General features: G+C 36.9%; 2 protein-coding genes across 6 annotated transcripts; one reads left to right on the top strand and one right to left on the bottom strand.

The window, feature by feature from the left end:
• Window positions 1-23,081: 23,081 nt before the first annotated feature.
• On the bottom strand, window positions 23,082-103,425 carry LOC145674387 (uncharacterized). Of its 5 annotated transcripts, none has more exons than XM_081744365.1 (11): window positions 102,977-103,425; window positions 101,111-101,230; window positions 84,944-85,029; window positions 82,416-82,499; window positions 79,189-79,272; window positions 54,926-55,090; window positions 52,611-52,685; window positions 48,778-48,879; window positions 43,975-43,999; window positions 36,561-36,694; window positions 23,082-27,213 (listed from the first exon to the last, which is right to left on the bottom strand). In XM_081744365.1, the coding sequence occupies exons 2-10, from the start codon at window positions 101,115-101,117 to the stop codon at window positions 36,666-36,668; spliced, it is 657 nt and encodes a 218-aa protein (XP_081600491.1). In that variant the 5' UTR covers window positions 101,118-101,230; window positions 102,977-103,425; the 3' UTR covers window positions 23,082-27,213; window positions 36,561-36,665. The 5 variants fall into 5 exon arrangements, with proteins under 5 accessions (XP_081600491.1, XP_081600492.1, XP_081600488.1 ...); XM_081744366.1 differs by having other exon boundaries at window positions 23,082-27,210; XM_081744362.1 differs by lacking the exon at window positions 43,975-43,999 and having other exon boundaries at window positions 102,977-103,424.
• Window positions 103,426-125,734: 22,309 nt separating this feature from the next.
• Window positions 125,735-143,321, top strand: LOC145674206 (leucine-rich repeat-containing protein 51-like). The gene is made up of 3 exons (XM_081744039.1): window positions 125,735-125,828; window positions 136,437-136,648; window positions 142,853-143,321. Exons 1-3 carry the CDS (start codon window positions 125,735-125,737, stop codon window positions 143,117-143,119), a joined length of 573 nt encoding a protein of 190 aa, XP_081600165.1. The 3' UTR covers window positions 143,120-143,321.
• Window positions 143,322-144,179: the final 858 nt, after the last annotated feature.

Genomic DNA, 144,179 nt, shown 5'->3' with positions numbered 1-144,179 from the left:
CAAACTTTTTAAAGACAAAAAATTTAAAAATCTAAAAATGTTTAAATCAGACGCCATTGTTTCGAATTTAAAAAATGAAATGAAATCTTTGAGTTTTACGTCCCACGGTTATGCCGGTTAGGCTAAAGGAGACGGTGATGATGAGTAATGAATGAAATGGTGGAATGAAGAAAGTGGGAGGAAACGGGAGAACCCCGAGAAAACCCACGCACACGGTGTTTGTCCACCACAAAGTTCACTTGGCGGGGGCTAGGATCGAACCCGAGACTCCAAGCACCAGAGGTGAACGCTCTAACATTGAGCCACCACGGCCCCCATTTCGAATTTAATGATGCAGAGCAAATTAAAAGTTTGTAAATACTCATTACTAGGGCAACCATAAAGCATAAACAGCATAATAGCAATTTAGACATATGGTTGGTACCTTGAATATGGTTGTGGTTGTCTAAGGGTCAAGAAGAAACTAATTTTAAAAGAATAATTTTAGAAAATAAAGCATAAAGCATAATTTAAAATATGTAGCACAATTCTTGAAAAATTGTGTTTAACTGCAAGTCTAACATACAGGGAGTCCATAAAGTCCTGCAGGAAAGTAAAACTCTATAACTTGGAAACCGTCACTTTAAGTGTATAAATTTTTTGGGTTGGAAGAAGCGAAGTTTAAAGTTTTGTCCTGGCCACAATGCTCGATGACATTTGCGCTGGTAATCACACGACTTAAGGTGGCGCCTATTAAAGAAAAGGCACAATGTGTTTTGTGGTTTGCGGAATTAAAATTTTGCGTTTCAGTGCGGAGAAAGTTACAAACAACGTATGGGAAAACACCCCCAGCAGAAACAAGTATCAAGAGGTGATACGAGTAGTTCAGAGAAACGGGAAGTCAGATTTACCTCGCAGTGGAAGACCAGTAACGAGTGACGATGTGATTCACACGTTGCAGGACAGCGTAGCCAGGAGTCCAATGAAGTCGCTTAAACGTAGGTCAACTGGGAATACCGAAGTCAACGTTACACAAGATCGTACACAAGAATTTGAAGGTCCGGTCCTATAAGTTAAAGTTTGTGCACGAGCTGATAGAGGAAGACTGTGACATGAGAATGTAATTCTGTGAGTCAATGCTTACCAGCTTACCAGAAGATGGTGACTTTCTGTCTCGATTTCTGTTTTCAGATGAAGCCACATTTCATGTGTCGAAAAAAGTGAACAGGTACAACTACCGAAATTGGGGGGTATAATATCCACGTGAATTCGAGGAGCACAAGCGGGGTAGTCCCATAGTCAATGTATGGTGTGCTGTTTCAATGGACCACATTATCTGCCCTTTTTTCTTCGAGGAAGAGACGGTAAATGGTAACAATTATCTGAACATGCTACAGACATTCCTTTTGCCAGAACTTACTAGGTTAGGCATCCTTAATGAGGCCCACATGCAACAGGATGGGGCACCGCCGCACTATGCCCTTCAAGTTCGACAGTTTCTTAACGAAGAATTTAAGGAGAGATGGATTGGCCGAAGAGGACCCACACCTTGGATTGCAGGATCACCAGATTTGTCGCCTTGTGATTACTGGCTGTGGGGACACGTGAAGACCAAGATGTATTCGCAGAAGCCAGCTAATCTGCACGATCTCAAGAACAAAATAACTGATGCGATTTTGAACATTCAGACGAGCACCACCAATACGCAATTCTTGGTTTCCCGAAAAAGACTGCAAGAGTGTTTGGTCGTGAATGGTGCACAATTGGAGGTTTGGCGATGAACCTTAACTAGCTGAAACAAAACTTTGAATCTTTCTGTAAGTACACCAAAAAGTATTTGTTAATACATTACATAGTTTCCAAGTTATAGAATTTTACTTTCCTGAAGGACTTTATGGACTCCCTGTACTGTATTAATATTTTTAAAAACCAATATTTACAATGCAAAATCATTGAGAACATAACAATGTAACAATGAAAAATTTATTTTTATTTCTACAAACAAACTTTTCGGTATAATCCTTTGATGTGGAGAAAAGAAAACTTTCCGCCAACAATGAATGGTACACAAGAACTCCATACTATATTGTTATGTGTACCTTTTGAACTTGAGCACTTTCTGTACTTTTTGCTGGGATCTTTTACTTTACCTTTCTACACATATTATATATATATGCACCCAAGTGATAAAAAAGCGCACACAAGTGATAAAAAACTGACTTGAGTAAAGCATATCTCTTTACAGTGCATTCAGTAGAAAGTTCATTAAATATGAAAGAAATTGGTTGCATAAAATATTAATAAATAGATCAAGATATTAAGAATATTTAATGTATAGTAAATATTATACATTATACACGATTAATGTAAAAACAATCATTGAAATAACAATAAATCATAATAAACCATAATTTGGGGGAAAATAAAGCATAATGTGGGTTGCTCTACTCATTACTGATATTTCCAGCAACTTGATGCAAGGCAAATCAGCAAATAATAATAATAATAATAATAATAATAATAATAATAATAATAATAATAATAATAATAATAATAATAATAATATAATAATAATAAAATAAATAAATAAAATTTTAAAAAAATATTTCAAAAATTCAAAATGTATCTGCTTTGTTATATTCGTGATACAATGACTACTTTCACCAATTATTTATATTACTATAATCCTGTTTGTAATACGCAGAACATGTCAATCTGTGTGTAACTTTTATTCCTAATGGTAAAGAACCGGCCAATAGGTGGCAATACCTGCGCCACCTTCATTTCTGTCTAATACGGATAGATGTCACTAGTGTGCAGGCAGCTTATCAACTACTGTGCCGCTTTAATTGCAACAGTGTTGCCAATTTGGGGGAAACTTGCTAAATGTAGGGGATTAGACTTCCAGGATAGCGACAAAAATAATTATTCTGATTACCGACTTTTTGGTGATTATTAAATGACCGTTTGGCGACTTACTTACGACTTTTCTTCTGTGAATAACTTGTCCTGCTGTAATCAGGCACAATTAGCTTGAATTAGTGTAGATATGTTTGTATCAGCGCAAGCGTTGACGAGCTCTGAAAATACACAGCGTATAACTTCAGAATCCCACTTTGATTGCTGTTATCTCTTGCCCTCTAACGAAGACCAACTCCAACCGTTAATGTCCTTTTAGTTTGCAGAACTTCCCTTGTCCTTTATTTTGCAGAACTTCTGATTAGAGGCACAAATAATAAATTACCGACAGCAAGCTGATTATTTGTAGAAAGGTGAGTAAAACTGAAGTGGCTGTAAGATTTTTTTTTCGTTGCAGATTTTTACTTTTGTGTTTTTTATAAATTTATTTTTGATTTCGTTGAAGTGAAATTGATCATAAAGTAAATATATATAATGAAGTTGCGGGTATTGTACTAAAAACGAAATTATTGTTAGTTACATATAATAAATTCAATTATGTTTTGTAGAGTAGATAGGATCACGACTTGAAAACACACACACACACACACACACACACACACACTCTCTCTCTCTCTTTCACACACACACATACACACACTACATGAGAGAGAATAAATATGGGATTCCACGAATAATGTTTTAGCGACATTTGACCAAAATTGGGGTCATTTCAGCTCCATTTAGCGACTTTTTTGTATCAATTTTTTGGCAACACTAAATTGTAACATAAAATCCTCATTAATGCAAGTTAATTATTTCAAAACAGGATAACCTAAAGCGTACACTGGACTGAAAGCTCTGGCGCAACAATTAGTGCACTATAAAGTCTTGTTCAAAGAAACTTGGTCACCTACTTTGGTTGTGAAGAACAAATTAACGGAACCGTTCAAAGGAAATTCTAATGTTTTGCATTGAAAGAAGAATTGGCAAAAAACAATTACTTTATTATTATCATCATTATTATTTATTATCTTGTATATCTTATATTATTGTTAACAAAATCGAAGAACTATAGAAATGTTTTATACTGTTATGTTATAAAATGAAAAAAGGGCTACTATTTACACGAGTACGAATATTGGTTAACGTTTCAGGAACGTCAATCTCCATCAGAAAGAAGAAAATTTACTGAGAAATACTTTATTGAAATGACATTGGATCAGGGAGTAATCTACACCCCCCAATACCCCCCTAACACCCCTCCAAATTTTATTACACACACCCCTGGATGGAAAAGGAATACTCCCCCAAATCCAATTGTATCAATCAGTATCATATGGGTTATTTATTACATCAAGTTAAAAAGGTTTAGCGTTTAGGATAGAAGGCAATATTCTTATTTATTTATTTTACTTCAAAATACGAAGCGACCTCGTTCTCATGTACGGCTTCGAGAATCACATGACCTCATTGTTTCGGGCGGTGTTTCGGTCGAAACAATTGACAAAACAGACCCGCTCATACCTACCCTCCTGGGCTCCACGATCGTTTCCGAGAAAAGAGATTGATAGACAGATGCACATGACTGAAATTGGCAGTCTTGAGCGGTCATTCACCTACCTCCTTCTCAATAAGGAAAAATGTGACAATATAGTAATAAGCCTATACCAGATTCAGTTGTAAGTGCTACTCTGCAACAGGTTCGCAACCAGAAGGGCCTGGCCCTCCCTTAATTTTTCATGTCACCTTCAGACCTCAATACAAAATGCACAGTTTAGATTTTGTAAGAGAATTTTTAATGACTTGGCCCCTCCTAACATATTCATGGCCTCCCAAAGCTCTGTGGCTGGTTTTGAGCCTGCTCTGCAAGTGGTGTATCAACGGACGGACGTTAGAAGGGTGTAGTCAAAACGTTTTCAGAAATGAAGAGATCGATCGAAGTAAGAATTATATATATTTTAGACTGAGTCTAGTGTTATGCAAGAACGCATTTGGTGCTAGCTTAATTTTTTGTAAAGTATATTTTTATTCACGTAAATTCATTAAGTGGAACAGAGCTCATAGCCAGCCACTTTTTTAACTAAAATTTGCTTTTTTTTTTCAAGTTAGTCACTAAAAGTTACTTTTTAAAAAAATTGTCACTAAAAGTTACTTTTTTGAGAGGTAAATTGACCTTTTCGTGTGATTTATGTTTTGCATTGGCAGTTTTCTAAGAAAAATATAAAAACAAATGGAAAAAGGCAAAAACTTGTTACTTCTGAAAGCTTCAGTACTTGCTGCCACATGTGAAACAGCTTTATTCTCACTTCAGATTTTATTTTTTCTAAAGCACAGTGGACGGTTGATGGATGCTTAAGCTCTCAAGGTGAGGTCGAGATTTTCTCCCATAATAGTTAACGCTCCGTTGAAAGTTGTGTGTGTGTGTCTGTGTGGTTCATCATGTTCGTCTTGTGTTATGCTTCTTGTATGTTGTTCTTAAGAGTAGGTGATGACTTTGAATATTTCACGTTTTTGAGAACTCTTAATGCGAAGTTCGGAGAAGCTTTTTACATCTGCTAAGTCTGCTTACCGTAACTACAAATCTTATCTTGAAAACCTAAGAAAGGAGGAAGCGCAAAAAAAACAACAAACAGAGAGAGGTGATGGAGAAATTAACAAAGGAAAAAGGGGGCATAATGAGGTTTTGGTCACTTTTTTGTGTGCTCTTGGCAATTTTTGGTCACTTTTCAACTATTTACAAGAGACCAGACCACTATGAGCCCAGGGATTATTAAAATTAGGATATGTTAAAGAAGACAAAACAGGAAGATACAAAAAAAATATAAATTAATTGAAAAACTTGATTTCTGGAAAACAACTAAATCAACGAATAATTTTCTTATGAAAGATATTCAGAGCCAATAACGTAGCCAGGAAGGGGCAGAAACGGATATTAAGGGATCAAATAATATTACAACAATTAACGTTAACAACAGGGTTAGAATATTAAAATAATGAAATTGGAACTATGTGCAGTATAAATTACTAAACGAATATGATTTCAGCATGGGACGATGGATTTTTTCCCCAATTAATATTTTGCAAAAATATCACCCACTAAAACTTGCTGGGGGTGAATAAATTAAAATAATAGCAGAATTTTGCAAAATAATTACAATAATTCGTATGTAATCATTTCACGTGTAATTACTGGGTAAAATAGTGGAGGTTAATTCCTAATACAGTGAATCCGCTCTTAACGGGCATCTCTCAATAGTGGACATTTCCAGAAGAGGACAAACTTTCTTATTCTTCCATTCTTATTCCATTCCATTCCAGAACCCTTCCATTTAGGGACACCTCTCATTTATGGACAAATAATCGTGTTCCACCGATGTCCGTTATGAGAGGTTTCACTGTATTACTTAGTTTCATAATAATAATAATAAATGCTCAAATGCGCGAACTTACTTTATTGAACCTAGCTGCTGCTATTATTATTATTATTATTATTATTATTATTATTATTATTATTATTATTATTATTATTATTATTATTATTATTATTAATAGTGATAGTAGTAGTATTGCAATAGTTGCGTAGCAAAATATACTGTTTTCTTGTTTGAGTTTGTTTAAAAATTATATCACTATTCTGACAAGTAACACTTCACATCGTTGCTGCCGGTCTGACGCTAAACTATACATTTTCGGAAAGCACTAGTCCTAAATAGGATAACTACACAGTGCGACGGTCAGACGTTGCCGCGTTCAGGACTTATGGAGCGTCAAACATTAACATGGGGTTTATGAGAGTTACAGGAAACGAAGAAGAACACAAGGTTTGTGACGTTTGAATCGACGTTGTCTGATTGAGCACTTGTTTGCGTAAGTTAAAGGGTACAATCAATGTGCAAATCGTCGAACAGAGCATGAGAGATGCAAAGAGTGCGCTCACAGTGTGCACACTTGACGAACGGTAGTTCGCCGCACGTGAAGCACACGTCACCTTCGTCGAGGGAGTCAAAGCAGTACTCGTGCGGAGAGATCCACATTCCCGGCTCCTCGTCCAGATAGCCAGCCTTGTGGAAAGCGTACCGGATCAGGTTCTTGAATCGGGGTGCGCTGAACTGGTAGAGTGAAAACGACTGTAGTGCCAGGAATCGATCGCGATGCCAGATATCCATGACACTGTCCATGGCCAGTGTGTCGGTCACAAAGCGTACAAAGGACTTGTACTGACGGAAGAAATGCACATCTAAAGGCTGAATCTTTCCAGTGCAACCACCAGGAATCAGTCTCTTGTGCAACGCAACGTCGGCAGGCTTCAGTGCGTTCGATAGATTGTCGTCCTTGTTCAGAGTCCACGAGTCCAATAGCAAAACGATCTTCTTCCGATCATCAGGCATGCTTGGCCAGAACACTTGCTCGTAGAAGTCCTTAAGGTCGTCCCTGTTCATGTTGGACGTTTTGCCAGCAAATGATTTGATGTTCGGTGGATCTGCAGGCTTGTTTCCCGGAAACTTTCCACTTGGTTCCGACACCAGTACATACATCGGCCGCAGAATCTCTCCGGCCATGGTGATCACGGGCATGATCATGTAGCTGTGGGTTGTTGCGCTCATGGATCCCACAACCGCTCGCACGACTGTTGTTCCTTTGGTACGGAGAGTGCGAGTACTCTGCAACAACTTCTTGAAGCTACTCTGATCTGCATTGGCAACCTGCGTTGGTGGGATGCTTTCGCTTGCAATGAGCTCGCGAGTCGCTAATACGAAAGCATCAGCCTGCTGCTGCAAGTCCAACTCTTTCAGTTGCCAGGTCCTGCCGACCCTGTGGGTGATTGCACGGTCCACGATGTTGTTGCGCTTCTTGAATCTGTACACCCACGACGGTGATGCCTTGAACTTGAGACTCTTGTTAGGGTCCAGTTCATTAGCTGTTTGCCTAGCCCAAATTCGCAACGTTCGATCGTGAATGATAGCAGTGTGCTGTTTCTCCGCGAACATGCCCCGAACTGCCTCATTGATCTCTGCCATCAGCGTCTTCTTGTCATCTTTGCCTTGTGTTGCCCCAAAGTGACGTAGCACGCCAATGTTCCGAATATACCTGAACTGATTCTGCAGAGTCGAGTGGGTAGCACGACCGGTCTTTGTGTTCCAAGGCCTACCTGTTTTTGGATTTACCGTCCAGTAGGCATAGGCTTTTGCCTTGTACTCGCGCCACTGCTCTGGTGTCATTTTGGAGTCTTCTGGAGGCTGATCCTGGAACTTCGGCTTCTTCACAGGAGAGGGCAGGTATTCTGACGCTGATGAGCCAGATGCGGAAGACGTATGAGACTGCTGCGATGACGAAGGCATCTCTGCATCCTCCTGCTCTTGGTCTTCCTCGTCTCCAAAATCCATGTCTCCGTCCCCCTGGTCACCATCACTGTCACCGAAGCCGAGCGTACGAATCTCTTCAACGACTTCCATCCCGCTGGTCAAAAGAGACTTGATGTGTGCCACCATCCTTTGCTCTTCCAAATTTGGATTGCGCTCATTTGTCCCGATCTCGGCCACCAGAGCCCAAACGACCACTTTCGGATCCATCTTACAACGCATACCTAAAAAACACAAAAACAACACAAATGTTAGCACAGAGTACAAATGCAAGACGAATTAGCATGAAATAATACGACTGCTACAACACAAATGTTAGCACAGAGTTCAAATGCAAGACGAATTAGCATGAAATAATACGACTGCTATGGTTACTCTCATAAACCCCATGTTAATGTTTGACGCTCCATAAGTCCTGAACGCGGCAACGTCTGACCGTCGCACTGTGTAGTTATCCTATTTAGGACTAGTGCTTTCCGAAAATGTATAGTTTAGCGTCAGACCGGCAGCAACGATGTGAAGTGTTACTTGTGAGAGCACCCCCCCTTTTATTTTGAACACACCCCCAAGTAAAAATTTCTGGCGTACTTACTGCATTGGATAACACATATAGTAGCAAATATGGGTTAGAAAATATGGGAATAAGAATGCCGATTTATAGCGTTAGGAACCGATCGATATTGGTAGCATTAAATTCTAAACGCAAAATACTGAGAAAAGTGACAATGTTTTACAATTTAAAATGAACATATCAGGACCTTGGAAGAGAAAGGGCAAATCCTGAAACCGGGATGTTGGGAAATCAAGCTGAAAGTTTTGCAAGTACATTAAAGTAGCAAGGGTGAATCTTTGTTTACCTTGAAACTGTGAGAAAACTAAGGGCAAAGCAGGGCAAAACGCTGTATCTATGTGTTGTCCAGATCTGTCCGCTGCGAGGGAAAAAATCGATTTTTCGGGTTCGCCCTTTCTGTTCCAAGATCCTCAGGGAGTAATTTACAACACCCCCTAACACCCCTCCAAATTTCTTTACACACACCCCTGGATGGATAAGGAATACTCCCCAAATTCCAATTGTATCAATCATTATAATATAGGTTATTTATTACATCAAGTTAAAAAAGATTTAGCATTTAGGAAAGAAGGTAATATTCTTATTTATTTAGTTCACTTCAAAATACGAAGCGACTTCGTTCTTACGTACGGCTTCGAGAACCACATGACATTGTATCGGGCGGTGTTTCGATCAAAACAATTAACAAAACAGGCCCGCTCATATCTACCCTCCTGGGCTCCGCGGTCGTTCCCGTTCCCGTTATTTATAGTTAGTGTAAATAGTGAGACTGCCGAAAGTGCCCAAACATTTCTGTATTTTCTTCAAGAAACAGTCTTTAAATTAAGACGAAATGATATTTATGTTGAGTGTGGAGTACAACTTGCTCAAGTATGGGGATGGGAAATATCATAACTCAAGATCTTGTTCTTGTTTTTGTTCTGGTAACCTCACACAGAGGTTGTACAAAGGAGGAGATGCGGCGCCGTAGTAGCTAAGTCCGCTGTGGCCCTGGAATTGTTAAAACATTAAAAAAAAAAAATCTCTGCTAAAGGCATTGTATAATGTACATTTGTAATTCCTTGCTTCCAGTGAAAATTCTTGAAGAAAGTAGATGTTACGTACGCTGAAGACGAGTCTTCGAGAGAATGGTGAACTTAGAAAATTATGTTAGTAATGATCTTGAAAAATGTCAAGTGGATTACGGACAGTTCTCTATTGATAAGAGTGATGCATAACGGGAGGTATGTAGATCACGAAGATTGTCTGGCAATATCATGTGTGTTTTCGCTAAGAATTGAATCAGTTTTTTTTATGCATTGATGGTCTTACCTTTTGTATTGGGAAGAATGGGAAGAAGTCAAATTGGGAAGAAAAAATCACAGGCGAAGTCGATATGTCAATATCCAGAAGCACTTTCGCTAGATGCATCATTAAATGCCTTCAAGCGATTCTTTTTTTTCTTTTTTTCTTTCTTTCTTTTTCTTTTCTTTTCTTTCTTTCTTTTTTTTTTTTTTGAAAATAACGGATTTGAAGTTGGTTTTCTCTTTGTATTAATATGAAATCTTTGAACTTAGTTTCCTATTATGTTAATATGAAATTTTATTTTAATGATCCAATGTACAGAAATTAATCTATTACAAAGTGTTATTTTTAGCAGATTGAGCTCCATAAATGAAAGCTTCGAGGAAGGGGGGAACATTGAACCAGATACTCTTCCTAATAGTTGTGTAACAAAATATAATCTTTTCTTTGAGTTTGTTTAAAAATGTATATCACTATTTAGAGAGCATCCCCATTTATTTTGAACAGCCCCCCCAAGTAAAAATTTCTGGAGTACTTACTGAAGATCCTGATACGTTAAGAGAAATAATAGAGCAATTCGTATAAAAATTAAACCATTTTAACTTTCTGACAAGGGTTCTAACAGCAAATCTTGATTTTATTGTTATTGGGTATTCTCAGTGTATTTATGTTATAATCTTTTATTCAAGGAACCAGTCTTTTATGTTAAAATATGACAATAAGTGACCAAGAATTTTGCATGCTGGATGTCCAATTTTAAGCAAGGTTGACTCATTCTTTTAAATGGTAGTCAAAGGAGACTTTAACTAGCATTGTTCTGTTAATTGTATACGTATTATGAAATTGACTGTTATTTTTTTTTTAAATTTTTTGTTTTATATATCAGTGAACCTTGTAATTCTAATATATTAACCTGACAAAAACCTTAACCTGCTCTAATAGTCACTCTATATTATAAATTTTCTGGTCTGTTTAAAATGATTACAAATGGTTTTAACATAGTGTTGTATTTTTGCGTATGAGCTGTTCATATCACTTAAGTTATTATTATTATTATTATTAGTTAATCTCATTTTATACATGAAAATGAAACTGACGTTGTATACCCCTTTTTCACGAAGAAACGAGTCAAACAATTAGAAATGTATTTTTAAACATAGTTTGCACTTGGTTTGAGCTGGGTTTTTGTCATTTCTAGACTTCGGATTTTTGCATATTTGCATCTTTTTTTTCCTGATGTGATATTGATATGCTCTTTAAATAGAAATTCGTTTCAGCTGTTTTGGGGTAAAATAGTAGAGTTTTATAGTGCATATGTTTGCATATTTCGGAGGTTAGTGCATGTTTATGTCGTTATTGCATATTTAAAGAAACGACCAAATTTAACGTGCAATAACTTTCGTCATAAATGGAATTCCAAGTTTCTAAAATAAATAAACTCAAGACCTTGAATTGGTTCTTTGTTATCGGCTTCGAATGGCTTGGATTGAAAAAATTCTGAGCTAGTTAAAATTCGAATTTGGAGATGTCGCACGACAAGTGATCGAAGTGGCCCAAATTTTGAAATGGCCTTCCATCGTTTATTTAAATGGTACAAATTGTTTCTTGGGTGGAAAAAATGGACAAAATTCTGCTCTAGTAAAAACTGAAATTTGAAGGTGTAGCACTACAATTAATGGACCCTCTAAAACAATGGATTGAAGCCGAGAAATGTTAACAATTCAAGGAGAAAATATATTTTGCGAAGTGTATGCTAAACAAGTAATATTTTCAAAGTAAGTATGCTTGTTTTTAAAAGATAACATTTCCATTTTGTTCGATAGCAAAAACTTAAAATTCAGCAGCGCCCTGTTTTTTGGCCTTCTTATATAACAGTTTCAAGTCTGGAAAGGAGTTCCACAAGTACGAAACAACCCAGGTGTGGATTTTTTTTTTTTTTTTTCATACTCGACAGAGTTCATCCCAAAGAAACCCTTTAAAATGTATTTCGGGAGGAAATGAACAACCCTTTTGAAAATAAACTCTACAATTAATTTAAATATTTGCTTTACAAAATCTAAAACTTGTCGCAGCAGTTATTTTTTTCTTAGATAAATTTCCGAGTTTTCCTTTAAAGAGTTTCTGAGATTATTTAAATATAAGCTTGTGTTGCTTTGATATGCTCCTCAGTCTCTCGAAACGTAACTTACCTACTAAGTCTTCTGTTATGTTTTCGATAACTTAACCTTCTTCCCATTCATGCTCCATGTCTCGCTCAAATCAGTTTATTCCATTTAAAGTATCAATATTATACATTACAAATTGCCTTCAACAGGCCCCTTATTAAACGGAAATATTTTACGCTCCCCCTTCCCCTCCAAAAAAAGTGTTAAATTCTCTTGATTAGTCGGAACCTTTGTTGCGAACAACGGATGTTAAAATATACCTTTTAACGGAAATTTTCAAGTTCCGAAATTCAGCGTTTACAAAAGTTTTAAACATTCTGTGAGAGGTTAGGTATATGAACTACGTTGTCTGTAAAGATCTTCGTTTCCTTGTTACCCTAGACATTTAACCTTTAGTCCACCACCATACAAGGTCCTAGATACCGTGCGACCTTTTGAACGAAGTGGAATTTATATAGTAATTTCCAAATACCAATAACTATTTCTCTAGCTGATCTAGAGACATGGAACAAGAAGCATAATATACACTAGGAATGCAATGGATATACCCGATTGCAATGAAATGAGCTGAGCGAGCTTAAACTACGTAATCAGGAAGCGTTTTTCGGTGATTATTCATCGATGGTACATCGGATTTTTGATTTCGACCTATGTTGTCACTCAGCACGACATACTCTATCAGCGTGCTAAGTTTGGTTGAGATCGGCCAAACGGTCTAGGAGTAAGCGTTTTTCGGTGATTATTCCTCGATGGTACATCGGATTTTTGATTTCGACCTATGTTGTCACTCAGCACGACATACTCTATCAGCGTGCTAAGTTTGGTTGAGATCGGCCAAACGGTCTAGGAGGAAGCGTTTTTCGGTGATTATTCCTCGATGGTACATTGGATTTTTGATTTCGACCTATGTTGTCACTCAGCACGACATACTCTATCAGCGTGCTAAGTTTGGTTGAGATCGGCCAAACGGTCTAGGAGGAGTTCGCGGACAACCAAACGGCTAACCCGAGTATAAGAGCTTCGCTTCGCTCAGCTCAACTAGGAATGCAATGGATATACCCGATTGCAATGAAATGAGCTGAGCGAGCTTAAACTACGTAATCAGGAAGCGTTTTTCGGTGATTATTCCTCGATGGTACATCGGATTTTTGATTTCGACCTATGTTGTCACTCAGCACGACGTACTCTATCAGCGTGCTAAGTTTGGTTGAGATCGGCCAAACGGTCTAGGAGTAAGCGTTTTTCGGTGATTATTCCTCGATGGTACATCGGATTTTTGATTTCGACCTATGTTGTCACTTAGCACGACATACTCTATCAGCGTGCTAAGTTTGGTTGAGATCGGCCAAACGGTCTAGGAGAAAGCGTTTTTCGGTGATTATTCCTCGATGGTACATCGGATTTTTGATTTCGACCTATGTTGTCACTCAGCACGACATACTCTATCAGCGTGCTAAGTTTGGTTGAGATCGGCCAAACGGTCTAGGAGGAGTTCGCGGACAACCAAACGGCTAACCCGAGTATAAGAGCTTCGCTTCGCTCAGCTCAATAATGGATCAAAGGGAGCCAAAAGTAGAGGGAGGAACGCTGAAAAGGGCATAGCATCTACTTTTTGTCTTGGCCTTGGAAAACGTATGTAGGCTTTTCTTTTACTTTATTTTATTTTATTTATTTATTTTTTGTTCACTGTAAGTTTTATGTGTACTAATTTGTAGCATAACTAAATACTGTAATTTAATACGGTACGTATAAAATTTTATTTTATCTCACTATGTCCATTATTTATTATTATTATTATTTTAATAGATCTATCTCCGTTAACGTTAAAATCTTTAAGGGAAATTTTTACAAATCCTGTTCAATTTCACTAGTCAGGTTTTACTATTTGCTTATGCCAGAAATGTTTATTTTCTTCTCTGAGTATATTTATTCTTTATTCACAGACACTTGGCGCATTCTATATGAGGGTAGATGCATTTTAATTTCACATACTGAGCTGTTTCAACCCGAAGAAACCAAATATATTCAAGAAGCCATGGATACTTGCGGAGCTGAAAACATTAAAAGTGAACTTGTGTTTTATCAATACTAATTTCAGTTCAATTTCAAAGGTCATAGGAGATAAGAGGAGCGATGACTAGGACTTTGTAGTGCATTTGAGCTGTTTGATTCAATAGCGAAACAGGCTCCGCCGAGACCAATCGGACAAATATTTTTTCGAAAAGTACAATCAATAGACGAGAAAAATCCTGGCATAAAATTCTTGTCTAATGCAAATAAAGTGTTCCTGGGAACAACGACGCACGAATTACAGATTTGTTGGCAAGTAACATTGTTTCTTTGAAATACTGTCCCTTAACGACCTGTGACACGGAAGGAACATTTTCGATGTACAGTAATGTTTTGACTGACAAATGCAGGCTTTTGCCAGAAAATACCGAAAACTACATAGTTGTCTATTGTAGCATGAATGCATCATAGTTGCACACCAAGTATATGTAGTTCAAGTAATACAACTTTTTTCTTTAAAGATAATCAAATTTCTCATTTAACTTTAGTTTTTGATTGGTGCATATTTTTCCTTTTCAGTGCATATTTTCGTGGTTTTTAGCTCATATTTTGCCGTTTTTTAGTGCATATCGATCCGAAGTCTAGTCATTTCAGTTTGATAATCTACTGTCCACAAGTTGAGATGATTGAGCATCAAAATATTCATTGAATAGCAATGGAACCAATTTCTTATTGTTGCGGATGGTCACTAGTCATGTGAAGTACTTTACATGGTTGAAAGATAAATTGACTCCCAGTTAGACTTTCATGTCCTTTAGCTGATCCTAGAGAACCGAGATAAAAGAAGGTAGTTTGTGGATAAAAACACAAAGCTTTTCAAAAGAGACAGGTGGAGAGTATTTCAAAGGAAGGTTCCTCTTCAAACTCTAGCTTCCCAGATTAGAAGTTGTGCGCAAGTTAGTGGTCTCATGTAACATACTACATTATACTACTCAGCAGTGGCGTAAACAAAACTTTGTCAGGCCGACTGTTCAAGCTTCGAAGTTCATATAATTTCTGATGTTTGTATACGTATCTTAATATAGTAAATGTTTATTTTGCTGGCGTGTAACTTGCCACGGTGTGGTTTGGGACAACTCGAGTTTGGTGTTTTGCCACAGTATTTTTATTGCGGATTTATCAGATCTCATTATCCAGAAGATTAACACATACTTGACGTAACAGCTAAAGGTTGCTATAGTGATCGCGAGGAGTCGTGAAGACTGACCTAGATATACCACTTTCACCACCCAATAGAAAGCGAGGGTGTGTTTCGGTCGTCAACCCCAACCTATCATATTTTGCCTGTGTCGTCTCTTGCGCTACACGGAGAATATCTGAGGGTACAGTGTTGTTGTATTGCCGCTTACTTTTGTTGTTTTGTATTTTTGCTATTATTATTGTTACCGTTTAATTCGAATAATTGTTAGTGTTCGTCTTATAGCTCTAAGTCTACCTTCACACTAGGATCTTCTGAGCCGCTCATGTAAACCTGTAGTGTGAAGGTATTAGACACTTCTGAGCCGCTCATGTGAACCTGTAGTGTGCAGGTATTGGATACTTCTGAGCCACTCATGTGAACCTGTAGTGTGAAGGTATTGGATACTTCTGAGCCACTCATGTAAACCTGTAGTGTGCAGGTATTAGATACTTCTGAGCCGCTCATGTGAACCTGTAGTGTGAAGGTATTAGATACTTCTGAGCCACTCATGTGAACCTGTAGTGTGCAGGTATTAGATACTTCTGAGCCGCTCATGTGAACCTGTAGTGTGAAGGTATTAGATACTTCTGAGCCACTCATGTGAACCTGTAGTGTGCAGGTATTAGATACTTCTGAGCCGCTCATGTGAACCTGTAGTGTGAAGGTATTAGATACTTCTGAGCCACTCATGTGAACCTGTAGTGTGAAGGTATTGGATACTTCTGAGCCACTCATGTGAACCTGTAGTGTGAAGGTATTAGATACTTCTGAGCCACTCATGTGAACCTGTAGTGTGCAGGTATTGGATACTTCTGAGCCACTCATGTGAACCTGTAGTGTGAAGGTATTGGATACTTCTGAGCCACTCATGTGAACCTGTAGTGTGAAGGTATTGGATACTTCTGAGCCACTCATGTAAACCTGTAGTGTGCAGGTATTAGATACTTCTGAGCCGCTCATGTGAACCTGTAGTGTGCAGGTATTGGATACTTCTGAGCCACTCATGTGAACCTGTAGTGTGAAGGTATTGGATACTTCTGAGCCACTCATGTGAACCTGTAGTGTGAAGGTATTGGATACTTCTGAGCCACTCATGTGAACCTGTAGTGTGCAGGTATTGGATACTTCTGAGCCACTCATGTGAACCTGTAGTGTGAAGGTATTGGATACTTCTGAGCCGCTCATGTGAACCTGTAGTGTGCAGGTATTGGATACTTCTGAGCCACTCATGTGAACCTGTAGTGTGAAGGTATTGGATACTTCTGAGCCACTCATGTGAACCTGTAGTGTGAAGGTATTGGATACTTCTGAGCCACTCATGTGAACCTGTAGTGTGAAGGTATTAGATACTTCTGAGCCACTCATGTGAACCTGTAGTGTGCAGGTATTGGATACTTCTGAGCCACTCATGTGAACCTGTAGTGTGAAGGTATTGGATACTTCTGAGCCACTCATGTGAACCTGTAGTGTGAAGGTATTGGATACTTCTGAGCCACTCATGTAAACCTGTAGTGTGCAGGTATTAGATACTTCTGAGCCGCTCATGTGAACCTGTAGTGTGCAGGTATTGGATACTTCTGAGCCACTCATGTGAACCTGTAGTGTGAAGGTATTGGATACTTCTGAGCCACTCATGTGAACCTGTAGTGTGAAGGTATTGGATACTTCTGAGCCACTCATGTGAACCTGTAGTGTGCAGGTATTGGATACTTCTGAGCCACTCATGTGAACCTGTAGTGTGAAGGTATTGGATACTTCTGAGCCGCTCATGTGAACCTGTAGTGTGCAGGTATTGGATACTTCTGAGCCACTCATGTGAACCTGTAGTGTGAAGGTATTGGATACTTCTGAGCCACTCATGTGAACCTGTAGTGTGCAGGTATTGGATACTTCTGAGCCACTCATGTGAACCTGTAGTGTGAAGGTATTGGATACTTCTGAGCCGCTCATGTGAACCTGTAGTGTGAAGGTATTGGATACTTCTGAGCCACTCATGTGAACCTGTAGTGTGAAGGTATTGGATACTTCTGAGCCACTCATGTGAACCTGTAGTGTGAAGGTATTGGATACTTCTGAGCCACTCATGTGAACCTGTAGTGTGAAGGTATTGGATACTTCTGAGCCGCTCATGTGAACCTGTAGTGTGAAGGTATTGGATACTTCTGAGCCACTCATGTGAACCTGTAGTGTGCAGGTATTGGATACTTCTGAGCCACTCATGTGAACCTGTAGTGTGAAGGTATTGGATACTTCTGAGCCGCTCATGTGAACCTGTAGTGTGCAGGTATTGGATACTTCTGAGCCACTCATGTGAACCTGTAGTGTGAAGGTATTAGATACTTCTGAGCCGCTCAAAAGATCATGATACCAAAACGGCAGCCATGCTAGAGTCGCTGCAGATTTTATCTTCGCCATAAATTCCAAGAAAAAAGGAAAAGAAGATATAGAACAATGTGGATTCATTCTATCAATCGATCAAGACTGGAAGAATATTCTTTTTACAGTGTTTTCTAAAATGAGAGAAAATGAAAAAAAAAAAGAAAAAAAAATACTTCAGGATGTCTTTATCTTCGTTTGTCGAACTGTATAATAATACAAAATATGCATTCCATCAGAGTAACACGAAAGTAAGAAAATTTTCAACATAAAATATTTCCCAACATTTTTCTCTATTCCAACTGAGTTCACGCTCACGTGTGAAGGGCTCTCATATGACTGCGTATTATTTTCTTCCCCGGCAGCAGTCTGCTTCGAGCCAGCTACTGACAGGGTGATCTTCATAGCAGCTCAGAGCCGCAGCTCATTTGCACCGAAGCGTGTGTGTGAAGGCGTACAGCAGCTGCGGCTCACAGGATCCTAGTGTGAAAGGTGCCAAAGTGTTTTTTTTTTCTCTCTCGTTTGTCATGTCTTAAGTTTGGCAACACTGTAAACTTCTGCTATTTCACTTGTTTTGACGTGTGTGTAAGGAAGGCATCTCCACGAATCGTACCAAATTCTTCCGATGTATTACCCGTGAGGGAAAGCAGTTCTATGATTCGTATAGAGCCCAGGCTTCATGAGTCTTTGTGCTCGCTATAGGTTGATCTTCTGTGAATAAGTCGAAAGTGTTCTCCCCTTGGGACGAGAAAAATTTCGTATAGGCTGGCTGCTGAGAAACAACATTAAACTCACTACAAACGAACATTTCACATTCAAAATTTCACAATAGCTTTATAAACTGACTTAATTGTATTTTCTGTTTTAACACGGTTCTTAATATTACCTCCTGTTATACAATGCTCTATTTTTACTTTCAAGCAACGAAAGGAGAGAAGATAGTATAGATGTGAAAAAATCGAATTCTAGATTTCAACAGATTTACACGTCTCAAGGCCCACAGAAACCGGAAAAGTTACTTTTCGACATCTGTCCATTTGTTCGTCGTAATGTACACTCAACTAGAGGATATACCGATAAACGTGTCAACCTAATTTCAAACTTAATGATTTTATGTGATCCTCTAGCAAGTGTTTCCGAATTTTCTTCTTAACTGTAAATATAAAGGTAATTTACTTGAGAGTTAAAAAAAAAAATGATTTTCTCAGAAACGGCTCTAACGATTTTGTTTATATTTCATAAATATTTTGGGGCAAGATGTGGCAGAGTGCGTTTTCGTGGTGAAGAAGGAAGTTATTTGCTCATTTAGTCAGCGGTTAAAACGCTTTTCACGGACCTATACGCGATGTTTATTTCTTCGGAAAGCTCCCGGAAAGTTATTCGCCTGTTTGAATAAATCATTTGTGCCACTTTTTGCACATTTTCATCTGTTTTGGCACTTTCAGTTGGACCCCACATCGGAAGCCCACGCACACGGTGTTTGTCCACCACAAAGTTCACTTGGCGCGAGCTGGGATCGAACCAGGGATCCCATGCACCAGAGGTGAACGCTCTACCACAGAGCCAGGGCGGCCCTAACCGGAGTTGGTATAGCTTACTGTTCGCACATGACCCATCCGTTTGGTCTTCCTTTTCCTCTCTTGAGTTGCAACGCCAAAGAGGTTAATTTTGAGCCTTCAATTATTTTGAAAGATGCTTTGACACCTACTTTAATAAACTATTGAACATGTTATTTTTCTTCTCCCTCTCACAAATTTTAATATTTTTACTGGAAATATTTTATTTAAAATCAATGAAGATACACACACTGTTATTGGACAATTTCAAGTCAGGTAGTAGTCACGATTGGGAAACATCAGAAAATAAAAGGTACAGGTTATTGGACTAAACCTTCTCGCTCGCACCTCTTAATTTAAATACCATCATGCTGTAGGTTTTTTTTTTTTTTTTTTTTTTTTTTTTTTTTTTTAAATATGAACAAAATTATAATAGGCGATTTCGAATTTGTCCGAAGAAAACTCACGGTCAAGAGCAAACTCGCCAGATAAATTATGGAGACCTGTATTATATTGTGGGATTGTTACGAAATATTTTCTTATGAAATATCAACAAAATCAAGTACACAGTTTATGAAAAAACTGTCTACAAAGAAGTCACCTCTTGTGGAGTTTTAAGTGCAAAATAATGTATACAGTACTCTAGGATCGTTAATAAAACATGAATTTATGAGATAAAAACACAATCAACTGAACACCCTTTGACAAAATAATCTGAAAAACTCGCCCCCAAAAGTAAAGTATCTCTTATCTTATAATAGCGATAGTTCTGAGTCTGTGAGTAACGCTAATTTCTAATAGTTGACAGTCCCGTCTCCGCTCCGTACCTGCCTGCCTGCCTTTATTTGAAAATGGATAGTGATAATTAATGTGAATATGGACGTGTTTCACTGTTTATTACTAAGAGGGATCTCAATTCATTTTCACAGTAAATTTTTTTGAAATGAAATCTTTGAGTTTTACGTCCCACGGTTATGCCGGTTAGGCTAAAGGAGACGGTGATGATGAGTAATGAATGAAATGGTGGAATGAAGAAAGTGGGAGGAAACGGGAGAACCCCGAGAAAACCCACGCACACGGTGTTTGTCCACCACAAAGTTCACTTGGCGGAAGCTGGAATCGAACCCGGGACCCCAAGCACCATAATTTTTTTTGAGTAGATGGCAGATCACATTTCAATGTTGCCACATCAGTTTCTGACCGGGAAGTTGTTAGAGATGGAATACATTTTATACATGATTTAGACTAATAAGAAAAGAAATAAAAAATTTTGTCTTCTATACAACATATTCCATTAATTATATTCTACACTCAAAAGTGATTATTTCAATTCACAAAATGTTATACATTTATTTAACTACAACGATATATACTTCTCTGGTGCACATTAAGGGTAGGTGTACCACAAAATACTTACCATCCTTCCACCTTTTGGACAAAATAGTTTTAATACTTTCAAAAGTAATATTTTGTAAATTACTTATATTCCTCGGTGCAGGTTTACTTTATGGGTACATTAATAATTTTGGCTATAGGTTAAATATAGCGCTTTCTTGCCAGTGTTCGACTAAAACTGCCTTAGAACTAAAATAATTTTTACTTATGGCAGCGATGGATGTGTCTCTCTCTTCCACCACAATTCTGAAACGTCTGAAACAATTTTAATTAAACTTGATACACATATTACTTGCAGCCTGGAAAAGAGTACCGTTCTGGTACGACCCCCTAGCACATCTAGGGGTAGAGGAAGGGAGAAACATATCAATGATCGAAAACTACCGATGTTAGTGTCAAATCCATAATTTTTGGGGCTGATTGGTAACAGTCTCGATGTCATCAAAGCAGTAATAATGGAATTTATTGGTGCTGAAAAATCATTCTGCGTGTTGAAATTTGAAAGACGCAAGTGCAACGTACGTTTCAAACTAAATATAGTAAGAAAGTGCCCTTCAGGAAGTCTAAGAAATAGCTTCAACAGTTTGTCAACTGGTTGTTTATGACCCCCGAAAACTTCTGGACGCCCTGCTGTGCTTGAAGAACGTGTCGAACATGTGAGAGAGATCTTCCAAAGGAACCCGACCTCCGACTAAGTCTGTGCGCAGGTCGTTCCGTGAGCTAAGAATGCCTCACCAGACCGTGTGGAGAGTTGTAAGGAAACACCTACACATGAAGCAATACATGTATCAACTTCATTTGAAGCTGAAACCTTGCGATAAAGAAGAACGACTTCAGTTCTCACGCCATTTTAAAGAGTTAAGTGATAGTAAAAGTGCGTTTGAGCGCATAACTTTTACTGATGAAGGCCCATTCCATGTTAGTGGAAAGGTTAATTGACGCAGCTGTCGAATTTGGGTAACAGACAATCCACACAGATTCATTGAAGTTGAACGAAATTCCCCAAACATCAACTTTTTTTTTTTTTTTTTTTTTGTGCTATATCATAGCGGAAGCTCTACCACACACAGAATGACTTCTCAGCACTAACAAACCCCATTATTATAGCTTTGATATCCAAACGCCTCTGGTGCCCGAATCAGAGGGTACACAAACCTTAAATGATATGAGAACAAAACCGTAAGGACCAATTTATCATATGGAACTTACATCGTGAAATGCAATGCAATAGTTTTCTTGTAGTAATGTTTTTAAAGTGGGACTTACTTTAGAGACACGCTGTTATATGTGATTGAAACAGCAGTATGCGTTATCTAAATAAGCAACTTAGGAATTTACCATATAATTGTTTGTCACATTTTTTTAATTTTCGAAAAAGATTCAAGCTTTCAATAAACTGGAAAAGATTCAACATTCCCATGCAATTCAATGCAATGATATACAAAACACGCTTTCATTGCCATTTACAGGTGATTTCCGAAATTATAAACTACCTACATACTGTTCTGTGGTTCGAACAACCCATTCCACCTAATAACTCTATTTCATCAGAAATGGCGCTTAACATTATGTTCGCCCGAGCCACTCAAATATTTAGACACATTCCTAAGCTTAACTTAACAGTTATAATCGTATGAATTCAGTAGCTTGAATCTTGATGCAACATGAACGAACAACAAAACTACGAGGGTCGTTCAACTCAATCCGGGACTTTTTCTTTCCAGGTTTAAATGGACGCCTAGGCTGGAGGTTTTGTATGCAGTAGAAACTGGCACCTGTGTCCTGTTACTGATATACGCCGTTCGTTTCTTGCGCTTCTTGATAGACCGTTATTCAAGATGGTGGATAACAGTGTGAACGTCTACGTGGAACAGCGTGTTGTGATGAAGTTTTTAGTGAACGAGGGCATAAAATCTGCTGAAATTTACAGAAGACTTCAGGCTCAGTGCCGTAATAAGACCTTTGAATGGTGTAAGCGCTTCAAAGATGGCCGTACCTCTATTACTGACGATCCCGGTCGTGGTGGATCACAGCCCACGGTAGTCATTCCTGAGAACATTCAGCGCGTGGAGCAGCTGATCCTGGATGAACGCTGGGATAAGTGAATAACAGTAGCTGGAGGTTATGTGGAAAAATAAATCCACTTTTCACACTTTGAAATTCGTTATTCTATTTGCTTTTAAAAAAGTCCCGGATTGACTTGAACGACCCTAGTTTAGAAAAATTATAAAAAACATATCCAGGTACGAAGTGTTTATTATCTCTTCAAACAACAACATTCACGTACACAGTGATTATCTCTTTAAACAACAACACTTAGGTACAAATTGTCTATTATCTATTTAAACAACAGCATTCAGGTACAAAAAGTTTATTATCTTTTTAAACAACATTCAGGTACAAATTGTTTATTATCTTTTTAAACAACATCATTCAGGTACAAAGTGTTTCTTGTGTGATCAAACAACAAACGACAAAAGGGTAAAACTATTAAAGACTAGTCGACAATGCGATTTATGAATTTTTCATCCGACTTTTTCTCGTGCAGTTGCTTCCAAACAATTCCAAACATAGCTCATGTATCACAGTAAGTGATTGGGAAAATATAACTTTTGTGCCCTCCCACCTGGAATCGAAACCGGGATCATGTAGAGAAATGACACTCGCGCTAGCACTAGACCAACATGGAGGGTTCATCACTGAGACTTGAGTAGTTTCTGAGTTATAAGTTGTTGCAGTGATGTGAAATTCGCGATTTTAAAAGGTGAACAGATATACAGGTTTTGTGTTTATATTGTATCTCATGCATACAATTTATCTATGTTTCATCAGAAGTGCAGTCAAACAGCAAGAAATTCAAGATTTGCTACCTGTAAAAGATTTATCAATACCAGATCAAATCATAGATTTGTACCTCTGACGGAAACATAAATCACATGTTATGAATATTCACAATCAGATGAATTTATTGATTGCAGTATTTCCAGAATATAGCATGTCATCATTTGCACCGTAGCCTGTATTTATGACGAGAGATGGCGGAATGGGGAATTGAAGACATCAGTCAGGAAAATAACGATCTTTTTGATAACTTTTTCCATCCCCATGGCCCAAGAATCTCTTTTAAACTATCTACGAATGACAAAGTGTGGGTGTCAATCACTAAAATTTTCCGGAAGCTAACACCCATAGAGTTCATAACTCCTACAGGTCGTACTTTAAATATCAGTGCGAAACTTTGTACACAAATTAGTCAACTATTAACCTCACTGATGTCTTAACAGCAACGCTATAGCCAGGAAAGAAATGACAGACGCGTTTCGCTTTTTGTACAAGATATGATTCATAAATTATGCACACTTTGCCCATTTAACATTACTGTCGTGTTATTTTGTCTTTTGCTACATACTTTATATCCACGCCTCATGACGCTTCATGATATTAAGTCCCAGTGAAGAGAAACCTTATAACTCAGAAACTACTCAAGTCTCAGTGATGCAATTTTACCCACCTGTTATTGCATAACTGTCGTCTGCTTTGTGCAAATTTGAGATTTTTAACTTGTGTCCTTCCTGAGATATTTGATGGTGAAAAGACACGATTTTCAAAAATTCGCAATGTTTAAAAACTTCAAAAACCAAGTATAAGGTTCTCTGATCTGAAACTTACTTGAGACATTGTTTACTATGTAGTCTCTATGTTGACAAAGAATTGAATGTGAGTCTTATTTATTTTGTTTCAAAATGTACATTCCAAAATAGCCATTTCTAGGTTTCCAACCTTAATGTTTAGAACGTTGAAAAATGAAACTCTAAAGTACGTTTCAACGTGCACAGAACACAGAATGTTGTCTATTCCATTACCTTTCATATGGTTTTGGTTTGAATTCATTATCTTTAAAACCGAAAAAGTTACAGCGTTACTTTAACAGAATGCACTAAAAAGTTCAAAATATGCTCAGGCCCCCATACAAAATGGCCGCTACGACAAAACCTGTGCGGCTAAAAAATAAATGAATACCCGTTTCCAACTCCCTGAATGTGGTACAAACTTAGGTAAAAAAATTAATAAAAAAAAAAAAAAAAAACTAAATTTTGTCAGCAACCACCATTGGTCAATTTCATTTGGATTGACTCTTATTGTTGTTTACGTCTTGATCATGCTATAACGTAAGACATTTGAACCCTCCATGCTGGTCTAGTGCTAGCGCCAGTGTCTTTTCTCTACATGATCCCAATTTCGATTCCAGGTGGGAGAGCACAAGTGTTATATTTTCCCAATCACTTGCCTTCAGTTATAATTTCACGATCAATTTTCTCCTTTAGTTTACAGAGCATACCTATGGGACGTTAAACTAAACAAAATTAATTTAATTTCATTACACGCGTTGTTTGACATCTTGGGAGTTCAAGAAGATGGAAGACGTGTCAAATCATATGTTATTGAAGTGAAGTGAAATGATAGATTAAAAAATCATCATTGACTCCTTGATGATTTTATTTTACATTTGCACAGTGTTGGAAATGAATTCTGCTCACGCTATCACATTAATTGAAAAAATGGGAATTAACTGAAATTAAGGAACTGTGCATCAGAAAGTATAGGGCACAATGTAAGTTATGAACCCAAAACTGATGTTATCTAGGGAGTCTCTAGAAACATCAATGAGCATAATAAAACAACAATTGGTGATCTGTTACCAAGAATTCAGAAAATAAGCGAAGAAAAGATATTTGGTACACAGTGAAATCACACCAGACTTTAAACTATAAGCACATTTTAATACTGCAGTTTGAACAATTAAATTCAGTTTTCTTAGTAGTTTTTAGTGTGTATCTGAGGTATTTTAAAATATATGATGTAGGTAATTTCACACGTGCCTATTATTTGATACTGCATTTACCCAGATACTCGCAGCGAATGAAATATAGATTCTGAAGAACAGAACACGCAACCTTTAACAGTTTCATTTTATATTTGTACATGTTGCGAACAAAAAACATTACAAAGTTTTATAAGAATGTATATAGTTTGTAAGTTTCAACACAAAAGCATCCCTCCAATGTTCATTGGTTTCGACAATATATATATTTTTATAAACGTTCAAGAATTCTGATCCATTCTTTTACTCTGGTCACACATAATAAGTATCATCTAAAAAGTCTAAACAAAAGTTTCCCAAATATATTGTCTTCAGAATCAGTGTTTAAACAGTTCAAAGGAAGTCAAAAACACGATTTCGCTTTTGAGCCATAGAAGAATTCTGAAGGTGAGTTTTAAATATCGTTATACCGTATCCATTATGATTAAGCACTCATAAAGCGTGAAACAGCTTACTATGCACTGGAATTAATTTAGATTTTAGCTTGTTGCTTAGCAGATTTATATACATAATATATTCAAATTATCACAGATTAGGAGTTCTCCCTTAACAATGCTAGATACTCTGATACCAAAAAAAATAATTTATGGAAATACACTCAACTTCCTTCAGTCAAAGGCATTTACTTCCTCTAATGTCAAACCTAATAGTACTGAATCACAAGCGTTTCCTTAATTAGGGACTATTTACATAGGAAATACACAAATAAATTATTTTATTTTAAAAAACAAATAATAAAATAACTGTAGTTAACCTTATAAATACAAATATGGTAAGGTAATGTTACTCATATAATAATAACAATACGAAGAAAAAAAAATTCAGTATGTAAGGAAACTCTGGCATAGAAGAGCAATGACACAAGATTAGTAAAATGCTTACTGTACATACTCCTATATAAAGCTTCAATATATATAAAAGTTAACAGAAATAAAATGTATATGGTAATTGCTACCAAATAAGAGATGCTATAGCACTTAAGAATTACACGTTATGCTTGTTGAAAAGAAAATTTTCTAACTATAACGCCAGTGTACTATCACCTTTTTAAAAAAATACCAAGCGTTAACGGACGAAAAACCAACGATTAACCAACTCTATATCTAAGGTTTAACTATCTCACACATACGAAAGGCAGCTTTCGTATTTCGCCTGATATAGTGTAATTATCAATATGTTTTGGCTTTTCAACAACACTAATAAACTCTTTTACTGAGGGAAAAATAGCTTAACTATAAATGACTAGATATTTCTCAAATTTTAAAAAAATATTGATACGACAAAATATATAAAAACAGATAAAATTGATTTTGTGTGTAACTATAAATACGTATCAGGAATAAATCCACAGGAAATAAAAACTCTCATCTTCAACAGTCACCTAATATTTGTATCACTCGCACAACTATAAAATAACTTGTTGACTGATACTGAGCGATCATTACAGATATTCTTTTCTCTCTTCGTGGGACGATGTCATACGATAGTACACTGCTGGAAAGAAAAAAAGAATTAAATACATCGTCTACTATACTAATTTACTGCTGCAATGAATAATCAAGTGAAAAAGTTGAAAACAGCTCCTGAAATGACGAAAGGCTACATACTAACAAGACACGTCGAGTCAGCAGTCGACGAAGTGACAGATTTTTTCCTAAAGCCCGCAAAAGGAATAAGTACTTAACTCCATTTTATAGTGAAGATTACTGTTTGACTAGCTGGGGTTCCGCCCCCAGACCCCCGCGCTTGCTTGGCCTATGACCTTGCACCTCATAAACGCACAATTCTGCAGAATTTCAAGTTTCTTTTCCTATTTCAACTATCTAAACGATAAGATTTTTTATCCCATGAAAACGCCCAATTATGGGATTTCTTCATGTCCCCTTTGGGCCCCTTAAAAACTAAAAATATTCACTTCTGGTAATTTTCCTATGGGTTAGACCCGAAAAGCTACAATCATGCCAAAGGATCCCGCTCAGAGCCTATGGAAATTCGGTTTCCGTTAAATTGGCTGCTATTGCAGTATGTTGTGTATTTTGGTCCTCTGATGAAAAGTCTCAAGGAGCACAAAGCCAGAAAATCTCACGTTTTTGAGATATACACTGATTTTTAGCGCCACTTAAAGCATACGCTTCCTGGTAAACTTAAAATAATAGTTAGTACTACTAGGGTATACTAAGGCTTAAGGGGTCACTGATTCCGAATTCGAGGTCGGTTAACCCGATGACGTCAGGTTCCAGATCATTTGAAGGTCAAATCGAGACGAAACGTTGCAAAAATCTGAACAAAAAGTGTACACACACACAATGAAACACAATGATTTTTTTTTTCTAATAACCTTTACAAATCATAAAGAGCAACTTCCCGCATCAGTTCAAACACTAAAATATTCATATATATTTCTAAATATTTCGATCAAATAATGAATATAGTATGTTCCCCCAATCACAGCTGTCTTCGATGTAATCGTTTGCGTTTTCACATGTGCTACTACTCACCGGAAACAAAAGATGAATAATTTGTTCTGTACATATTAAACGACCTCATATATCATAAATAATAATAATAATAATAATAAAATTCAAGCAAACACTTTTAAAACGATTTGCTTCTTGAGAACTGCAGAACTACTGACAATAATTTTACACAAACAGTTCAACTAATTATTTTTATTTCAATTCTGAATGACAGTAATAAGTAAATAATTAAAAAATAAAGAAGTGGTGCCTCAACTTTACAAAGTGTTCAGAATGATTTATTTTTTTTTTATTTGGAATGCAGTTTTCTACTGTTATTGAGTGACTGGATACACGAATTTTCACCTAGACACACAGAACTACAGAATCTGAAAATATGTTTGAACAAACACCAAACTGCATTGGTATGTGAAAACTGGGCATAAGTGGCAGTTTCTGCCTCTTTATAACCCTTTTGTCTCGTAAATCCAAATACTTAAATTTCAAGCTTAAGTGTTGTATATTGAAAAGCAAATGAAACGATAGCGAGCTTGAAATCTTTCAAAGCATAGTACAGGGTAGAAATAAGATTACCAACTGACCGGTATTTTGCCGACAGGGCAGAAAATAATGTTGCTATTCTAAATAACAGAGCCTATTCTGAAGGCCGATGATTGATATGGTACAGACTCCTTTCCAGCACACAATTTAAGTTTCAAGCAACTAATAATACCATTTTTGGCACCTTGTACCTAACTACCCAAAAGAAGGCACAAGCCCATACTCTACATTTTAAAGATTCGATTCTTTTTCTAATTTTATTTAAAAAATATATCCTTTAATCTTTTTGCTAATTTAAATCTACTTACTTGCAATATTCAATTTTTTTTTTTTTTTTTTTTTTTTTTTTTTTTTTTTTTTTTTTTTTTTGTAAATTAGCATTTCTAGAAAGCATTAAATAGATAACTTCCAACTGATCATAAAGCATTCAGAAACAACTAAATACGGAAACTTCCAGAAAAGCTGAGAGATGTAAAAATCAGATTAACAATATTTCCCACCACATTATGTAAATTTAATACTGACACGATAAATGCTTTACGACTGCTTTTCCATCCTTACGAACAGTGTTAAATTCTGATCACGTTGCATGTATTAAAGTTCGTCATAGAAAATAAATGATAAGGTAGTACAAACACTTTATTTACTATTTCTGGCATTTGTAGTCTGTTCATCTATCTGTCCTGGATAACTGATGTAAAAGTTACCTGATCTGAATGAAACTTAGTATGTACCTTCCTCCAACTTTCGGAAACAACCCTCCTGTTTGGAGTTGAAATCCATCAAAATTGAAGTGTAAAATGGAGCAACATCCACTACAAGTTGCAAGTTTGCTCATATACCGGGGTAGCTACAAAAATTACGCAAAAGAGATCCCTAACTTTTCCCGGAATATTTTTTTTCAGAATATGTTCCCTGATATGTAATTAGTCACACAGACTTTACCATCTGGATGGAAGAGGAAGATAACAATGATACTATACATAAGTAATATACAGGGTGTTTCAGAACAACACCGACAACGTTTGGGAGGTGATTTCTGACACCAAAATATGACAAAAAGTATAGACCAACCTGGGAGCACAAATGCTTCCTTTTCAAGTTATAACCTGCCGAAAACACGAGAAAATGTACTTTAAAGATCAATAGCTCCAATATTATGGGACTTACCGTGGTCGGGTCAAGACCACTTAGGAACTAATATGTGCGCTATCCAAATATCCATGTTTCAGAATCTGGAGGTACTTCCGCAACAGTTTTTGTAGAGGTAGTCGGTGAATACTTTAAATTATATGCCCGTAGCCAAACTACCTATATAAAAATTGTTGCGTGAGTATGTTAGGATTATGAAACATGTACTTTTGGACAGCGCACATATTAGTTCTTAAGTGAAGTCTAGACCCAACTACGGTAGGTCCCATACTTTTGGAGCTATGGACCTTTAAATTTCATCTTGTCGGCAGCCTGTGTCAGGAATCAGCTCCCAAATATTGTCGATATAGTTTTGAAACACCCTGTATTTTTCCTAATTAACTAGAATAATATGAAAACAGATTCAACGTACTTTATTGTGAAATTACGAGAAACTTATTTAATAAAAATTCCTGCACAAAGAAATAAATTAAACATCTTCCTTGGAACTTCAATCTGAATTATTATACTTCTCGTTTTCATGGACTAGAGTTAATACGCTTATCAACAAGCATTCGTGTAGTGTGGTTCAAAAAGCGCTTCATACTAAAATTATTGTTGCAAGCTCGAAAGAAAAATACAATCTAAATTGAGAGAATATTAACAACCATGTCTCGTTTAATACACAATAACACACTGAGCAAGGCTATGAGATAATATGTAAAAAACAGTATCACGTAACAGTTTCAACACAATAACTGTGTCTTCATCAGACTTCCACTCCTTCTCAAGAGAGGGAGTGGAAGTCTGATGAAGACACAGTTATTGTGTTGAAACTGTTACGTTATACTGTTTTTTACATATTATCTCATAGCCTTGCTCAGTGTGTTATTGTGTATTAGTACAAAATGGAAACAAGGCCTGATAGAATAGTTATGTCTCGTTTGTGGGGTTCTTTACGTAACTTGCTATAATATGTTTCGTATGCACCTTACATAGATGCAACGTTTAGTTCTTGAACTTCATACGATATGCTGCCTTTTATGAACACTAGTTTTTATGCCTATCATAGGCGGAAAAAGGCCGAATTTTACCAACCTCCTTCCTGTACACCTTCATGCAACCTTGACGAAAATCCAAAATGCCCACATCTGTTATTGGTAGATATTTCATAAAAGCAGAACGTGTAGTAAAACCGATGTCAACTTTTGCACACGAAAAAGATTTTATTCATTTTCCACACCAATTCATATACATGAACTGGGGGGAACTAAAAGCTTCTGGTGTTACAAACTTTTCCATCATTTTTTTTTTCGTCACAGCCTATAATAAATAAAAATAAAAATAAAATAACTTGAAACGATCTGATAGGTCAAGGAGCTGAGAACTTTCTTAGCCTTCCCGACTACTTGGATATAGAACACAGAATATGGATAAATGTCAATGGCTCACTGAACATCGCCATTTTCAAGTCAATTTCACTGGAAACTATTTGAACTCTTGTACCACAAACACTTCGTAAACTGCTGCATCATTTCTAACATCACAATCATTTTAAAATGAGAATAAACAATATATATATATATATATATATATATATATATATATATATATATATATATATATATATATATATATAGGGTGTTTCAAAACAACACCGACAACGTTCAGGAGGTGATTCCTGACACCAAGATAAGACAAAGTGTATAGACGAACCTGGGTGCACAAATGCTTCCTTTCGGAGTTACAGGTTGCCGAAAACAGGAAAGAAATGAACTTTAAAGGTCTATCGTTTCAAAACTATGAGACCTACGTGGTCGGGTCGAGACTTCACTTAAGAACTAATATGTGCCCTGTCCAAAAATCCATGTTTAAGAATCCTAAGGTGCTCACGCAACAATTTTTATAGAGGGAGTTCGGCTACGGGCATATAATTTGAAGTTCTCACCTACTACTTTTATAAAATTATTGCGGAAGTAACACAGGGTTCTGAAACGTGGATATTTGGATAGGGCACATATTAGTTTCTAAGTGAAGTCTTGATCCGACTACTAAAGGTCCCATAGTATCGGAGCTATGGACCTTTAAAGTTCATTTTTTCAAGGTTTCGGCAGCCTATAACTCCGAAAGGAAGCATTTGTGCACCCAGGTTGGTCTATACATTTTGTCTTATCTTGGTGTCAGGAATCACCTCTCGAACGTTGTCGGTATTGTTTTGAAACACCCTATATATATATATATATATATATATATATATATATATATATATATAATAGTGTTTATTCTCATTTTCAAATTATTGTGATGTTACAAATGATGCAGCAGTTTACGAAGTGTTTGTGGTACATGAGTTCAAATAGTTTCCAGTGAAGTTGACTTGAAAATGGCGATGTTCAGTGAGCCATTGACATTTATCCATATTCTGTGTTCTATATTCTAGCTGGTAAAGTTGCACATCAGCATATGCATTAAGTCCCAATACTCAGTGAATAACCGGACTAATTTCATCTTGATCCTTAAATACAATACGTCTACAGATACCAAAGTGTATTTTCTAGTTTGTGCTTATAATGCAATATTTATTAGTTGTTATACATTTATGATGATTTACTAATGATAATGCTTTCCCGCACAAACTAGAACACTTTGGTATCTGTAGACGTATTGTATTTAAGGATCAAGATGAAATTAGTCCGGTTATTCACTGAGTATTGACTTAATGCATATGCGGATGTGCAACTTTACCAGCTATTTTCGTAAATCCATTCGGTATTCAAAAACTATATTATTTGTGTGATAACCCCCTCCCCCTTCACTTAACGCAGGACAAGAGACTGCGGTAAAAAAAAAAAATAAATAAAAAAGTCGGAACGAAAACGAAAAGAAAAACTGAATTCTGCGTGCATCGAAAATGAATTTACCAATCCATTGTTGATTGAAATGCATTTTCTGGATGAGTCCCCAATATTATACTGACTGCACAAGCGAAAAACAAAAGATAGTGGGCACAGCTACAGAACGTATGTTACACATCTCTAGTAGAAAAAACAGATGAATTTCTAAGTTTGAAGTTACCAATTAAAAATGAAGCACTCAACCATGTCTGAAATCACCTCAAGATTTTCATTACTAAATGTTTTTAAAATCTCATTCTTAGCAAATCGAAATTCCCCAACTGCTAAGAGTTCCCTGATTTCTCAAATTCCCTGACAGTTCCAGTATTCCAGGTTTGTCACTACCCTGACATACGTAATTTTTTTAAAAGTATAAAACTACAGAACTGCTCATACTGAGCATTATAGAGGCAAATGACACTCCCTCTCACTAATTTTAACCTCAAACTATCCGAGTAAGCCTGTAACCTCCAACAAAACACACATTCTATTTATTATATGAGAGTATTTTCACGAAATTTTCACGGAACTTTTTATTTACAGTCGGGAGAAGGGGAAAGTTCACATATTCACTATTAATCAATTTCAGCTCCAAGTAGCAGGAACACAGTTAGGAATCCTCACAGAAAAATGATGAACTTATCACATCAAAATCTAATGTTTTTTTTTCTTTCTTTCTTAACGGAAAATATCGTGGAACATGCTTTATAAAGTGAGCGGAGGGGTAAAATTGTTATTTTATTTTGATCGACTTCAACTCCAAGCGTTGAGGACTGTGTAAAAGCGTCAATAAACATATACTCCATATTGTGTCAAAATGGAACAATTTTTATGTAAATTATCGTTCAACATTTTTTTTTAAACTAAGAGAAGAGGGATGGGAAATGTAATTTCATTCTCGTTTGATTTTACAACCAATGAGTGAGAATGTTCATAAATGTAAGAAATTTGAGCTATATTGCATCAAATTATATATATATTTTGACGAAAGAGTGTGGCCAACAAAACATTAGCCTGAAGCCCCAATTTCATGTCCCCATGAATTTGCCCGAACATGATTGCAATCGATAGCTTCCGATGGGTAGAACACGCCTGTGAAGGAAGCAGAGTGGTCAGATGTACCGTTCCTGAGATATCGCGTTCCAAAGGTGTGGGATGCCATGAGATGATGCCAGTATCAAGGCGGAGCTGCGAGATCGAATCTTCATGCCCCGAGAGTATTTGTATAAAGTGTGAAGCTAACACGTTATAGTGGTCACAAACATAACTCCGTTTCGTACTAAACTCGTCGATGAAGCTCGTTGTTTGTATCTTTTCTTTTCTCAACTGACTGTATTCGTGTTTGGTGCTTCTAGTTGCTGCAAAAGAAAACTATTACACTGCACTCATTTTCACTGCTTTATTGCGGTTATTTGAGAACTATCCCTTTGGGGATCCGGGTTTTTTGGGGTATTTTTTAGACTTTCAGTCAAGCAGCTACTGCATCGTCACTATTTATCCTAGGATCATGGTTCATACCTCATTCTCTTTAGAATGGAGCTGTCTTTCAAATGGTATCACTGGCATGCCCATATCATATACCAGGAGAGGGAAAAGTGATGTCAAAGGGAAAATTTCGGAGAATTTTTTTTTCAAACTTTGGGCCCCTCTGGAGCGTCCCTGTTTGAACGTAGAGATCTCAAAAAATCTGATAAATAGTACTTGGTAGACTGAATGTGTGTGCCAAATTTCAAGTTTATATCTTGAATAGTAAGGGCGGGAGAAATTTTATCAAGAATCCCCACAATGCCCCAAATTACCGCAAAACACCATGATCTCAGGTAAAAAATTTCCTGGGACATTCCTAATTACCCTAGGATTATAATCCGCCCGTCATTCTCTTCAGAATAGAACGATCTTTCAGACGGTATGACTCACGTGTCTCCATCATGTATCTAGGGCGAGAAAATCCCAAAGAAAGGGATTTTTTGGTCTAAATATACCTTTTTTCAACTTTTGCCCCCTGGACCCCCCTGTTTTAACGCAGAAATCTGAAAAAAAATCTGGTAAATACTACTCGGTGGACTGAATGTTTGTGCAAAATTTCAATCTTTTACGTGCAAAAATAAGCCCGCCAAAAAGTAATGAACATAGGCTTAAGAGAAAATATATATTTTAAAATTATGACGTCATCACCTCCTATGTCCGGACACAGGAAGGTGTGAATCCATACGTAAGGTCTTCTACAATGCCTCTGGACTTGAAAAACAAAAAAACCCAGACAAAAAAGCTCAAATAGAAGAGTTATAACGCAATGTACCATGAAACATCCGTATGGTACAAATTGTATTTAAATATCATAGGATCCCCAAAGGGCTATGCCGGCCGATTGCATTGGATGCAAAACGCGAAAACGGAAGGACTCGAGTAAGTTTTATTCGGCGTCACTATTTAGTGATTCGATTCAGTATCTGAAAATGAAGTGCGAGCTGGTGACACCTTTGAAACACGATATCTCAAAACGGTGCATTTGACCTCTCTGGTTCCTTCACAGACGTGTTCTACGCTTCGGAAGCTATCGATTGCAATTATGTTCGGGCAAATTCATGGGGAGATGAAATTGGGGCTAAACTTGGCCGCACTCCTTATTGTGAAACATTTCTTCCTTAATTAAGGGGTTCGTAAATTAATTATTTTCTTCTTGGTAGACTTTAACCCCAAGTTATAGGGATTATCGGAATGTCTTCAAGGAACTATACACTATGTTTTGTCAACCATCGAATAAGTGTTACGTATTTTGTCCTGCACAACTGTTTTACATGTATGTATTCAAACTTTCAATATGGGGCGGATTTGACCCCCTTCATCACCTTATTCTTAATGGATTGCAACCTCAAACAACAAAATTATTTCCGAAGGTGAGGGGAGGTATATACTAAAGTCTTGCTAAAATCGGGATAGTTATCGTGGAGTAAACACGTGGACACACACAAACGTCGTTCAAGTGGGATGGTAGACACCTGTTTTAAAAATTATTTGAATTTGATAGAGCACAATGTAGATTTTCTTTAGCGTACTTTGATAATCTCCATTGATTGCGGTTGAAATCGGTTAAGGATTAGCAGTCAAAAGGGGTTAAGTACAAACATAATTTATTTAAATACTAGCAGATTCCCCGTTTTTCACACAGGAAGAATGTGTTTCATTTTGGACATAAAGGGCAATGGGGGCTGAATCTGGGTTTAAAAGGTACCAGGAGTGTCACTGTTCGTCCCAGTGATCCCAAAAATTACGAATTCGACTCTAATATCGCTTATTTTCTTTAATATTTATATGTCTCCAAAACAATTTTAGCGAATATGGGATATATTTTTATGAGGCTACCAAATTAACTCCTCTGCTTGGGTTTAAAATCAGTAAAGACCGCGGCAATGAATTTACCGAATACCCGGGATTTAGAATTTAGAAAACATGTTTCCTGTGAGTTTCGTAAATTTTTTTATAAGATTCTGATAGAATATGGTAATTTTTACTGAGCGAATTTACTCTTTCTCCCCTCTTTTTAAAACAGGTATCAAGAAAAGAAAAAAAAAGTTTAAATATTATCTGATTTCTATGGGGAAGGCGATAAAACTTCCAATAATAATAATGAAAACTCTTGCTTATTTACATAATATTTAGCAGCACGAGTTCTAGAAGGCTAAATCGTACAAAAGTAACATTTTATTTCTAACAGAAATGTCTCAGGAAACTACCCAATCATACGAAATAAGTAATACTGAGAATGTACACTTACTTTTCATACAAGTAATACACTTACTTTTAGTCCGAGTCTGAGTCTTCCTCCACCTCCACTGGCACCTGTACATAATAACGAATTTCATTCTCCCAAGACATACGATCACTATTGTCGATAGTGGGATCACTAATCTCTTGTAAGGCGGGTTGCCACTTCTGAAAATACATACAGGTTTGAGTGTAAGTGTCAATAAAAACAAACCAATGATCATGAAGTCATTTACAAGTAAATTGTCCTTCATTTGATGTTCAATATTTCTATCCAAGAATCACCGCTTGAACAGTATTATTATTATTATTATTATTATTATTATTATTATTATTATTTGATCACGCTGAATGAACTGACTCAGAACTTTGTACATAACTTAGAAACCAGAAGCCTCCATATCATAACACAGTAGAGTCCCGATTATCCGAGCTAATGTGGACCGGATCTTACTCGGATAAGTAAAAATTCGGTTAATACGGAAGGATACGTAGACATCTTTGTACAGTATTTATTATTGTTGTACATTGATTATTTCTCTATTAGATTATATATCATTACTGTCTTTATTAATTTCATTGGGCATACAGTACAGTACATACGTACAAAAGAAATTAGCCATAATGCAAGTAAAGAAAGTGTAGGTTCGATATTGATATGTATTGTACAAAAGTAAAATAGAAATAAGGTACTGTTATGCATACACATATGAATATTTTTAAAAAGTCTAAATATCTACTGCTTGATTACAAGCTGCCTCGTTTTTTGGCCGCTATATTGCGCAGACGTCGCAACATAATGTCAGCTGGTGTTGTTGGGTGGAGGGAATCTTATCTTTACAACAACTTTGTTTCTTTCTTTGTAGCTGAAACAAAGGCTTGCAGACTTCTTACCGTCGTAACCAGACTAGTTTTTACTTTTTTTTTTTTTTGTTTGTTTGGATTAAGCTCGGATAATACGGAACGTCGGATAATCGGGGCTCCACTGTATTTCTAATGGTTATACAGGAGGTGAAGGTGTACCACTACCCAAAGTTTTGATTGAGATGAGTTCAGTTTACCCTCTCTCTTTTTTTCTCTTTCTTTCTTCGAAAACATGACCCAAAAGTTGACGGCCCATAACTCAGGAAACAAAAAACTGCACAACATAATATTTTAGATACTTGTATTGCAGGTCTAGATGTGCAAAATTTGATCCACATTGGAAGAGTTCGGTGTATGTTTTTTTAGCGTTTTAAAATATGATCCAAAACTTGGTGGCCTTCAAAAACAAAAACCCTGGACGTTACATACGGGGATAATCCCAAAAGTGAGTTTATCCTATCTTTTAAAAATTCAAAGTAAAGTTTATTTTCAATAATGTCTTCATCATTTTAAAGCTTATACACTTAGCTATTTTTCTGCATAATAAGACACTTCGATCTAAGCATTTCTGTAGGCGCTGTGGCAGTTTTTGTGTGCTCATGTCACACCTCCTCGCCAGCAAGTATTTGAGTAAGCGTTGAGCCTCATGTTTTACTTTGTCATCTTACTGAAGCGCGTTCCGGCCAAATGTTCTATCAGCTTAGGAAACATGTGTTAAAGCACTGGTTTGCTCAACCTTCGCGACTGTCTCGTACGAAACTGACAGTCTCCTGCTCCTTTGTTCGTTGTGAATTTCAGTACGACCTCTGCAAACTTTTTATACCAACTACGGACGTTTTTGACATCCATACACAACTCGCCATAAGATTCCTTCAATCGGTTTAACACTGTTTGCGTTCAAAAACTGAGTAACTGCGCGAACTTCGCAGTTGGCGCTAGCTCCATTGCAAACGGCAGCCAAGCCAAGACGGAGTGTCCCAGCAGGGTGTACGCAAGTAAACACGAAAGTGTTGCCAACAGCGGAACGAACATATCCCTGTGTCCCCAGTGCTTAAGAGACCTTACTTTTGGGATTACCCTTATATCCCACGCGCTTGTATAGCAGATCTACGTCTATCAAATGCCAAGTTCGGTCCATAATGAATGAGTTCGATTGATGATTTTTTTCTCAAAGATATGACGCGAAATTTGATGGTCCATAATTCGGAAACACTACATTAGGTTCCGTAAAACGCGTTGAGCATTTGAAGATTAAAATGGAGAACATATTTATTGTGATTTGAAAAGAACATTACGAAAATATATACACACACATCAATTTGTTGAATATCCTGCATTTTTTCCCGCAACACCATAATCCTGTCGCTATAGAACTTCTGTGGTTTCTAAAGAAAGAAAGAAAAAAAAGTGACCCTTGATTTTCAGAGAGTTCTTTCGAACTGCAGGGACTGTAACAAATGATAATCTGATGGTGTCAAGTCCGGGCTATCTGTGGATGCGTTAAAACCTCCCAGCCAAGTTCTTACAACTTCTGACAGGTCGTTCAAGACGGTGCTCAGTTCTAACTGTTTTGTTTGAATTGCTAGGTGCAGTCCCGCTAATTACTGACAGTACAGTCCAAGTGTATCGTTCTGTTCGGCAGCAGTAGCTCCTGATGCACGATACCTTATCAATCACACCAAACCTGCAGTATAACCTTCCTCGGCGTCGTTGTGAGTTTGGAACAGACTGTGGAGCTGCTTCTTACTTTGACCACGAACTTCTACGCACATTGTTATCATAGGATATCAATTTTCCATCACTTCTGATGAACCGCTTCACAAATGCTTCGAGTTTGTTACGTTTCATTAAAGATTCGCAGACAGAAATCGCGAAAAAAATAAATAAAAAACAAATGAAATGAAATCTTTAAGTTTTACATCCCACGATTATGCCGGCTAGGGTAAAGGAGACGGTGATGATAAGAAACAAAGGAAATGGTGGAATGAAGAAAGTGGGAGGAAACAAGAGAACCACGGGAAAACCCACGCACATGGTGTTTGTGTACCACAAAGTTTACTTAGCTGGGATCAAACCAAGGACCCCATGCACCAGAGGCGAACGCTCTACCATCGAGGCACCGCAGAAATATAGGCAATACATGTTTTTCAGTCAAATCATGTCACATCCAAGTGTCGATGTTTTTTCTACCGATCTCTTTTAAAATAATTTAATACTGTTCGGTGATGGATGGCCAGGTCATTGATAATATTATGACTGCTTACAAGGCGGTTTTGTTCGACTTTTATAAGAATATCATGAATTTTTGATGTGATTGGTCGCCCACTGCACGAAGCAGTTTGCACATCGTAATTTTAAGAATAAACTTTGATAACTTATCTTGTCCATAAACAGCACATTTTTTTTTTCACGGGTCTGCGCAGCACTTGCGCCTTTATCGAAACAAAATTGTAAACCATAGTGCATTTTGGTGGAATGTTCACTCATCACGGCGGAATACTTTACGTGTAACTAAAAGATTTACAACATTTCTTGCACATCTACTGTCAGCTCTGAAATGACGTTAGGCCTGACCCTTTGCGACTCATAAATCTGAGATTTGCGACACTAACGCCATCTCATGGGTAAAAGGCTCATTGCCCTACATCAATCAACATTAAAACCGGAAATGGTAGATTTCTCACACTTTCGGTTTCAATAGATGGTAGGATGCTACGTATTCTTAGAACGCTAAGTCCATCCCACAAAATCATTTCTTGCTATGTCTTATCATTTTTGCTTCAGGTAGAAACCTGAAGTTGCAGTGGATTTGTATCACTTTCTGTCTTGGTAGAAAAATAAGGATGGATATGAAATGTCTTCTTCGAACGCTTAATGAACTGCAAGAAACCGCTTCTCACTATCTATTACCAGTTTTTTTCTATAGTGATCAACGTAAAAATCGGAAGGGCTTCATTTCTACCACTTCCGGTTTCAATAACACCTCCATTAACTAAGTTCTAAGACCAGAACTGCATTAGTGTTATGTAGTTAAACAATCAGGAAAAAAGAAAATTGCAAGTAACATATATTATATATATATATATATATATATATATATAGTGCGCACGACGTGTATATTCAAAGCCATAAAGCTGCGCACAATTAAAAAAAAAAGAGGAGAGAGATTAACATAGAGTGAAAAAGTGAATGACTGGACCAGAACTGGAACCCGGGACCTCCGGCATACCGTGCCGATGCGTTAACCAGTATGTTACCCACTCCGCTTCCCAGAGCAGCCACACATTCTCCCACTTTCTGAGTCTTTGCTCTCCACTCAGACCACATGGCTGGTACCACAGCCTAGCTGCTGTGCTTGGACAATTCACTGTCCATATATTCAGAACACCTTTCGACGTTCGTAATTTCATATTAATTACCTGCCTACTCTTTCACTACGAGTTACAGTAAGTCTCAGACGTCAGCATTAGTCGAGGAAGAAAACCACTCGGAATCTCCACGTCAGGGTACTACGACTTTAGACTTTGACTAAGAAGAACACAGTTTATCCAACTTGGATACAAACTGAATACTACTGACATGTGCTATCTACAGAGCACCTATCATACGACAATCTGAGGATTCAAGGTATGTCCGTTACGTATTGTTTGTCAATGTCTAGTCATGATACGGTACTTGGATCATTTCCACGATGTTACGCAATTTTATTTAACTGTTTAAAAAAGGAAAGTCAACATCTCTACAAAATTAGTTCTAATGGGAAAATGAATAAACTTGCTAAATTGTGTTTTCTGGAACAATGTAGACCTATTAAAAATCAAAAGTACATCACAGTTGTGTTGGAAGTGAACAGTTTTGAGTTGTCTGTGGAAATTATAGTGAATTAACTATTGGTGAATTTATGAGTTATGTGCAGGGATGTACTTTTCTTTATTTCTAATGAAAATGGAAATCTTACTCATTGGAATATTTGAAGTACCTTATCTAATGGATAAGTATGTATTTAGTTTAAACTAATGGTTTGGTTAAAACAAATGGTAATATATACAACAGTAGTAATATATGCATACTCAAAAGGTGCCACAAAATTACTTTCTTTATGCGGAGTTTTGAATTTACAATTATTACATAAATCTTCATTTTCGTTATCCTTGTTAAACGCAGTGGTGCTATTCTGCCGGCTCCCACCACTTCGGCAGAACCAGTTGTTAAAATATTTTGAGTTCGCAGAACCGTTTGTTATACCCAGTCATAAACTCGAACACTCAGCTGTAAGGAGGAGATTGCTGAATACAAATTTTTCGCAACCGAAAACAACTGACTTATTTAAATAACCATATTTTGCTCTGCACATGCCAGAATATTAATAGTGGTGCAGGGGAACGTTAAATTTTATTTTAAGGTCTTTGCTTTTAGAAATTCGTATAGCTGTTGGGTTTAACATATGATTTCCCAGTACAAGGTATAAGGGTATTTGTTCCTTAATTCCAAATGCTCAGATAGTATGAATGAGAGCCATAAGTGAAGTTGTGAACGTTATTTATATTGTAAACACACACACACACCATTATGAACAATTGTCGATCCATTGCTGGATGAAGGCTGGTACTTTTTGACAACAATCTATCTTGAACAATTTATTTCAAATATATTCGCAGTGCCACATAACTTGATCACACCACCCTGTATTCGGATGCTATGTAGGTCGCTATTTGTCACTTGTGGTATCTAGTAAAAGCTTTGGGTTTGTCTACCTTGTATGGTTTGTTTCCTAAGAGAATTATATATATCTACCTAATCTATTTGGTCTAGGAATTAATTCGTGCGGTTGGTACGCACACATTGAAGCTGTAGTACAAACACAAAATACATAAATACCTTAAGAAAAATATTGTCCATCGCTAGCCACCACTTTCGCCCATCTGTCAGGCAATGTACGGATTCCGTGGCGAAAGAAGTCCTCATCCTTGGAAGCGATCCAGTCAGAGACCCATGTTTCGATATCTTCTGAAGAAGTAAACCGCTGTCCAATCAAATCGTTGTTCATGCAATCGAACAAGTAGTAGTCCGAAGGAGCAACGTCTGGTGAATACGGCGGGTGGGGTAAAACTTCCCATCCGACATTTTCTAAATAGGTTTTGACCGGTTTTGCGACATGTGGGTGAGCGTTATCATGTTGAACAATAAGTTTATCATGTCTGTTCTCCCATTCTGGTCGTGTTCTGGCCAGAGCTTGCTTCAAACGCATTAATTGTCGTCGATAACGTTCTCCATTCATAGTTTCACCCGGTTGCAGCAGCTCATAGTACACCACACCTTTCATATCCCACCATATGCACAGCATAACCTTTGCACAGTGAATATCTCGTTTTGGTTGTGATGGACCTGGTTCACCTGGTTTCACCCAGGCCTTTTTTCGTTTAGGGTTCTCGTAATGGATCCACTTCTCATCACCCGTAATAATTCGATGCAGAAACCCCTTTCTGCTCTGTCGTTGAAGCAGCAATTCGCAAATAGTTTTTCGTCTTTCAACGTCTCTGTCTTTCAATTCATGTGGAACCCAATGTGACATCTTTTGAATCATTCCCATGGCTTTCAAGCGTTTGGAGACTGTTGTTTGATCAACGCCTAATGCTGCTGCAAGTTGTTCCTGCGTTTGACACGAATCCTGCTCGAGCAATGCTGTCAATTCTTCGTCTTGAAATTTTTTTGGCTGTCCAGCTCGCTCTTGGTCTGCCAAGCCGAAATCACCACTTCTAAACCGTGCAAACCACTTCTGACACGTTCTCTCAGCTAGAGCATGGTCATCATACACTTCCACTAAAATACGATGACTTTCAGTCGCACTTTTCTGCATGTTAAAGTAATGCAGCAGGACACCCCGCAAAAACACTTTATCAGGCACAAATTGCGCCATGTTCACTTAACTACAAACTGGTGTTGTTGACGCTTTAATCCACTGCCCTATACTACGAACGATACGCGATGACAGGGGTTTGCAACACATGTGTGGATACACGGAACTGTAGGACGCTCCGTTCGTTGCGCCATCTCTTGTCCACCCGCACGAATTAATTCCTAGACCAAATACTATGCCTTTATGATTTTATTATAAAGGCATGCAACATCATACACGAACGAATGGAAATTACATGCATCATAAATCATTCTTTGAAACACAAAATCTTTTCATTTCACTCTAAACAAAATGTTCATACATGTTGGTGTAAGAACTATTGATGTCTAGATTTCTAAGCAATACTGGTTATTGCTATGATTGAGATACCTCTCGCATACATCCTTAAACAATGTTATTCATAGATAAACTCATAGCATAACATCAAAGTATTAAAAATAATCACATGCTTTAAAAAATTATTACGTTCCCACTGATCATTAACAAATAACGAAGTGCTGAAAGACTTGCGCTATTGTCAAATATACAACGTATATAAGCAAAGGGTTATCAAGAAAAAATAATTTAATTACAGGTACAGTGCGACAAACACAACTGAAACTAAGTTATTTATAACTTGCGCGGTTAATCAAATTAAAATAACTAGCACTGTGAAAGCTTTACTTACTTGATTCCAAAATCCATCTTAGAAACTGAGAAGAGAAACAATTCGAGTTACTATAGTAAGAACATAGTAAGTAGTATATTATGTATGTACAAGGGTTATTATAAATGATTGAAGCGATTTTATAAATTCACTGTAATTGAGATATTGTAACAAAACTCAACAGTAACGTAGGAAAACTTAAAAAGTTTTGTTTGTTGCAGGTGTACTTTAGATTTCTTCCACGAGAGCGCAGCAGTGAGCAGTAATGCAAGATGGGGACAGGTGCCGAGAAAGCATTTCATGTCATGACTCCACGCTCTCCTGACCTAACCCCATGCGTATACCTTTTTTTTTTTTTTTTTTTTTGTACGGGGTTATGTGAAAGATTCAGTGTTCACACCTCCTCTACCAGGAAACCTGCCAGAACTGCGAGCTCACATCAACAATGCTTTTGTACTCATTGATAGGGACATGCTGCGCCGAGTGTGGGAAGAACTTGATTTTCGGCTTAATGTCTGTCGAATCACTAAGGGGCACATATCAAACATTTGTAATTGTTAATAAAAACTGAGTTTTTCTAAGTGTGTGAAAAAATTATTGCAATACATACAGTAATACAGTTATTATAGAGCTGTAAAATCGCTCCAATCATTTATAATAACCTTGTGTATAATATACATACTATATATACAGGGTGTTTCACAACAACATCGACATTTGGGAGGTGATTCCTGACACCAAGATAAGACAAAAAGTATAGACCAACCTGGGTGCACAAATGCTTCCTTTCGGAGTTATAGACTGCCAAAAGCATGAGAAAATGAACTTTAAAGGCCCATAACTCCAAAACTATGGGACTTATCGTAGGCGGATCAATACTTCACTTAGGAACTAATATGTGTGCTATCCAAAAATACATGTTTCACAATCCTAACGTACTCACACAACTATTTTTTTGGAGGAAGTTTGGCTACGGACATAAATTTGAAGTACCCACAAACTACCTCTATAAAAATTGTGTCGGCCTGAAGTACCTTTGGGTTCTGAAACATGGATAATTGTATAGGGCAGATACTAGTTCCTAAGTGGAGTCCTGACCCAACTACGGTAGGTCCCATAGTTTTGGAGCTATGGGTCTATAAAGTTCATTTTTTCATGTTTTCGGCAGCCTATAACTCCGAAAGTAAGCATTTGTGCACCCAGGTTGGTCTATACATTTTGTCTTGTCTTGGTGTCAGGAATCACTTCCGAAACGTTGTCGGTGTTGTTTCGAAACACTCGTATATATATATATATACATACATAGTAATAGATATACTATTCAGTATATACCGTATATGCTCCTGTCATGTCAGCAATTTTTTTTTTTTTCTACAATGGACATTTCCTTTTTGACCAAATATAATTTAAAGACATCATCGTGTAGAACTAATCTTTAATATACCACATACCGAAAATTTCAGAAAAATATTTCTTTGTTACGGAGATACAACGCTTCAAACAATGAAAAAATGAGCTGCTTACGTCACGGCAACAAAAACAGAGGTTTTGGTGTGACGTCACAGATCGGTATCCCTCTGTGAGTCGCATTGGAAGCTTCAGGGAATCTTTTCATATTGCAGTTTCTTACTGTGAACTACAAATAAATTTAGTGAAATAGTGAAAGGGAAAGTGGCAAAATAAGTAATATACTTACAATACAGGGTAGCCTAAAAGTAGATATACAGTACCGTACTGATCAGCTCATTGCATTTTAAATCATTTCTTACTGTTATCCATCAGGTAGACTTAGTTTCTTTTTCTTAATTTGTTTTTACTTATATCTTAAACTCGGAAGAGCTGAAGCAAATAAACCCACAAACAAGAATGTTATACTTCATCAATGCAGGGGTGTATACCTACTTTTGGGCCACCCTGTATATAAAAATAACTTGTTAATAAGACGCGTAATAGTGTCGCCAAAATACGAGTGCTGACTTAACACGTGTCGTTCAAACGAACGCACATTCTTTCGTCACTGATTTTCAATATAATTTGCACTTCGAACCTCCTATATACTACCGGTAATTACCGTACATTGACAATGCATTACACAAGATGTTACAAAAGTGTCAATATTTTGTGAACAGATTCTTTACATCAAAATAAGGGGAAAAAAAGTTCATATGGACTTGTGCTCAGAAGTGGATAGTTTCGGAATTATAGGGGGCCGAAAACGTGAAAGAAGTGAACTTTAAAAGTTCATAGCTCTACTACTATGGGACCTATCGTAGTCGGATCAAGATAACACTGAGGAACTGGTATGTGAACTATCCAAATATCCATGTTTAAGAGTTCTCAGTGCTTGCACACCCATTTTTAGAGAGGTAGGTGGAGAGTAATCAAGTACTCGCAAACAGCCTATCTATAAATGATTGTGCAAGTATCGGAGGTTCTGAAAGATGGATATTTGCATAGTTCACTTACTAGTTTCTCAGTGATGTCGTGACCCAGTACGATCGGTCCCTATAGCAGTGGAACTTTGGACCTTTAAAGTTCATTTTTTCACGTTTTCGGCACCCTATAACTACGAAACTATGCACTTCCGATCGCAGGTCCATATGAACGTTTTTTCTTATTTTGATGTGAAGAATCAAATCCCAAAAAATTGTGACAAGTTTTTGTAACACCTGAATATATAGAGGTGAGAGGCGGGTACACTCGAACTTTCAAATTATTTCTGCTGTCACGAAAAATAAAGAAAGACTATTTATGCCATAACGTTGGCAATACTGCGCTGGTAGTCTGTCATTTAGACACATTGGTTGTACCCGGTGGTCACAGTAAATCTCATAATAGAAAATCTGGGGTCAAAATTAAATATTTGTGAAGAAAATTGTAAGGATTTGCTGGAAACATCGTATACAGATATTGTTTGATACACGTATTTATAAAAGGTAAGTGTATTCCTTTTGTTATTAATTCTTACTGACTTCATTTTGCTGGCGGTACAGGTATTTTTTTTTTTTTTTAACAGTCAACATTTACCATGTGTGTAGCATGTAGGGATAGTTTTGAACAAAACAAGTGGGGTACATTTGAACAGTGTTCTAATGTGCATCTCACAGTATTTTCACTCTCTATATCTTGCAATACCAGATGTTTTGTGTGAAAATGGCTAGATTTTGAACTGCTAACCTATAACCCACATTGTAGATTTTAAACCCCCTTTTTGTGTGTAGGATTATAAGTGAGATAGTAAAATATGAAATATGGAATTTTATTCGCAGAAGACTGACAAGCAACATACATGACTAAATCACAATAAAATCCATCAACTCATCTGATTTGTGAAAATCAACAGCCATATTATCAGTTTAATTGAAATAAGTCATCATCGATGACATCGCAGCTATCCGAGGCGCTGGAACTGGATGCACCATCGTTAGATTGTGGATTAGTTGTGTTTATGTAGCCTGCCATTGCCCGAATTTTCAGTAGTACTTCTTTCGGCAGGTCATAGTTCTTATAAACACTTCTTATTTCTCCGTACATTCACATGAATCATCATGATTGCATTGAGAGTTTTGAAGCTAATTAGATATCCTATTTGTTTCCTTAATAAACAAAAACAATCTTTGTAGCTTGAAGAAACGAACAGCTTACTAAACTTGTATTAGAAAACTTCAATTTTTGTAATGAAATGTGAAAATTTGTAAATCTGGGGGTGGGAAAAGAAGAATGAAAAAAAAAATGTTTGTTGCGTAATAAAATACCCTCTGTCTAGAAAAATCAATTAATACGATGATATATAATGACAAATAGGCTATTTAAAAAAAAAGTTTATTTTGAAAGAAAAAACATTTTTACAATTAATTTAACGGCTAATAAAAAAGGCAAAAATGGCAAAAGAGTTTCAAAAAATAACCTATACTTGAGCCTATACAAGCATTTCGTAAATTTGTATGGCTAAATGCCTCTCCAAATAGGCTAGATTTAACCAAAAATAGGCTAAATTGACATCATTGATAAAAAGTGACAGCTCAATATAGCTAACTCAACAGATCCCCTATTACGCAGGTTCCAAATATGTAAATGTATTATCTATTGAATTTAATCAAATACATTTAATATAAAATTTCGAAAAACATTAATTCTTTTCCAGTTCGTTCTGGCAATGCTCTTGGAGCATTCTCACTTGTTTCTTTGTTGCTTTCTGTTCAAAAATGCCAGCGAAAAGGGCTTTGCTGCGTCTGCGAAAAGGACCTTGTTGTGTCTGCTAGTGAAAAAAAAAAGTGTTTTTTCTTTCACCACCAATTTCTAACTGCGGAATATCAAAAATGCTGTAGGCAAAAGAAGAAAAAGGTAGAAGTTGATTCTTATTAATCTTCTTTTAATCAATATTCCTTACTATTAGAAAGAAGAAACGACATTTTTAGGAACTGTCGATTTTTGTGCAATTAAAGAATAACTTGTGAACTTTTTTTCTTTTTTCGCGAAATATTCTCTCAATTAATTTCAAAGCGGCTGACTAACATATCGAACCCTTGTAAGAAGAAATGAAAGTAGGCTGGAATTATTGCGCTCCAAAAGGTTAATTTTTGGGTCATTTTCGTGGCAATTAAAACGCAATTCTTGTAGCTTTCTTAACTCCACGGGAAGACAAATAATCAATACGTACTCACGCCACACTTAATAGATATACTACATTAAAAGCTCTGGGGTCCCAAAAGAACCCCATGGTAATACACAAGGGTTAAACGCCTTAACAATTTACTCAAAAATCAGAAAACGAAAGCATCATTGAAAGTAACTACGAAAATGTGAATATCGAAGAATACTTACCCTCTGCAGGTTCCCACTTTGTTGGTTAGGGGGTGACAATAAATGTTCAACTTGATCCCGGGCTCTACGCAAAAGAAGGTGTACAGAGGGGATCTTGATGAGCTGTAACATTCAAATGACAAAAAATTCAGAGGGAGTCTCTGGCAAAATTAAAACTAAAGATTCTGATGCAAGAACTACACAAAGTTCACGATACAGTTTTGAGTATTAAAAGATTAAAGTATCATTTATATTTTAACAAATCCAAATACAAAAGTGGTATAACTTTTAACACACAATAATCGAAAACTAATATTCCTCTTTAAGAGTGTGGTTCTAAACTGGCCTATTCTATTAATTTCACTTAGTAAAAGTTTAAACGGAAAAGTCATATGAGGTAGACGATGTAGATAGATAAAAGAGACGAGCATAACTATATGAAAATAAATAGCAAAACTTGTTCAAGACAAGAACTGATGGATCATGTAATTCGCACTCGATTTATTTATGTATCCATATTAGTGGGCATTACCGCTATCTATGGCCTTAAGCCCATCACGTATGACGATGACGTTCCTCGGCGAGCACACTATCCGGGGAAGGGTTGAAAGAAATTAATGGCGAAGGAGGCAATCGGCCTGGTAACTGCATGCCAGTTATCATCCGGCGCATTTACCTGGTGTGAATGAGGAAAATCCAAGAAAACCACACTCAGGATGGCTCGCCTGAAAAAGTTGTTACACCTTTTCGACCGAGTGTACCCACCGGGAATCGAACGCGGGACCACTCGCACCAAAGGCGAAAGCATTACCGATTACGATACGCGAGACCACATAATTCGTATTAGACGAAACTGATAAAACGCACTAAAATACTTTTTATTGACCTTGGTCAAGTTCTTCTTTGAGCAACATCGTAGCAATATAAGCAAAGGAACACTCATGTTAAACGTTAGCTAAAATAAGCTCAGTTGATCCGGGGAACTACACCTTGTCATATTTTTCAACTATCTTGACTACTCAGAGTGATCCTTTCCTATCTTTTAGTATTAGGGATGGGCAAAACAGTTTTTTAAAAATAAAAACTGGAAACCGGTTTCTAGGTAAACCGAAATCCGAAAAACCGACATTTCGTTTTCCTCCAAAATCGGTTCGTTTTTCGCCGAAACAGGTTTCGGTTTTCTCACCAGAGTAGATTTTCGTTGTTCTCCGGATCCGTTTACAACTAAAGCAGTTTTGTTTTTACACATACTGGTTTTTAAACATATCAGTTTCGCTTCCCACCTCCTTTTTATGAGAATTTCCAACGAAACACTATTCTGGTCAGAACTAGAACCAGTTTTGGAAAAACTGAAACCGGTTTCGATGAAAAAGTTAACAGGTTTGGAGAAAGCAGAAACCAGTTTCGGCGAAAAACCAATTTTTGGGGAAAAAAAATCAAAAACTGGTTTCGGTTTTCCTAAAAAACAGAAACCGGAAAACTGTTTTTTGTGCCCACCATTTTGTGTCATTAGTCATATATGAAACACACTAAGAGGCCAACGTGTATGATGACGTCATCATCATTTGAACTAAAGTTCATAAATGTGAAGCTGAAGTTATAGAGGTTTCAAAACTTTCAGTTCTGTAGAGATTGGTAATCGAAATTTCTGAAAGGATTTAATCACAAAGCTGTGTTCTTAAGCAAAACTAGACGGCCCACCATTTACGAACATTTGTTACGCTTGTAAAGATATGTTACTATCACTCTTTCTGACCAATGACAAGATGCGTTGGTCAGGCCCGTATCCACGAGGGGGGGGGGCAAGTGGGGGCCGGGCCCTCCCTTAAAATTTGGCTGGCCCCCATAAAATTTCACGGTAGGCTTGCAAATTAACTATAATATGGTGATAAAGTATAATATAATTGGGTCGGCCCCCTCTAAATTTTTGGGCTGGCTACGGGCCTGGTGCTGGTGAAAAGGTCAGTTCTTTTAACAATATTGTTAAAAGTTATTTATTAGTGTGTTAATTTATTCCAGAACACATTCGAGTTTTGACATGCGACAAACTGTCTTCGACAGGCAAAGAAATATACAGCGGAACAAATGGAAAAATGGAGTCTAAAGTTTACTTTAAAATATAAATAAATAAAAAAAATCTTCATCCACTACGTTCCTTGAGTTTAAAAGGTGATATAGAAAATGTGTTTGTGTACTTTCGAACAGCATTAAAAAAAAAAAAAAAAAAAAAAAAAAAAAAAAAAAAAAAAAAAAAAAAAAAAAAAAAACAGCTCTAGCTGTGGAAATCAAGAAGAAAGTCTCAATGAATACGAATTAATAAGCATCACAAATGGATAAGGCCAGAAGTCAATGGAGACCTTTTGTGGCCATAGAGAAAGAGAGAGAGAGAGAATACATTTAAGCACAACTGCACAACAAACATGAGTGAGTGGTTAGCTTTCACGCTTCTATCGTGAAGTCCGGGATTCAACCCCGCATTCGACTATTTTGACAAAAGTTTTTCTTAATTCTATCTGTGAATGTAGAGATAGTGCGTGTACTGTGAGTCCTGGCCGACTTCCCTTCTAATCGTTTTTAAATCTTTGTTATTACTAATTACCAGCAGTGATGGATTTGCGAAGAGAGTTAGGGTGAGGATGTCTTTCGGATTGAAGCCTCTACCCCGAAATTACGGAATTTCTAAAACAAACTAAATATTAGTTTTGCCTTTCTCATAAACTTCAAGCTGTCCTCAAATAAAAAATTAGGAATTTTTAGAAAAACTAAGCATTAATAAGAAAAGCCCCTCCCAAAATACTTTTCTAAATCCGCCACTGATTATCAGTATAAAATGGTCTTCAAGGTTTTATCTGGAAGATTATAGCTGAATATACAAACGAAACGAAATATTTGTTATGCCTGTTCTCATAAACGTAAGCTCCTCTTAAATAAAAGTTAGGATTTTTTTTAGAAAAACCAAACATTATTCAGAAAAAACCCTCCCAAATATTTTTCTAAGTCCGATACTGATTATTTCTATCAAATGGTATTCAAGCTTGTGTCAGGAAGATGATTGTTAAATCATTGCACAGCTACAGTATAACGGAAATGTGGAAGTAAGCTCTGACAGATATATTGAAAAACGTACGCTCTGATGGATATATTGAAAAACATAAGTTTAATTATGTGCTAGAAGCAAGAGTACTTATCTCTAAGAAGTGAAACACGGATGACTAAAAAGAAATGATCTAGAGAAGAAAAAAATGTTGATAATTCAGAAGTTAAAGTTAAATAGCTTCTAAAATTGCCCTCCAATAATACGTACTTTATGTTTACTTTAATTCATAAAGCATGTGCTCCATCCATCATGATGGTGAATTCCAGAGCGAAATATGGCATTTAGGTCATGGAATCTTATTTAACTTTAGAGTATACTACAAGAAAGATATTTACACAGAAAAATCATGAAAATGAAAAAAGCCAAAATTTCCAAAATTCTCGTTTTTTTCCCAAAAAAGCCGGCTTTTTATGTGCAAAAAACCATCGATTCAAAAAAGCCGGGTTTTTTGCATCTCTTTTCATAGGGAAATAATTATAAATACGAAAATTAGAATGAGTAAAATAATATGTTGCAAAATGGACAAGAAAATTTTATTTTCGTTTTATTGTTCTTATTTACTGCTCTTTTGACACGGAATTTGCCACATACATGTCTTTGCCGATTATACTCATACTAACATTATTAAAAGTACCTGGCGAATTCGTTATCAAATTATATTCCTACAAAAACATATTTATAGACATTCGACAATAATTTCGGACATGAGTGTAGTTTGTATTAAGTAGTGGAAAAAAATTACAATATATATACTTACTGGAGGTGGAGGTGGAGGAGGCCTCATACGTCTTCTCTTACTACTTCGGTCACGGCCACGACGACAATGGCGTCCCTGAAACAGAAGATACAATGTTAAGAATCACTTACATGTAGGATGCAAAGAAAGTGTGAGAGATGTAATTTCTATCATATAGAAAAGGAAAAAATCGAGCCATGTGCAGTGTTAATAGGAGTACTGAACATTAATTCTGACGAGAAAGAACCAGTGAAGCTGATTTCTTATCTATAAAAGTCATATTCACTGAAACTTTCCTCTTGATTTCCACAACGGGAACATTCTTCCAAGCGCCGTTCGAGAGCGCACAAACACATTTCTTATACCAACATTCAAACTTAAGAACCGTGGTGGATAAAGGAATAGGGGTTTCATTAAAGTGAGATTTATGCTTCTTTTTTTTTATTTTATCTTGTGCATCTTCAATAGAACAAAAGCTTGAAAACCGAATGTTGTTAAAATAAATTAACATAGCTATGATTTAACATATATATATATAAACTCTTCGCTGAAAAGAAGCAGACACTTATACCAGCGTTTTCGTAAATTCCACTTTCAAGAGGGGAAGGAGGTACAATTTTTATTCTTTTCTCCGCATTCAAATTGACGTCTCATTGCCACGGAAAAACGGCTTGAACAGATTCAAATTAGATTCGAACTAAAATTTTATCATGTCATTTCGATCAAAATGCGTACGTATCCTAAGCGGGAGGGGTTCAACATTTCTGCTGACGAAAAAGGGAAGGGGCGAATGTTTAAGTAGCTCCCCTCCGAGTTGTATGTGAATATGACTTTTACTTCCTGATTGATTGGTATTGTGCGAGAAAGTTTGTTTTATGACTGACTAGTGGGTACTTTGCTTTTACCTTTGGTTATTCTTGGCACTAGTAAATTGCCTAATTTTAAAGGCGATTTTACAAATGTTAATACAACTTGTCCTCATATTGAATTTCGTTCCTCCAGAGAAGCTTTTTTTTTTCTATCTTGTTGAATTTAGATAGTTTTTTTGATAAATTTCTTCGTTTAGCTTTAATGAAGCTAACTGGAGAAGAGCATGCTTTAGGGAAACTCGAATTTGCAGTGGAATAAGAAACAAAGTATGCAAAACAGACGGTTAATCATTATAGTCTATTTGTAGTTATACTACTTGTTGCTTCTACTTCTATGTTGGTCTTTCTAATAGTTCTAGATATACAATATAATAAATCTTCGACTTAAATATAGCATTTTCCTATATCGTGCAGATATTTCTGATCTATACGTACAGGAAACAAAATTACATTATGCGCTCGGTAATATTATCGTTCAATTTCAATACCTGCCTGCACAGAAATTTACAGAAAATGAGCCAGACATAAAGGAAATTCGTAAGGATTTAGGTTTATGTTTTAAAATTCGTCTTTTCCTGGGCCGTCTAGAATTTTATGATTAGGACTCTACAAGTCGCAATGTAGCGCTCACTGGAACAAAGATACGCGATCAAGTTTTGTGTGAAACTCGCTAAGCCTCCAGCGGAAACTTTTCCAATGGTTCAATGGGTCTTTGGGGATGAGAATGTATCACAAAGGCAAGTATACAAATGGCACAAGGCGTTTGTAGAAAGCCGTGAAAAGGTCGACGACGAAGCCTGTGTTGGACGACCGTTCACATTCTTAAACGACGAAAATGTGACTCGTGTAAAAGAACTTCTGCAAACAGACTGTCGAATGAGCGCTCACTTAATGGCCGACATGTTAATATTCCAAAAACTATCGTACACGAGGTTGTTACCAAGGACATGCATATGAGAAACGTGTGTGTGAATCTTGTTCCAAGAATTTTGAACGTCGACCAAAAATCTCGCGAAATCAAATTTGTCAAGACTTCTTGAAAATGTGTGAAACGCTAGGAGAGCCATCATACAGTCCCGACGTGGCTCCCGCACACTTCGTTTTGTTTCCCCGTTTGAAATCTCCGCCCTCTCCCCTCCCGTAAGGACATCGTTACAGGACAATTGACGACGTGAAAGCAGCTTGTGAAATGGCTTTAAACGCACTTCCTGAACAGGCCTAGCAGGATGTCTTCGCAAACTGCAAATCCCGCTGGCAAAGATGTATCGATGGAGGAGGACAATATTTTGAAAAATTTTAATGTACAGGTATTATTATTATTATGTAAATAAATGTTTGTTTTATAGTACTTGTATTTTTCTTAATACCCGATAACATTATTTTCCGTACAGATCAGAAATTACAACTTTAATGTTATTCTTTATGTACTTTGTATTAAGTAGTGGAAAAAAATTACAATATACTTACTGAAGGCGGTGGTGGGGGAGGCCCCATTTTTCCTCTGTTGCTACTTGCACCTCTACTACTGCTTCCACCTCTACTACTACTTCCGCCTCTACTAGTACTTCCGCCTCTACTAGTACTTCCGCCTCTACTAGTACTTCCGCCTCTACTAAGACGACAGTCGCGTGCCTGAAACAGAAAATACAATGTTAAGAACCACTTACATGTAGGATTCAAAGAAAATGCGGGGGCGCGGTGGCTCAGTGGTAGAGCGTTCACCTCCGGGGTCCCTGGTTCGATCCCAGCTCGCGCCATGTGGACTTTGTGGTGGACAAACACCGTGCTCGTAGGTTTTCTCGGGGTTTTCCCGTTTCCTCCTACTTTCTTCATTCCACCATTTCATTCATTTCTCATAATTACCGTCTCCTTTAGCCTAACCGGCATAAACCTGGGACGTAAAACTTAAAGATTTCATTTCATTTTCAAAGAAAATGTGAGAGATGTAATATCCATCAAACAGACATGTGGATTAAATCTGCAAACGAAAATTTTAACGAAAAATTTCTAATATGTTTTATTACATGCATTATCTGCAAACTCCAAATATATGAATCTATACTAAATATTAACGTATAGATAGAGCAAAAAGTGGAAATTACCTATGGAAAAGGACGAATTGGTAACACGATCGTAATGAAAATTCGTATTTACCGTAGAATAGGTTCACTCACGTAAGAAAACAAATAGCTCTGTCAGTTAAAGCAACGAGTCTGTATGCCGCAGGTTGCTGGTTCGATCCCCCATAGAAGTGGGATGGTTATTTTTATTACTATGGTTATTTTATTTATTTTTTATGTGGGAAAGAATCAAATTGTAACATGTGTGTAAAACTCATGACGATACAAAAAAAAAAGAAAAAAAAAGAAAAAAAGAAAGAAAAAAATGTGGTCGCACTTGCATTAGTGTCCCTAATTTTTGTTTGCAAACAGGTTCGTAATTATTTTCTCTGTGCTCACTGCTCACTACATGCTCACTGGTGCATAACGAATGTTTTCCAGTAAATGTTAATTCTAATTTGGAGAATTTTATAAAGATTCACAATGTTTATCACTAGATAGTCTTCTATCTACTTTTTTTTTACACTTTGATAACAGATTTCTCTATTAAATGTTTAATTTTCCTTATTAAATGTTTAATTTTCCTTATTAAATGTTTAATTTTCCTTATATATGTTTAATTACGGAAAAGTTTTACAATGTATTTGTTTTAAATTGAAATTGTTTTGAATTTACCACATGAGGTAAGTAGCCCGAAGGAGGAGAACTCAAGTAACTGATATTCTACGTAAAAGCAACCAATTGTAGGATGCTTCTTACCTTCAGCGCATAATCTTTACGTTAGAGAGTCGGACAGAAAAATCCTGTTTTTCCTCCCCTATGACCACTCATCTTAAAGCTCTACATGTAATGATTCGTGTCACATAATTTCGGCTCTCCAAAGACATTCATATTTAATAATAATAATAATAATAATAATAATAATAATAATAATAATAATAAAAAATAATAATAATAATAATAAAAGTAAAAATGAATTATTATTATTATTATATTATTCCTGAATATGCCACCCTTACATAATGTAGTAACCTTAGACTTCTTAGTTAAAAGTGCTTTCTTTAGTAATAATTTGAGCAACCACGTAACAAAATTTAAAATGTAGGAGGGGAACGACGTTTTACTTTGCCCCTCTGTTTTCAGCACCCTCCCAAAAGAAAGTATTCAATTTCTGACAAGCAGGGCAGACAAAATGAATAAGAAATATATTTATAGCATCCTTTCCTCCGTGAATGGAATATCACGTAGCATTTTTTATTCTACCGAAGATGACCCTAGGCCGTTATGGTTAGGTAACAAAAGAAATACGTAATATATTTATAGCATCCCTTGACTGTAATATTACCGCTTCTTTATTTGTTCGAGGGCGCCCTACACAACCAATGGTGACAGAAAGAATAGGAAAAGTGTCTAAAGATTACAAAACACATTATATTTTGTCAGAAGCATGGCAGTGTATACACAGCATTGCTTTCGTTAACAAGTGTTTCACCCTTGAGTCGCTTATAAAATTAGGCAGAATAAACTTTTGCCGATCTTTGCTCTAGAGGGATTTGTCCAGGATGGTTTGGTGTCGGGCTAATAACAATGAGTATGTTTATTTACATCACCGTTAAAGAAAAAGCAAACTTTCTGAAAGGAACTTACTTAGGAAACATCAGATCCTCCTTATACTTAGCGAGAGCCCATTGTGAAAAATTGCATCTGGTGTTATGGGTGAAAGTTCTATGGGGCTATTAGAAAAATATATATTCCCGTTTCCACGCTGATGGTAGAATTTCTGAAACAGTTATTGAATTACGTTCGAAGCATAGGCGTAAATAGCGCCCCCGCAACCATGTGGCGTGGGGACTGCACAAGCTGCAAAGCCAAAAAATATATAGAAAGTACGCAGGGGCGGACCAGGCCAAATTTTCACCTGGACAAAGTGACTTTTTGACGCCCTCCTCCGTTGTACTAGTCTATATTTTACATTTTATCATAGTGTTTTTAATAGTTTAAACCCATTTTTTCAAAAAGACATTCGTCACCTAGGAAGACTTCACAAAGAATATGGCCTGCTATAAACAATACGAACCCCCCCCCCCCGCTTGGTCTAGTGGCTAGCATGCCTGCCTTCTCTGGTCCCGGGTCCAATTCTCGGTGGGTTACTGTTAAGCGAGAAACGTGGTTCGGATTCCACTATAATCAGTATTCACATCTCCTTTGGCCATTAAGGCATAAACGTGAAACGCTAAACTCAAGCAAACAAACAGACAATACTTACTCCCCCTCCACTCTTTATTCTACATGCCATCTCTCCATTTGTCGATACAGTCCCCTTAGTACTATGGAACTCTCTTCTTCCATGGTGAAATGGAAAACGATTATGTAATTGCCGCTACTTTACAAGAATATAAATTAGAAAAGTCAGTAGAAAACACACAAAATTTACTTTTTGAGTCTCGTTTTGGCGCCCCGGGCAGTTGTCCTGGTTGCCAGACCCTTGGTCCACCCTTGAAAGTACGGACGCATAACTAAGGGCTGCGGAGGAGAGGTTAACCTTCATGTTATGCCACTGGTTTGACGTGTTTGAAATGTTCAATAACTAATCGGTTAGTGAAATAATTTCGACGGTTACTGATATTTAAAGTTTAGCGAAGACAAAGTTACCTAACCAAATACATTTGATATCGCAATGTCACCATTTGATTTTTCCTCACATAAAAAAAGAGAAAAACAATAGTAATAAAAACCCTTACTCATATTGTGCTCGAACTAACAACCTAATTCGTACAGACTAGTTGCTCTGACCAACTGAGTTTCAATTTCTTACGCGAAAGAAGTCTGTTATATTACGAGGCAAGCTTTTCATTATGATCGAGCTGTTAATTTATTCTTTCGATAGGTAATTTCCACTGTTTGCTTTATCTATATAAATAAATGTATAGATTCATATATTAAGAGTCTTTGGGTAATGTGTGTAATAATTGCGCGACAAATATACATGCTTAAATGTATTGTATGCTATGATTTGCCCTGATTGTCTGTTCCTATAGTGGTTGGAAAACATACGTCAAAACTGTTCGAAGTAATACGAACACGGCTTAAGAACAGGGACTGAACTGAGTTATCACTCGATTGACCTTGAAGGCAAATCACCAAGGGGTAGCTATAAACGAAAGTTCAGCATGCATTTCTGTGGAGTTCTGTTCAGTATCACGGTTCTCTCCCAAGCACGTTGTTCTTAGGAGGAATAATTTACAAACCTAACCTTTCGACAGAGTGCAATAGCAGAGAACCAAAGAGAAGTAATTCTTGCCATTGTTAAGGTGGAGTACCACCATGTGCAATAAAAATGTCGCGTCTCCTTGAAGTGTTATTTTATCAAAAATAAGTCGTTTTCCTTTATATATTCGAAGTTTCTGAGGGTTTCAAAATGAGGAAACGTTAGTGACAAACAAGGACGCATTTAGGGGTGGGTTCAGGGGGTCCGGACCCCCTCTGAAATCCCAACTTTTCTGTAAATTTAACCTAATTTTGGGAGTTATTTTTAAAAATCTTATTATAATTTATCCTAATATTGAAGTCGGACACCCAAATAGCTTTGGACCGCTCCCGAAATAAATTCCTGCTGACAAATATATTTCCAATATATTCGTTAAATAATAAAATAAAATAACTAAATTAAGAGCAAAAAGCTTCAACACAGGCTAACTTTTGTCCACTGCCAATATTGTTAGAAGGGATATTAATAGCAAAAACTCCTAGTCAATGTTGAACCTTGGAACTTCATCCCGAACAGCAAGCATATTTTCGAAATACACTCAAGCCCTAGCCAGAAGGCATTGTAAGCGAGTTACGTTTGGCAACATCGCACGGAAACAAATGAATGCTGAAATACATTCTAACCCATTCCTACTACTATTACTACTTTTGCTATGGATCTGTATAGTACAAGGGCAGACTTATTTTAGTGAAAGAAGTTTAATGAAAATTTTTAAAAAATAATCGTTAAATCACTTTTTGAATATTATTTTTAATCTTTTTTAACGAAGGAATGTTATATTTAAAAAAAATAAAAGTAACTCTCCTTAGGCAGGGTTTGAATCCACGCCAAAACTAATTTCCCTTACTAGCATGTTGCGCTAGCTCACTTTTTTTTTTTTAAGTTAACTGACACCGAACGTGCCTCAGAAACTTGAACTACTTATTACTTTACTTGCTTTACTCATTATACCTTGCTTTTCCAATGATCTAGAACGACAGGGACACGAACACAGAAACATCGAGGACAGTTAAAATCACAAAGGCTCTCCCACCGGGAATCAAACCCGGGACCCCGTACACCAAAGGCGCACGTGCTAGCCACTAGACCAGCGGGGAGGGCACTCACTCACCTACGAGAGCCGACAGCATTTGGCGTTTACTTTGTGCTATATGTAGGTCACGACTCGTGATGTCACCAACAGGATCACAATATAGACGTCATTATTTTTCCTACATCACAGTCCCCCGATATTTGATCATTGGAAATTGTCGGACTGAAATTGTCATTTGGAACAACACTTTAATATGAAGCCAAAAATTCCTTTAAAATAGACAAAAACTTTGAGTTTTAAGAGTTTTATTATTTTTGCCTTTTCCCATAAGGGGGTCACAGCCTTTAAACCGAAGAGCCCCCCGAGATTTGAATCATTGATCACTTGGACTGAAATTCTCATTTGGAACCAAAACTTTAATATGAACTCAAAAATTAAACTTTTACATCAATTTGAACTGACTGGGTTCCGGTTCACCCCACTATTATGTTTAGTTTAGTTAAGTGGTAATTTGTGACAGCTTCACATCAAAAGAATCTTTCACTTCACCACCTCCCCCCAGGAATCCGTGCTGGATCCGCCCCTAGAATCAATAGACATTTTTCCTATACTTTTTGTCACCCTTGTAGGAGCTCCCACGAACAAATCAAGAAGCGGTAATATTACAATCAAGGGGCGCTATATATTAGGTATTTCTTTAGTTACCTACCAACTAACCGCACAGGGCTATCTTCGGTAGAATCAAAAATGCTACGTGAAGTTCCAATTATTAAGGGAGAGAGGACGCTATAAATATATCTCTTATTCATTTTGTATGCTCTGCTTATCAGAAATTACTTTTTGTTGGGAGGGTACTGAAATGAGAGGGGCAAAATAAATTGTCATGCCGCCTCCCACATGGTTGCTCAAATTATTACTAAAGAAAGCATTTTAAACTAAGATGTCTAAGGTTACTACATTAGGTAAGGATGGCATATTAAGGAATATTATTATTATTATTATTATTATTATTAAATATGAATGTCTTTGGAGAGCCGAAATTATGTGACACGAATCATTACATGTAGAGCTTTAAGATGAGTGGTCATAGGGGAGGAAAAACAGGATTTTTCTGTCCGACTCTCTAACGTAAAGATTATGTGCTGAAGGTAAGAAGCATCCTACAATTGGTTGCTTTTACGTAGAATATCAGTTACTTGAGTTCTCCTCCTTCGGGCTACTTACCTCATGTGGTAAATTCAAAACAATTTCAATTTAAAACAAATACATTGTAAAACTTTTCCGTAATTAAACATATATAAGGAAAATTAAACATTTAATAAGGAAAATTAAACATTTAATAGGGAAATCTGTCATCAAAGTGTCCAAAAAAAAAAAAAAAAAAATAGATAGAAGACTATCTAGTGATAAACATTGTGAATCTTTATAAAATTCTCCAAATTAGAATTAACATTTACTGGAAAACATTCGTTATGCACCAGTGAGCATGTAGTGAGCAGTGAGCACAGAGAAAATAATTACGAAACTGTTTGCAAACAAAAATTAGGGACACTAATGCAAGTGCGACAACATTTTTTCTTTCTTTTTTTTTTTTTTTTGGTATCGTCATGAGTTTTACACACATGTTACAATTTGATTCTTTCCCACATAAAAAATAAATAAAATAACCATAGTAATAAAAATAACCATTCCACTTCTATGGGGGATCGAACCAGCAACCTGCGGCATACAGACTCGTTGCTTTAACTGACAGAGCTATTTGTTTTGTTACGTGAGTGAACCTATTCTACGGTAAATACGAATTTTCATTACGATCGTGTTACCAATTCGTCCTTTTCCATAGGTAATTTCCACTTTTTGCTCTATCTATACGTTAATATTTAGTACTAGCAGCGTTCACCCCGCTTCGCTGGGGTCACCCCGGAACGCAATAAACTTTGTTACTTAGATAATTTTTACTTTTTCGCTTTCAAGTGATATGATAAAAACCATAGAAGATTGCAGTAAATGTTAACATTATATCGCCTGTCATTTATGTTAACCCGCCGAGTGACACGGTCATGTGGGTTGCATATAAATACGGTTAGATTTAGCTATGATGAGCTAACAAAGGATTTCTACGTTATGGACACTTGAATGGTCAATTATCTCAAGACACTGGTAATTGAAAATTAAAGTGATATGATAAAAACCATCTAGGGTCCAAATCTTAATAACCCCCCAAAAATGAAAGAAATTGGTTCAGCCGTATTAGCGTGATGAGCTAACAAAGGATTTGTACGTTCTCTTTTATATATATAGATAGATTTATATATTTGGAGTTTGCAGATAATGCATGTAATAAGACATATTAGAAATATTTCGTTAAAATTTTCGTTTGCAGATTTAATCCACATTTCACTCAATCACATAGGTGTCGCTGCTTCGTGTTGGACTGCAGAATTCCCTCGCGTTCTTGAAAATTTCCCACTTTAACAGAGTTGGTAATTCTCGTAATTTCGGTCGATTTAATGTTTTTTCCTTCTAATTTATTTATTTTAAGCTAATATCTAACACAAATATTAAAAACGAGTTTGTTATTAACCTGTCCTGCTGGGGAAACCTTCCGAAATTTCGAACATATAAAGAAAACTGAGATATTTTCAAAAAACTTCAAAATAAAGAGACGCGTCATTTATTTTGCTCACAGTAGTACATGAGAAATTATGCGAGTAAAACTTTAAATGCCTTACCGAAAAAAAAGTGGAATATGGAATTCCTCTTCTCAAAAGTACATGATTCTGTCCTACAATCGCCGAAACGTTTAGTACTTTGAATCCTAAATGCCATTTTCGACTACAAAGTTAAAGAGTACTCTATTGTGGGTGCTGCGAGAACTTTATCAGTATTTATCAAAGTATATAGTAACACTATTAGTGCTTAGATAGATCCAATTCGATAATTAGATCCGTCAATATTATTATGTATTAAAGAATGAATACACATTTTATTTCCAAAGGTTCCACTGCATCCGTAGATATTAATATAAATAAAACAAAGAGTCTGTCTGTCTGTGGCCTGGGGACCAGACGAGTGGACCGAGAGTTATCAAAGTTTGGTCACGAGTACCTTGGTCCAGGCAGGGAGTCTCAGAGAGGGGGGATATTTACTGCGACTTGTAAAAGTATTAGAAAATGACAGGTATTAGTGGCGAATTCATACTTTTCGCGGTCGCTGAGATCAATGGTGAAACTCCGATCGCATTAACTTCCAAATTCACCCTATTCGGCTACGGGCCGGGAGACACCGCGGGGGAGAAGGGGATACCGAGACATGTAAAAATAATCCAAAATGACCGATATTAGTGTCAAATCCATAGTTTTCGCGGTCGCTGAGATCAATGGTGACACTTTCACAAGCGTTGACTTCCAAATACAGTCCCCATCGGCTAGGGGTCAGAGGCGTTTTTTTAAAAATTCGAACCAGCGGGTCTCAGGTAACGTTTACCTGGATATGTAAAATAATAGAAAATGACCGATATTTCTTGCTTTTGTTGTTCTGTTTATTTTCAGAGATATTTTATCTGACCCATGCGAAGAATGGATATTTCAGCTTGTATAAAATAAAATATACTGCAATCTAAACTTAGGGATAAATGCACGGAGGTTCTCAGAGAGCGAGTTACTGTCGTTAATTCAATAGTGAAATATTTCTTAACAGTAAATTTACTTTTGTTTCCCCGTGTAGTTTTTTTTTTTTTAATCAGACGAGCCAGTTGGGCTGTACAACCTTCATGGGACCAATGTTAAATGAAAATGCAACGTTGCCATTTACCTGGACCCACAACGTAAGTAAATGAAGTTACTGTCTTTTAAGCTAATGTGTCGATGGCTAGCCCCCATTTCAAACATGACCCCATTCAGTTTATGTTGTGGGTTCAGGTAAATGGAAACGTTGCATTTTCATTTAACATAGGCGCATGAAGAGTGTACAGCCCAAACGGCTCGTCTGATTTAAAAAAATTCCTTCATTTTAGATTGAAAATATTATATTTGGAGGCTGTTTCCGCTCTTATATTTTGTTGTAACTCTCACAATAACAGTTACCCTATGTCAGGGACTTTTGAAACACCTTGTATATTGTAAGGATCCCCACATCATAACAGAAGCACATGTCAATACAACACGTGTTATTGATTGTAAACAGTGTAGCAGACGAGAAGCAGACACGAAAGACGCCGAGGGAAGCCGAAAGAAGACGAACCTCACGAAAGGACCCGAAGAGGACAAATAAAAAGCCCAACCACCGAGGGACCTGGCATCAGTCGACCAACTGATCAACTAACCAACACCTGCCCTGAGGTCGCATTGGACTAGGGATCCTCACTACAACCAAGCCTCGCGAAGTTGCCTTGGGCTGAGGGGGCTTTCCTTCAAGACTCACCAGAACCAGCAGGTGCCTTGGAGACTGCCTTGAGAGAAGGGACACCGTGCAAAACACCTATTTCCTTTCATCTGGTCAATAACAAGATAGACACTATTTTACTCTTTGTAATCAAAGACATTTGTAATTATCAATTTTTATAATAAATTCGCGAAGGGGAAAAGACTAGCCCGGACCGTCATTTAGTCTCTACCTATAAAATCATTACACTATACTTATTATTTTAATGGAAACACTTTAAAAAAAATGCAACTTACGAGATTAATATAACACTAGCTGAACCTGCGCTCTCTACACAGCGCATCATTCACATATGAGCATGAATCTCCTTGTCATTCCTCAAAACATCTGTACATGTCCCTTTACAGACAAGTGAAAGAGCCCTGACAAAAATCGGCGAGGGGTACGATAAAGGGGAGATTTTTTTCCGGTTTTTGTCAATATTTCGCACCGTTTGCAAGACTGAGCCTACTTCTGGTTGAAGTTTGTAATTCATGTATGATCAGTGTTTTTTTATTCTTGTATGTAGTATGTAATAACAAAATACATTACACACACACAATTAATTATAATGTCAATGATATATGGTGTTCATTGGGCAAAAGTCTCCAAACAATAAAGATTCATTTTAAACTGGAGAAATGGTTATCCTTCGTTTTTCATTATAATTTGGCCATGAAACAAACGCCTCAGATATATACAACCACTGTATACAACTGTATGGTGTTGGAATGTATAACTCATAGGATATGATGCTTTACTTTTTTAAAATTTCAACACTCACTGTACCCCTTAAGAATGCAATAAAGAAATAACAGCCATTTTTTTAAAAAAAAAACTTCAATTAGAGCTGGACAATCTAAATAAAATTTGGAATCGACCAGGAAAAAAGGCACGTTTCTAGCACTTGTGGTTTTCGAAATATCTGTGTCGAAAACACTGGAGACAAACATATAAACTTTTCTCTGGGGACAAACATATAAATCTAGCATTTTAATATATAAATTGGACCAGCTTTCGTCCTCAGAACGCTCTGATGCAACGTGGAACGGAGTCATAAAACTGTGTAAGGCAGCAAGTGCAATATGAAATCATACCGCGTGCAAAGAAGTCACTCACTGCCGTAAGAGAGAATGGAGGCGAAAATCTACCTCGGATTCGTGTCTCCAAGACGGACCATAAATGTTCAGGTACGCTCAGGTTCTTGAATTGGGTGGGGCAGGGGAGTGGTCCACTTCATTCCGGTATTCCTTAAAACATGCTGCTACAGCTCAACTTTGTGAATGGGCGCATTACCGTTATTGCTCGGTAAGAACATCTGGATCACAAAATGCACATGTCCTCATAAAATGGCGACATAATCACGGAAGTGACGCGACAAGTAAGCATCAGGACAAGAACCACTGAAAACCATGATATTGTGGCCTACATCTTCAGAGTCGTTGCCATACTTCACAGTGTGGCAGAGACACTGCGGATGATACGCCTCTTTGTCTATCCACCACACTGACCAAGGCATTGGATTTAAAAGAAGGGGAACGACCACTCACCCGACCACATAAGACAGTAGTCCTGAAAGTGGAGTCCTCGACGCTTAAAAATTGAAATGTGTTGTAATAAAACAGAACTCACAGCTGTTATGCAAGAAGTATTTTTTCAGTTACTAAAAAGAAAGCAATTAGAACTTATACTTACGTTTGTAAATTTAAATGTTTTCCTGCTTTACTAAATTTCTGCCCTGAAGCTGGTCAACCGTTATATAGGACTACTTCAAGTGAGAGAAATCTCTTTTTTGTTATAGCACTTTTTCAAAAGCAGTTGTACATTAACTGCACGACGCCTCGGAATTTTATGGATTTCATCTTCAAGTGGCGGAAAACTCCCACCACTACCACAAATTCCAGATTTTTTAATAAAAAAGAAGTACATGTTAGTCATTCCTATGCTTATAAACATCAAACTTTCCCCCGAATACTCGGATTTCTAAATTTAAAAACCCCTATGAGAACCCTTCCCACAATATGTTTCTAGATCTGCCACTGCGAGTAAACCTTGACTCAAATTAGTTTGCGTGTGCGCTGTGAGGTATGAAGAAATGTCTTAAAAGGCATTGCAACATTTGATGCCTTTCCTTATAAGTTACTTATGTGAGCAGACCTTTTCTGCTCTTTGTAGTATTAAAACCTTAAAGAGAAATCGTCTTAATGTGGAATCGGATCTAAGATTAATGGTGACAAAACTTATTCCAGATTTCAATGCAATTATAAAAAAAACAAAGAATTTCATTCCTCACATTTAGTGACTCCACTTTTGAGAACATTGTTTTTTTTAAGTGGATTCCCTTCAGAAATACATTGATTTTCAGTCTATAAAGTTAATGTATTTTCAATTGAAATTTTGTTCTTTAGGAAACAATCATGTCTTTAGAATATATTACTTATTGCATTATATTTCTTGATCTTTTTCTTGTCAGTGGTAATTCTCAGTAATATATTTTTAATACCATGTGAATTTTCAGATAGCATTGCAAAGGAGTCCGCAGATCATTTAATGAATAAACAAGGGGTTTGCACTATCGGAAAGTTTGAGAACCACTGATATAAGACATTCTCAATCATTAGAAGTCCATTTTGTATGTTCACGGCACCATTACCGGCGTATTAATGAGTTTGTGGTCCTTTATCAGCGGTTTTGCACGTGCAATCGACCCCGAATGTACATGTCATGTAACTCGCGGTAGACTGTCATTATGGACACAGGTTTTGAGAGGCGATGCTTGCATCTCTCCTTCTCTTGCATTACAGTCGCGCGACGATTCTGAGTGACAACCTGCTTTAATGTTTAGCGGGATCTTCAATGAGAATACTTTTTCGACCACTGTTCCTCTTCCCCGATGGAATTTTGCCTAAGTTTTGTATATCATCATCATCCTGGACAACATCGCTCGCGACACACCCTACACAGTTGCCACTTTCATCAAGCTCGCACAATATAACCGAAACAATTTTCCCTTTTTTCAAATCATCTCACACTACCACCGTCACCTCACTTGGCTGTACACTGCCTTTCTATTGCTACTCACGTAGTATGAAGTTTGCCCTAACACATCACATCTACAGCCTGAAGCTGCGGTCACCTCAAACCGTTGCTAACCTAAGCATCTGACGTGTTTCCAACTCTAGACGTCAACACGTTAGCATATGATTGCTGACATCAAAACGTTCCTTCCGCTTCGTTTTAGAAATAGAAGGCGTCGAAGTGTGAAGTCAATTAACGGCTCACAATAGTAAACAACGGTTTATAGATCACAACTATTACATATCTCTGAAGATAATTGAGAAAGGTATTCAATGGAGGCCACAGCGTTCGTTTATACCACACATAAACTTTGGAAGAAAGTGCTCCATGTTTAGGAACGTTTTCATATTAGCAATCAGGGTTGGCAAAAACCATGGTTTTTATTGAAAAAACCAAAGAACCAGTTTTTTTTTTTTTTTTTTAAATAATTTACTCTATGTATTTATATTAGATATGGACAGAAATTAGTTTGTTTCGCCTTTGTGATATTATGCAACAACAAGTTTATGTTGGAAGGGGTCACATAAGCTTAAAGCGGAATCCAAACCGCTTCTCGGCTTACATTAAAGAGAAATTGTCCATTTGGACACGAAACCGGGACTAATTGGTCACAAATGCGATTGCCGACTCACTCACGAAGGACTCCTGATAAAAATATGTTGTACTGATCTTTACATAGATAGGCCTACTTGTTAATATAATTGTCAAGAGTCATTTCAGAAGGACAAAAAGATAAACAGTTACACAAGTAAAAACATTATACAGAATTACATATAAATCGGGAAACTCTGGGAAAATCCTGTTATTACTTTAAAAGTATTTGTATGTAAAATTTTAAGGTCAACATATCATAATCACTACGCTAAAACTGAGGTATCAAATTACAAATTTGGTATGTAGATATCATTCAATAAAATTAAAACAAAGTTAAATCCAAGCTGATATTGGAAGCTACGTAGACAGTTGATAAATTTTGCCAATTTCTATCAATATATTTAAGCAACCTTGGCTTCTTTATAAAACAACAGGCACTCAGGCAAGTAGAAATATATAATTTGCTTTCATTTCGTATGTTTAGGTTTTATATTAATTTTATATTAAAAGCCTAAATACGAACTTTCATGTACTCAACTTTAAGGGATTTTGAGATATGGCCATGTTGTAACAATTGCGCCACGTTTTTTTGTTCCGTTCTAAGGGAAATATTAAAAATAAACACTGAAACACGTCTTTAATTATTTTAAATGGAAAATATAACGTTTCATATCTCTAACCTTCACGAATTTCGAGATATAGCCAGTAATTGAACAATTGTAGCCCAACTCATTATTTTGCCTTTTTTCCTTCTCTTCTACGGCAAATATCAAAAGCGATGAAACACGTGTCTAATTATTGGAAATGAGAAATCCAAGTACCAACGAGTTCCATATCTTTAACCTTTAGAAATTCCGATATATGTACAGTGTGGTCCGGAAGTCGGCGTACCCCCCCCCCCCCTCTTCCTTTACCTTCAATAGTATAGTGTTAGTTATGGTAGAATGTCTGTACACAGTTACCTTGAAGTCTTAGGAGTCATAAACGTCGACATGATCACCATCCATGTCGTAACCGAGTTAGATTCTGCGTCAAGTTCTGATTCCTGGCCACTGGATTGGAAGAGGTTGTGAATCTTCACCAGCTCCCTTTGCCTGGCCTTCAAGAAGTCCCGATCTGACGACACCAGACAATGCTCTCTGCGGTTTCATAAAGCAACAAGTAAGAAACACTCGATATCACTAACGCAGGAATTACAAGCAGCTGTGGAACACGCCTTTACCCTTGTGACTCCAGAGCATCTCCGCAAAACATCTGCGAGAACTTGGCGCAGAATTCAGCTACGTAACGACATGGATGGTTATCATACCGATGTTTATGACTCTTAAGACTTCAAGGTAACTGTGTACAGACATTCTACCATAACTAACATTATACTGTTGAAACTAAAGGGGAGGGACGCCCACTTCCGGACCACCCTGTACCTTTCACGATGATAATTGCTACCCCTCTTATTTTTAATACAGAGTTGACATTCCGAACCTCTCCTTCCTAACTTGAGCTGCTCGTGATTATTCTAGTTTTAGCAGAAGTTTTGATCCCCTCCCCTTAGGATAAGCATTTTAATCGAAATGCTATAAAATACCAGTTGGAGGTAATTATTAAGGATAAACATTCATTTCAAACAGTGCAGCCGTTTTCATGAGATGAGACAGATGAAGTCGTTTTGAATCTGGGCAACAAATTACAGAAATTGTCTCTTTTTCCCCTAGCACCTAACAGTTACGGAATCCAGATAATTGTGTATCTGAAACTGTCACTTTTTTTTTTTTGAAATCAATGAAATTTTTTTGACATTTACATTGATATTGATTTTTTTTTTATGTATGTACATATAACACTATTCAATTGCACTTGTATATATCTAGACTGCGAGAGAGAAACATTGTAAGTCAGAAATTGGCCAAAATGAGAGAAATCAAAATTGGAGATCTATATGTCATGCTCCACCTCCGGTTAACTTGGTATAAGTCAATTCTAAACGTGAGTTGAATAATCGCGTCTTAGTACTGTTAGTATAAGTGATTCATACTTATGCTTGGTAAAATAAAAAAAAAATCGCCTCTTGGAAACCTGTTTTTTTTTTAAACTTACAGTTTCTCCCACGCAGTCTAGATGTATATATTTCCAAAATTTCATAAGGAATTTTGTTCAGGCGCTGCATTTGAAGACTTCAATTTTCATTATAAATATAGTTATTTCGCAATTAATTGCAGCGGTTGCCAGAAGACTTGCAGCAGCTACATACACGTTTCCAAAACTTAAAATACTACCATTATAGTGCAATTATAGTTTATATTACAGATACAGTCACAATATCACAAGTGATTCACTTTCAGAAATTCTCCATAGTACGGTAGATTTTGAAACACTGACTCAACCTTACAATCAGGACAGCAAACCATCGTCTCCATTTTGATCACTTTGCTACTCTTGCCCTTTTCAGAACAACACACTGCACATTATAATGTGTTCATCTCCTGTTAGATCTTAAAACTTTTTCCCGGGAAACGACGGGATGTCAGTCGCAATGGGTCTGGGATGTTAGAAGGTCGAGATCCTTTTTCGTTAAAGCATGAGAAGAATATTTTTCAGTTATTCCTTCCACAAGCTTCATACGGAAGTCCAACTGGTAATTCTTGCACTGGTTCTTAGAAATGAAATGAAATCTTTGAGTTTTACGTCCCACGGTCATGCCGGCTAGGCTAAAGGAGACGGTGATGATGAAAAATGAATGAAATGGTGGAATGAAGAAAGTGGGAGGAAACGGGAGAATCTCGAGGAAACCCACGCACATGGTGTTTGTCCACCACAAAGTTCAAACGGCGCGAGCTGGGATCGAACCAGGGACTCCGTGCATCAGAGGTGAATGCTCTACCACTGAGCCACCGCGACCCTCACGCTGGTTCTTAGAGTAAATCACAAATCACAAGTGAGTTCTAAACTTCCATGTCTATCAAAGTGTCTGATAATTTTCTTGCAATATATTTTCTGCTATTTCCTTACGACTAAGTAGTAACACATGCCTTGATCAAAAATAAAGACTAATACTACTGCCTCAAGGCATGGAAACACTCATAGATTCATCCGAATCACTGTATACTTCACTATCAGACTCCAGTTCAATGACAGATTTCCGTTTCCTGCTTTGAAAACATGTAATCCACCTGTGAAAACCATTACGCTATACAACCCACCCTCTAAACTTGCTGCAAAAGTATGGGTTCTTCTGTCTCTGTCGGGAAAAGTAGGCAACTTTCACATTGCCATCTGCTACGGGAACGATTTTAATGTATGCTATCCATTCATTCTAGTATTAGAAAAAAAAATAAATAAAATAAAATAAATAAATAAACTCGCCACAGTAGGACATAAGTTCGTTCCAAAATATTGCCATATTTGTCTGAACGTTACGGTATATGTTTGTACCGGGTAAGTGGTTAAAAGTTAAATTTTTGAAACGTTGCGCTGTGTGTCCGGTTATTTTCAATGTGGAGTTTATTTACCAAAAGACTCATAAGATATTTTGAACCATCTCTTCCCCTTAGGATATGCACTTAATCTAAGTGGCATGACAAAAACTCAGTTTGAGGTAGGTACTATCTACGTTAAAAAAAAAATCATTTCAAACAGTTCAACCCTTTTCCTGTAATGTGATCCCAAACAAGATTACTTTCGCTTTTATTTATATTACTCTATACTTACACGGACTACTTTTTCTTGTGTCACCCTGTACATTATTTATAAATGGAATTTTAAAATAATATTAAACATTGTACTCAACGACCGAATTTACTGGGAGGATGAGGTGGATAGCTACCTCTGTAAAGAAACACACGTGTTGCTGAGGTAGCCCTTTTTATAGGCTCCAAACTACAGTATATTGAATGGAGTGGTACCGTCTGTAAAAAATGACCCTAATTCACATAGTAATTGTATTAAATGTAACCAGTATGAACATGCAATATTATTAGTAAATACTACAAATTTATTGTGGACAGAGAGAAGGATTTCAAGTTCACCTTAGAACTGTTGTGTGGTGGTGGTTTACCAGGAAACCCACTGACAGCAAACACATTTAGCAGGGAAGAGGTATGAACTAAGACTTATTTTCAAATTGTACAGAGTGTTTTACACGCTAAATATGTTTTACGAGGGAACCTATCCAAGTGCAACACTGACTTCAAGTCGAGACTATGGTCGTTGGATACCTTGTCCCAAAAGAACATAACACGAAAAGTGATACATCCTCGATCGCAACCGTTGCGGAGATATAAGCGTGAAAAGTTAGAAATTGAGCTCCATACTATACATTACAAAGTCAGCTTCCGGGTCAGATTTTTCGGAAACGGTCAGGTAAGGAAACTCAGCGAATACATATCAAAGTAGTGTTGGGAGCCCACCACCTTTTGAATGAAAAAATGTTGCCCCCGGGGCACTCGCAGGGTCCCAGGCGGGGTCCAACTCAAAATTGGCTAATGGAACCGGGGGTCAAGTAGCATATTGTATGAAAGCTATTGTTAAATAAAAGAAGATAGAACAAATCTCAACTCTCTATGATGACCCTGTGCAAACGGGCAACTGGTCAAAATGTCAATACAACCTACATCAGAAAATATATGGCCACTCTTCTAAATCCGTTAAGTTGTGACAATAACAAAACAGAAACTTTTGCCTTTTGAACTTTTCACCCTCCACGACGGTTGCGATTGACAATGTATCCGTACTCTTCTAGGACAGGCAATCCAATGGCCATGGTCATTCTATGGTCCATTGGTCATTCGAAGTCACACTTGTACTTGGATAAGGTCCGTTGTGTAACTCTGTGAGAGACTCTGCAACAATTTGTTTAACTTCAATACCTTGCACTTTTAAACGTGTTTTTCTGTTTTGTTATTGTCACAACTTAACGGATTTAGAAGAGTGGCCATATATTTTCTGATGTAGGTTGTATTGACATTTTGACCAGTTGCCCGTTTGCACAGGGTCATCATAGAGAGTTGAGATTTGTTCTATCTTCTTTTATTTAACAATAGCTTTCATACAATATGCTACTTGACCCCCGGTTCCATTAGCCAATTTTGAGTTGGACCCCGCCTGGGACCCTGCGAGTGCCCCGGGGGCAACATTTTTTCATTCAAAAGGTGGTGGGCTCCCAACACTACTTTGATATGTATTCGCTGAGTTTCCTTACCTGACCGTTTCCGAAAAATCTGACCCGGAAGCTGACTTTGTAATGTATAGTATGGAGCTCAATTTCTAACTTTTCACGCTTATATCTCCGCAACGGTTGCGATCGAGGATGTATCACTTTTCGTGTTATGTTCTTTTGCTACAAGGTATCCAACGACCATAGTCTCAACTCGAAGTCAGAGTTGCACTTGGATAGGTTCCCTCGTTAGTGGAAAATAGTTCCTGTCCACAACGAAGAGATTACTAAAACGTTGGGAGAAAGAGGAGTGGTGAGAGTCTCCGTATCCGAAATGAAGCCAAGTCTTTTAGTTTAACGTACTACGATTATGCCCTTTAGACTAATTAAGATGGATGATTAAGGCAAATGAATGATGATGGAAGAATCGGTGAAATGACAATGTGGGAGGAAATGGAAGTACCCTAAGAAAATCAATGAACACGATGTTGTCCATTACAAACTTACTTAGTCGGGGATCCAACCAAGTATTCCACGTACCAGAGGTAAGCGCTCTACCACTGAACCACAATGTCCGTATCTGAAAGTATCGATGAAAATAGAGGATTCTAACCTGTAATACATTAATTTTTGATGGGACAAAATAATTTGAATCATGAAGGTGTTCGTTAATAGAGGTTTCACTGTATCTTACTTCTAATATTATACAGGGTGTCTCACCTAAGTTTGCGACCTGAAATATTTCCGAAATGAAAAAAATGTGACAAATCTAGATACGTAAGAATGTATCCATGTCAGGGGCCTATAAAATTCTGTAAATAACAAGTGCCCCCAGGGGTCCCATCATAGGGCCCCAGGGGCCAACTTGAAGATTCCAAATAGAAACCCTCTACATTAATGCAGACTCGGATACTGCGAACGAAAATACGCAACTTTTAGTTTATGTATTTTTTTCGTTGTCCTCCTAGACACTGGCGCAAATTACGGTGGGATGAGGGGGATATGTCCCATCCAATCTCTGAACTTGGGGGGGCTGTCCCCCTCAATAACTCGATTTGAAATCTGCTTTTTGCGGAGAAATGTGATGATTTGAGTCCGATTGCCAGAAAGGAAAGTGAGGTGAAACTGATTTCTTCCAGAATAAGCCTCCAACCTGTCCGCCTTCCAATATTGAAGAAAACTCTGCTCCCCTGATCCTCCATAGCATTGTATTTAAACTTCATAAATATTTTGATCATTAAAAAAAAAAAATGGGAACCCGTCCCCCCTCCCCCAATGTTAAAGACAGATTTGCGCCGCTACTCCTAGATAACACCGCAAAAATAATACTAATAATATCATTGTATGTCACCTGAGGTTGATAAATGAAAACCTGGTTCAAGAACTGCACATGCTGTGTGATGTTGGTGCTAAGACTTGCAAACAAATAAAGTTATGAACATGTTTGTAACAATATTCTTCAAGAACTGAGATTTTTTCTGTGAGCTTGTGGACACTATGAAAGTTGATTAACTCTAACTCTCCGTTGGGACATAAAGTTTCAATTGACAATCGTACATAGTGTCAAAAGAGAATTATGTTACTAATTTTTGTCATGTTTATGTAGATATGTATAAACCTGAGAGGCAAAAGTGAAAGTGAACATGTAAGGTTGATCGGTGGATCTATTAAAGTTTAAAAGGATATTATCATTTTGCTGTTATAGTGATGTAGATGTGCATAATTACGATTTGATTTGAAACTGGATGTAATTCCATCTGAGAAGTGAAAGTAAATATGAACATGTGAAGTTGATCCGCATATCTAAGAGAGCAAATGTGCTCTTATAAACTTAGTGGAATAAATAACATATTATGTTCTGTCAATTCCAATATGTCATGTTCTGTAAATTCTTATGGTTGATTGTAAATTACGGTCCAGCAACGTAGAAACCATTAGATATTGGTAGCAATAAGCATTATTACAGAGAATCTCTGAACACTCAAGTTGTATATCAACTGATTTGTGTTAGAACTCTCAAGGTAAAGTTTTAACGCTCTCGATGATACGAGGATGGGGCAATCACCAAAGGTCATGTGCTGAAGTAAGGGTAATATTTAAAGAAAAAAAAAATAGCGTTCCACACAATCCCATTTCGAGATCTACTGTTGAGTGCATCGTAAGACGCATCGAGGAAACGGTAACTGTAAAGGATTGTAACATTCCTGATCGACCGAAATCGGCGACAAACAGCTTGATGTTACAGTTATTTGTTGAAAATACTCAACTTAGCATTCATAAAGCTGCTGAACAACATGACATTAGTCACATGTCTGCGAAAAGAATGAAGAAAATGAAGTTTCATCCATACAAAGTTCATCTGATACACCAGCCAGAAGAATGTCTTTGATCGGGATGTAGAATTTTGTGAAGATATGATGAAACAAATCAATGATCATTATACTTTTTTTTTACCAGCATTGTGTTCTCTTATGAAATCACGTTCCACCTAACCGGTTACATTAACAGACGTAACAGCAGGTTTTGATTTTACAGCAATCTCATTGGTCCTTTCAAACACACTCTACATCTTGAAAAGTTGAATATCTGGGCGGTAGTGCTAAATATACAACAATTGGTCCCTTTTTTATTAATAACAATTTGACTTCTGGACCGTGTGAGGAGATGCTTCGAAATCAAGTAGTTCCGACATTAAGAGACACTGCAGAAGACAATTTTGCGCACAGATGGTTTCAGCGAGATGTGCAGGACCGCACAACCGTGTAAATATGCGGCAATTTCTTAACACGGAATTTCCTAAATAACGGATTTGCAGAAGAAGTTATATTGGGTAGCCCGCTGGTTCACTGTTCCCCTGATTATCGCCAGTAGACTACTTTTTCTGGGTTTATCTAAAAGCCCGAGTATATCAAATAATGCCAACCACTTTGGATAATCTTCGTCAAAGGGTTATTGATTTTGCTCTTATTGAACTGGGCGTCATCAGGAATGCACTATTTGTGTTTTACCATCGAATTGCTCACTGTCATACCAAGAAAGGTGCGCAGTTTGATTACATGCTGTAAAATATCAGTTACACTTTGTTCATCTGCTAATTTTAGACAACCGAGTCGTGAGAGGCAAGGAGACTCATGATAATCAAGTTCTTTAAATAAATAAATAAATAAATAAACGGTAAGACACTACGTGGCTAGTAAAGGTGATGTGTAGTTACGCATTCCGTAACTAGGGTAACAGTAAATCTAGATACCACGAAACGAAGACAGCACAATGTTTCTATTTTTGTTTTTTATTCTCTACATTCATGTGAAATGAAATTTTCAACCAAGTTAGGGTTATGTTAAATCCAAGTGTATCAGTCACCCATCCCTAATAATTAAACTAAACTTTGAGAATGCATTTAAGAAGCAGATGGATCTCCTGGCTGTGGAATGTAAAAAAGTGTGTGCCAAGGATTAATTATCAAACTGATGTATTTTGAATTACAAACGGCACTCATCTTGAGCAACTTTGACAAGAAACATAACAAGCATGTATTTATACAAGAAATAATTTTGAGTTTTCTGCCACTTAACATAAGCAGCATGTCATTGTTACTAAACACGCGTGAGTTATTAACCTTTGAAATCGGTAGGATCATTTACAATAGCCCTGTATATCAATTAAGTTTCTTTGCGCTTTATCCGCTTTCCTAAATTTGTTCTTCTGTGAAATCTCTTGTCATTTTTGCTTTTCCTACTAGTGTGAAATAATGATTTTACTTAATCTGTCCGTGTCACGTGATATTTAACAAACATATTTGTCTACCTGAGCTTTACAATTCTAGGGAAGATGTTCCTTGTTGCAAAACACAAAAACTTTCCTTTCCGTACCGTATTGGCCTACCACGCTCGCATTGAAATGTAAATAAAAGCATTTTTATTTTATGCTAAGCCTTTTTAAAATATTGGACACGTATTTCGTGCTTTTTAATTGCACGTATATTTCTAGAGATATTTAGTTTATTATCCATCCCAGGTAGCGTACGATGATATTTCTTTTTTTGTGATTACAGCGTCATCTAGGCGGATAACGAAAAGTACTTCAAGTAAAATTTGCGTATTTTCGGTCGCAGAATCAGAATCTGCAACAAAAATAGGGAATTTCCATTTAAAACTTTCAAGTTGGCCCATGGGGCCCTATGACTGGACCCCTGGGGGCACTTGTTGTTTACAGAATTTTATAGGCCCCTGACATGGGTACACTCTTACGTAACTAATTTGTCACATTTTTTGTCATTTAGGAAATATTTCAGGTCGCAAAGTTAGGTGAGACACCCTGTATATATATATTAGGGTGGTCCTTAATTACATGGCGATTTTTTTTTTTACGAATTTCTTTGCTCCCAACCTCTAAATTGGTTCCATGTCGGACCCAATTTATCCATGAAAAAAAATGGGCTCAATCGAAGAATATTTAATCGACCCCCAAGCGACCTAAAGTTTGAATGCATATCCAATATGTTAATATATAGGAAAAGTCTGGAATAAACCCTTCTTACTTTAAAGCGGCTGAAGGGAAAGGGACCAAATCTTGGATACAGGGATTTGAAGTAATCCACATTTGACCCTGAGAAATAGCATGATGGCGGCCATTTTGAAGTCCGCAATTTTGTATTCGGACCCAAAATTTTAAATAGAAATGATGTTTTGTGACATCGTTTTTGCGTAACCTTTCATTATAAAAACATTTCTTCCTATATTTTCAAACCGTGGGACGTTAAACTTAAAGATTTCATTTCATTTTTTTCCTATATTTTCAACTTATTTCTGGTCATTTAATTCTTTTTAGCTTTGAAATAATAGTTTATTATCTTTCAATATTGTTTTTTTCTTTATAGGTTACTAAAATATTAATAAACTATTACATACATGTAACAAGGAAATAATTATATATGTTGTTATATAATTACATCCCGTCGAAATACACACCAGCCTACATTGAAATTATTTATATGAAATGAAATTACATAAATAATATAATGAATGTTTAAAATGATAATAAAAGAAAGCTGAAGGCTGTGGATAACTAGCCAAATTCTACTGCATCATTAAGCCAATTTTTGTAGCATCTGGATACTTTTTTCTGTGTTCACTGACTATCTGCAATATGTATTGTTTCTCTTTTTCGTCCTTTGTTAAAATGTTCCCGTATTCTTGTATCAGTTCCCGTATGTGCAACATCATTCACCACCACAATGTTTTCAATATATTCAACCCACGTTGAAAGTTCACATCTTCTTTCCAAGTAGATAGGCATGTGCATTTCTTTCTTTACTTTATGGTTTAATTCAAATAAGTGAAACTATTCAACAATCTTATAAATCTGCAGCCCGTACAGAGATATAAACTCACAGAATATTAAGTTTTATTACTTCGGAGCTTTTATTTTCCATAGTTGATAATTATTACATGTTCAGAGATAAGTGGAAAATAAAGGCAGACATCTGTTTGTCGTCAAAACTACCTCAAAATGATATATCATACGAGGTCATTTCTATTTAAAATTTTGTGCCCGAATCCAAGATGTTGGACGTAAAGATATGCCTCATCTCGGTCACTACTCAGTATCAGGTATGGATCTACTTCTACAACCTCTATCCAAGATATGATTTCTTTCCCTCAGCCATTTTTAAGTTACAAGAGTTTATTACAAACTTTTGCCATATACTATGCATTGTAAATGCATTCAGATGTTTAGGTCCCTTGGGGGTCGGTTAAATATTCTTCGATTGAGCCCATTTTTTTCACAGATTAATTTGGTCCGACATGGAACCAATTTAGGGGTTGGGAGCAAAGAAGTTCGGAAATCGAAAATTAAGGACCACCCTAATATATATCAATATTATGAACATTCTACACGGAAGAAATCGCTAAGGTGATATTTCGTCCCACGAGATTTTGGACAGTGATGTTTTGGTCAGGCCAGACGTGCCCGGCGAGCGAGATTGTGCCCCAGTGGCAAAGTGTTCAATTCTGATGCAAGGGTTCCTGTTCGATTCAAGATCATGTGAGTTTTTGGTGGGCAAGTATCCGTAGGTTTAGTGATGTCCCAAATTTCATGTAGTAGCTTTTTCAGTATACTTACAGGGGGTACGCCTCGGCTTCTCCTTCCTCTCTGGCCACTTCTGCGTCTCATGCGTTGACGATCTTGCTGATCAATACGTCTCACCTGAAACGGAAGATACAATATTAAGAATCACTTGCATGGAGGATGCAAAGAAAATGCGAGAGATAGTCATTTCCATCAAAAAGAATAAAACAGTTAAATTGGATAGAGTGATGATTCATTTGAGCTAGAGATATGAGTAAAATTTTAAACACCTTGCCGTAGAAACTTTGGAAGATTCTGGTTATTTGATTTGCTCCTAAAATTAAACCCAACGGAATACTTCGAAAAACCCAGATCTATACTATCAAATGTTTAGTTACTTCGTTCGATTAATTAAAAGTCCGGAATAAATGCTACATTTTGATTAAATGTAATTAATACTTACGAAATTACAATAGGCAAGCACGAATTGTACGAGGGAGTATCAAATGAAAACCTTAAAAGTCTTTTATAAATTTCAAGTGTTGTGCTATTGCTTTGAAAGTTCGCAATACTGTTTCTAACAGTATTCTATTTCTTCAGTAGGTGGCAGAAGAGTCTAGCCAAACAAGCGCCAGCACAGGAGCAGTCTCAAGATGACCGCCCCACTGTCCACATGCACCGCATTAGAACAGCGTTCGGTGATCCGGTTTTTGAGTAGTGAAGGTGTAAAACCAATTAAAATTCATTGCAGGATGGCAGCAAAGTATGGTGATTCGTGTTTGTCCCTGCAGCAAGTATACGAGTGGTGTAGGAAGTTTAAAAATGGCGTAACATCTGTGGAGGATGCTCCTCAATCGGGACAGGCTCACCGCGTAGTGACCGACAACAACATTGCGCTAGTGGAACAGCTTGTAAAGGACAACAGGCGTATTACCCTGAAAGAAATCGCAACAATAATGAAGATTAGCTTTGGTTCAGCTCAACACATTGTGCATTATGTTCTGCATTTCAATAAGGTATCAGCAAGATGGGTCCCACGTCTGTTGACTGCTGAATTGAAAGATTGTCGCGTCCACGCCTGTGAAGAAGTTTTGCGTCGTTTCAACGCCGAGGGTGATTCATTTCTGGACAGGATTGTTACAGGCGATGAGACCTGGATTCACTATCATCAACCAGAAACCAAGAAAGCGAGCAAGGAATGGTGGCATAGCTCTTTAAAATAAAATAATAATAATAAAAAAATAATAAAAAAAAAAAAACGCACTCAACCATCAGCAGGAAAGGTCATACTCACACTCTTCTGCGATTCTAATGGAATAATTTTGGAACAGTACATGGAAAAAGGAGTGACAGTAACCAGTGCCTCGTAGTCAAACATGCACAAAATTCAACTTCGCCCTGCAATCAGGCGTAAACGGCGAGAACTTTTGTCCTCAGGAGTACTCCTACAGCATGACAACGCCCGACCACATAATGCCCGTTTGACCGTTGAGACTATTGATGACATCAAATTTGAGTGTCTCATTCATCCACCCTATTCACCAGACCTTGCCCCCAGTGACTCATTTTTTGGACCACTCAAAGAAGCGATGGGCGGCAAACATTTCAATAGTGATGAAGAGGTGAAAAATGCGGTGCACAAGTGGTTACAATTTCGATCAAAAGAATTCTTCCACCGAGGTATCCATGCACTTCCGAAACGGTGGAATACTTGCATTGAACGTCAAGGGGACCACGTTGAAAAATAAGAGGTAAGATTTCCTTTTCATTGTTACATTCTAACATTTATTGCACTTTTAAGGTTTTCATTTGATCCTCCCTCGTAGAAGACACAGAAAAGCCTACCACGTTTATTGTCAATATATGAGATATCTTAAAGACAATATTCTCTGATTTCCCACGTCTGTAGTGATCTCGTATAAGCTAAAGCATATCCCAACATACAGGGTGTCTCAAAAGTCCCCTCACATAGAGTAACTGTTATTATTAGAGTTACAACAAAACGTAAGAGGAGAAACCGTCTTCAAATATGATGTTTTCAATCTGAAGTGAAGGAATTTTTTTAAATCGGACGAGCGGTTTGAGCTGTACACTCTTTATGAACCCAATGTTAAACGAAAATGCAACGTTGACATTTACCTGCACCCACAACATAAGTAAATGAAGCTACTGCCTTTTACGCTAACGTGTTTATGGACAGCCCCCATTTCAAACATGTCCACATTCAGTTTATGCTACACCAAAGCATTAAATTTGAAATTTACATGTCTAACAAATATTGCGCGTTCAATTATTTCATCATATCTTCAAGTTTCTCAAAAGTTCTTTACGAAGACTCATTGCCTCACCAGGCTCAGCTACAGTCGGCACAAGTACAGAGTTATAAATGATTCGAGCGATTTCACAGCTCTATAATAACTGTATTACTGTACATATTGCGATAATTTTTTTTCACACACAGAAAAACTCAAAAAGTTTTTGTTAACAGTTACAAATGTTCGATATGTGCCCCCTTAGTGATTCGACAGACATCAAGCCGAAAATCAAGTTCTTCCCACACTCGGCGCCGCAGCATGTTCCTATCAATGAGTTCAAAAGTATTGTTGATGCGGGCACTCAGTTCTGGCAGGTTTGCTGGGAGAGGAGGTGTGAACACTGAATTTTTCATGTAACACCATGCAAAAAAAAAAAAAAAAAAAAAAAAAAAAAAAAAAAAAAAAGTATACGCATGGGGTTAGGTCAGAAGAGCGTGGAGGTCATGACATGAAATGCTTTCTCGGCGCCTGTCGCCATCTTGCCTCACTGCCGCGCTCTTGTGGGAGAAATCTGAAGTACACATGCAACAAACAAAACTTTCTTAGTTTTTTTACGGTACTGTTGAGTTTTGTTACAATATCTCAATTACAGTGAATTTATGAAATCGCTTCAATCATTTATAATAACCCTTTACTTCTTACAGGTAGTGTCTATATAAAGAACGGAGGAAAAATGCAATTACAGATCTGAGGGAATTGTGATGGATGTAAGCTTTTTTTATTTAGTCTCTGAAAGGGATTGTAGGTTTTTGTAAACAGAAGTGTACACATGTAAAAGCCTTTGGTAAAAATCAAATACCAAAAAAAAAAAGATCAAAGTAACAATTACCCCCAGAGCAGTTAAAAACTAAGAAATTCAGTAATCAAAATGATGTGTGGTATTTTGTCAATCTCTCCGTAGTGTAACCCACAATATCTGATATCCTAAGATGGTTCAAAAGCACGGGGTAGAAATATATTACATACCTGCATCTGCACCCTCCTGTACATATGAATCATTTCAGGCAACACCCCTGTAGGCGTTGACGGGATCCTGCCTTCTCTCCACAACTGCAAAAATATAACAATATGGCAACTTTAAAATACAGAATTAGAAATGTAACTTTCATGAAGCTGTTCGTTTTACGAATCGCGAGAAATAGTTTTAAAAATCCAATATAAAAAGCATGGAACAAAGAAAAGTAAACAAGTAAAATATCTTTTAATATAAATGAAATAGTGTGTGTGCGTGTTTGTCTGTCGGTCTGTGTGCGGCCTGGGAACCAGACGAGTCGACCGAGAGTTACCAAATTTTGGTCAAGGGTACTTTAGTCCAGGCTCCAGATCGAGACGAAGCGCTTTTTTCAAAATTCGAGAGGGGCATTTACCATGACATGTAAAAGTAGTAGAAAACGACAGATTCATAGCGTCGAATTCATAGTTTTCGCGGTCGCTGAGATCAATGGTGAAACTGTGATCGCATTCATCCCATTCAGCTGCGGGCCGGGGGTCACCAGAGGGGGGGGGGGCACGTAAAAATTATCCAAAATGACCGATATTAGTGTCAAATCCATAGTTTTCACGGCCGCTGAGATCAATTGTGACAGTTCCATTAGCGATGACTTGCAAATTCAGCTACCATTGTATGCCGGCCGAGGGTCACCTGCAGGGGCTTACCGAGACTTAAATATTATCCAAAATGACCGATATTAGTGTCAAATTCATAATTTTCGCGGTCACTAAGATCAATGGTGAAACTCCGATCGCATTCACTCCATTCGGTTGCGGGCCTGGGGAACCCGGGAGATACCAAGACATGTAAAAGTAATCCAAAATGACCGAGATTAGTATAAAACCCATAGTTTTCGCGGTCGCTGAGATCAATGGTGACACTTCCATTAACGATAACTTGCAAATTCAGCTACTATTGTATGCGGGCCGGGGGTCACTTGCAGGGGGTTTACCGAGATATGTAAAAGTAACCAAAATGACCCATATTAGTGTCAAACCCGTAGTTTTTGGGGTCGCTGATCTCAATGGTGAAACTCAAGATGGCGTTTAGTATGAAACTTAGCCCCCATCAGCTAAGTAACGGGGATCATAGGGGTCATCGAGACATGTAAAAATAATCAAAAATGACAGATATTACTGTCAAATCCATAGTTTTTGGGCGCTGAGCTCAATGATGAAACTCAAGATCGCGATTACTTTGAAATTTAGCCCCAATTAGCTAAGCAACGGGGGCCATAGGCGTCATCCAGACATGTAAAATAATCCAAAATGACCGATATTAGTGTCAAATTCATAGCTTTCGCGATTGCTGAGTTGAATGGTAATACTCCCACTTCAAAATACAGTCCCTATCGCCTGGGGGCAAAGCGTTTATTTTCTTTTTTTTCTTTTTTTCTTTTTTTTTAATTTCTAACCAGGAGAACTCAGGGGGCGTTTACCGGGATATGTAAAAGTAGTAGAAAATGACCGATGTTTTTTTCTTTGCTCAGTTAATCTGTCCCGTGCAAAGAATGGGTATATTCAGCTAGTATTAAAATAAAAATAAAATATTAAAATAGATTAAAATAAAATTATAGAGAGCTGGACTACAGGATCACTTTACAAGTTCAGGACTGGTTTGAACTGTTCTTCCTGTCTGTCTAACATCAATGTTATTATTAGAGACCGGATGTTAGGCAAAATGTCTATTCTTTAATATTGAAGATATTATCAAAAATAACGATTTAAAGTTTATATGGGGGTTATAGTTTCAATTTAAGCCAATTTTATCTTGCCTATTTCGCCCCTTCCTGCCTAAATAATTGGTTTAGTGACTAATGTTGCCTATTCCCTGCATTTTCTTCAAAATAAGATTTTATTGGGAAACATATATAATTTAGTGTTTCAAGAAAGGATTCTGCCTCTTCCGAGAAATATAAGTGCTTTTTGCAGTAATACGATGACGTGAAACTTTGTACTGATGTGTGTACTCAAAAAGTGTTTAAAATTTGGACTGGTATGTGTAGTGATAAAGTGCTGTATAGAATGTATTTAAAAAATATGCATGGAATACATGCTAAGCTTCGTTATACACAGTAAAAGAATATATTAACAAACAGGTATATTTCTATATTCTTGGAACATTATCAATGACCTGAATTTATCTTTTAATTGTATTGAGGTTTTATCTTCACTATGTCGAGTTATTTTTTTAGTGCCTATTTTTTAAAATTTTAAGTGCCTATTTTCCACGTTTTTACTGCCTAAACATACGGTCTCTAATTATTACACTCTAGGTGGTTTAGTATAATTCGTGCACACTATGAATGAAAATTCATCCCTTGAATTGCAGGAGTTATTGTAAATACTCGTTCTATTAAACACACATAGGAGACAGAGGGACAACGTGCTAAATTTTGTTAGGTCTTCTTTACAGTTAACTTAATTTATTATACATTGAAAAGTAAGTACTTATCTAATTCTAATTATTTGAATATTGTTGAAACCTCAGTTGCTATACATACCACAGGGGGAGGTGGCATAACGTACGTTCTTCGTGATACAGGTGTCTCTTTCCGCAAAACATCACTAATTTCTTTCTTTTCCATGTCTACAAAAGAGAAAAAGATTGGAAATTCACAAATTAGGTTCGTAAGAGAAATATCGTCTTTGATATACATAAGAAAATGTCTCTCGTGTTTTCCGGTATCCAAAGTGTGACAGATAATCAAGCACTACATGAACTTTAGAAAGAAATCGGATACATTATCTTAAAAAAATGAATAAATTCTGCGAGAGGTAGAAAGGAAAGCAACAACGGGAAAAGATTTCTCTTCATGAACAGCAAACATTAAGAAATGATTAGTAAGAAACCGTACCGCATTGAAGCTTTGTAGTTTGTTGGAAGTACCCGGGCAGTGATGCCAAAATACTTATAAGTAAAACAATACACATTACGAAAGAAAATTTTCTAGCACACTATAATCTCATTTATAATGCAAAGAACTTATCACTCTGTGAGTAGCGCTCAAATGCAAACTTCAAACGATCTAAGCGAAAAAATTTAGATATTCTTAATCCTTATTATAGACACCTCAATCCCACAGTCACACTAATTCCAAACCAAACCAATAGTTATCGATAGCTGTGCAATTTAATTTCTGACTGATTTCAGCTCCAAGCTGTGTGGATAATAAGAAAGCCTCAAAGAACATAAATAGGCATTCTATACTTACTAAAATCTATTTTATTTTAAATCCTAAGGGCAGTAAATTCACTCCTTCACTTACGACTAATTTTAATCATAAGCAGCGGGAGTGATTTTCAAGCCTAGTACACATACAGACACACAAATACCGTAGATGCTTGTTTGCCCTTGTTTCAATAAATGCTTTTTTTTTCTTTCTTTTTTTCAACTATTATACCTTTAAGAACGATTAATTGTTTTTTCTAATAAATAGCACTTTTGCAGTTGGAAACAGTCGGAAAGAGAAAAGTTTTCAATTTTGCTACGCGCCAAGAATATTTTGTCGCACCTGTGGTTGATAATGTGCAAGTAGTAGACAATAACTCCCCTCTCTCCTTAAAGTCCCCTCCTTTCTTTAGCTCCTCCCTCTTGATCTGCGTGTATACATTATTTCCTTCTCCTCTAGAGTTTCCTCGAGAGAGCTACGAGCTATTTCTTATATATTCGCTGGAGGCGCTAGTAATTCAGAGAGTTTAAAAAATAGCACCTGATGACCCAAAAAGCGCACTACTTTTGCCGGAAAAGAAGACTCATACATGCAGCCAGGCCCGTAGCCAGCCCAAAAATTTTGGGGGGGCCCGACCCAATCATATTATACTTCATCACTATATGATAGTTCATTTGCAAGCCTACCGTAAAATTTAATGGGGGCCAGTCAAAGTTTGGGGGGGCCCGGCCCCCCTTGCCCCCCGTGGATACGGGCCTGCATGCAGCAACCTTAACCTAACTTTTTTCTACAACTAACATTTCTTTATACATATAAAAGTTAAAAACTACAAATATTATGACATATAAACTGAGTGCTCACTGAAATACGACCACCCCTCCACACAAGAAAATGTGGCCAGCAGCCCAGCTGATTACATGATTGCATATGTGGCACCAACAGCACGAAGCTAAGGACCCCTTGTGTATGGTGCCTGGTGCGTACTGTACAGGCAGGTGAGGGCGGGGCTGTATGGTTTGGGGGGGATGCTTCTGTTGGCATGGACTGGGACCGTTGGTGTGTATGGATCACAACGAGATATCCGTTGTGTACCTGCAGGTATTAAAGAATCAGGTACACCCTACAATGCAACACTTCTACCCACACGACCTTCTTCTATCTTTGGTAGAGGGGGAGTATACAGAACAAACAATATTAGATATCGAAACTATCATAAGTTTTTTCTTTCTTTCACAAGGCCAGTAAAAGGTTGGAGCCAGTCCAAAAGGGTGCACGAACTTCATTTCAACATCATTTTCCTCTTCTTTAGATAACGCAAACCCAAAATAACAAATGGTTAAATATATACAAAATACGAATTAGTGTTGATGTGCACGATGTTCATTGGAGAAGAGGCTTTTTTTTTTTTTTTTGCAGTAAAATGAAAAAAAAAAATGGAACTGAAATCTGGATCAATACGGATTCGCTGTCCCACTTCAGATTTATCTTCGAGAAAAGTTCTGAGGATATGATTTTATTCCAGGAATTGTTTTGCACCAGATAAACGGTTCTGTAGTTTTTTACGTGTATCTGTGATGCTCAGTTGCACCAATCGATGATTACAATCGGATATGATGATCTGTTGAGTATCTTATCTTTGGACAAGAGCCTTATATCGTTGCACCAATAGTTTGTGATAAAGGATTAACTTGTCCACGAATAATAGGAAGTTGGATAAAACTATGACGCTTACGCCATGACATCATGTATTATCGTACGTTATGATTGGATAAAAAGTGCGTGTAACAACTGAAAACTGACTCTCGTAGCATGTAGTAACTTTTGTTACTAATCGCTTTTTCACAAACCTTTGCACTCTTCAAAAACAAACCGCGTAACGCAATTTGTATCACTCCGCACACGAGTATTCAGCGATTGGTGCAGGAGAAAATGCTTCGTCTGTTTCCCGCAATATTTCTGCTTCTGCACGTGCATGTAATCCTTCACTGGTAACCTTCCTGCCTGCATGGCCATCATCAAATATAGCGCGCGCTCTGCGTATTTGTCAGTGGGTGTAACTGTTTTCCTGTTAAATTTAAATTTTTGTGTAAGATGTCAATCCACATATAGAGATGTGCTTTTAATTGAAACTAAAATGTTCTTAGTGTGATTTAAAAATACAATAATTGCTGCTTAGGTTGAACAAGTGGAATTTCTTAGGGACTATTTTCTTATGGAAGAATAATGGTCATTTGGCTCATTGCAAGTGTTGCTCACTTCTGATTATATTTCGTTTTTTTTTTTTTTTTTTTTTTTTTGTGAAGAATCGTAGTCAGACTGTTTAGTCAGTTTCAGAGAACTGGGATGCAAATGTTCATTGTGTTACCCAAAGGAAAAACTGAGCCCTTGTGCTAAATTTCTATTTAATATATTAAATGCATTATACTTCAGATAATTGGAGAGCCTTTCATTTTATATAAAAAGTTGTTGGCCTATTATTTTAAAGATAAGTAAGAAATAAAGATAAGAGCTATTTCACCGATTCGAAGTAGCGTAACGTCTGATGTTAATTCTGTATGTTATAATCAGGGGTAAAAGTGAATCTGAAAAGGCAGGGGTACGGTAGCAAGCGGCATGACGTCACGCCGTTCCCCCGCCTATCCTTGCCCATTTTAATTTCTTAAGAACTGGGGGACGTCGTACATATTTTTCCGAGGTCGGGGATGGCGTTCTTCCTCGTTCTCCCACTTTTACCCCTGGTTATAATTCGCATATCGATTAAAAGAAACGATCGGGTTTAACTCTTAACATACCAAGCGGGGTCCTCTAGGAACCCCAGAGGGCGATATTTGGTGATACTCCTGCAACTATAATAATCAATTTATTCTGGATGTTTATGTGTGTACTGCATCCGTTTGGAATATACTATCTATTACATAATTATATCAACGATGCGTTCGTTAAAAAAATACAAAAAATAAAAACACATTTGAAAAGGTAAAAGCTCCATTGTTAAATTTGTATGTCAGATTTACGAACACAAAAGTATAAAATTGTACGAAAAACTGAATATTGCTCAAGTAAACATAATATTTGATGTCAACAATGCTCATTTAACTTAGGTATGCTTTTAGACACCCAAAAAATAATAATTTTGAGTTGCAATACTATGTTGTGAAATTAAAATAATACTTGGGGTCCGCAGAAGACCCCAACTTGGTAAACAACGTTGACGAGTTAGGCTTGGTATGTTAAGGGTTACATGAACATTTAAGAATCGCAAGAATGATTGTCCGTTCTCAGGAGTAACTAAATATCTGAAAAAATCTTCAAGGGATACTAAAATTGTGATCTATTCAATAATTAATATCTTTCTTTCTTTCTTTTTTTTTTTAAAAAATGAACAATTACTTGATCCACATGTTCTCTTGGCTCTACTTGAGAGTCACGTAGTGATCCGAAACTCAGTTTTGAAATGGATGGGGGTAAAAGAGCACATGTTTTAGTACATCTGCTAGTCAAGCTAATAACTATAGTAAGACAACAAAGACTAGAGAACATAGTAAGATCCAATAGCTCTGATTCTAATTTTCCATGTTATCCCTTGACGCTATGGGCAGGCTAAATAAAATTTAGTAGTGATAGATTGAATATTTTGAACCATTAATGCGAACTCTCTGATATACAGAGGACGAAGATTTATGGTCAACCACAATTAGCCATGATTTGCAGTTACAGGGAAAATTTAAGAGATTGTTCAGCCCGGCTTCCAGGCATGGACGTCCGCAGGACTTTTTCAAGGAGGTAAAATACTGATTCCACGGGGGGGAGGACAAAAGACCGACACACAAACTCAGTCGCGAATACACAATATTTTGATGCACGAGGGCACATAATACATCAACTAAAACAACAGTTATTTACGCCCGTATGCTTATTAACTACAGTAAATAATCTATAATACCAGATACTATAATATTTAATATGAATATATTAAGTGTTATAACATTTAAGTAAGCAAATTAGTATGTCTTGACATGCACTTCCAAAAACCTTTCAAAACCCAGGGAGGCAACATCCCCTTTGCCCCTTCCCCGCTGCGGGCAGCCATGCTTCCTAGTGTTCTTTGTCTATATTTATATGCTGCTTCAAAGATTCAGGAGAGAGAAAATGTATGTTGGTAATCTATCAGAAGTCCATGCCATTTCATTTTCAATCTCTCGGTCTTCGGTTTGTTTCTTAATTTGTTAGCTCGAGGTTTCCTATAAACTTTTTAGTCTGTTAGTTGGCAACATTTACACACTGCCGTCTGCGTTGTTTACAAGAGCTGCAAAGCTTCGTGAAAAAACGAGTAGATATGGAAAGAAAGCGAGCGAAGACCTTCGCTCCTCGGGAACGCTAATATATCCTTATCCTAATACTGGTGGACAAATGGACAATTACAAACACATACTTGAAAGAAAAAAAAAAAAATGCCGTATCAAATACTGAAAAAATAGCTGACTCTCTGATATTTCAGAATATTAGGAGCACTCAGTTTAGTTTTATGGTTAATGAATTATATCTGGTGTCCACATATTGAAGGGAGAGGGATAGAGAAAGCCCTTTGTACTGTCAGATCACATTTCTTTATCGGCCTTTCAAGGGACATTTCCAAGCAAATGGGTTTGAGAGAAACAACCCATTATTTTTACACAATATTCGGCAGCAAACTACATTAAATTACACACAAATACTGTCTTTACTTAAATCCAATGTTTGGCACTTTACTGAAGTGTAGGGTGGGGTAGTGTAGAGTAGGTTAGGTTACTTTAACTCACCGCATGGCACGTCACACTATGACATTTCATTTAACAGTTACGCAATAAGAAAACCCCGCTGCGACCCTAGCTTATCAACTTTTTTGAAATCCAAGTTACATTTGCATCGCTAGTTGGTAGCACCACTTCAGCGAGTAGCAGCAGCTACGTAAATATGGCACTTGTAACTAAGTAAACAAAGTTTATTTTAGTAATCCACCATCGGGTTTGCATAATGTTACCAACTAGCGTCGCTAATGTAAATTTGACCACTTCTTTTGAAACCTTAATTATATGTAACAGATAATTAAACATGGTGGTAAACGAAACAAAAATACTAAATAAATAAAAAGTTAGTGCGTGACTCATTCTTCAAAGCACGTCAGCACTTCGTTTTTTTTTTTTTTTTTTTTTTTTTTTCTTTCTTCGATTAACAGTGCACCACAAAGCAAGTTTTATTGGAGAACCTGGGTAAAATTTGTAGAACGTGCCAGCAAATTTAATGCCAGAACGAGAGCAATTCTAGTTTATGACGTACACAGTTAACTGTTCCGCACGCTCAATCCTCCAGTATCAAGGGCATATTCAACTAAAATACAGCAAATTATAAGATTCTAAATGCTAGAAGTTTGTTAAATGAACAAATGCTATAAAATACAATTCAGCCACAGAGAATGGCATACAATGTGGTAGGATCTCATCACCGCATAGATAATTACCTTAAATGTAACACAAATTAAGGTACTGTGTCCACCTGTACTGGGTGTCTACCAAAAACTAAAATTCTTCATTTCACAATCTATAGTAAATAAATAAATAAATTAAATAAATAACAAGTACTTCAAATTTGGTACTTTATAATGGTTTCATTGTCGGTAATGACAAATTACCATTACAAATATCAATCTTACCTTAGGGACGATTGAAATAATCACAGAACAACTTATTACAGCTGTGATTCAGGGGCATCATTTCAGACTTCGCTTGAGGGGGGGAGGGGTGCAAGAGCTATACCAACATAACAATTTCACGTTTTGTACTAGTATATTAGTAGACATTCGATTAAAGTATAAAGGGCGACCAACTGAAACCCGTTCTTCCATGTATTATTAGTATAGTGTGTAGGAGGATGTCGTTTGTTTAATAGTGTGTAATAGCTAATGTCCCTGTGCGTTGGATGTAGGAATGTTGTTGATACGTGTTTCCGTTTTGCAAGTATAACGAGTGAAAGATGGCGTTCAAGATACCCAATCCGTCCAAACAGGACCAGCGTGCCGTCATCCAGTTTCTGAATGCCGAAGGCTGTCAAGCAGCTAAAGTGTTCCGGCTTATGAAACGCGTGTATGGTGATGCATGCGTCTTCAAAACAATAGTGGTGGACTGGGTCAGAATGTTTCGGAAGGGACGTGAACAAACCACGCATTATCCCCGTCCTGGTCAAACCCATGTTATTGCCACAGAAGACACGCGTAAAAAGGTGAATGCGGCTATAGCTGCGGATAGACGCATTAGTATTCAATACATACCGAATGGGTTAAACATGAGTTATGGTATTGATCATGAAAACTGTGATAGATCTGGGGTACCATAAAGTGTGCGCGCAGTGGATCTCCAGGGCGTTGACGGAAGACCAAAATTTGGAGCGTATGGATTGCGCCATTGAACATTTGTCACGTTACCATTTGGAAGATAACGACTTCTTGCTGCAAATTGTTGCTGAGGATGAAACTTGGTACCATCATTTTAAACTGAGTTCAAAGTCTTCTAGTATGCAGTGGAAACACACCTCATCTCCACGTTCCAGAAAGTTCAAGACGCAACCGTCTGCGGCCCGGAAAGTTAAGGTGTCTGCGTTCTTTGATTGCCATAGACCATTATTGCTCGACTTCAAGGAACCAGGACAGTCCATCAACGCCGCACGCTACTGTCAGACCTTGACACAGTTACGGAGACCCTTCAAAAACAAAAGGCCTGGTTTATTGACCGCTGGAGTCATTGTGTTGCATGCGCATCCACACGTTGCAAACCAAGTGCAGGATTTGTTTCAACGATTCAAGTGGGAAATGTTGCGACACACGCCCTACAGCCCTGACCTTTTACCCTGTGACTTTCACATCTTTAGGCATTGAAAGGTCAAAGGCATCTAAAGAAGGCATTGAAATGTCAAAGATTTCAGTCTGACGCTGAGGTTCAGGACATTGTGCGTGATTGTTTTGATAATCAGCCATCCAAATTTTACATGGACGGCATTTGTAAGTTAGTGACACAGTGAGACAAGTGTCTCAACGCTCATGGTGATTTCTTCTGAACAATATTTTTACTGCATGCTAACCATAGACGCCTCTAGATAGTGTACAAGCTTCCGCTCGAAATAAAATTTATTTCATGAATTACGACCACTAAACGGGTTTCAGTTGATTGCCCCTTATATATGCATTTCTCAAACTGTTGGGGGAGGGGGCTCTTGTCCCCTCCTAAATGACGCCCCTGCTGTGATTCCCTACAAAACGCTAATAATGTTTTCGATGATATATCTTAATCCGATCATTCGTAGAAATAACCTTCAGATCAGTGTTGGCGCAACATATTATCTTCGCTTCGATGAATACTTTAGTTTTATCCCTATCTACAGATTAATCCTCGGTTAGTGCAACTGAGCAGGCAGCATTAATAATAATACTAATAATAATAACAATAACTTTTATGCATGTGAATAAGTTAACTTTATAAGCCATTTCAGTTGGAATCCTTACGCGGTCGCAAAGAATAGCACTACTTTCAACTGTGAGGAAAAAAAAAATCGTATTACCAAATGTTGAAAAAAATGTCTTCCTTTATACGTACACGCACCTTCTTTAACGCGCCTGCTCCCTACGCACTCACCTTCACAAGACTTTCTGCTTTATTCTGCCCTGACGTGGGTTAATCAAATATAAGCCCGTACTGACCACTTAGCAATTTTTTTTTTTTTTGAAGATATTTGCAGCACCACTGCAACGTGCATACATTGCCCGTAAAGATTCAACGTAATCTGTCAGCAACTCTTCTATATCAGTCTTAGTTACCGTGTATGTATAAGGATACGAACTATCGTGCAGTAGAGTTAACCCATAAACAATGCATGGTGCACCCAAATTCTTTATTTTCTACAAAATTTACTATTTGAGAATTTACACTGGTGTTCTTAAACTTAACCTGGAAAGGGCCATAAAAACATAAATAAAACTAATGAACATTTTGAAAGTTATATCAAACCGATTCTTATTAGGGCAAATTCTAAAACACAACGGCAGGTTGTTAGTTTCTATTTGGACATCGGTCTGTTCCACCTACATATGCACTTTCCTGCTATGTGACCTTTACAGAGACTATGTCTACAAACAGTTTCAACTGTAAAAACAATTCAAAACTCTTTTACAGGCAATTAGTTAGCTTCCTCACGTTCAGAAAACCGTTTGTGTCCTCTAGTTTTTCACTAGACTTCTTTCTGTTCTTCCTATACAATGGTTATGAATTTTGCTTTGCACAAAGTGTTAAACTAATTTCATTTCCAACTATAGTGTTTCAAAAAAACACCGATCAAAGCAAATGAACTAAAAATAAAAGAGCATCTTAACTGAAAATCTCTGCTGAACTGTTATTAGATTCCTGTGAACTTCTATTTAAAAAGCTGCACCTGAAAATTGATTCCACAACAAAAATTGCTTAAATCTGACGCTTGGCTGAAGTTCAGTTTCGGTTAACTTTTTAGTTCAGCAAATATTGTGCAACCGGCCGCATGTGTTATAAAAAATACTTAATGTTAAAATTCTCCAAATAATAAATTGCAAATAGTGAAAAATTGAACAGAACTCTGAACTTAAGAAATCTAGAACTCATCTGGGCGCTATTTTGTATGGTTCTCCCATTTTTCAATTTATTTCACGATTTTAATTTTAATGCACATTGCTTTTAACGACAAATTGCTGTAAGTGGGAATATAAATACGAAATATATATATATATATATAAAATAGGGTAGAGATTAAAAATTGGGGCGCTTTTTTTTATTTTAAATTCAAAGATAAAATATATGCTAGGTTGTCGATACAAGCAAGATGTTATATATGGAAGTGTTAAACAAAATATATTTGCACCAGTGCTTCCTGCACTATTTGTTTACGGTGGATTCTGACGACATGAACTACATATGGACCTTTGAATTGGGGTTATAACAATAAAAAAGTTGAAATTTTCGAAAGATGGAATTTTAAACAGGAAATACATCAAAGATAAAGAAGGGACGAAAATATATTTTAGGGTGTCTACAACAATTCAAAAAAAAAAAAAAAAAAAATTCGTGACCTTATCTTTACCAAAGCATAAAATTACGTAACATTCTCAAGAGCAAATTTGGGTGCGAATTAGGCCGAATTTTCACGCATGTGATAAAAGAGTTCTTTGCTTCTGATTATATAGCGTCTAAAGCAGACCATAGACATTTTTGGTCGTGCATTTTAACGTTTTATAGAACAAAATTGTCCAGTTTGTATTAATATTTGTACAGATAAAACAAATCGTGACCCAAAAGTTAAGTTTCGTGACTTTTTCTTGACTTTCATTACCACTTCCTGATTTCGTGACCAATATACACCCTGTATCTACATGAAAATAAAGTGAAACACATTTCGGTCTCTACTTCCCTTTCCTAGCAGACGTATTGATTGGAACCGAAAATGTAACTTCTGCAAACTAGCACAAAAATTGACAACGAAAGTGTCTAAATTTACTACTCATTCATTAGATTCAGGGTACACGAGATTTCAAATAACTCCAAAGAGGCCAGCAATTTGCCAGGAAACTGATATTCCACAAAAAAAGATCACCCGACGAACAAAAAAATCTTTGAGTTATACGTCCCACGGTTATGCCGGTTAGGCTAAAGGAGACGGTGATGATGAGCAATGAATAAAATAGTGGAATGAAGAAAGTGGGAGGAAACGGGAGAACCCCGAGACCCCCCCCCACACACACAGTGTTTGTTCACCACAAAGTTCACTTGGCGGGAACCCGTCGAACAAGACGTACCACACTGACACGGGAAGATCCTACAAGTTGCCGCTAAAATCTGATTGCCACATAGCACATCTGGTAGATAATCATGAGAAATGAAAATGAGCAAAATATAAGGTGCTATGGACCAGAAGGATAGGAGCTATGGTGCTTCAAAATTTGAATATCCAAAAAATTATATCATGGAATTATGTACGTTTAAAGTAAATATCTTGAAAACCGTTAAAGCAATCGAAACAAAAGTTCCACAATATAATGAGAACAAAATGCCCTAAGAGCATGTCCACGGAAACAGGGACAAAAATTCATGAAAGAAATATAGTTATAATTTTTAGTCAAGTTGTCCTTTTGATAAAAATATAGTTGTATGTAGCTGGCATCATTAATTTTTTTTTCCAGAGAATTACTATTTTCTTATTTTTTTCCGTAGGTTACCTTTAATCTACTAAGTTTTAATGTTGATTATGCTATACAAGCTTTATTTATTATTGCATAGGTCCTATTTGTTTCTGTCGGTATCCCAAGTAAAATTTCATATAACTAATGAAACCTTTTCTTAAAGTAAAGTTCAATGTTCAACTTAATTAAACTGTGTTTATTTCAAGTTATTATAAATGTATGTTGCTTATACTTAATAATAAAAGATCGTTGACAAATGTAACGTGAGTTACCCGAATCTCTGCATATTCTACTAAAATAAGTAGTCATAAAATGTAAATAAAAATTTAATATTTTTGCCATAATTAAATTACGTGCGTCCCTATCTTACATAGTAATTTCATGCATATAGCTATGCCAGCACAAAAGAAAATATACTGAAAAATCACAGGTTCTGAATGTATAGAAAAAAATTGTAAGGTGAGATACCATAGTATTTTCTTTTCTCCTAGGTTTGCTGTATCATATAAAATGACGATATTTGGTAATTATCTGTATGACAGTTTTCCTTTTTTTAAAAGAAAGTGGAGCTTTTAAGTTTATTTGTGGTTAGTATTCTTTAAAATATACGTCATTACGTAACAGAAGTTACCATGGACATACCCTAACGGAAACCACAAACAGTGTTGCCATAGGAGAAGCAGTGTTCCAAACTCAGCATAAAAATATTTTGTTTGAAATAGCACCATATACAAGTGTGCAGATTTAAAATGAAAAAAATAATAATAATAATAATAATAAAATAAAATCTTTGAGTTTTACGTACCACGATTATACCGGTCAGGCTAAAGGAGACGGTGATGATGAGTAATGAATGGAATGGTGGAATGAAGAAAGTGGGAGGAAACGGGAGAACCCCGAGAAAAACCACGCACATGATGTTTGTCAACCACAAAGATCACTTGGCGGGGGAAGATTTAAAATGCACTATTATCACTAAACATAACACTGAAGTGTAGTGCACACTGTTGGAACTACGTGTGCTGAAAATGTACAATGGAGAAGTCTGATATGTGGCGACAGATGGCAATAAAGGAATGCATTAGAAAAAAAGTGAGGGCTTAGCATTATACTTCTGTGTTCCCGGTGAATAAGCAGACAACTCTCGAAAACAATACGATACACGCGAAACACGTGCCTACAGGTTTCCTAATTCTGTAAATTAGTTCTCCAGATTTTCTTATCTATAGTTGGAAGAGCACTTTCTTGGTTTATGTTTTTCGTGTTAAGCGACATATTCTTTTACTTCCTCTGCTACATAACATATGATTATATTTGTACACTATAATATTATCATATTCACATTGGAAATATAATTATTTTATTACTACCTCATTTCGTTTTTAATCGGACCGGATAGCGGTGTAGCCTAGAAGGCTAGACAACCGACATATTAAGGATCGCGTGTTCCAATCCCGCCTCGGACATGTTTTTGTACTTTTCACCTTACATTTCATTCTTACCTTTCTCTTTCATAGTGGTTCGGATACCAATTTACATTATAGGTCCCGTCTTGTATAGCTTCGGAGCTGACACAAGAAGTAAACATGGCGTCATTCAATTTCGTTTTTCAAATGCATCAATTGTTTGTGACACGGCAGACATTTTGCTGTTATACTATCGGTGTAATGCATTAGAACTAAATTCATAGTATGAGACCTAGATTCCTTTATTACTATCTGTTGCCACATACCTGACTTCCACATTGTACCAACAGTGTGTAACACTGTACTTCACTGTTATGTTTAGTGATAATAGTGCATTGTCAATTTGTGCACACTTGTATATGGTGCTATTTCAAACAAAATATTTTTATGCTGAGTTGGCAACACTGTTTGTGGTTTCGGTAGGGCACTTTGTTCTCATTATATTGTTAAACTTTTGTTTAGATTGCTTTAACGGTTTCAGAACGGCACTTTAAACGTTCATAATTCCGATATTTTTTTTTGGGATATTCAAATTTTGAATCCCCGTAGCTCCTATCCTTCTGGTCCATAGCACCTTAAATTTTGCTCATTTTTATTTCTCATGATGCTGTATCAGATGTGCTATGTGGCAATCAGATTTGAGCGATAACTTGTGGGATGTTCCCGTGTGAGCTAGCTGGTAACTATAAGTAAGATTACTACCGTATTCGGTTCAGGGCATTATTATGCTGGAAGTGACATATTATAAAAATACTATTACTCGTGCGAAAACACACCAACCATTGCTAGGTGGTCACTACAAGCAATATTTCTATCTATTCAGTTTAGGAATTGGCAATGCTGGTGGGTTCACATTCTCGTCAATAAGCATTCTCCCTACAGAGGCACCCCTGCGCTTTTGGAAAATTCACTACTTGGCCTTGCGCTCAACCAAACAGATAAAATCGTGCTTTTAGTGACCAAATACACATGGTTGTCCGTCTTGTTCGCACGAGTAATTGCTTTCAAGGAATATCAGTTTGCGGCACATTGGCGATCTGAACAGAATTAATTGGGGTTGCGCCAAGAACATAACAGTCTTGAATCGCATTAGAGCAGTCATATTATCATTATGTATGTAATTTTCACCCATGTGGCAACAAGATGATAACACAACAGAATCTTCCTTCACGAGCTTTGCCTTGCCTTGAATAATTACATAAAAATCTTGCTTGGACGGATCACCTAGCACACGTTGGTGCGTTCTTCCAGGCAAATAAGTATGTCGGGACATTACCCATTTTATCACAGTTATTTGGGCATGTGCCAAGTTGCTAAGGGAGGTGCTTTATAAATTTCTATGAAGTTTATTCCCAATGCGCTTGTTACAGTACGAACACACTGCCGCGCAATAACAAGGAACCACAAGCCTCTTTCTACCCTACAGCTTAAGAATAGTCTGTCGTAAAAGTGCTAAACTTGTCTAACATACTAACTGTTACAATCGGAGTATTTATGCAGACTGCAAAAATCAGTATTTTATGCTTACAAGTGTGAAACCATTACAACGGCAATAGTAGGTGCAAATGGGTGGATGCGATATCAAGTTTTTGTTGCACTTTCCTCGTTTATGTGCATTCACACCGTCGCTGATGCGGCCGGCCCCTTCAAAGAATCATTTCAATAAAGGAAAGTTAGAGCATTCCTTCTCTGTAATTTACCGAACTATTCTTAACATGCACCAGAAGCCTTTCCTTCAGGGTCCACCTAGCACAGGCTCGTGTGTCGTTTTTTTAAGGGTAACCGTTCAATATTATCAGTTTGCACGCATATTGTTAATACATATCTAATTATTTTGCAATTCTTTAAGAAAATAACAGTGAAAAGTAAGTACTAGGGCACATATCCCGTTAAGCCTTGCCACCTAAAGAATAAAAGCAATTGACAAAAAATTAAAAATTGCCTGTTGAAGGCATTGCCAGTTTTGGCTGATACGGTAGGTAAGGCTACGGTACGTTTCGTTCAGAGTATCATCCTATTTCCGGGGGGCACGCTTACATTTACGAGATATTACCTTCCCATACCACGAATGCACTGTTACCGCCTTAGTTCAAGTTCATTACTGGATGCATATTGACTTTAGGAGGGCTGAGATACAAAAGCAAACACAAAAAAAAACACCGACTAGCTTGTGCCATATAGGTACTAAAAAGCATGAATACTACCTTACGCAGTAAGATCAGGACCACAGCAAAGGAGCCAGAGCGGCAGCAAACGGGTGCTTCTACATGGATCAGGCGCGTTAGCGACGGTGGGCATTCTCACAAACGAATATTATCCGGACACTCCGTATGGCATGGAAATACATGCTTTGCCTGGTACACAGAAAGACATCACTTCATCATATTTTTTGGGGTATGTTTAGTACAAGGGGTCCAGAAGCACGTAAAAAACACAAAATTTACAGGAGAAATGAGTGATGCAAGTACTTAGACGTAACATAACGTAACCAAATCTAACCTAACCTAACATAAACTAACGTAAGCTAACCTGAACTAACGTAATATTAGTAGAAATAAGCGAAATTCTATCATTTTTTTGGAAAATTACGCCGGACTCTTACACTAATATAACAAACTAAACTAACCTAACGTAACCTAAACTAGCCTAACCTAACTTAAACTAACCAACCCTACCCTAAACTAACCGAATGTGAATAGAAATTACCAAAATTGTAACATAGCACATTTCCTACTCTTTCGACATCGCGCTTTAACATTCATTAATCCGTCTCTTCCGCAAAATTTCAGCGGATTTCCTTGTTGTTGGGAAGTAACTGCACAAAACAAAACACTGTCAAATCATAGCTCGCACAAATATCTGGCATTTTCTCAATATACTTCCTCCACAATGGGATAGAACCTTCAGTCGTACCGTCCGCCATAGCAAAATAGATCCGTCTTCACTATCATTAATATTCATATTCTATCACATTCTACAACAACCACACTCACTTATTTCTCCCAGTAAACCTTAATTTTTTTTAGTTATCGCAGCAGGGCTTAACAGAACTTAACTCAAAATTACAATGAAAAAGGAAATAATTCCATCTATGTGAATTAGGAGAATTTTCCTGTAAATCCAAAAACAGCCCCCTCATACTGAATCTGCATCTTTATACAGATTAGGAATATGGGGACCCTTTCATAAAATGTTTACGTCACTTATCTTACTTTACATAATACCCTACGTTATTCTTGGCACATACCCAAGAGATATTCATTACCTGTAAATTTTGCAAATAGAGGCAACTAAATTCTTAACCTGGCCCATATTTTATTTCAACGTTTATTTTGATCTATCTTGTCATTCTGACATGATAATTTTCTCTCGTACGCACAGAAATTTGTATGTAATAACAATATGCACTGGAGATTAAAAGTGCAAAATGAATGCACACACGTGATAGCCATACAAGATGGTACCCGGATAAGCTGTAGAATTTTTAAATTCACAATTTTATTCAATTGTTCGCTTACTACTATTTGGACAATTTTCATATTAAGTAATTCTTTGTAACATCAACAATTCGCAATTAACAGTTATTTTGCATCATTAAGATAATTTTACTTCCAACCCTAGACCGGCAGATTGCACAGCAACACTAGCTGTAATATCTAATTTATATTATTTATACCTAATATCATTTAACTTTATACCGGTAACAATCTCAGTGATAAGAGGATTAACCCTGTTTGTATATTTCTATAGATTAAATGCTCAAAACTAATATTATTCATAATTATAATTTTAATTTCAACTTACTGTTCATGCACGTTCTTTATTTGACAGCCGTCAGTGGTGGCAGAACCTCTGTCACCAGCTATCGTGTCACATCTCTTCATTGGTTGGAAAATTTCCTTGTTGATCACACATTTTCCGCTACTTAAACGAAATTCAGAAATTAATTACATTACATTCCAATCTTTAAATTTACGATAATTAATTGCTTAATAGCTAAATGTTGGTACAGGCTAGGGCTAGGAGAAGGGGGTAACGGTACTAGAAAAAGACAAGTCTATCTATGTATTTTTTTTTTTTTTTTTAAGAAAATGTATAAACGTCTCCTGCGGTTGTATTACATCGGCACATTCGTGTTAACCCGCGCCTTCCAAGTGTAAATTACCGGTGGTAGCTTATAAACGAAATGAATATACTTGTACTGTGATATGTTTAAAATCGATCCCTAAAGACTTTTAGGGATCTGAAGGCATTGGAGTGGGCGCCATTCATATCAATATTGCTATAATTTAAGAAATATGTAGCAAGCGAAAATAGACTATTAGCACACTGGTAAACTTAAATTAATTAGAAAAAACAAAAGTAGATGCGTAATTTACATGGGAAATATTTCCCACGCACCAATGACAACCAGACTCATTAACAAAAATGATGCTGAATTGTCGAAACACTCGAGATTCGCAAAACAAACAATAAATCTACGTAATTTCAATAGGCAAAAAACAGGCTTCCCACATCTAGTATGTAAATTCAATTTTCGTGAGAAAACCTAAGCCACACAGGTACTACGTTCCAGCAGAACAAATCGTACCGAAATGCGCTTGGGCAAAGTGCGGGACACCGGAAAGATTTCCCTTCATTTAACACTTTCGAAATAAAAACACTCCACTAATAAGTTATTAGGGGGTGAACAAAATTACATTATTGTCAAAAGTTCGCAAATTAACCACACTAATGCATATATAATTATCAAGCATCTTTACATTTTTCTGTACTATACACCACCACCTATAAGATACATTAGCTCAACCATTAACCCCAGATAGTTTAACAATTCTTAATTTTAATTTTAAATAATTATGTTCCGATCTTTAAATTTACGATAATCAATTGCTTAATATCTAAATGTCGGTGGATGCACAGTACAGGCTGAGAGAAGGAATGGCGGCACTATAGAAAGACGAGTGTCTATTTATCTACTGTTTAAAAGAAATTGTGTTCAAATGCATAGACTCTTTACGTTAAAGAATTCCAGTACGAAGAATTTATTTTCTCCCTACTGCCCCCACCCCTCCTTGACTGTGATGATTACGTACCCTATCAGGAATATTGTTTTCACACTAAAAATGCAATTTCATTCGTAGATATTACTACCATTATATACCCGTATTGGCGAAAACATAGTATGGTTATTCTCAATATGGGCTGAGAAAAAAAATTATACACAGAAAATAATTATAATACCTGTGTTGGTCTTTAGAAAATATTTTTGTACACATATAATGACATAGGACTACTGAAAGTAAGTTCAATCATGAATTGTTTTAGTGGTGAAGGGGCAACGTTCCTTATATTTTGATTTTAGACATTTGGCAACTCTATTTAATACCCTAAACATAATAATCATATAAGATGCCTCTCTGTTTAATTAGAAAACTCAACAATCTTCTACTTAATATATATTCTATTTAATAGAAGAAGAATTATATACTTTTACAATAAAATTCGAAAAATTAAGCTTCATAAAAAATCTATTGGTAACTTCATGATAAAAGAGAGATGGTTACTGTAATTCGGCGACACTAGTACAAATTCAAGAATGTTTGTATTAATATTAAAAAAAATAATTATGTATTAATTTAATACTTTTTACGTTTTAACAATACTTACCTTTTTATTATTGAATACATATTTTTTTCTTTTAATTGAAAGACAATTTTCTACACAATGAGATGATTATTTCATTTTTTTTTCTGACACGTTTTTTGGTATGCCACGGTTTTCTTTTTCTCTGTCCATCATTTATTGAACGTTTTATGTTCATTACACAAACTACAACAAAAGTGCAACAGTTGATTTGAGACATGCTTGCAGGCACTGAGAAAATATACGCGATATGTATTGAAGTGCAAAGCGCTATTTCTACACAAGAAATTCTTGAAGCAGTTCTTTAAATTAATTTTTCACTCTGTTCGTAGCAGGACGAAAACTGTAAGATTTCACAAGGTAGTTTCTTGATTTCACTTCGGCAATAGACCATAAAAGTACACTTAACAAAGAAACAAACAGTAATACGCTCCCTCCTTCTTATTCGGAAATTTGTCACTTTATTTTACCGGTAGGTGGCAGGCAAATTCACACAGGTGATAACGTTCAGAAATCGTCATGAATTACATGTTTGTCAGATTCAGCACCCTGCGAGATATTAGGACAAATTCATTCAACACTGAAAATGTGAATATTTATTAATTAATGGGTCTACGATGTCCATAATATATTGATTTAAGCATATTGCACATGGGAGATATCAATACTATAGAGATTATAATTACTTATTATTCTTTCACATTACATGCTGATTCTACATCATCTTTATTTTGTGATATATATATATATATATATATATATATATATATATATATATATTCGATTTTACATTTTGAAGCTAATTTTTAATTTTTAATTTGAGAAAATTGAAGAAAATGTAGTTGTGAGTACAGGGATCTTGATCATCTCACGGTTATTGGGCTCATTCCGCTTCGGTTTGCGTCAACGCTACACCTTGTAGTTTGCCATTTTCGTAAGACTGTCCTTTTTCACCATGAGAATACGGGACACTCGATCTCTCCCCCCCCCACAAACATTCCAACACAGTAAATTTTTGGGAAACATTTTCATTGCATTATATGAAATGGATACAAAAAGTAACGAACAATGTGTAGTGCAATCTGTTCTTAGGAAACATTATGCTTTTGGAGAATTCTTATAAGCGTTTTTTATTTACGTGGGAATTTTTTCGTCTGAATAAGCTTCAAATTGGAAGGAAAAGTGCACTTCATTTTAGGCATTCTTATTGATACAAAAGGGGAACATTTCACTTGTGATGCATTATCAAAAACAGCTTAGCTCGTGCAGTTAAAGATTTCAGATTCCCTTGACTGCCAACGAACAACTGCAATTCTGCGCTGTGACTCTAGTCTATTGGTTTGCTCGCTATGAAATCGGTGAGAGAGGTGTGTGATAACTTGCTTGAACCTGTTTCATGTTACAACTTATTGTTTATTCACTAATAACAAGTTTTCCAGTCGATAAGCTTATATTGACAGCAGAAATAGGATGGAACAAAAATACGGGACATTTGCTTGTCTCGACTGAAATTATGGGGACGCGGGATACTCGAATCCAAATCAGGCTTACATATTCGGTACAACATGAAGTAATTGACACAAATTTTGTGTTTGAGAATCATCTATACTCGGCAGCAGGAGTAAAAATGAGGGGGAACGCGAGGGGACGTCATCCTCCCACCTCCTAAAATATGTACGACGCCCCCCCATTTAATAAAAATTTACAATGAGCCAGTGGCGTATTTAGGGGGGTGGCTTCCGGGCTTAAGCCCCCCCGAAATCTTACTTAGTATACTAAAGTAAATGAAATATCTTTCAGAATTTTCACATTTCTAGGCAAATCCTCCCCGAAAGTTAACAAAGCCCCTCCCGAAACAAAATCGTAAATACGCCACTGCAATGAGCAAAGATAGGTAGGGGGACGGCGTGACGTCATGCCACTATCTACCGCCCCCTACCGTTTCAGATCAACTTTTACCTTGCTCAGCAGTGACAACAATAAAGGGGCGCGATCGCGTGGGAGGTGGACATAGTCTGCCTCTAGACATGTATTGTAGTATAGGTTAAATAGTATAAAAGTAGGTTTTTTCGGTATACAAAACAAAAGAAAAAACTTATTACTTATACTTACACTAAAAGTACTTATTCGGTAAAAATACGAATTCATACATTTTGTGGACACTGATCCAAAAAAGTCAATATATTTTATTTAGTCAAACACTTCCTTGTACGCCCATATTTTGAGAACTACATATAATGTAGCCAAATCAAAATTAACAATTTACTCAGTATGATATGGCTATTCCGTAAAAAAAAATATATGAAACCTCGATTTAGGTGCCTTTCAAAAATTTTGTGGTCCCTGATCCACAAAGTTGAATATTTCTCATTCAAAAATTTTTTTTGTACGCCCCATATTTTGAAAACTACATATAGTGTAGAAAAACACTAACACTAACAATTCACTCAGTGTGATGTACTTATCCAGAAAAAATATGAAAACTTGATTAGGTGCCGTTCATATATGTTGTGGTCCCTGATCAAAAAAGTCAATATATTTTATTTAATCAAACTTTTCTGTACGTCCCATATTTTGAGAACTACATATCGTGTTGCCAAACCAAAACTTACCATTTGCTCAGTGTGATGCACTTATTCAGTAAAAATATGAAAACTAGATTTACGTGCCGTTCATACATTTTATTGAGCCTGATCCAAAAAAGTCAGTATATTTAATTTAATCAAACATTTTCTTGTACGCCCCACAGTTTGAGAACTACATATAGTGTAGCCAAATCAAAACTTAGAATTTACTCAGTATGATGTGCTTACTCCGTAAAAAATATAAAAACTTGATTTAGGAGCCGTTCATAAATGTTATACCCACAATATTTTGAGAACTACACATAGTGTAGCCAAGCCAAAGCTAACAATTTACTCAGCATGATGTGCTTATTCCGTAAAAAAATATTAAAACTTGATTCAGCAGCCGTTCAAAAGTTTTGTGGCCTCTGATCCACAAAATTCAATATATTTCATTTAATCAAACATTTTATTGTATGCCCCATATTTTGAGAACTACATGTAGTGTAGCGAAATCAAAACTTACAATTTTGTGTGATAGTAGTAATTGCGTCACCTGAGGACACTTTTGGCCCCTGGGTCCCTGCCTCAGGACCCATGGTCCCTAGCCTGGGGTCAATGACCTACGGCTACTTAGGACCACCCCTCTAGATTTTGGCAGGGTACCTTGGCCCACCCCCTAAATTTTGGCAGGGTACATAGGACTACCACCCCTAAATTTTGGAAATTGCCAAATCTAAAAATTGGGTGTGGTAGCATAGAACCATAGTATGTACCTCTATTAGTATTTGGGGTCCACCTAGTTCCCTTTCATGGGTAAAAAATTGCCAAAAATTCAAATTTCGGAGTTTTTGACCTAATTTATCCCCTTTGATTCGGTCTTATTACCCTATATAGTTATATGGGCGTATACAGGGGACCATTCCCTTTCATAAGACATGGGTACATTAATGCACCCCTTTAAAATTTTTGGAAGGGGAACCTGGCCCACCACTTAAATTTTGGAAACTGCCAAATCTAAAAATTCGGTGTGGTAGCTTAGGACCGCAGTGTGTACTTCTATTAGTATTGGGGGTCCACGTCTTTCCCTTTCATGGGTAAAATATTGCCAAATTTTAGTACAACCACGTGTTTGGTTTTGTCCTATGTTATCCAATTTCATGTGGTCCTATTACCTTATATGGTTATATGGGCGTATACAGGGCGTATATGGGCGTATATCTTATATGGGCGTATACAGGTGTTCACTCCCTATCGTAAGACATAGGTAATTTGTGCACCTCTTTAAACTTTTGCGAGGGGTACCTTGGCCCACCCCTTAAATTTTGGAAATTGTCCAATTTAAACATTTGGTATAATAGTGCAGGACCCTAATATAGATCACTATAAATTGGGTGGTCCACCTTGTTTCCTTTTAGGGGGACAAAATTGCCAAATTTTAGTACAACCACGTGTTTGTTTTTTGGCTCATTTTATCCCCTTGGATGAGGTCCTATTACCTTTTATAGTTGTATGGTCGTGTATAGGTGTGCATTCCCTATCGTAAGACAGGTACTTTTGTGCACCCCTTTAAATTTTTGGGAGGGGTACCTTGGCCCACCCCTTAAATTTTGGAAATTGCCCAATTTAAACATTTGGTATTATAGTACAGGACCCTAATATAGATCACTATAAAAATGGGGGTTGCCCACCTTGTTTCCTTTTAGGGGGACAAAATTGCCAAATTTTACTACAACCACGTGTTTGTTTTTTGGCTCATTTTATCCCCTTGGATGAGGTCCTATTACCTTTTATAGTTGTATGGTCGTGTATAGGTGTGCATTCCCTATCGTAAGACAGGTACTTTTGTGCACCCCTTTAAATTTTTGGGAGGGGTACCTTGGCCCACCCCTTAAATTTTGTAATTTGTCCAATTTAAACATTTGGTATTATAGTATAGGACCCTAATGTAGATCACTATAAATTTGGGTGGTCCACGTCGTTTCCTTTAGAGGTACAAAATTGCCAAAATATAAAACGTAAGCAATACGTTGTACCATGTATTTGCTTGTCAACATCGTTCGTGGGTGCATACCTGTATTGATAAACAGTTTATTTGTGATGAAATGGACATTGAGTTTCCACCAATTGACATTGCAATAGTCCTTAAAAGACTTCAGTTAAAATTAAAACTATACTCTAAAAACAAACTAGTGCATGAAGTTCAAAATACATTATATCGACAATATCCAGATCCTATATCTGGTATGGATGTATGTGCAGTATAAAAAAGTGATCCATTTCAATGATTTGTGTTTTTCATTTCATGTACAACCCCCATGTTTTAACGTGTACTATTGCATCATTATAAAGTATGTTGCCAGATGTTTCTGTTCTAATTAGTTACGAAACGGTTCTTTATTAATAAGTGCACAAACAAAAAAAATTCAAACCAAAATTTCCCAAACAAAAATTTCGAAACAAAAACTTTCAAACGAAAAAATTTAAAACAAATATTTTCCAAACTAAAATTTCAAACAAAATTTTTGTTTTGAAACAAAAAAAGCTTTTAAAAAAATTTTCAAAAAAATTGAAAAAAATTTACATACAAAAATTTCAAACGAAAAAATTTCAAACAAAATTTTGAAAAAGAATCAATCAAAAATTTTGAAAAATATTCACAAAAAAAAATTTCAAACAATTTTCAAAAAAATTGAAAAAATTAAAAAAAATTACAAACGAAAAAATTTCAAACAAAATTTTGAAAAAAAATTAATCAAAAATTTTGGAACAAAAAATTTTAAAACTAACTCTATGTCCTATGGGACCCAAAGTTCAATGACGCGTTCACAAAAGCTCTCCTCTGACTTCTATCCTTAGCTAACTGCATCCAGTTTCTACTTTGTATTCCAATCTCTGCGGGATCCATCTTAATATTGTCCTTCCATCTGCGCCTAGGGCTTCCTAATGGTCGTTTTCCGATTGGTCTTCCAGTCAAGACTTTGAAAGCGTTTCTACTTTCTTCCATTCTAGCTACATGACCCGCCCACCTCAGCCTCCTATACTTGACGACCCTAACAATGTTGGGCAAACTATATAAACTAGCGGTATGTAGTTCCCCGTTATGAAGTTTTCGCCATTCCCCATTCTCGTTTCTCTTGGGTCCGAATATTACAAAAAAATACCAAAAATTCAAACCGAAAATTTTCAAAAAAAATTTAAACAAAAATTTTGAAACAACAAATTTTGAAAAAAATTAGAAACAAAAATTTCAAACGAAAAACTTTCAAAAAAATTCAAAAAATTTCAAATTTTCAAGCAAATTTTGAAACAAAAAATTCAATTAAAATTTGAAACAAAATTTTCAAACAAAAAGTTTAAAACGAAAAAAAATCAAACCAAAAATTTCAACTAAAATAATTTCACTTTTCACGGTTAATCGTCAAACATTATCCAGTTTTTTACTATTCGATTAACAAATAAACGGTTATGATCATATTTATCAGTGAGTACAAAATGTTGAACAAAAGTGTTCAAACCAAGATTTTTAGATGTTAAGCAAAACTAAAAACTGAATGCAACAAAGATATGAAAATCATCAGCCAATCAGATTGCATGAAAGATAGTGATCATCCAATCAAATTGCATCAACAATAACTTTGTTAGTTTCAGATTACTTCACCTTGTGATTAAATTTCAAAGTGTTGTAGCATGTATTGCCTTTCGTTTATAAGTCATAAGATTCAATAAGGTACCTATCAGATTTCTGAAATTTCTAGGTTAATTTAACCACCACCTCTGATCTTAGACTATGAGCTTAACTGAAGTTCAAAGTATTGTTTCAAATTTCGTGCCTCATACTAAAATTTTGTTTATCACAATCCCCAAATTTAAAGTATACCTCTCTCGATATACCTAAGTCTTAGAATTAATCATTTAATTACATGTTGTAGTTAGGTCTCAATTAGGTCAATTGTTTATCTCAGCAGAACCAACTGTTGTCTAGAATCGTGTTATTTGATAACTTCCAGGAATTTTGAAAAGGAAATGAATCCCTGTACACTATTCAATCACATGATACATCGTGTTGCTTACGTTTATATTTGGCGAGGATAATCAAAACCAATGACGTAATTTCATTTTGACAATTCTCAAATTATCCTAGAAAGTGTAAATGTACCAATGTCCTGGACTCCTAATCTAATCATAGGTCAATAACAGATCACGTGACCATACTCGTATTTGACAATGATTTAACCAGAGAATGAGATACCACCCATTTCTAAGAACAATTATTAATTTAACAATAAGAAATGTACCCCTCCCAAAATTTGATTGGTACACAAATACACCTGTGTCTTATGAAAGGTAATGAATCCTGTACTCATTCAATAATAAAGCCGTATCAAAAAGATAAAATATTCCATTAACCTTCAAAATTTGAATATTTGGCCATAAGAGGGACACCACCATTTACAGTGGGTCCTAGAAAACATTTACCGAATTTTGTTATTTGATAATTCCCAAATTTAAAAGGGAACATAAACATATAAAGGTAACAAACCTCTGTACATACCCATATAACGTGCTAAATCCTTATCAAAGGGGGTCAAAAACCTCCGAAATTTGATTTTTGGTAGTTGTTTACCCACGAAAGGGAACAAGGCTGACCATCAAATTTATAGTGGTATATATTGAAGTCCTGTACTATGATACTAAATGCTTATATTAAACAATTTCTAAAATGGATGAGCCAAGATACCCCTCCCAAATTTTTAAACTGGTGCATCAATGTACCCACGTCTTATGATAGGAAATGAACCCCTATACATGATCATGTAACCATATAAGGTAATAAGACATCATCAAAGGGGATAAATTGGGCCAAAAAGCAAACACGTGGTACAACATATTACTTATGTTTGTATTTTGGCAATTTTATACCCATGAAAGGAAACAAGATGGACCACCCAAATTTATCATAATACATGGTGGAGTCATGTACTATGATACCGAATGCTTAAATTGGAAAATTTCCAAAAAAAATTAAGAGGTGGGCCAAGGTATTCCTCTCAAAAATTTAAAGGGGTGCATCAATGTACCTATGTTTTATGATAGGAAATGGACCCCTATACATGATCATATAACCATATAAGGTAATAGGACCTCATCAAGGGGGATAAATTGGGCCAAAACAAAACACATGGTACAACGTATTGCTTGCGTTTATATTTTGGCAATTTTGTACATCTAAAGGGAACGAGGTGGCCCACCCAAATTTATAGTGATCTATATTAGGGTCCTGTACTATAATACCAAATGTTTAAATTGGGCAATTTCCAAAATTTAAGGGGTGGGCCAAGGTACACCTCCCAAAAATTTAAAGGGGTGCACAAAAGTACCTGTCTTACGATAGGGAATGGACACCTATACACGACCATACAACTATATAAGGTAATAGGACCGCATCCAAGAGGATAAAATGAGCCAAAAAACAAACACGTGGTTGTACTAAAATTTGGCAATTTTGTCCCCCTAAAAGGAAACAAGGTGGACCACCCAATTTATAGTGATCTATATTAGGGTCCTGCACTATTATACCAAATGTTTAAATTGGACAATTTCCAAAATTTAAGGGGTGGGCCAAGGTACCCCTCGCAAAAGTTTAAAGAGATGCACAAATTACCTATGTCTTACGATAGGGAGTGAACACCTGTATACGCCCATATAACCATATAAGGTAATAGGACCACATCAAAGGGGATAACATAGGACAAAACCAAACACGTGGTTGTACTAAAATTTGGCAATATTTTACCCAGAAAGGGAACGACGTGGACTCCCAATACTAATAGAAGTACATACTGCGGTCCTGAGCTACCACACCCAATTTTTAGATTTGGCAGTTTCCAAAATTTAAGTGGTGGGCCAGGTTCCCCTTCCAAAAATTTTAAAGGGGTGCATTAATGTACCCATTTCTTATGAAAGGGAGTGAACCCCTGTATACGCCCAGGGTAATAAGACCGAATCAAAGGGGATAAATTAGGCCAAAAGCCTCCGAAATTTGAATTTTTGGCAATTTTTTGCCCTTGAAAGGTAACGAGGTGGACCGCAAATACTAATAGAGGTACATACTATGGTTCTAGGCTACCATACCCAATTTTTAGATTTGGCAATTTCCAAAATTTAGGGGTGGTGGTCCTATGTACCCTGCCAAAATTTTTGGGAGTGGGCCAAGGTACCCCTGCCAAAATCTAGAGGGGTGGTCCTAAGTACCCCTAGGTCATTGACCCCTGGCCAGGGACAGTGGATCCTGAGGCAGGGACCCAGGGGCCAAAAGTGTCCTCAGGTGACGCAATTACTACTGTTACGTTCTTATTTCGCAAAAAAAATTATGAAAACTCGATTTAGGGGCCATTCAAAAATTTTGTGGACCCAGATCCAAAAATTAATTATTGCCTAGATCGGAATCTTTTGGGGCTTTTTCTGGTTCATTCCAAAATTCTTGGCTAAGATCCCATTCTTTTGATCCATTTTTTGGATTATTCCTAAAATTGTTGTTATTAGTCCTTTTATTAAAAAGGAGGATTTATTACAGTTTTCTTATTTCTCTGTCCTTAGATGAATTAAATATAAATTTTTCTATAAATAAATATTTTAAGAACAATTTTTTCTTAGAATATTAAGACAAATCGTTCAAATTACAAAGAAATCTGTTGTCAAGAAAATTGTTTTGTTGAAAAAAAATATTTACTAAATAGAAAAGAATGGGAAGCCATCACATATACTTTTGTAATTAATTCATTGTAGAGAATGCATTTTATATTGTAATTATGAAAGCATGTCTCGCGCTTTTCTTTCTTAAAATGCATAAATATACTTTTCAAAAGGAATTTTCTTGACAACAGGATTATTATGTATTTATCAGTACCTTTTTTTTTATTATTTTAAGGAAATGATGCTTTTACAAATACTCTCTATTTTATTTTATCCCTACTTTTATTTCGAAAATGAATGTATTTTCTATCATTTTAGAATTTTCTTTCTCTTCCCTACATGCTTGCCAAGACTCGGTGTCTTTTCACACAATAGTCTACTGAGGACGGAATTTTTACAAAAAATCACAAAAGAGTAGTATTTTTGGTAAGGTAGAATGCAGAAATGATGTTAAGACATTAAAAAAATAGGCATTCTTATTGGTTTGCTATAATCCATTAGAACCAATAGCGACCAATGCTCTAGTAGACTCATTTCTTCAATTAACCTACAAAGAACGTCCTTTGATGTGGATTTTATAAAAGGATTAATGTTATTCTCAAAGTCTTATTTTTAAATGTTTCTAGTAAAATTTTATATATTTAATCAGTTCTTGAAGTTTATCGTTCTTACGTACTATGTTAATTAGAAACGAATTTACGAAAATATCCTGGAAGCTCTGCTGTACACGCACACTCACAAAAATTTGTGGTTGCCTAACTTAATAGGATGTATACAACGTATATAAAATGAAATGAGATGAAGTCCTTAAGTCTGACCTCCCACGGTTAAGCCGCCTAGGCTAAAGAAGAAGGTGATGATGAGAAATGAATGAGATGGTGGAATGAAGTGGGAGGAAACGGGAGAAAGTAGTTATGCTGTCAAAATGTATATAAAGGTGCCGTACTAACCGTAAATTCTGTTATTTTAATGTATTTAAGATGTTTACACGTTAAAGAAAGTGTATGAATTTAATTTTGACGTGTGAAAGTATTTCATGATTTCTAAAAGTCTTTTTTTCCTTGAAAGGGTGAATGACATTTTGTGACCCTTGATGGTTGTTGTGTCCTCGTAGGTGCATGGTCCACGCAATATGATTGTTCCCAATGGTTCCCAGGACGCATCAAATGGCACCTGTAGCGTGCATAGCCTCTGTATTGGTCAGGACCCCTCCACCAAGATTGTGGTGTGAGTATGTTAAGATGTTAAGACCGAATCTGACCTTCCTGAGTTGATATCACTTTAATTAAACTGATATCACGCTGTACTAAGGGCTTCTAGCACCGCGCTGTTGCCAAATTAGGCCCGAAAAGTGTTGAAATTCGCTAAAATTTGTTTATTTATAGTATAAATTAGGCAACATTGGAAGATTTAATTAAATTTTGATATCAAACTCTAATTAATTTGATATCAAACTCTTATCATGTTAATTAATCTTTAATCAAACTGTATGACATGTGTACGACGTTTCCGCTGGCGTCATTACTATCTGGCTACCGTCAGGAATTTCCTTTATAGATACCGGCGCACTTTGTATGCTTGCCCGTTACGTCAAGCGTTAATGCAATTTGACGGTACTTTAACTTAAGAAAGAAGACACGCTAAAATCCTATCTCTGTTGCCCAATATATTTTATGTTTTTCGCGAGAAAAAGCAATATTTAGCAAAACATGTCCATAATGTATTATTTTTATTATAGTTTTAAAAGTAATCCGCACCGTTCTAACACCTAAAGAAAATTGTCTACACAGAATCTTTACTCGGGTACAATTGTACAATATACAACGGCTTTCTGGTAATGTTTGTGTACCAAAGCAAATTATCCTACAAACGCTTTCATTCAACAAAACCTCCAAATATCCGTAAAAGATGAACTGAGGCAAATATTGTTATTTCCTAAAATAAATCTACGCCATCAACAAAATTATTCCTAAAACCAAATTCAAAATGTATCTTAAAATCTGTAGGGCCAAGTCTCACAAATCCTGTGTGGTGAACGCTAAACTCTAAAAGCAAATTATAACCAACATGAAAATTCCACAAAGAGACCCATTCTTGTTAAAACTATCCGGTTTAAAAAACTCTGGAGTGCTTTTATTATAGGACATTGACTATAAATACCATTTACTAAATTTTAATTGCGGTATAGCTCCAAGCTTTGTCTCTTCAATATTACATTGGCTCTTACGTATTAATTTAAACTAAATCCTGTCAACTTATATTTTCTATACACTCTATGTACCAAATTTCACAATAGTAAATCCCCACGTTAAACGGGTTTGCATATCCAGGCTCCTAACTATGAAAACATTTACGATCACTCCAACCCCAATCATTTCACAGATTCAACCTGTTGCATATAAGTTATTAGGACGTAAAATTGAATGTACTTTATACGAAAAAAGACCTTTATGCATTGCAAGACCTGTAATGCCCAAATATTCACCACAAACTTATAGTGGTATAGTTCCGCCGGCGGGGTATCCGCCATAATCCCGCTGCTCCCCCGCCTTTAGCCGATACCTAGCCACTGAAATCCCCCAACGTATTTCCTTATGTGCAAGACGTAATCGGATCTACCGCAAACCACGGAAGATTGCCTTCCAAAAATTCTCTTCATGCCGCCTTTAATCATCTACTCTCAATTTTGGCAACAACGTATTAACACTTAAGCGCTGAAACGTTTATACCAATACATAGTTAAAATACAAAGATTTAACACTATTTTTATAAAAAGAATTCCATTCCCATCCGGGGATGGGTGGGATGTAGTTTTTTTTTTTTTTTGCCCGCAAGCAAATGCTAGCTACTGCCGGAAGAGGGTTATGCCCTGTGTAGGGGAAGAGATGCAGAAGTATTATGGCAATCAGAACAGACAAACAGCTTGGATATGGGCTTTTAGGAAAAATAACTTTATTTATAATCAATTTATAGGTCAATATGGCCTTTAATCATAATTATAATTAAGGCGCAATAGGTACAAATGGAGGAGAAGCATCAAGGCTGGATGAAAGATGAAATGAAGTGCAGATCACATCACAACACATAGATTCTGTTAGTAAGACAAATGTGTGTTATCTTCTCGCCTAGGGGTGACGCTAGGCATTAATAACGACAAGGGTGCCCTGTTAGGACGGTAGGTGTTACGGTGCATATGATGGTCAGATATGAGGGAGATGAGCATCTGAAGAGTATGGTGCGTAGTATCTGCTGTCAGGGTGGTCAGGAAGATTGGTGTAGCGGTACAGACTAAGCAGTAATGAAAGCGGAGGAATGAGAGCAGCAGAAGGGAAGAGATTACGGCGTGTTCTTCAAACGTTTGCTGTATAAGTGGGTGATTGGACTACAGACTGAGGGTAATATATTTTGTGCGAAGTGTTTCCAGATGATAAAAGATGTGCGGAAATGTAAGCCGAGTATAGAGGTCCCGGGTTGGACTGGACAACTTAATGCGAAATGCGAGACGCAAGGCATGTCGTTCAAGAATGCGTAGTTTCTCATAATATGATGGTGGTGCAGATAACCAGGCTGTGAGACCGTAAACAAGGATAGGTCGCAGAAAAACTTTATAGGTGTTCAGGATAGTAGTCACAGAGTCCCCAGGTTGTTCCAGTGAGGCTTTACAACAAATTTAGATGACCATACGCCTTTTTAAAAGTATCTTGTAGATGTGTCGACTAGTTAAGGCGGTGATCAAAAGTAAGGCCAAGATATTTGACAGTACGAGAAGGTTTGAGTGGGGATTACGATGTATGCGAGAACGGTATTTTGGAGATTGGAATACAATAGCCTGTGTTTTCGTCATATTGATTTTCAGGCGCTAGTGGGAGAACCAATCGACAAAGATATTAATAGCGTCTTGTAAAGCCAAGTTGAGTTGGTGGATAGTTTTTCCAGTGGCTAGCAGCGCAGTGTTGTCTGCATACTGAAAGTTTTACTGTAGCTGGAACAGTAGGAAAGTCGGCAACATATACAATGTACAGTAATGGTGACAAACCCGAACCTTGTGGAACCCCAGTATGAAGAAAAAATGGAAATGAGGAGCTGCAATTGATATAGACGTAAGCCAGGCGACAGGTGAGAAAATTGTAAATGAAGCGAAGATATGGAAGAGGTAATCTGAGCTGTTTGAGTTTATATAGAAGAGCTGGATGCCAAACCTTGTCAAATGCCTTTTCTAAGTCAAACAGGACCAAGCATGTCCACCATGTCCTGTATTAAAATGAATATACATGGAATTTATAAGGCGTAATAATTGGTCGTTGATGCTGAAGGACGGTCTGAAACCAGCTTGTTCGAGACGAAGAGGTTTTAAAGGATAAGCTCCAAAATTTTGCAGAAGGTTGATGTTAGCTGAATGGGTCGGTAAGGGCTTACAGTGTGAGCCGGTTTGCCTGGTTTGAGAAACATAAGGGTTTTGGATGTCTTCCAGTCAACCGGGATATAGCCGGTGCGAAGAATAAATTACAGATGAGAGAAAGCAAATATAAGACAGTGTAGAGACTTTCTTGAACGTGCCTATATGTGATAGAGTCCATGCCTGGAGTAGTGTCACGCCTATGAGAAACGACAGAAGTGATGTCTGAAGTTTGAACTGGCTCAGTAAGAGGATTATTCTCAGGAAGAGTGTGTTGAATATTTGGTTGTAAATGCAGAGAGTCAAGATTTAGTTTGTCGACGGGATGACGACGAGGAAGCAAATCAGGTGTGAGTGGTTTTAATATGCCTTGAAGATAGTGTGCAAAAGCATTAGAGTTATCAGTATTAGTATGAAGAGGCGTATTGTTGTCTATGAGAGGGTAAGTTGTTCGTTTAGTTTGACAAGTGAGTTGCCGGAAACGCTTCCAATACTGCGTTGGATGGATAGAGAACCAAGATGGTTGCAAGTTTTTATCCAGCACCGTAGTTTGTAAGCTCTAAGGTAGTTATGAACGGTACGTTGTAGTTGTCGATGATGATGCAAGGAGTCTAGGTTGCCAGTAGCAATGAAATCTCTATAAAAGTTACGAGAACGTCTAATCAGCGGCAGATATTGAGGAGGCAAAGATGGAAGAAATATAAAAGCAGTAGATTTAAGAACATATTTGTCGGTAGCGTTTTGCATAACAGTAACCAGAACGTCGAGAGAATGGTAGAGTTCTGACTCAGTAGTAGGTGGCGAGAGATGAGAAAGTTTGTCCGTGAGATGCGATCTATATGCAGTCCAATTTTGTCATAGCGATAGCGGTACATGGTTCGGTTGTATGTATCCTGAGAAGTATTGGCTGAGCAAGTTGTAATAACTAGTTTGATGGGAGCATGATCGCTACCAATGAGATCAAGAATCTCAACACTGCTACGATGATATATATTATTCGACACAATAACTATATCCGGGGTAGTCTGACTAGAAGACCTGGTATGTTTCGGTATTGGCAGAATCACTCCAGCAGTATGGCTAGTGACGTAATTAAGGAACTTATCTCGCTGATTGGTCGGCTATGTAAATTCACGTTTGCCATGATTATGTAGGTGCGAAAGATGTCCGAGATGTATTGGAAGAAAGTAAGAGGAATATCATGGCCAGGACGGATATATACAGTAGCAACGGTCACATAGAGTTCCTTATAGTATAAGGATGTGACAAGATGTTCAGGAAGATTTGGAAAAGCTGGAGAATGACTGCGGAATGGAATGGAAGGAGAACACCCAATCGCTACTCCCCCGTTAGCTGGCTGCTATGGTGCTATCCTATAGTAGGAATTGAAATCGAGGTATGCGGCATGTCAGGTTGTGTGTGAGATGAGTCTCAATTAGAAGAAATGCATGCATCTTTTCTTCAAGTAAAAGTGCTTCAAAGAGCGGCTTGTGGTTCGGCAAAGAACGTATGTTCAAAAACAAGAAAGAGAGCGCAATAGTGCAATGAAGAATGATAAGATGGCTTTCAAACTTCGGTTTCCAATACATTTGAATGATAATAGACATTATTACCAGAATATGTAGGACAGATGTTGGCGTGGAAAATTGCCTTGGCTGCATACTGAATTTGTTGAGCGATGTGGTTACGTAAGAACGGATGAATATTTTGTAAACAGAGAGTAAGAAATGTTAAAAGCTGATGAACAGTTACAGGCTGTTGAAGTGCTGGATTTGTAGGTAATTGGATTTGTTCAGGTATGCGCAGTGGCACTACTGTTTCTGGTTTTGATGGCTCAGGAGCTGGTTTGGATCGGCATTTGTAACTATATGTTGGATGAGAATTTTCTTGACATGTGGAACACGTCAGAGGTGATTGTAAATTTGTACAACTGCGTGTAGGGTGTGGACTTGAACAGGAGCCACTCTTAAACGGTTTTTTGCACTGAGAAGTAGTGTGCTGACCATAGACTTGACAGCGCTCACAGCGAAGAGGTAATGGGGAAGAGGTACGATACGGTTCTACACGATGGCACTGATTGTAGATATATGCACTGCGAGTAAGCAAGTCATCAATAGTCTGCTGTGAATTGGTAAGGACGCGCACCATGTATTTCGGACCATGATTGCCTTTGATCCTGATATATTTGATGATAATGTAGCCTTTTAACTTGAGTTCTTCAAGGACTTCATCATCAGTATAATTCGGATCTACACCACGAATAACAACAGATAGAGTGGGTGATTTTTTCGGTGATGGTGGCTGTTTGATGCATTGGTCACTGAGCTTGGTCATGGTAGATTTTGCTCCGAAAATTTCGAAATTGAACTTGTACGGAGAAATTCTGGATCAGGTATCTTGATTATCATTCCGTTTCTGGTCTTTATAGTGTGAGTGGTATTGGCACGAGGCATACACTTAGTGATCTGAACAAAAAGAAGTTTCGTATTAGTGAATTTCGGATCAAAGTTTTGAAGTAAATATGAATAGATAGCTGGTCGACCCGGTGGAGGAAGATTAGGAAATTGGTTATCGTCGTGAATGTCAATATTCATTGAAGATTCGGAACTAGCGTCACTGATCTTATGCTGTCTTTTAGTAGGCAGCAGTTTTGTTGATACTACTGGGGAACGGGAGCTAGCTGAAGAGTCCTGGCTGGCAGAAATCCGTTCCAATGAATGACATCTCCGTCTTACCGATTTCCCGGAAGAGCAGGAGGGTTGCGGTACAACTGGTGGTAAACCAGAGTGTTGGTCACTCACAGATTGAGATGCCATAAGGCACGTCTGAGCTGGTGATAATCTCCGTCCTGTAGTAAGTTGCAGTGAAAATGATGATGAAAAGAAATTATGTATGAAAGATGAAGGTAAGCTTCCAAAAATTATGTACACTGGTGGGTACGGTAAGGCAGTCTCCACTTGGGTGAAACCCTTAGTCTCTCTCACTCTCTAGCCCGTAACTAAGACTTACCGTGCTTGCGTCCACAAGCACGTAATAATCTTAGCCTAGACTTGACAATGCAAGTAGTGCCTCCAGTGAGAAAGCTGGAAACCAGCGAAGTATCGCTGTAGAAGACAATACCTTCCAAGAATATCTGAATTATCTTGTAATTGTCAGCGAGAATTGTAATTTTGGAGTTGATTGATTGCAATGAGCAAAGCTTTAGGCAGTATATTTGACATTTTGCCAAGTAACAAATAACGTAACATGTTCTGCTGTAACCGGTCACGAAAATAGTTTTGTAAGCTAACGAACTGTCTGACAATAGTTACATGAGTACAATGCTGCCAAATGTTGCTCTTATATCCTAGGTCAGCAGACGTTACCGAGTTCTTTTCTGTTCATATGAAAACAGGAACAAATGACATTCACCACGCGAAGAGTGAAGAATTGTGGGTAATGCAAAGCCGATCCGTTCCAGCCACACGACCGTAAGCAGGGATAACCGCCACGATCAGCGTATGGTCCGAAGGCTACATCCGTCGCAGTACCGCGTTCGCGGGTACCCCGACAAAACGTCATCGGTCTGCCAGTGGTTGCAGTTACTCAACCGACTCGATGTCCCACCTCGTCCCCGCTTGAAATCCGCTTATATACCGCCACAGTAGCGATCGGCCCGAAGATTTGCGGCGGACAATTGCTCATGGGGACCGCATTTTAATCTACCAAGTCTTCAAAAATAATTTTTATGATTCTTATTCTTCTAATACTATAAGAAATGCAGCAGTTTTAGACATTCACTACACAAAGAGGTTTAACAAAACACTGTTTGTGTTTAGCGATATTTCTTATATTTTACATTATAAGTTTTACGAACTCGGTTGATTGAATATTGACGATCCCTTGTAAGAAAATCATATAAGTTATCTTTTCTATACATCTCACTCGTTTATACTCTTATAGACCTTGTAGTTATCTTTCAGTGCAAGTTTTAACACACATAGATGCACACGCCAAGAGAGAAAGGCAATTATAGATTTAGTAAGAAGAGAGGCCAGAATCGTGTTGCTAGAATTACATTTCAAAATTAAATGAACATTAATGAAAAATTAGTTTAACGTCCCGCGCTCAAGTCCTTTTGGCTGAAGGAGATGGATTATTAATAAAAGTATGGTAAAGTATCAGTTATTTTCTAACGTGAATCGAACCCCAGACTCCATACACGAAAAGCGCACACGCTAGCCACTAGACCAGCAGGAAAGGACAAAACAAAATTAACAATGTCATACAAATTCTCCGTGTGTATGACAATGTTTCGTCTTCTCCAGGTTTGTTCAGATCATACCGAGTTACGAGTCTGACTGATTCCAGGTCACAAAATTCTTAACCAGTTTCATCCCTACTTCTCAATACCAAGTATAATGCGTTTTTTTCAGTCCAAACAGATAAGAAAGAACAGACTATGGTCAGTTATTTTTTTCTAAAACCGGAGTTCGATTTCCAGCGGGAGCTCAATGTGGTTCAGATCCCATGTTAAACTGTACGTTCAGTTCTGGTATGGCATAGCTGCAGAACGGAACGCTTAACTCATATCAACTAGTACAACTAATAACATACATTCTAGAAAGGGCTCTACAGACCATTTTCTTCATAATAAACTTATATTTATATCCAACAGAACAAACATGTATATATATCGCTTGTTTATTTCAAGAGTGACATAACTCAAAATTTCTAACTTTTCAGGAGAAGCGTTTGAAAGTTTCGAAACGCGGTGAAAACAACTTGGTGCAAGTACGACACAAGTGCTCTCTGTGAAATTTTTACCAGAGATAGACATCAAGCTACGCTTTAATTTCTGACCACACGTCAATAAGGTAAATCCATTATACTGACAGGGCTTCACTCGTCTTCATCACTGTCCAGAGTAGCCCATGGAAAAGAAGATAACCAGCATTGGTATTTTTAACAACTTGTTTGTGTGTGTCTTGTGAAGTGCATCTCACCATCATCTTTTCCTGCCCTAATGATTATGATCACAAAATCACAATGTTCAAATGGATAATACAATAGAATGAAATAATGTAATAAAATAAAGTGCGATCTATCTAAATGATGTTCCAGATTTCCTACTCATCCCATAGACCAGCTCCAATCTCCTTGCTGCCTCCAGTACTTTCACCTCTCATCCCGGATAGAGGGAGTAACCCTCACAAGGGAGCTAACCTTCGGCTATCAAAACATTCCTATTTAACGCGGTTAAACATATTACTTCATTACGAAATCCGCCTTGTCCTCACACCAAGATCTCGCGGCCATGCTTGACAGCGGCGACGTGGTAAAGCGGTCCCTTTAGAGACGCAGCAACAAAGAAGTACATTTCTCCTCGATTATGGATAGTCATGTCACATTTTTGTCGCGATATTTTTCTTCTCCCGGATGGGAGCCGAGGCGAGTGTACCAATGGGAGCCGAGCACCATATCTCATGCTCACAGTAATTTGTGACAATGAGCATCATACATGATGCTCAAGAACCTGAATAGGTTAGTAATTTGTGATATCAAGCATGAGCATCATATATGGTGCTCATGGCCCCACAGAGAAATAAGGTGAGCACCGCATATAATGCTCATGGCAGTCAACCTGTTAACTCTCATGGGAGGTAAACTTTATATTCTAGATCTTAACATAGCGATACCACTTGACGGGCGCATCTATAAATACAACCGCGCCAACGCGCCCGGTCGGGGGTGTCTTATATACGTCATACAGGTAAATGAACTAATACTATACAGTACGGTTCATGTAATGACATGATCTAATAAAAGAAGTACAATGACATGTCGTAATAAGACAAGTGCATTGACTTTCAGCTGCGATACAATCACAATCTCCCACTTAAGGTGAAATCTGATTCCTAAAATCTGGCGTCTAGAAACAAGTCCATTTACTGCAACTGCAAATTCTGATTACACTCATTACAAAAATGGTCTATATTTTCCCTTCTTTTGTACTAACCTGCTCCACTAAAGTGCTAAACATGTTCAAAAGTTAAAATTTCGAACGTTGGAACCGTTACTCTTAGTGAAAATTTTAAACCACCTTTTCCCTTAGGATACAAGTTTTAATCTAAACGTAACAGTAAAACTTACGACAAATCAATTGCTAAATAGTTCAAAAAATCATTTCAAACAATTTAACCCTTTTATTATTTTTGCTGTTGAACAAATACAAAATGGAAATGAAAATATATAAACTTTTCTTTCTTTCTCGCTTAGAAGATACATTGTCGAAAACGCTGGAAAACGTACGTATCCAATTATTTCGAATGAGAAGTTTATATATCGAATTTCATCTTCCTAACTTGAAAGTCTTCTCAGAATTCTATTTTTAGCATAAATTTTGATCTCCTCTCTTGTAATAGATAGCTTTAAAGCAAGTGACATGACAAAAATTCAATTGGGAATAAATATTATCTGCTTCGAAATTTATTTCAAACGGCATCCTTTTTAAATTATATCGTATATTTTTATACGACCGTATAGTATTTTTATTATTCAATTAAAAAAAACAATAAAGTTTTGTTTACTCCGTTTTTAGGTTTTTCAAGTCTGGAAGCATTGTAAAACACGTTACTTATGGTTTAACGCCTTTCTACGAGACATAAGGGGTGATGACGTCATAACTTAAAAATAATTTTTGTTAGACCTATTTTTGTTAATTTTTGCAGGCTTACTATTGAACGTAGAAGATTGACACTTTGCACACATATTCAGACCACCAGTTCGTATTTTTCAGACTTGTTTCAGATCTCTTCGTTAACAAAGGGGAATCCAGAGGGACCAAAAGACAAAGAACGGGATATTTTTAAACAAAAATCCTTTTCTTTTCTTTTCTTTTTTTGCAATTTCTCCGCCTCAGATACATGATGGAGATATATGAATGGTACCGTTTGAAATGAAGTCTCATTCTCAAGAGAATGAGATGCAAACTATGGTCCTAGGATAAATAAGGATGCTTCACGAAATTTTTATATTACATCCGTGTCCTTTGGGATCATCTGGGGCACGGCTGGGATCTTCCTAGCACATTGATAAATAAATTTCCCCTTGCCTCTCCTGAGCCCGAACTGTTCCTCTTCAAAATTTTCATTTGTTCTTCCATACAACCACCTGTTCAGAATTCGAAGCAAAGTTTTTGCTGAATGAGATATGAGACTAATAGTTCTAAAATCCTCACCTCTCTTTGTGTTCGATTTCTTAGCCATCAGTATCGTGATTGCATTCAGGAAGTCTTTTGGGCGACTCTCCTGTTTCATATATTTCATTGCAGAGTCAGAACAATTCTTTCTTTCCCTTGTCCCCCATATCTTAATGAAGTCGATTGGTATATTATCTATCCCGGTTGCCTTTCCATTCCTAATTTAGGATATAGCTTGATCAAACTCATCCCGAAGGATACTAAACCCTTTATTATACTGGCCTACTTCATCTTCTGCTTCAACATCTAGGCCACACGGTCTATCCCTACCCTGATATAGGTCTTCAAGATATTCTTTTCATCTTCTTAAGACTTCACTTCTCTCGCTGACTACCTTTCCATTCTCATTGTCTACTGCCATCACAATACCCCTTGTTTCCTCCACAGTCCTATAGATTTCACCTCCTTGTACATTTCCTCATATTTCCCAACCTTTTCTAATTCTTCTATATCACCGCATTTTCTTCTGTAAAGCTTTTCCCTTGATCTGTCTGTTTATCTTTGCAACTTGTTGCTGAACTTCCTGTACATCTTTCTGCCATTTTCCGTATCAACCTGTTTCCAAATTTTCCTTTCCCTCATTTTTTGCAACATCTGTTCTGTCACCCATGATTTCTTATCTATTTTGTGTTCGCGGTAACCTACTACTTCTTCTGTAGCCCGCTGTTTGCGAAATTTTAATATGCTCCCACTTCCTATTACTAGCTGCAACTATTGTTCCCTTGTTTGAGTATTTTTCTTCCAATTCCTGAACGAAAAGATTTCTTACTTCCTCGTTTTTCAACTTTACAGGATCCTTCTTGTATAGGAGACTAATATTTATAACCTAAATCTTGACACTGGTCTTTTGTCATAGCCGATTTCTTTACTTTTCTTTCTTTTTAAATTGCAACGAGCCTGGATACTTCCAGCTTAAGATGACAGATAAGAAGATATATTATGATGGTTACTGCCTTAACTGTAATATTACAAAACTGTAATATTACATTATTTGGATTCTAGCTGAAAGAGCCCTTCTTCAAATGTGGAGTATTTGAACGTCTTTGCCCCCCTTAGGCTACAGATTACAATGAAAATGCAATGATACAAATTCGTAATGGTATCCCATTTCCACCAGCCATCCCTCACTCCCTTAAACTCATTTTTTCCTTAGAATGTGGATTACAATGATATGTGTAGCGATAAATGTCCGTAATGACGTCCCTTTCAACTCTCATCACTATTCCGACGAAGAATGAACTTGGATTGCAGCAGGAGAGTCAGTATTCATCTCAACGACTCGAAGAACTATGGATTAGATATTGATATCGATCATTTTTTATTATTTTTACATGCCATCACTCAATTTTTTATTTAAATTATTTTCCTTTCCACTCCACCTTTACGATATGCATTTTAATCAATTTAATAACAAGACGCTTCCAAAGTCTACGATTGGTAATCATTTCACGTATTATTTTTATTGGTCCAGTAGTTATTCCAATACTCGATTTTTCTTATAAAGTATGATTCTTCGCTCCTCTCTTAGGACATACACTTTAATCAATTTAATATCATATAATTCTTTGGAACCTGAAGTTGATAATAGCCTAGTATCCTTTCAATTGATTCTATATTTATTGCGTGATATGATCAGATAGAATTTCATATCTATTTTCATATAATGGATTCTTTTTATCAGATCACTCTTCTTGGAAAACAACTTGGTCACTTCCGGTGTTGCAAATAAACTGCAAACATATCTTTAAATTAATTAAAAATAGGCAATTAAAATTTATGTGACAGAATATATTTATGTTTTTCATTGTTGACAACAATTGCTTCGGAAGGAAATATCTATTATAAAAAGCTATTGTTATAGTTACTTAGAAATGCGTTGAATCAAAATGGCGCCAGGACCGTCTAAAAGAAGCGATGCAGAAAAAATTGATTATGGCACTCCAATTGACATTTCATTCAGAAGAATATCACATCTGAATAGTGAGTATATTCTATTCTGTACATTTTCATATAAAAATTACAGTGAGGGCACAACATTTAGATTTTGTGTAGAGAAAGATCTTAATGATCAAGGGTATGTTAGGAAATCATTATCTATTTTAATATTCTGCATTGAAATGTGAACAATACCAATTTCTATATATTCTTTCAGGTGTTATATTTAATGTCGAAAAAATATAGTTAATATCTCGTAATAACACATACATGTATTAGTAATCAATATTTCTGTTGCATTTATGTTTTCTTAATTTTATTGTGAATTATTTTTTCTAAGTTATTGTCTAAGTACTAAAATGACTAAAGTATGTATATTCTTTAGTAAATATTTCTCTGTTTCTTAATAGCTTACTAATTTGAGTGTACTTGTTTATTTACCATATGAAGGTTTAAAGTTCTAAGATATGAATATTTTATTTACTGATGCGATTTTACTATTGAGGATGCAAATAGGGAATAGAAGAAAAATTTCAGGGAATTCGGGAAATATCACTATTATCATATGTCTCTTTTTTAAATCATTGGATAGAAATGCACGATCTTTGATATTGGGTCATTTTTTGTTTGTTTTAGAAAGTAAAAAAAGTCATTCATTTGAACATATTTCATATACAAGGGTCATTGCAAAAGTCATGGCAACTATTTTTTCCTCGAAAAAGGTAATGAAAAACAAATTCTGAAATATGCAAATGGAAGGTTAGTTCATATGTAAACATTACATGGAGGGAGATGGATGAACATGCACACTTCCATAAAGATATAGCATCAGAAAAAGGACAAAAAATGTCGTTTGAAACGTGTTTTACTGTCAATTGCAACAGTACACAATAATACAGGGCAGGAACACGTACACTCATGTCCAAAATTATTGTCGCATGTCTATAAATATGTTGTAGGAATAAAATGTGATAACAAATTCGCCCGATATTTCTTATAATGTTAGTATGTGTATAATCGGGAAAGACATGTATGTGGCAAATTCCATGTGAAGCGAGCAGCAAATAAGAACAATAAAGCGAAAATAAAACTTTCTTGTCCATTTAGCAACATTTTGTTTCATTCATTCTAATTTTCGTATTTATAATTCTTTTCCTATGAAATTTACTACAAATATACATTTCCCGATTATACACATGGTATCAGTATTAAAAGTACCCTGCAAAATCATCATCAAATTATATTCTTACAAGAAGACAGTTATAGATATGCGACAATCATTTTGGACACGACTGTGCCTGTGACATCTTAGAGTCCCTGCCATCTTGTGGATTCTTGGGAAGACTCCTGATGCACATTGTTTGTAATGTACTATTGCATACAGTTACAATTGACAGAAACACGTTTGAAACAATTTATTTCGTCTTTTTTTCTCGTTCTGTATCTTTATGGTGGTGTGTGTTCATCCACCTCCCTACACCTAATGTTTACATATGAACTAACCTTCCATTTGGATATTTCAGAATCATTTAATTCTTTACCATTTTCGAGAAAAAAATAATTTCCACTTCTTTTGCAATCGCCCTCGTAGGAGGTGCTATAAATCACGCTTCAATATAACAATTAGTTTTGTTATGTAGCAAGCATGAAAGTGTCATATGCAGCTTTAAAAAAATAATTTTAATAAGTAAGAGTTCAGAGAATATAGGGGCAATTTGAATAACACAGGGCTAGTTTTGTCAAAGAACCATAAAAATTGAACCGTTTTATATTTTATGATGTGTCAGAAAGATAGAACTGAAAAGTGAAAATTCTTTCAACATAAGAAAAGCAATGGAGGTACATATGAAATTAAATTTCTATATTATTTCATTATTAACTGAGAAAATATTACACCATACAAACTTCTTTACGCGGTGTACACGTGACACTGCTACTTCAATTCTTTTGCTAATGATCGCCTCGTTTAGCTAGCAGGGTATATTTCTTGGATGTTGAACTAAAGACATAATCATAGAAATAATTATGGAGCGTACAACTCGAAGTCTTGACTCATAAAAACTCATTTCAATTAAGGTACGAGGGGAGATTAGAAAGTAAGATTACAAAGCCTGCAGTGAAACGTATATATAGACTATTATTTCATACAACTAATACAGCCAACAGAGTGTACATACATTACGTTATTTTTCGACATAGTCTCAATGTCGATTAAGGCACTTGCCGCGTCGTGGGATGAATTTGAAGATTTCCTCCTCGTAAAAATCCTGTCCTTGCGTGTTCAGCCACGTTCTCACGACATGCTTTACGTCCTCGTCTGAAGCGAATTGACGGCCTCTTATGTGTTCCTTTAAGTGTAGGAACAGGTGAAGGTTGCTTGGAAGGGAGGGTGGTCGATGACGTCCAAGCGAAACTGTATCAACAGAGTGATGGCCTTCTGGGCTTTATGCGAGCGCGCATTGTCGTGAAGAAAGATGACGCCTTCGGCGAGAAGTCCTAGCCGTTTCCACCTGATTGCTTCGCGCAATCGTGTCAAGGTCTCAGAGTACCGGTCAGCGGTCACTGTGGGCCCTCTTTCCAAAAACTCCGTAAGTATGACAGCGGCGCTTCGCGAGACCAGTTTTCCAAACGAGTCACCATTTGCATTTACATAAACTAGCGCCATAGGTGGCGGGTGGCTGAAACTCTGCACAATTGCCAACTCCATGTATTAAAATTACCACACATTCCTCATTCCTCTATAATAGACGAAACACCAGAAATATGGCCCTCGTCATCTTGCTGATCCTCCCACGTACGTTTTAACTCCAAGCCAAGAAAGGAATCAGGTGTATGCATATGTAGTTTCCATATTTCAAGGCTGATTGTAAAATGAAATGTCTAGTTTTGCGTCCTACAATATGGTTTTTATGCCAGAAGATATTTGTGATTAATCTAAGTAAAATATTATTTAAAAAAAGACAGTGGAATGAGAATATGAGAGAGAACTAGATAACCGCAAGACAATACACAAACATGATGATATCTACCACAAGCTTGCGTGCGCGAGAAACGAACCAGCAATCTGTCGCACGAGAGATATGAGAGCATATCAGCATTGTTCAATTTGACATTTTGTATAAATGTTTCACTTAAACCTTCGCCCGTAGATAGGGAGTTTACAAAACGAGACCCTAAATGCTTTGTTTCGTCGTTCACAAGTCTTCCGAAACAATTTGGAACAGGAATTCACAGTTTTTGTACAGATTTCTCTTTGAAGTATAGGTAGGGGTGCCCACAAAGGGGGGCTATGACGCAAACTGCGTCATTGAAATATTTGGGGGGGGGGTTAAAAATCTATATAAACATGTTTGAGGGGGTGTAAAGATTGATCGAAAAGTTTTTTTTTCATGGAAGAACATCTACGGATAGACAATTGGGGGGGGGTGCGTCATGAATATAAGGGAGGGGGCACCACTGCAGTGTAGACGAGGATAAAGTAGTATTTTGCAAAACGCATTCATGAAGGGGAAGACTTCTTTGTTTGTTCGTTGAAGCCTGTAGTGGCGTAACTAACGGACCCGTAGTGCTAGCGAAAGGGGGCACTAGGGAAAGGGGGCCCCTACCTAACTTGTTAAAATATATGTAAGACAATTTTAAAAGTCTCAAAAATGCATGTAAGTTATTAACTCGAAAATGTAATTTCGTCCATAATTTATGTATTAAGAATGTGATGTGCAATCCATAGCATAAAAAGAGCATGGAACCGATTTTTCTACGGTAAGGAAACCATGTTAGACATGGAGTTGTAGGACGCGAATGGTGGCGACAAATAATGATCCTCTGAGCACAGCGGTGATGTCAGAAAACGGACACGAAGCCCCAGAAATCGGGCCCCGAAGTTTCGAGATGGGGTCCCTTCTATCTACCAATGAAATGTGTGGTTCTTGGACGTGAGAGATGGGAGTGGAAAGGTCGTGGTCCATTGAGCAAAGTGGTGATGTCACAAATCGAGCCCTGGGCCTGATGCAGGCCCGTATCCAATGCGGTCTAGGGGGACCAACCCCTAATTTTTTCTGCCCCCCTAAAATTTTCGGGGTATTTTTTCAAATGAACTATAATAAGGTTGGATCGGCCCCCCTAACTTAAGCCGCCCCTACATTTTTGGGCTGGCTACCGGTTTGGCCTGATGTCACCAGACATCGAGCTCAGAAAGCACGGGTCGAGTCCCTTCTATTCACCAATGAAGCATGAAGTTTTTGGACGTGAGTTGTTGCATTGGAAAGCGTTGGTTTCCAATGAGCACACCGGTGTCGTAAATCTGGCCCGGGGCCGGAATACCAAGAAATCGGGCCCCAAAGGATGTTCATGCCATATTTTCCATGCTTTTGCTCACAAAAGTAAGTTTCTTTATTATCCTACCTGAATGTTATTCAACCGAACATTACAGGACAATACTGTGATGCTGCATGTCAGTAAGGAACAGCGCAATATATCTGATATCGAATAGAAGCGACCTGAGCCCAAACATGTGGGGCCAGGTTCTTTCCAACGCCACAACTCACGTTTCCAACTCCATGGCTAACATGGTTTCCTTACGGTAGGAGGATTTTCATGGAATATTTTCCATGTTTTTATCCAAGAGTAACAAAGACATTACAAAGCTGTGGGAATTAACAAGGCATTAGATTGGGACATTTTTTATCGTATATATAAAATACATGGGAAATACTGAACCCCAATGGAAACGCACCACTCCTTTCTTGCAAATCTTTACTTTTTAAATTATGATTTTTTTTTACTTGTTTTCAAAACTCGGATAAGTCTCCATTCCTGATGCAATTTTTTAAATCGATTCGATATATTTTTAATCGAGTCGATAAAGAATAAGGGGGATAGCAAGATGGGGTTTCTAATTCAGTATATCTAACAATAGTGCACTGACGGAGGACCATTTGCGAATATAGGGAAAAAGGAAACTTTATAGGCATTTATGGCATTTTTGACACAAGCCTGTCTCAAGACTCGGGGATGACGTCCCCGACGCACGCCGCAAGCAAAGAGAATGGGAAGGAAGCGTTCAGGGCCTTATTCAATGTGTCATCCCGGCATTCGTATGGTGTGATTGAAGGAAATACTGGAAAACCTCAATCAGGATGGCCGGCGGCAGGGTTCGAACCCGCTCTCCTCCCTAATTGCTGCTCCGAGAGCAGACTTACGACGCTGGGCGAAGACCGAAAAGTTGCACCCCCACCGGAAATCGAACCCGGGATAGGGTAAACAAAAGCCCGACGTTTTAGCTACTGGACGAAACCGGAGCTCTCTGTATAATTTGTCTTTCTTTCAGTTAAAATTTTTAAAAAATGAAATAGGAGTATCCTTGCTACATCGTATTGGTTCTATGGCCTATCTTCTGTTTCATAATTCAGTTTAACTTTCGGAAACAATTTAAGAAAGCTTTATTGTAATCATAGTCGGATCCATGTCGGGGGGTTGAAGGGTCGTCAACTCTCCCGAGCGGGATTTCTCGTAGTATTTGCATTGGCGTATCCAGGTAGGGGGCGGCAAAGGGAGCCCTTATGAAGCCCGCTTCATCAAGGCCCTTAAGCATCATTCTCCGGGTGGGCCCTTGTACTCCCAGTCCACCTCTGTATAAGAATTGGATCTACAGTTTCAAACAGAATCCGAACGACCATAATGAGTTCAATGCTCTCCCACTGGGAATCGAAGCTGGGAATTCGTTGACCAAATTCGCGCGGTAGCCTCTAGATGAGTGGGGGGATCAGTAAAGGAGTTTTTAACTCTTTCTCACATTTCGTGGAAAGTCTAGAAGCGTTAGTTGTTAAAAGTTGAATTTTTGTAAAAATATTTCCCTAATGCCACGAATTATAGATAGGTCTAAGTTTATTTTTTTAGAAATTCCATTCTGAAGGATAAATACGATGACTAAAAGAATTTTCTGTTATTATTATCCACTTTTATTCAGATTATGAATATATAACTGGATAATTCAATTTTGATAACTTTCGAGACTGAGCCGGGGGAAAAAATTGGGTAGAATTTTACAAAATTCAATTTGGAACTAATAATTTTGAATAACGATATGGGAGAAATTCATTGATTTCGAAAGTAACAAGAAAGCGATCTAACTTATTCTTAACTTCGAAAAGTGACATTTATGAGAGTTTATAAAAAAAGTGGATTTTAGAGCGATAAAGAGGGACTAAATACTTTGAGTAACGAATTAATTGATGTCAATCCACTGCTTTAAAGGTCAGAAAACATTTTGATTCGGTCTTGACGCTCCAGAAAGTTATTTATGAGTGAGTTTGTGAGGTTCCAGTGAAATAAAAATTTCACCACTACCTATTTTGAAACCAGATGAAGTTTGTATTATCATTCAGACATTATCTATAAATCTTATTTTTCTCATGTGAAGAATAGGCACTTCTCCCTAAAATTGTATTCTTAGTGTTCGTGTTTTAATTAACAAAATAATCGGTATTCTATATTTTATTCCCCAGGTAGTTTTCTGTGAGTTGAATGGGTCTTGTTTACAGTCGTGTTTAAATAAGACCTGGAAAGCCTCTTCTCTTTGAATCCTGCTCTCTTACCTACAGTCAGGGCCGGCTTTATCTTATGTGCAACAGCGCATTTGTATGGGGCGGCAAATTTCAATGGGCGTCAAAATTTGTCATAACTATATTATTTAAAATAAATATTTCTTGTTCGAAACAGACTTCATGATGATGGTAGTTAAATTTAATAAGATGACCTTCTATTTGAATACTACATTCATAAATCATGTTTAGGTTAACTCTTTCGCTGCCACCTTGATTTCAGTACCCCAACCCAATGTGCCACCTACACTTTTGCAACATTCAGCCTTTTGCAACAAACTAGCTACATCTAGCGGAAACCAAGCACACTACAGAAACTGACAGGCCAACACTGTGTGCCACCAGAGTAGACATCTGCATGGGCGGGAATTTTTAGCCCGGCCAGTTAATTTATAATATGAGGCCTGACTCGAGTCCGAAATATGCTTTATCCTTTAAGCCCGAGCCCAGCCCGAGCTCGTGTGATAATCAAATAAGCACAAATTGCGGAAACTTAATAATTAACGCAAAATTGTATATTTATGTACAACACTTATAGGTTTAATTTTCAGTCTAAAAGCTTTGACGATTCAGAGAGAATAACGAAATAAGGCTTATCATTTACACTTGTTAACTATATGAATTCTCTAAAGAAGATGGTCGTTTATATAAATTCCGTCCCCCTTAGCCTCGATGCATAAACGTGGGACGTCAACCTAAATACTTCATTTCATTTATATAAATTCTCTTGAAATGCCCAACTTGAAATGAATACTCCAAATATTTAAAACAAAGTGTCAATGTGTGCAAATTCTTATGCAAATGGATGTGTACTGAACTCACTCTGATAGTCCTCAACAATGTGCGAATGAGGTAATCTATATTGGGAGGGATAAAATTAGGCCAACAGGACGTAAAGTTTGAAGGTGCAATAATTCAAAATGAGACAAGAATGTATTACCTCTCTCTCCCCCCCACACAAATATGACATCCGTAATAAATAAGAGATTTATTAATTCAATTAATCTACACAATAACTATATACGTATATATTATCTGACATGCACACTCACACCTAATCTTACTCACTCTTGTGTCCGTAGCTCTCTAAGGTTTATTTACTTAATAATTAGGCCCGAGCGATAGCTATGATCACAAGCATATGTTAATTTTTCCACTCATATTGAAATCTTCCATTTTGCGTTATTACAAAATGCGCCTTGCGCCTTGCAAAAGACAACCTACTTCAGTATTATGAAATCCTCTAAAATTATCAGTTAAACCGGACTTACCTTTTTTTTATCTACGTATTAACGAGAAATGGATTGTTGCTGGACCCGATTTATTTCATCAAGGTCAAATCTAAGGCCAAATATTTAAAAACTCTCAATTCAAATTTCGAGCTTGCGCTTCTACCCCAGGCGAAAGCTGCGCTCTTCATGCTTTTTTAAAAATCTCGATCCCGTGACGGAGCTCAGGAAGTTAACACTTACAATTACTTTACTGTTAGGTTACATATGAGTTGATTCACTATGTGCTACGTTATTCAAATAAAGTATAAACATTACATTGAAACTTTCCAAACAACATTATTGGCGTGGACAACAAACTGTACAGCGAAAAGAAAGATTGAAAAATGAAAGGTTAACTTTATACAGCCCGCTCCAGTTGAAGTGCTTATACAGAAACAGACAATGACATGGAGAACCTGTTCTATTAGCAAATGCTGAAGCAAATCTTCAATTATGCGCCTGCTCACCTTCACTAACATGTCTGCTCACTAGGGGTGCATCCCCAGCGTGTACGCTAACATATAGCCACGAGAGAATATATATCTCACATTTTGAGTACAGTTTCAAAAGTTCATTTCCGTAAACTGTAAAAGGCAGTAACTACTACACCAATTACCACAAATTAAACGCTACTTTTGAGTTGCATACACACAAACTACTAGGGAATGAGAACCATGCGCTAACAAAGAATATACTGGAAAATGAAATATGACAAAAATATAAACGGGATGATAATCAATAAATATATATAGGATGAATGACATGTCCGACCTTCGCCAAGTATGGTGGAAGAAGTTATTTGTTTACTTCTTCTTGGATAACCACTAAGAGCACTTATAAACCGATTATGTGACTTTGTTATGCGCAATTAGTATATTCAAATTCACGAATGACGACGAACTGAAGGGTATGAGGATACGATTGCAAGTTACAACCGTAATCATAACAATATACTTCAACTAAACAACGGTGAAAATAGTGAGGAAATTGGAAATGATCAAAAGTGAATAGTTTACATGCTCATTTCGAAATACAACTAGATTAAACTGAGAAGAAATGGCAAAAATAAGTGAAATTTGGCGTTATACTAAGCATAGTTTTGGAGGGAAAGCGAGCATCCCCGGTGGGAATACTTCAGCTGACTTCTTTGGAGGAGAACAAAATGTGATTGAGGGGGAAAATCCCCCTTATCCCCCCGGTAATTCGCACCCCGGTCCTCAAAGCAGTCATTGTCGATTGCTGTGAAGAAAAAGAATGGAATCCACTCTCTGGCTTCTCAAACTTTCACTCACGGATAAGCTAAATATGTTTATTTCTGTTACTTTTGGTTTTTCTCTCCACTACTACACAGTTAGCTTTACTCTGAATTGCAAAATGATAATCAGATTTGTAGTGTGGGCGTCTCAAGTTAAAAATTTAGATCTGCTTTAAAAGTACTTCTGGAAGAATGGTACCATAAATATCTTTGTACAGTATATTTACAATGTTAGGCCCGATAAAGCTCGAAAATATGGTTGTATATTTAAAACTTTACGTTTCGGGCCCGGCTCGAGCCCGAAGTGATCTGTGCTTCGTGGCCCGAGCCCGTGCAGACCTCTACACCAGAGTATAAAAGCTTTATACCTGCGTCTCACTTTACAGAGATTGTCTAAAATGAGAACTACCTCTTGACGCCAAATGGCGTCAATGGCACACAGGAATAAGGATGAATGACGCCATATGGCGCCGAGTGGCATCAAACGAGTTAAATTCACATGGACAGTGCTAAAGCAAATGGTCAAACAAATCCCAGCATGAATTTCTTGATTGTTGTCAAATACAAGAAATCAATTCTCGAACAGTAGCGAACACTTGTTCCATTTAGTTACTTTTCACAGTTTTGATATGAAAACTAGTCTTGTGTTTGTCTCAAAAAATTTCACTGAAGGTGGAAAAAAGTATTTTTATAAAAAATTAAGAGATGTACAAGGAAAATCAACAAAGATAAAAGAGCTAGTTGCACTGGAATTGCAAACTGATATATTGAGATTGAAGCTCGATATTAAATTGTATAAAATATTAAATAGCTCGATCACCATTTTTTCTCTTGTAGGTTTGTTTGCCTTATCTTTCGCTAACATAATACATATTTATTTAAAGAAAAAGCAAACACAAGGAGATTCTATTTGTAGTGTTTAGGCTTTTCTGAGTGCAAGTGCACTTCCCCCCTCCGTTGTTAATGATGCTGAAGCTTACTTAAAATCGTAGCTTTTAAGTTTTGGTGTTCCTGGAGAAAGACAAGGGACATCTAATGATGTCATTGCACGGAGCGACAAATTGCCCAGGGCCGGCCCTGCCTACAGCTACAGGAAGCGGATGTAGACTTGCTGTAACTAATTGAAATGTTTATTCAGAGCCGAGGAATTGAAATTTCCTATACGGTTGCACGGATATCGCTTCTAAAGCATGGTGGTTGTGGTCAAGTGTTTTCAAAACAAGATTGTACCTCGAGAGGTCGGTATCAATCAATGTCCTTAGAAAATTTTAGTAATATCTCTGCGTATTGTTTATAAACATTGAAAGAGGGTGTAGATGTGTCCAATGGAAATGGTTCCGCTCAGTATTTGATGACATAAGCAATACTGCAACAATAGATCTATTAATAGACAATACTTTTGCTAATCTCATACATATTTTATTTAATAATTGAATCTCCACTGGGTTATGCATCAGTAAGATTACTTGTAAGATGTTCTTATTTACTATATTGGATTAAACTTAATTAATTTAACCCTTTATTTCAGATGTCTCATCTAAGACAGCGCTAAGAATTAGCCGCACCCGTGAATTGCCCAAACGAGCAGAAAATGGCAAATATAAGACACGGTCCATGTGGATAAGCAACAATAGGCTGCAAAGCACAGCAGGATTGACAACAGCTGTTCAGTTATTGGTAGATCCCTGCAGATTAGGATGGTTAGACCTTTCATTCAATCAGATAACAGATATAACTGACGTGAGTATTGCATTGATATTATATTATTGTTAGATGTTCAATATTATTAGTCTTGTCTGACACGATTGTATTTTTCGTAGTATAGGCTACATGCCAGAATCAATAATGCATCATGTTGTATGGGTGATAATATTGCACCTCTTATGTATGTTAAGCATAATATTCTTCATGACTAGACGTTTTCTTAGTTTCACGTCCCACGATTATGCACCCAGGTTAACCGAGAAGTTTATTATGGTGATAAATAAAATGGTGGAATAAGAAAAGTGGGAGGAAACGAAAGAATCACGAGATATTTCACATACATGGTTTCAACATGGCTGGGTTTCAACTCAGCTCTGTCTGGTAGGCCTTTTCTTAGGAACAAAAACACATTCAGTAAAGCCATTTCTCAAAGACAAAACAGCCAATCAGGAGCAAGCAACCCCCCAGCCAATAAGAATCCAGCATTTCCCTCAGGCAATCAAAAGCTCCCGTTTATAGCTTCGCCCCTAAATAATCACCATATATGAATGCCCATATCTCAGGACTCTTCATTACAATTCCTGAAGATTAATGCAGTGTCTGCATCGAAACGTCGGATGTTAATACATTCACCTGGCTGATAGCCCGAGAAGAGTTACTAGAATCACGTACACGGTGTTTGTCCACCACAAAACTTATTATGCGAACTGGGATTGAACGAGAGACCCCCTACACCAGAGAGCTAAGCGCTCTACCACTGAGCCCCCTTTAATGTTCTAACTGTTGGGTACAACAATTACAACATTAAGTCAGTTTTATTCCTTTTCAGCGACAAAAAATGAAATTTTATCGATGTAGTTTCTCCCAACAATCACCACTGCTGCACAGAGACCGTTGGCCAAAGATAGTTTTGTGGTGTTGTGAGAGATTCATAGATTAAGGAATTGTGGTGTGGTGTAAATTATGTTTGGTCAGTCTCTTGTATAATACTACTAGGGCTGCGGTGGCTCAGTCGTACAGCGTTCACCTCTGCTGCAAGCGGTCCTTGTTTTGAACCCAGCTACCTCCAAGTGAGCTTCGTGTAGGACAAACACCACGTGCTTGAGATTTTTCGGGGTTTTGACATTTTCTTCCACTTTCTTCTTCATTCCGCTCTTTCATTCATTTATCATTATCACCGTCTTCTTTAGCCTACTAGGCATAACTGCTAACAAATACTACTGAGCAGCGTGAAGCATTTATATCGGCTATTTTCCCTAATTGTCACAACATTAAAAAAGGTGCTGGCTTTGAGGGTGTGTCGGAGAGTACTGATTCGTCACGCAATTTTATTTATTTATTAATTACAAGTTAAACAAAGTGAAGAAACCATTTGAGGAGCATATTTTCAAAAGGAAACATTTTCATCTACTTTATTTATTGCAAAATTCACCATTAATTAGGGGTGGCCAATTCCGGAATTCCGAAATATTTCAAATTTTGGAAATTTTTCAGAATTCGGTAAAATTCCGGAATTTTTCTGAATTACGGATTTTTTCTATTCCGGATTTTTTCCGAAATCCGGAAAGTGAAATTTCCGATTCCAGAGAATACATTTTCCGCAACCCGGATTCGGAAGAATTTGGCCAACCCTACCTTTAATAGTTTCTTAATATTCCCGATGAATGTCTACTAAATGTACAGTAGAAGTGAATGAATAAGATGGACATATTCCGTTTTAATAGAAACGACTAAGTGTGCATTCTCGCTTCCACCAAAAACTTTCTCGTTGCCATAATCCGACATAACTCATTCCATTCCAAAGATGGAGAAACTATTAAAAAGGAAGTTCGAAAATAAATGGAAATAAAAATATCCCAGTTCGAAATATGTTCTTCAATTATAGTGTTCGAAACATCGATATACAGAGCTTAACTTTTTAAACAGTACGGTGCTTGGTGACGTGCTTGTAGCATTTGTGAAGGGTCTGTCACAATGAAAGTAAGTGATATTTTCATTAAGAGTTATATTTGTCAGAACATGAATTCTAAATTCATTAAGAAGGCCCATGTAATCAATATTGTTGTGAAACAGGTCAACAGTTACTCGTTCTTAGAACAACAATTGGAAGAGGGCCTTCACTAGTGTAGATGATTCCTATCACATGCAGTATTACAACCACATGTAACCTCGCAAGCAAGAATAGGACTTAACACGATAAACAATGTTCTCACAGCGCATTTCTAAAATAGCAGCCTGAAAAATTTCATTTGATTCGATTTTGGCGTCTCTGTCATCAGTGAGGCCACATGAGACGTAGGCCTACAGCTTTACATGGGATTTGAACCACATGAGCTTCCACCGGGAATGGAGTCCGATCTCCAACGCCAGCAACCTGAATCGAGTGACGTGTATGAACACATGTAAAAGGATGCCTCAAAGGAAATGAGATATAATGAGACCTTCAACATCTCACTGTTATGCCTTGGAAACTGAAAGAGATGGATACAAATGCAAATAAATTCTACTAAAGATAGTAGTGTAGGGAGATCAGTTTTTATCGATTATTGATTATGCATATTGATTTCCCACCCATCGATCTATCGATTGATTGAGAACTGAGAAACAATTAATTTCTTTAACAGTCTATCTGCATTGCGAAACGTGTGTCTGAAGTTATGCCTCTTTTTTGGAGTTCTGGGCGCGTAACGCGAAACAAGGATACAGGCTATACTAATGTTCAGAAGGACAACGAGGAGCCAAGCAGAGACCATGGAGAATCGACAGGTTATGTGATTTCAGAATTCCTTCCCAACCCCTTACCCAAAAATCTCTAATCGATCTTCTGAAAACTCTCATTTTCATTTTATATGATTTTAGACTGAGCGTCGTCCGATTCCAGTGTACCAGCTCTCATTTGAGTGATATTCCAAGTATTTCTATTTCGACGACGAAGCTTAGTTGGATTCTGGTTTCAATTTAAGCACCCGTAAAAGTAGAAAGGATCACACATGGAAGTTTGAATTTCTTCCGGTAGACGTCATTCGCTGAAGGATGTTTGCTTCCATTTAGCAGTGCGCTGTATAACCTTTAAAATTCTTCAATTATATTGCGCAAAAAAACATTCAATTATTTTCTTTCGTTCAACAATTATCTTGTGAAATAACGGATGAACGGACGTATATCCTCTTTTAAGATCCGCTAACTTGATTCTAGTAAATTATATTTAAAAAGTTTTAGCAATAATTATAATGGTAGGTCATGAAAAATCTCGAGAAAGCAAAATGGCATGATTTAGGACATGACTTGCTCACACTCTGGGCTTAAAGTAGGAATCTATAGTATAAGAGATGAATGACCTACGAATACCCCTCCTGCACCGTACCTAGACTCTAGCAAACAGCTATTGAACATAGTGATATGTTCAGAGTAGGCACGGAGACAAATAATGGGCTCTTGACAAGTAAAAACATGTTCTCTGATCAGCTGATTCTTATTTTTCCTTGTACGCAAAAAATGATGAAGACGCTCTAGGGATAACCCTAATAAAGCGCAAAGTGAAACCAACTAAATCTGTTAATATAACGTCCAATGATTATGAATTTTAGGTTAAAGGAGACGGAGAATTAATGATAACGAATGAGTATGGGTGATTTGGTGGGATGAGAATGTGGGAGAAAACTCTAGGACATGACGTTACACCCAAAACTCACATGACCCGAAAGTGCAAAATATTCCTGGTTGAGATGACCACGCATCGTATTCAGCAAGGTTATATTAATTTATTGTGTGACAGCGTCGAACTGAAAGATGTCGTGACTAAATTGCAGGAACTTAAATTACAAACTACAATTGATGCTTTGTAAATTCCCTTTCAGTTGCACAAGTGTATATATTTATATACATAACAATTCAACTCTATATGCTCTAACAAAATAACTTCGGTTGAAGTTGACTGCCTTTTTTTCAGTATAAATATGACTTTAGAGTCATTGAGTTGGGTAATATTTCATCTTGTAATAGTCCAATCTTTAAGCATTGGCAGTGCTGATCCCACATTTCGATATCGAATTTATTAGTTATATGAACCTACAGTTAATTTAGAAAGGATAAATGTTGAAGATAACTGAAAGAAACACAATGTAAAGTCAATGCGGAATAATTTCAACACTAATTCCCAAATTTCAGTGATCAGTAAATTACCAATTACTGTGCGCGGGAATCAAATTGATATTTCACTGTAAGTGTTTGTCTCACGTCCACCAATCCGCAAGTCTGTGATGTGGAAAATTGTAGATTTGACAACAGCGCGTCACAAGCTCATATTTTCATTCCAAATGCATTATGGCTTTTAACCTTTTCGGGATTTAAGGTGTATATATAGGCCTATGTATACTATACGTGTGTATTGAACTATTATACTTGACTTTACTTTACTATTTAGTCATACGTGCATTGCGAAATAGATCAGGCGTGTCTTGAAAAGGAGCTCATCAAGGTGGTGGGGTCATGACGTCATCTGTTTGGCCTTCAAGAAAAATCCCCGTTTTCCTCGAATTTCCGTTTTCAGGTATATGATATGGACAAGTGAATGGTACCGTTTATTCTGAAGAGAATGAGGTACGAACCGTGAACCTAGGGTAAATAGTGACGATGCATTGAAATCCCGCTGCTGAAACCCCAAAAGGATTAAATAAAGCCCAGATTTCATATATTTAATGTCTATGCCAATGAAGCAAACTAACGATTTACAGTCGAACTTCCTTACCTAGTAACCTTGTTAGTTGGTTGTTTGGTTGTATATTAGCGTCTCTTTCAGCATCGACGCTATATGAGACGCGAACCTACGCCTTAACAAATATTTAAAACCACACGAGCTCCCTCCAGAAATTGAGCCCGGTACGACCGATGTTGATAGGGTGTAGCTTGTAATGAATAATTCAAACGATTTCTGGTATGATCAGTCATTCTGAATTTCACTGGTTAATCGCAGGCATTGTTCAGACACATTCAAAAGGGTAAATAAATAAATTAATAAATCCGTAGCAGAAGAAGCTGGAGGGCTGAGCTCTTCCTGCGACCACCTTCAACCGATTGAAATGTTCACTTTTTTGTTTATAGAAATATAAAAATGTAAAGTGAACTCAAGTTAGCATCTCTAAATAATGGTCTCAAAAGTCGCTAAAACACAAAATTAAATATTTCAAACAAAAAGTGTAAATATCAAAGTTCATGTCTCTAAAGTTAGGGAAGTTCAAGATGTAATAATTACAATCCCCATTACTCCCACCCCGTAATTACAGGTCAAATTTTAAACAAATCAACGTTATTGGCATCTTATATCACAAATCCTGTGTAGTGTCCAATTTTCAACTTTCTAGCTTAAGTAGTAGTTTGTCTTAGACCTTTTTCAGCCAGTTGCAGAGAAAGGCTTTGTTCTTTTATACATAGAGATTAAAACCTCAGTTCTTGCCTAATAAATTATGTGTTTTATTAAACAAATTATATCACAATCTTAATGGATCATCTGATTCAAAGAAACATAATTACCTGTTTAAAATATAGGGTTATTCAAAAAACGCACCGGTTTTGTTACATCAAATCATGAACTTTATTTTTTCAAAGCACACTAACAAAATTCATGAACATGCTCATCACACATTACAATTTCAGTTATAGTGAATGACGTCGGGCATATGAGCTCCTCTACTGCGCTGGTATGCAATAATTTCCTAGAATTACGCGGAATGAGGCGATCCAGGAACAGCTTTTGGAGCAATTGGATTGTTTCGCAGGCAGCATGGCAGATGGCACTATCCTGCTGAAACCACAACTCCTCAATGTGCATTCCATCGAAATGAGACCTCAAAAACAATCTTATCATTCGGTGCCTCATTTCGCCCTAGAACCGCGCGAAGTCCCCCGACAGTTGCTGCATAACTTTCTTCGTTCTGATAAAAGTTTCCACACAATTAGCACACATTGCGCTATAGTAAACTGCTCCATGACTAGACGCAGACTGAGGAAGTGCGAGAAATTGAGACTAAGGCGACAATCGGAATGTTTGTGGGAACAATACAAAACAATGTCTGCAACCGAGAAACAAAAATTTGCCAGACGATCTAAAACAGGCGCGCTTTTTGAATAATCCTTTCATATGACTATTTTCTATAAAATAACTTTAAAATGCACATTTGTAAATATATAATGTATCTGTGTTGTAATAATCGAACTTACATTCTTTGATCTTGCTTTTTACAGGAACTTTTGAAATTCCGTAATCTTCGAATATTATATCTACATGGCAACAAGCTACAGAGATTAGATCCTATTTTCAAATTAAGAGAATTGCCGCTTTTGCGATCAGTGACATTCCATGGGAATCCTATAGAATCCAGTGTTCCTCAGTACAGATTGCACATAGTAAAGATGCTTTATCAGATTGTTTATTTGGATTTTGTACACGTATTGCCAAGTGAACGAAAACGACCTGCACCACCAAGAGTAAAATATGGGAAAGATGTTTAAATGCATAGTTAGCGAATAGTACACTTGTACGTAAGCACTTAAAAGAAAGACAAATAGAATCTTCAACGATTCACAACTTTGCATAAGTATTCTTCAGGGCATAGCACTTCAGATCAAAAGTCAATAATTATAAGCTTTTCAGATATTTCAGCAGGTCGTTCACTTTAAATTTTGAAATGCATTATCTAGTAGATAGCATCAATGATACCAGAGTATAAAAGTTACCGAAGAAGATGATTTTCAGTACTAAAGATTCTTAAGTGCATTAAATAAAAAAGTTGTATTTCTACTCTACGTAAAAATTTTGTGTATTTCTTAATAGCAACTATTAAACTTACTACCTTAAAACAATTGAGTATAATTTTTCTGATTGATGTGTAAAAATTGGAGCATTATTCCAAATAAGTCGTCCAGTCCCGAAACAACTCTTTTCTATTTACAGCAAATCCCAGAAAACTTTTAAAAATGTAGAATTTGTGTGTTTTGTAGAACTGGGAATATTTCAGTGTGTTCATGTGAAAAACCTGAAAATTCTCAAATATTTTCAGTTCTACAAAACGCATTGATCCTACAGGATGTTTTTTTTTCTGAGATTTTCTATAAATGGACAAGAGTTGTTTTGGGCCTGGACGACTAAGGTGAATATATATGGCACACTTTGCAATTTACAGAGCTGTCAATGGAATCATTCTTTAGAAAATTTAACTGACATCAAGTGAAAGGCTCATTTCTCAATTGTCCAAGATATGGCACAAATATTCTGGCAAACTCTAAGTGGAGATTTGCTATATATGCAAACTCCCTACAGTTTTCCTAATTTTTACGGCTTCAATGAAATGTGCCATACGGTATTATTCGGGGAAAATGCTTTAATTTTACTGTACTGTTATAAGCCTCCAGGTTTAATCCTATTAATATGACATTTCCACACAAGTTTTTTGTTGTACACTATTCAATAGTGCTCTCCTTGTTGGCTAATTGGTGTACGGGGTCTCGGGTTTGATTTCTGGTGAGAGATCATTGAAATTTCAAAGCATTATGGCGATTGAATTATACTCTA

The sequence above is a fragment of the Thermobia domestica genome, chromosome 17 (genome assembly GCF_964235325.1).
Source record: "Thermobia domestica chromosome 17, izTheDome1.hap1.1, whole genome shotgun sequence".
NCBI classification, from domain to species: domain Eukaryota; kingdom Metazoa; phylum Arthropoda; class Insecta; order Zygentoma; family Lepismatidae; genus Thermobia; species Thermobia domestica.
Note: the sequence above shows the minus strand (reverse complement) of the source record. Positions and strands in the feature narration are given on the sequence as shown.

Excerpts from the sequence above, each read along its gene's own strand:
- LOC145674206 (XM_081744039.1), top strand. The coding sequence starts at position 125,735 with ATGGCGCCAGGACCGTCTAAAAGAAGCGATGCAGAAAAAATTGATTAT. Across the intron at positions 125,829-136,436 it reads AAGAATATCACATCTGAATA|ATGTCTCATCTAAGACAGCG; the intron begins GTGAGTATATTC and ends CCTTTATTTCAG. Across the intron at positions 136,649-142,852 it reads AGATAACAGATATAACTGAC|GAACTTTTGAAATTCCGTAA; the intron begins GTGAGTATTGCA and ends TGCTTTTTACAG.
- LOC145674387 (XM_081744362.1), bottom strand. Across the intron at positions 82,500-84,943 it reads TTATGCCACCTCCCCCTGTG|TTGTGGAGAGAAGGCAGGAT; the intron begins GTATGTATAGCA and ends ATATTTTTGCAG. Across the intron at positions 55,091-79,188 it reads GAAGCCGAGGCGTACCCCCT|GCACGCGACTGTCGTCTTAG; the intron begins GTAAGTATACTG and ends TTTCTGTTTCAG.